Genomic DNA, 121,896 nt, shown 5'->3' with positions numbered 1-121,896 from the left:
TGCAGAGAGTAAAAAATTGCCTACTTTTGTAAGGTTAAAATTACTGAAATTATTTCATCCTAGCTAGACATGTTCTGACCTACCCCCTTGAAGTGGTGAGGGGTAAAATACTGCCCATGGAATCCATTGTCTTCGACATAGTATGTGTAATACGACCCATTGTTCGAAGCAAAATCCAACCTGTCGAAATTGGAATTCGTCTCTTTCATACTCAGTGATATTGCGTAAAATGCTCATGTTTTCACCCAAAAACTGTATGGCATTATGTTGTTTACCTTCACAACAGCTTATATAGAAACTATTTAATTAATATATAGATCAATTTGGTGTATAATTCTTAATAAACAAAAGCCAAAACTCAGACTCAGTTTACAAAATTATCCATAAAGGGTTTTAATCATTGTTATTACTCATTTATTAATTATTCAAAGGGAAGATTATTGTCAGTTCTCTGCCAAAATATCATTTTTTAGTTTTTTGAGACAAAACAAGGTCGTGATTATGCATTTCCTTTGATATTCATACCTGGTGATGGTATTCGTCAACCATCACTATGCTGCTTTAACTTGACTCTGAGTGTAAGGTATCTTATAAAGAACGTACAAAATTCCAAATTTTCAGGTTATTTGTCCGAAATATGTGCCCAAAAAATTACAAAATCGCAATTAATCAGTTGTGGATTGCAATCTTGAAGTTGCTTGGAATGAGGACGTAAAATCCAAGTGATCAATTCCTATGTACCAATTGGTTAGATTGACAATGTGAAAAAAAATGAATCATTTGAAGTACAAAAAAATGAGTTTCCAATCATGCTGACGGAAAGTTAACGATAATAATATCTATTCCACGGTATTAGTTTTGAAGAAACGTATATATTCACGTCTTTTGGGAATACCAAACTGTAAAATGACCCTGTCACCCTTTTACGGTATTTTCAACGAGGGTTTATGTTAGTAGTAAGAACATGACATCAAATTTGTAAATGAAAGAACATAAAACAGATTACGATACAAGGGCATAATTTAAAAGCATCGTGAAACTCATTCACTCTTTAATAATTGTAAAATATAAGAACATTTCAAAAAAGAGTGACAACTAAAAGTGTGAATGGGGCTTAACTTTTGAAATTATACAAAATGTAAATTGTCTTTTAAACTTACAAAACAATACGAATTACCAGTCTTTCGTGTAGTGGCATTTAAAAGTTTTTAATAACATTTAAGTAAAGTTTTAATATGGTATAAGTTTTTATATGTCTGCCGAAACAATAGGCAGTATGATTCCCTAAAAGTACTTAGATAAATATATTTATCAAATCTAGAAGAGATCCCAAAAGTAAGTACCCGAGGGTTCTTCTTATGAATAATATAATTTACAATAAAGAAATAGCTGGACAATACATTATAATGGATGGTAACGTTCGACATTTCGTGCATGCAATAGAGTAGCAAAGAAGAAAACTATTAGCTATTGTTAAAACTAAAGACGGAAAAGTTATATCTTGAGACAACTCTTTTTGAGCCAGGATAATCTATCGATATTTTTTGTAAATAATCTAATAAATTAACCTTAGATCATTGAGGTATATACAAAAATTTAGGATATATTGTATTACACAAACAAACAAAAGCTGACATAATACAAATCAAGATATGATTCTCAGACTGTCGTAAAATAGTTTTGGTTTCAGTACTCTAATATTATTTCATTTTTCACGCTTAATTAACTGGCACTTTTTTGACGTACATGGGAATAATTTGATATATTGCTAGCATATTTAAAGAAATATTAACGACTCCAATCAACAGAGAGTTTTATTTGTTTTTCTTCAGTGCCCCCAGTGATGTCTCTTTCAAAAGATGGAAATAACATTAGCGATGAGATTTGGCTGGAAGAAAATGAAATATTCGATATCACTTGTCATGCATTGAATTCGAAACCAATGGTACATCTGACGTGGAATTCAACCCTAATTGAGGAAAGGAATATAACAACTTGGAATTCATCTACCACTGAAAGTCAGCTGTTTAATTCGACATCAACTATAGCGTATAAAGTAGGAAACAGCAATGATACTTTAACCTGCTCGGCCGGGTTTGAAGATGCGGAATTACAATGGAATACATCAGTATTTGTAAAGTCCTACGGTAAGAGTGTTGAATGTGACAGTATAGACAAAATAATAATGAATCTTGATAGTTTGACTTTGATTGACAAATAAAATAAAAATTGAGAATGGCTAAGTTTTTACATGAAGTTTAGATAGATTCCCCACCTTTGCTTTAAAGGTGTTTCATTTTCTTTATTTTTCTCTCAATTATTCATAATTTTGCAAAAATTTAGTCAGCCCAAGTTTTCAATCGCAGTTTTATCAAGTTTCATATGGTCATGCAGGGAAGTTAAATTAGATATAGTGTTGTCCTTCTATAGTGTTAAAAACATGATGTGAGAGAAAATGGGTGTTGAAACAGGAGCGACCCATTACACGCATTCTACCATATTTGGAAGAAATAGTGGTTACCCTTTAAGATACCACTGTCAACAAACAGGTATATTGATGGTCAATGTGTAAGTGTGTGTATGTGTGTGTTCTTGAAGGTCCTGAACGACACTAACTGTAGTTCTATTTGGTGATATATAGACAATTCATTGTTGCCAGGAATACCTGTTATTACAGAGGTGTACAAAAAGAGTGTATTTATCTCAGAAAGTAAAGTAAACTGTTTTACTCTATGTCTCTGTTCTGTTTTCTGTTTCTTGTAGTATCACCGAATCTGAGTCTGAATATAATCGAAAAGGAAGAAGGAAGTGAAATTGTATGTCAAGCTCACGGAGGATTGCCACCGGGCAATCTGAGCTTGGCTGTTACCAGTAAAGGAGAAACAAACCGCACCAAGGCCGATAACGGATCTGCGATCAAATATTCTGTAGGCGTTGGCATATATGTTGTCCAGTGTTCCAGCTGGCAATATGGACCAAATATAACCACTTGGGACAACAAAACGTTCACAATCGAAGGTTGGTTTTGAAACGATAATGAAGAGAAGATATCATCATAATGGGGTTTCTCATTCACATTGAACACTAGAAATTTGCATAATATTAATAAATACTATACATTATGGATGGCAAACGGGTTCTCTCTTACCGACGCATGTATACAAGACTATCTGACTGTTTTTGATATCAATTCAAGTTCAAATTATGAAATCTGACAGAGTAACTTTCAAAGGAAGATTCTGTTGTAAAAAGGTCGTGAAAATATACAGCTTTCCAAGTTTGATGACATTTTATGAAACATGAATACAATCATTACGCATTACAGTTTTTGACAGTAAAATATAAACGTCTTAACTTGTTATCACTGTTATTGTTTATAATTCAGAAAGTACAACCAAACGTTCATCAACTTCCGAATCTGTACCAGCAACACTCGGTAAGAAACATATACCAGTATTTAAATTCCCATCAATATCTGAAAATCTTGTAAAATTGTTTATTACCAAAGCTGTAATTTTCTTTTTAACACCAGAACTTGTTATTATGTTTTAGCGATAACTTCTCAATGGTGGATGGGGGGGGGGGGATTTATCATGCAAATCATGTTTATATGAAAATAAACAATAAATGGCATAATTTCAGTTTCAGATGAAACGTCGCCCCCTCAAGATTGGCTCCAGGAGCCATGGGTGCCTCCAAGTATCGCAGCAGCTGTTGCAAGTTTTCTCGCATTTTGTCTCTATAAAGGGATTAAGAGAGCTAAAGGTGAGATTCGAAAATATTTAATGTTTCATGAACGAACTTATTAGTTTTTTGTTTTGTAAATCCATACAGAATCTGATTTCAGCTTAGTTGGTGTTCATAGCCCTTTCGAAAGTAATAGTCAAAATGTATACTGTAAATGTCATTTGTAATAATTTTAATATAATCATAACGGTATATATATATATATATATATATATATATATATATATATATATCATGAAATAAATAATTAGTTTATTTTTTTGTAATGCAATAAAGACTCTGATTTCAGCTTAGTTGGTGTTCATAGCCCTTTCGAAAGTAATAGTCAAAATGTATACTGTAAATGTTATTTGTAATAATTTTAATATAATCATAACGGTATATATATATATATATTTATATATATATATATATATATATATATATATATATATATATATATATATATATAAAGATATGCCAAGTGTATCCCAAAGGCTAAATGTTGTAATGTTGATCGGGCCTATAAACAATCGGACCTATTTTTGAAAGCATGAAAGCTTACTATAGAGTCCATGATTTCTACATGAAAAGAAACATCTTGATTTATAATTAACTTTAATAAAAAGGATCTCCATAAATGCCCTTTTACTCAAAAGAATATAACATTACTTGAAATTAAGAAATTATCATTATTTTCAGTATCCTGGGCTAGTTTATTTACTATGCTTCAGTTTTTTATAATACGCTACAACTATAATGTGTTTTTAATAATTTATAAGTTCCATTGATACTTGATCTTACTTAGTATCTTCTTTATTGGGGGAAATTGAACTAGTTTACTTGTTTTTTGTTTTTGTTTTTTATTCTTTCAGCATCTTTAACAGCCAATATACCAACGTAAGTCTTTATCAAGTTTTATTGCCTTGCACATAGTTAATTGAGCACAACTTCAGAACAACAACTAGGCTGGAAAATAAACATAAATATATGATTCAAATGACTTTAAAATCTTGGTATTTTTAGTTTCTTCATTGTTTTCCATTTCATTAGTATCGACCTATCTTTGGGCGGTAAATCCAGCCTTCGAAGAGGATGTCAAAGACGAGAGGACGCCTTAGCAAGACATTCTAGTAATAACTTTTTTGTCCAAATTTTCTCAATAAAGCCTATTATTTAAGATAAAGCATTCATAATAACTAACTAAGTTATATATATTTCCTTTATATGTAGATTGTAAGTTAACCAATATAGTAAGTTTCTTCATAACTGTCTTGTTCACTTTAAAAACTTCTGACAAAGCTTAAACTAAAATGTTTACCTTTCTTCTGGAAAAGTAATTAAGCTTTCTGCAATCGTTAAAAAGTGCATACTGTAGTTAGCAACACGTCTGAATCAATGTTTTAAAAGTGAACAAAACAGTATAATAACACATTAGTAGATTCTTGTGTTATTCCTGTAATAATTATATGAAGTTAAGTTATATAATATAAATATAAATCCCTTTTCTTTTTCTTTTTCAGAAATGCCTCCTGAAATGTAAGAACAATTCAAAGTCTTTCAAAATTGAATTTTTAAACCCAGTTGATTATACAAAATAGGAAACAAAACACCTACAATATTGTCTGTTATTCTGTTGTTTCTCTCTCTCTCCCCCACCTCTCCAGCTGCCCCCACCCCCTCCCCTAACCTCTCTCTTTCCCAACTAATTGTCTGTTTAGCACATTATTTATACAGTTGCTTCTTCATTTGCTATCTTTTTTTTTCTAGGTCGGATATTGATTCTTGGAAGAATGCAACTCTACCTAGAACAAACGAATCAAGTATGACATATTTTTATTTATCCAACTCCATTCTTTTTTTGGTTTATTTTGCAGTGTAATTAAACTTTATTCACGTAAGAGTAGTTTTTAGATAATTCCTTGATAGAAATAAACAGATACATATAAATAGATTTACATATAGTTGAACATAGAGTTGGATATATATATATATATATATATATATATATATATATATATATATATATATGTATGTATATTTATGTATATAGCATATACTTAACCCTTTTGTATATATACTTAGTCCTTTTCTTTTGTATTTCATCCTACTTCTATTTTTTATCTACATCGACAGCTTTGAAGAGAAGTTTTACAGGTCCTCCGAAGTAAGAACTTCAAAATCCTTAAAATAATTTATCATAATCTCAGTAATCATCAACATGAACTACTGAATTAACAGAAATGTGAAGTTGGTTTAATGTTTTTTTTAATTATTTATTTTTAGTTTTATTCTGTAATGTTGATTTTCCAAGGTTATTTCAATAAATGATTTAAATATCTGTAAGTTATGTAAAATAACTCATTCATTGTTACCGTATTCGTATTCTTCAAACAATACAACGTTTCCTCAACTTGAAAGAAATTAGAATTTAGATAAGCTCGAATTTAAATATATTTGTATTCCTCCTCAGATTGCAGTTACCAAAAATTCCTACCGATGAAGAAGTTTCTCAATATTCGGCCGAAAGTGAAAGTAATAACTTTACTAAAAAACTATTTGAAAGATTTTTCTTCTTTTCTTTTTATATTCTCTTCAATGAAAATCATTATGACATTTCATCCAGTTGTTTACAAAAAACACACATTGTAGAACTGTTACTGCAATCTATAAAAAGTAACAGAATACCTTCGTCATAAACATTGTTTTGTGGATAATTATTATTGGTCCAGCAACTTTTATTGATCAGTTTAAGGCATTCAAGATCTAAAGAACTACACATGATATTAAAAGAGTACATTTTATGATAACTGATCTGTTTAATAAATTAATTGTGGTTGTGTTTCTATAGCACTTCCCCCTAATATAGCTTAGAACATGTTATAATTATGTTGAAAATAACCTTGCACAGTTTGAAAATTCGAAATGAAAGATTGATTTCGAAAACTAAAATGCTTTATTTTCCCTTCTTACTCATAGACTATTATGCTACGACCAATGAAACGTCATCAGGTGGGAAAATGTTTGGCGAGAATGATATGTGTCTCATCTTAAATTTGAAGATGGGGGAGATTTATAATCGATGGATGGGGACCATCGCGGTTTCTCGAGAAAGTAACAGATGTGTTGTTTTCACCACAGTGACAGGTAAGCGTCTCATCATCATAATCACACGTGTATTGCTTGAGTAAAACCATTTCATATTTAAATAGTGGTGTGTTGTTAAACAGTGGATTATATAATCATAGAACTTGTATTACTTAGTTGAACAAAAGTGACACATACTAAACATTTATATATCCACAAGAGGTCAACCATGTTTATAACACCTTCTTGACTGCTAACCTAGAGACAAGTTTATTGTATTGTATCATATGACAGAAACTCAGAGCAGCATCGATCACTTATTATCATTCAAAATGCTTTAATTGAAGAACTGTTACAATTCTCTGAAATAAACACAAGACATTTCATAACCAATGTCTTCTTTCGATTATATAACGATAAATTAAAAAAGTTCTTAAAGCTATGTCTCTCTTCGAGCAGTGCTGCAGTACCATGCAACTAACTAGAAGGATAATTGATGTACATGGAAACTTTTTCTAAACGTTTAATAAAACTCAGTAGACATAATGCAACGATGAAAGTAGGGAAATACTATAAAGATTTACCGCTGAAAAAGAAAGTAAAGAATAAACAACTAAGCTGTGGAACAGAAATCTCTGTATTGGATTAGAGATTAATTGGATTAGAGTTTAAAGATCTCACTGATTGGTAGTAACTGAGTCACATGTTTATGGCTGCATTGTTCTCAATGTTAGTTTGAGAGGTGTTTAATTCGAACATGTGCATATTATTACATGATTTCGTCAGAATCATACACATAGCGTATATCCGAGTAACAACTATATACCTTTATAAAAACGTAAAATGTTTCTATTAAATACAAATTTAGAATCACAGGCAATGAAGAAAGAAATCCACTGGGATGCTTTTGTTAAGAGAGCACTCGAGATGCCCAATACTGACCATATCACAAGCATTGAGGGTATCGCTATAGACAAAGGTGAGAACTCTTTATTTTAAAATAAAAAAAACCTTAAACGTTATTTAGATTCTTAGGCTGTGATTGGTTGAATTTTTGTCGTGTGATCGTTCTTGATTATCCGTTATTCAGGTAGTAACGGATTAAAGACTTAATTAGCATGCCAAAGTCTCTAGTGAAACTATAATAGGAAGGTTAAGGAGAAAACATGCATAAGGCCAATCTGAGGGTGTTGGTACCTTGATTCGACCAAACGTATGTTTGTTTGGCCAGAAAGTCAAATTTCCCAACAATTTTATGAATACTGAAACAAAACACCGTTACACCACAATATGAACAATCGAACAATCAAGTGTTCCATTAATTTATTTTTTAGATACCTCATGATCTATCGAATTTCACATTTTTAAGTCGACATTTTGTCAATTGATGTAACTGTTAACAGTAAAGAAAGGAAGAAAGTTAAGCACCAAACTCATTGGGTAACAGTGCTAAAATTTGGACGCGAGCCGTCCAAATTCTGGAGATATATCGATCAAACTGTAAGATGAAACGCTGAATTGGCGAGAGATAAATTTCCAATTTTTATTTTACTCTTCATTTCGAACTTTGAACGCACAACTTCAACCCTTTTTTTTATAGAGTCTGTGGAATTGATTCGACGTTTTAAATAACCATTGTATTGAAAGAGATAATCTAATCTGCAAAGCATATTGCGAGTTTGAATAAAAGCAAACGATTATATAATGTGTTGTGTATAAGCATTTCTTTGTATTTTATAGGGACAACATATTGTATTTATACTTTGTAATTATGTCTAATTATTAAATATTGATTTTTGTTTTCTTTCAGCCAATTTTTATCTGATTAACGAGCATCTTATATGTGAAACGTTGGAAAGTAAGGTGCTTGGTAAAAGTGATCCAAATGCTGAAACAAGTCCATTCCCTAGCATGATGGTTTCGGATATAATGAAACACGCTTCTGGTATCATGTCGGGCATGGAAGTGATCCACTCTTATGGGGTAAGTTGACATACACTTCTGCACATACTGACTTGTTGACACGACATGCACTTTGTGTGCTATGATCGAGTGGATAGGGGACAAAAGATGACATTAGAAGCTAGAATCTGGAAGGTCGTAGGTACGATCCCTAGTCGACTACGGCTTTCCTACTTGAAATGGTTTTCCAAATTGTACACAACATCTGTAATGAGCTAAAACTGTGAAATTGATATTCACCTGACCTGAAGTGTAAATAACAGACCTTCACTTCATATACAGCATCATAAAATAACTACCTTCGAGGCCGATATTCATGCTTATCATCATCATCATCATCATCATCATCATCATCATCATCATCATCATCATCATCATCATCATCATCATCATCATCATCATCATCATCATCATCATCATCATCATCATCATCATCATCATCATCATCATCATCATCATCATCATCATCATCATCACTATCTTGTAAACACATTTAACTCGTTCCGCCATGTTGTTTTGTCTTCATTCTCCTGATAAATCGTCTACAAATCTACAATGTGCTTTTTATATACAAAACGAGGCTACAATAACAATTCAAGGTAGTTTTTTTCCATGATATTTAATAGTGCCATGGTATCTTGTATTTTTAATGTTGAGATAGTGATATTATGTATATCAGGCAGTCAGTCAATGAATGTTTGTATCAAGTAATACATCTGCTTTCATTTCAATGTCTGCTCAACGTAATCAACATACCACGTGACTACATCTTTCGATATTCGTGAGGTGAAAAGGGACAAATTGTTTCCATTCAATTCCATCCCAACCCCACCCCACCCCACATGTTTGCACACACACATATATACACAAACAAGTATAACTTGGTCCTATTAAAATAGATTTCCCCAATTTCTCAACTCTCATTTCAACCTAATTAATTTTACTTCAGCGTGTCCCATAAAACTGAAAGTTGTAATTCACAGAGTTTACATTTTGCTGTGCAAATCGGTAGTTTGTTGCTCACGAACTAGCAAAGCACAACCGAATGTCGTTAAGTATCCCAGGTACAAGGTTGTATTATTTAACCAATTGCAGTGAAAAATATATTAATTGATTGGAAATAACCTTGCAACTAAATAAGTAGGCTTAGTTATATTGCCTTCTCTTTCATATTCTCACATTCTATTTTGAATCGATGTCTATTAACTGAATGAACTTTCTGATTAAACTTTCGCTTTTGAAATCGAAAGGAGTATCAACTGAACGCTGCTTTTGTAATTACTTGTTAAACTGATATTTAAGTTTCAAAACAACTTTGACGAGTGTAACACTGTATAGTTTATAAAACCTTTCCTCAAAGAAATACAATATACAAGAAGACAAACATTATGTAGATATTTCAATATTTAGTTGGTTTAGAATACAATTGTGTGTGTACTCAATTGTACTTGTTTGTCGCTTGTGAAACATTATTGTACCCTATTGGAGCTTGTAACAAAAGCTAGTTAATATCAAGTTCAAATAAAATCTATAAACTTACCGAAGAAAAGAAAGTTCTAACAGTGACCAACTCTGTGGTAACTTGAACAGTAACTTGAGTCGCATATTTAAAAAAAAAAAAAGTCGCATATTTAAAAATTAATTGTAGCCTAAACCCACTAAATATTAAAATATCTACATAATGTTTGTCTTCTTGTATTATTGTAAATATATATGAATATTTACAGTCAAGAATTGTTTCAGTTTACAGAACTACATTTGTTAGCAAGAAAAGTTTGGACGTGGACTATTTTAAGCCAATCTCATTTAGTTTGCATAGATACAAACGGCATTTTTGTTTGTTTACTGTGCCACAGTAGATATCGCAGCCCGGGTAACATTAGAAAATATAATCACACAGTCCAATTAAAAGCATTTTAAGGGAATTATGTATTCTTAATCCTTACAATATAACTGTATTTGCCTCCTATAATATTGTGACTTGACGGTGTATTCCAGTAACGTTACAGTTGGAGGTTGAAAGTCTTGATCAAGGCCAACTTGCAACACGCACACACCAAAGTTTGCGCAATTCAAACATCCATCTTGGGGCTCTATATTACACCAAATCTATGTGTCCCCCGGGGGACCTTCCATGTGGTACAACCACAAACCGGTCCACCCAACTATATTTACAAGTTACCTCACAATTCTACACGTATACACCTGGGCGAAGAGAGGCAGTGGAGATTAAGTGCCTTGCCCAACCACTTAACCACAATATTCTCTTATAGCAGTCAATGTGACATATATATATATATATATATATTCAATATATATATATATATATATATAAAGTACAGAACATACTATATATTGTAGCATAAATCCCTTCATCAATATATCTCGTTCATATGTTCTATATACATAGCATATGGATGCTTGATTGTAATCTGTTTTCATCCGATAAACCCCTTGCTTAGTTCAGGAGGTTGATCATAGTACGTAGTAGCATAAATCACATCATCAATACATCTCGTTCATGTGTTCTATATACATAGCATACAGTATGGATGCTTGACTGTAAACTGTTTTCATCCGATAAATCCCTTGCTTACTTCAGGAGGTTGATCATAGTACGCAATAGCATAAATCACATCATCAATACATCTCGTTCATGTGTACTATGTACATAGCATAAGGAGGCTTGACTGTAAACTGTTTTCATCCGATTAATCCCTTGCTTGCTTTAGGAGGTTGATCATAGTACGTAGTAGCATAAATCACATCATCAATACATCACGTTCATGTGTACTATATAGATAGCATATGCATGCTTGACTGTAAACTGTTTTCATCCGATTAATCCCTTGCTTATTTCGGGAGGTTGATCATAGTACGTAGTAGCATAAATCACTTCATCAATATATCTCGTTCATGTGTTCTATATACATAGCTATGGATGCTTGACTGTAAACTGTTTTCGACCGATAAATCCCTTACTTAGTTCAGGAGGTTGATCATAGTACGCAATAGCATAAATCACATCATCAATACATCTCGTTCATGTGTACTATGTACATAGCATAATGAGGCTTGACTGTAAACTGTTTTCATCCGATTAATCCCTTGCTTGCTTTAGGAGGTTGATCATAGTACGTAGTAGCATAAATCACATCATCAATACATCACGTTCATGTGTACAATATAGATAGCATATGGATGCTTGACTGTAAACTGTTTTCATCCGATTAATCCCTTGCTTATTTCGGGAGGTTGATCATAGTACGTAGTAGCATAAATCACATCATCAATACATCTCGTTCATGTGTACTTTATATGCTTGACTGTAATCTGTTTTCATCCGATAAACCCCTTGCTTAGTTCAGGAGGTTGATCATAGTACGTAGTAGCATAAATCACATCATCAATACATCTCGTTCATGTGTTCTATATACATAGCTATGGATGCTTGACTATAATCTGTTTTCATCCGATAAACCCCTTGCTTACTTCAGGAGGTTGATCATAGTACGTAGTATCATAAATCACATCATCAATATATCTCGTTCATATGTTCTATATACATAGCATATGGATGCTTGACTATAATCTGTTTTCATCCGATAAACCCCTTGCTTAGTTTAGGAGGTTGATCATAGTACGTAGTAGCATAAATCACATCATCAATACATCTCGTTCATGTGTTCTATATACATAGCATACAGTATGGATGCTTGACTGTAAACTGTTTTCATCCGATTAATCCCTTGCTTATTTCGGGAGGTTGATCATAGTACGTAGTAGCATAAATCACATCATCAATACATCTCGTTCATGTGTACTTTATATGCTTGACTGTAATCTGTTTTCATCCGATAAACCCCTAGCTTAGTTCAGGAGGTTGATCATAGTACGTAGTAGCATAAATCACATCATCAATACATCTCGTTCATGTGTTCTATATACATAGCATACAGTATGGATGCTTGACTGTAAACTGTTTTCATCCGATAAATCCCTTGCTCACTTCAGGAGGTTGATCAAATAGTACGTGGCCTATGATATAATCATGGTCGATGTTATCAAACCTTCATATTGCTGATGATTGTTCTTGTAATATATATGATACATCTGTAATTATTGCTAACTTGTCAACATTCTCTTTCTTTCGAATACACCACTGTGTACATAGTTTGCTACTATTTTATTGTTGCTGTATAACTGAGTCGCATATAACAAAAGCAAACAAACCAATTTCAACTAAATTAACATGTCTTGATGACATTATTCATTCTGCTGTTACCAGATACTTGCATGACATTTTATCAGATTTTAAAACACTGTCTCTGCAAGATACATAATGCTCCTCGAATCTGGTTTCAGCCAAAAGATGTAGAATATATATAATAAGTTTTTTTTAAAACCATGGGAGTATCTGATTAAAGTAATGTGCTTGTTACGCGGGTCGTTTAACTTCTTTTTCGTGATACACATTTCCTTTTACAGTTATATTGCGTTGTTTCATGATGAATTACTCTTCTTTACTCATAACAATAGTTTCTTCATCCCGGGTTATCATTGAAGAAGGTTTTACTCTCCAATCAAGGAGACTGCAAACTATACGATTTTTGTCTATCAGAAGACGCATCAGAGATAGTGGCAACTAAAAAGATGCAGGTAATTTCTCGTTCGTGCTATTTTTTATTACCGTTCGTCCCATAAAATGATATCTACTATCTTTAAGAAAAATATTTTGAGCATTTGATGTCATCGTTAATGACATTTCATGTTATAATTACAGTAGCTACCATGATATTTGATATATCTGAGTATAGTATCTAACATATTTCATGTTATCTGAATATATTATCTACATATTTCATGTTATCTGTGTATCGTATATAGCATATTTCATGTTATTTGTGTATACCATCTAACCTATATGTTGTTATCTGAGTAAAGAATCTAGCATATCTTTTGTAATCTGTGTATAGCATCTAACATATTTCATGTTATCTGTGTAAAGTATCTAACATATTTTATGTTATCTGCGTATACAGTATTGCTTGTTATCTGAGTAAAGTATCTAAAATATTTCATGTAATCTGTGTATAGTATCTAACATATATGTTGTTATCTGAGTATAGAATCTAGCATTTCTTTTGTTACCTATGTATAGTATATAGCATATTCCTTGTTATCTTCGTATCGTATCTAATATATATGTTGTTATATGTGTATATAATATAACATATCTTTTGTTATCTGTGTATAGTATCTAACATATTTCATGTTATCTGCGCACAGTATCTATCATATTGTTTTGTTATCTTTGTAAAGTATATAACATATTTGGTGTTATCTGAGTAAAGTATCCGATGTATTTATTGGAGTAAAGTATCTAGCATATATCATATTATCTGAGTATAGTATTTAGCATATTTCATGCTATCTGATTATAGTATCTAACATTGTTATTGTTAAAAGAATACAGTATATAGTTGTAGGCCTATAGAATCGTGTATATTTCATGTTATCTGTGTATGGTATCTAGCATGATATTTCATGTTATTTGAGTATAATATCTGGTATAATTCATGTTATCTGAGTAAAGCATCTAGCATGATATTTTATGTTATCTGATTATAATATCTGGTATAATTCATCTCATTTTTTTTTCATTCTCAATTTTTGTTCATTTAGTAATACACGCCATTTTACAATATAACTATAACATAATTCACTTTAAAAAAAAATGTGTGACTTTCTTCCTCTAACCAGCTCCTAATTTTTGTTTTAACTATATATGTCACATTTGAATCTCCAGGTTATAGCTTCATTAAACCACTTTGCACCGGAGGCCTTACTAAGAAATGAATACAATCAGGGGAGTGACGTTTGGTCTATAGCGGTTTTAATGTGGGAAATGATGTCCGTTGGTAAGAATATAAATATAATTCCTATGTTGCTTTAATTATTTTCATTACATAGTTTGTTTTACGATCAAAGTGCATGAAAATAGTTCATAAAACCGGAACTTTTAACTGTTTTGATTTTTAATGAGAAACTGCTTTTTACCTGTTGGTGGTATGTAATGCACCTAATTTGGGTGATACAACTTATTCTTGTTTCATCGCGTTGACTTTTACAGGGAACTCGCCATTCCTTGTAGATCAAGAGTTACATACGGAAGAGGCCATCATAGGTCCAGGAAAACCCTGGCCAGAGAGATACCAACAACTTCAGTAAGTATAAACCTGCACAGCACCATCTGCTTTCCTTGGCATCTTAATTTGGGGACTGGAGGTCATTTTTTATTAAGTCGAAGATCATTTGAACGTATACATGAAGACGAAATTGAAGAATTTCCATTTGTAACGCCAAATTGTGCCTCTTGCATTTAGTTTTGATGGAGAAACTTGAAAGGGCAAAACAATGTTCACTGTAGGAGAAGGGTTGGGGGCAGTGCGGATGCGGATGCGTGGAGGGGGGGGGGGAGGCTGAAGCCCGTGCTGGCTTTAATAATTCACTTGTGATAAGTCCTATACAGTGTTTAAATGTTTCTAATACTATCTTTAAAGAAAAGACAGTTATGTTCGCAAATTGAATTTGTGACACGGAGAACATTTGATGCATTAATGAATAATTGATTTTCATTTTAATCAGTTATATTTATTTTATGGTTATTTATTTATATGATATATATACTGTACTCATTCACAGAAATAAAAGCTTGTTTGAATGCTGGAATAAAGATTATTCCGCTCGACCAACTGTCTCAAATTTGAAAGAATCATTTACAAAGGTAAACTTGTTCACAGTAACATTTTATATAACATTAAATGCACTATAAATATAAACCCTAGAGTTTACATCTCTGAATGCTCTCCAAGTTTCCTTGTGCTAACGTCTTCTACAAATCTGTTGTGTCAAATAATTAATTCACCTTTCGTCCTTTTTGAGCCAACGAGTAACCACGCGATACCAACTGTTGCTTTTCTTTGTTTAGTTGTTAATTTGGATTTGTTATTTTATTACATATTTACCTATATTATAATTCATTAGTGAATAGAAAGTTAAATCTTGTAAAAAGAAAAAATTTTCATATGAGAACCGTGATTATTTTCTGGTACGATGTACGATGTACGATGTATTTCATGTTTCCCTTTTTAGATTTTCGAGGCTATAATGGAAAATAGTTTTTACGAGATCCCAACCTCCGATCTTTACGCACCTATGACCGCGGTTACCAATTTCGGTGGAACTTAATGGTTTACGGTTGGTAATATATCCAAAAGACATTTTCCACCGGAAAGTAATTCAATATCCCGGTTTTCTTGAAACCGTATTCAATTTAATACCGCCGACCGGGTAGAGCAGAAACAAGTTCACGACCAAGGAAAAGGAAAAAAATTTTCCAGTCACAGAGGATAATTTTTGTGTCTTTGTGAATTCTCGAAAAATATGTGTGCGAATGAAAAAAAAAACATCGAGGCCGTTCATTAACCTAATGTAATTAGGAACTTGTAAGGAAAAGTCTAGCCAAAGTATGTTTAATGTGCGACAAGACTTGATCAAAAGGATATTATCTTAAAATAATCAAGAAATGACTACAAATAAATCAATGCTGTCGTCAAGAGAAGATCCAGTATCCGGTATCCGGTAGTACCAATTATCAACTTGAGCTACTTTTTCTTCCTTAAATTTCATATTGAGCTCTGGCCAATTTTAATAAAAATCTTTCTCAAAATGAAATCATTTTTTTCTGTATGTAAAGATTTGAAGTTTATATGCTGGCACGTTTCTTTACTTGAGTTTACAAAGAAATACAATTCGTTGCCTGAAAATATGTGAGATCAAATATCGCCTTTCTTTTTCCTCTGTAGATGTTAAAGTAATACTTAAGTCTGAAACAGCACTTTTGCAAACTGTTCATAACAATGCAAAACTCACTGTATATTTCTTTTTGCAAGTAATACATTACATTATACTGCTTGAAAGCAACAAAAAAAGGTGTAAAAGTGGCGAGGATATACATACTGCGTTTTAAGGTGATTTTATTCAATAATTTGAGAAGGATAATGAACCTTGGTATCTGAAAATGAAGTGTAAATATTTATTAAAAAACAATTCATGAAATGAAGAGGAAATCATGACCGAATGTATATTCATAATTCAATTATAATTCGAGAGAAAATCAGAAACCCACTTTGACATAGAAGTGCACATAGTTGAGATGAGGGGAAAGTTTTGCTATATGTCATACGATGATGCTTGTAACAATAATTGCTTTAGTAGTAATTTTCTGTATGATTTATGGTAATTTAGAAGAAATATACTAATGCTAGTAAGTTTATTCATACCTATTACATATAATTTTCCATCTGTCTTTTGTATGAACATTTTCAAGTGAATGGGAATATAAACAAAAACGTTTCAATGAATGTTTTCCAAAAGTACTTCGATATTGTGGGTTTTTCATAACGGTATTTTGATAAGTTTTTTTACATCAAAATGAAATATTAAGATTTCAATTACTTATGTATAATATATGATGTTCATTTTACTTGCTGTTTTTTGTGTGTGCAAACGGCAACGCTATATATTGTATAGTTCGGGGATAATGGGGATTACACATGACTGCATGTATGATTTTACATACGAATGCAAAACCTAACCGATATATTACACAAGGAAGTTGGCGTGTTAGTGTATAGGTTTAAGAAAGTCATTATGTATCACACAGCGATCAAAACATCGAAAATGCAACTAACTTTTGCTGACACATTGTTTTCATTCTATGACTAAAGTGACTGCATATAATGCGGGTCATTTTATGACATAGAATAGATTGTCTTGCCTGAATGTGGGGAAAAAAATTGACAGGTACAGAGACCGCGAGAAAACTGAAACACATTGAGAATGAATGGAATATCTGAAGTGTTTACGTAGACTTCGAGTAAGTAGGGAAAATGAATATGAGATGAGATTAAATGTGATGAATAAAAGAAACCTTTGAAAAGGTTTAAGCAACAGCTTGGTTAATGAAAGGAATCAACCCACGAGTATCCAAGCATTTCAGGTTTGAGAACAGAAAAACAATTTGAAAAGTTCAACGACTTTTCTCTTCGTGAAATGTTTCATTTAATTAGTATGCTTTTTTATCAATTTTTGTTTTCTCTAAATTCATTTCGTCTTTTCCAACTTAAAAAGTCAAATATGTGAACCTTTTATTGCATCCACTTTGCTTATAACTAGAATTAAGTTCCATCGAGAATAACATACAGATTTACCAATGTCAATAATTGAAACCAGAGTGAAAACGTTCTGAATTTTAATAAGGAATGCTCATTAAGTGAATGGTTCGATGGGAAGAAGGGTTAACCACAGAGTTGTTTTTTTTTAAATCATATTTGGTAAAATGATTAATCACATCTTCAAAACAATTTCAAATTTCGAATTTCTTTCTTCACCTATTATGTTCACATTGACTGTGTGATTTATGTTGAACCAATTTTGTTTGCTTATTCAATTAGAGAATATACCCGTATACCTAATAGAAATTCCCATTTTCAGCACATGAAATGTATGTATAAATATGCTGATTTTCAAATGAGCTAATTAATATTCTGATTTAAAGACAATACTAATAATGGCATAGTGAATATCTTTCCGAAATGATTGGATCTAAATTTTTATCATTTTGTTATGTCAGATGTATCAAACCTAACAGAATACTTACATTTACTTTCATACACAGGTTTTGGAGAGTAGAAAAGCGGTGTGTTGTACAATTTTGTTTTCAATTTATTAGATCATCACTTTTGTTGAAATACTCATTTATATTGCAATTCAAAAATTAATTGATTGATGTTGGATATAACATAGAAACAATATGTCATATAGCATATGTCATCCTCCCTATGGGAGCGAACAGGTGAAAACTCCAATAAGTAGAAATTCATTATTTAGTCCTATATTAATGTTATGTCTGAAAATCGCAGAATTTTATGTTTTAATTTCTTATGGTTGTTTTTTTTTCTTTGTTTTTTTTTCCCTGCTTTATACAGAGTTAGTTCATTGACTAGCTTCATCATTTCACTTTCTCTAAGCAAAAAAAAAAAGGCATTGTGTAGTTTGTTATTTAAGTAATGCTCCAATTTCTATTTCAATATGTACTAATTAGTAGTAAAGGTGATAATCATAAAATAACCAGTGTTCAATGGTATCCTTTATTATAATGAATCAACAATAATTACTTTCATTAATTTGTAATAAACGTACAGCCGCATAATCTTTGCTGTGTCTGACGTTAAGAAGCATACTGAACCATGGGATTATCAAACAATATATATACAAATGGACATCATAGGTTTGTTATATATGGCTTATTATTCTTTGGGAGCCATCTAATAATGCTAGTGAATATCTAAAAACCCAACTGAATATATATAGTTCTACCAAACTTTCTGACTGTCATGTTCTGATTCAAAGTTTCAAAATTTGATGTCAAAAACCAATTGCAGTAAAAGTTAAGTTATTACGGAATGAACGTGTTACCATAGATTATGAAACTGGGAATAGGCAATGAAAATAACCTACCGACTCTTTAAAAAAAACTCTCATTACAATAGTTTATCATTAGTGAAGAAGAAACAGATATTGGCATTTAACTCATATTAACACAATCCGTATATATATTTTTTTCTCAAGGTTTCAACAATGACGTGAAAGCTATATTTTGCATTGCACCAACATATTCAAATGTACAGCTTAACATAACATTTCAAAATTCTATCCTGTTCCATAATGATACAACAACCAATAATGCGTTCTTATTTCCATTACTAGGTCGAGTATTGTCTTTCAATTGATATGATTGATGCTCAACAAAAAACAAAAACAAAATGGCCGACAATGAGAAAAATATCATTGGGACGTTATCAATGTTCCTTCGAAAGACGAATGATTTCATTCCATTCGTATAGCCTTTGGCAACTTTCCAGAAAAGGTTAGTGACGATACTCCATGTAGGCTAACGAGACTTGATTGTGACGCCATAATTACGTCAGAGTTGACTCATCTAATGTTCTTCACAGTTACATATATCAATAATATCGCTATGGTAATTAGGTGTACATCTTGATATTTCATGGCTTCATGGAACCTGTAATAATATGAAGCAAATAAAAAAACATCAGATAACTACGATCAATACACAAATACATTCCTCATTTTCAGTGTGTGTAGCCCTATCGCTTTATTACACACAAGTGATTAGCAAATGCGACACCAAGTTACAATTACGTATAAGTTATAATTCATTTCGCTGTGTTCATAATCGTCATTTTAACGTAATCACATATTTTGTAAAAATGTTATTATCGATTGATCGAATGATATTAACCTAATCAATAAGTTTCAAAAATATTTTTTTCATTTTTGATTACATTGTCTATTGTTATTGCGTTCTTTTCCCTCTCTGTCTCTCTCTCTACTTTCTTGACATGAAATAGTATTAATTGTAACTTACAAAAAGTTTGGAATTATTATTATTGAGTGTAAAACATTTGCCGTAAAACTTTATACCAAGAGGAGTCTATAGTCACACGACTGCCTCCATTCATACGGCAATCATATAGCGATGTATCAAAACAACATAAAACGAAAGTGAAATCTTATGTCTATTTATTGTCATATGACACCCACACATGATTTATTTTTTTGAAACAATGAGATATCAAATGAGATACACTCATGTTTCGAAAATGAATGCTACGGAGAGTACCATGACGAATTCTAAAATAAGATTCGTGGGATAAATCTCTTTCAATTCTATCAGGCACCTTTAATTCATGACTTTAGGAATGAAGATCGAACACAAATTAACTGCATCATCATTAGGATGTACCTTGTCAACGCCGTACACCACATCTCTGTGTCTCACCAAAGTCCTTCCAACCCCCCAACCCCGCTTTTTTCATTTACTCCACCTGTGTCACCCCATCCCTCCTCCAAACTGGAGGAAAAGAACACCTATGATTAAAATGCAAAAGTGTAACTTTCATAAACAAAAATGGAAATCATTTACAAAATGTCATGCTGTTTTCATCTTTATGGAAAGCGAAAGGAAAGACAACGTTTTTCCTTCACATTCACTTTCCCATAAAATTGAGTGTTTGTATATGCGTGTTATGTGTTACAACATTCGGAGGGTAGTAAACTATCCTATACGCGTACCCAGCACAACATTATATAACTTGGAATTTTACAATAACATATAGGGCTTAATACAATGATACAAAAAAAGAGTGTTTTTACATGCGTGTATGTGTTACGACATTCGGAGGCTAGTAAACTATACTATACGCGTACCCAGTACCAAATTATATTACTTGGAATTCTTCAATAAAATATAGGGCTTAATACAATAATACATCAAAATAGTTTTTTTTTTATATGCGTGTATATGTTACGACAATTGGAGGGTAGTAAACTATACTATACGCGTAAACAGTACCACATTATATAACTTGGAATGCTTCCACAATCAAATATAGGGCTTCATATAATTCATAAAAATGAGTGTTTGTATAAGCGTGTTATGTGTTACAACATTCGGAGGGTAGTAAACTATCCTATACGCGTACCCAGTACCACATTATATAACTTGGAATGCTTCCACAATCAAATATAGGGCTTCATATAATTCATAAAAATGAGTGTTTGTATAAGCGTGTTATGTGTTACAACATTCGGAGGGTAGTAAACTATCCTATACGCGTACCCAGTACCACATTATATAACTTGGAATTCTTCCACAATCAAATATAGGGCTTAATACAATAATACATGAAAAAGAGTGTTTGTATATGCGTGTATGTGTTACGACTTTCGGAGGCTAGTAAGCTATACTATACGCGTACCCATTACCAAATTATATGACTTGGAATGCTCCCACAATCAAATATAGGGCTCACTACAATAATAGTTTTAATAACCGTCAAAGTGAAACAAGTTCATACATGTGACACAAATGAAACGAAAGGTAAAACCCAGACGGGGGGACTCACAACATTTCTATAATGTATCATGGAAAATTGGAGGCGCTTGTCAATCTTAAAATTTCTCTTCGTTATAATTCTGTTCAATTCAAACTACACATCGGATTCAAAATAGATGGTTATTAGAAGCTACCGTATCATTCAACATTTTTCTACTTTACCAAGTTACCAAAATTGGTGGTTTTTACTGCAGACCAATAAAGCAGATAAACTAATCTTTTGCTCAATTTATTCACAAATTTAAGAGAGTATGTTTTGTACGCCCTTAATAACCACCGAGAAGATAAAAGCAAGATAATCTAAACGGAACAAACGAACTTGTTTACTTGTGCAAAACTTTTGTAACGCACACAACCTAATTACCACCAAACCAACATTTAAAATCCTACTGGTTTACTTAAGAAAAAGGATGAAACTTAATCTATTTCTTTATGGAAACATGCTACATAACAAATATTGGTGGGATGGATGTGCAAAAATATATGACAATAGAAATTTTACATCCCTCGTAGATGATGCAGAGGGCGGCATTTGAGACTGCCCAGTAAATTATTTACAGCTATTTCATTTCTAATGGATGCCAAATGGGCATAAATATTAGAAAAACTGTTTGACGTAAACAGGAGTAGAATGTACCATCCTATACTGCAGCCTAATATGTATCATAACGTGTACACAAATAGAAACAGGCAAGATGTGACCATCTTTAATAAAAAATAACAATTCTGAGCGATGCAAAGGGTAAAGAAAATAAGAAAGGAAAATAAAACATTGATTCTGTTATTTTGTTTAATTATAAATGAGTATATTACACACTGTTTATAATCATTAATATATAATGACCGATATATGTCGAAAACAACTCTGAGGTCGGTAACTACTAATCGTACCCTATTCTAATAACATGAAGCTTGCTTGTTGAACTTACAAATTATATTCTGCCTTCTGTTGTTCGAACCAGGATAGAACACGTGATTAACACGTGATAAGCAATAGTCATGGCAGGTTTTCTGAGAAATTGAAAATGCTTTTATTAGAATTTAATGTCGCTTTCACTTCACTGCTGGAGTAGTCAGCTATACTAGTGATATTTTTTTGGACATCTATTCTTCTATTCTCGGTTACTAGCCACGGATTTTCAATACAATTTAAATTAATTTTGGTGTCAATTTTACAAAAGTTACCGTAATTGTAATTAGAGATTTTGCTTTGTTTCTGCCGGTAAGTATTTGATCTTTAGATCTTAAATATTATTATTTTCGAATGAAGACAAAACATTTTACATATGCGTTTATGTACCGTATATTCTATAACAACTAATGTCATGAGCTCATAGCTACCGCATTTCTTGCGAAGCTATGCAAACAATAGAATGTAGCTATAACTGGTTCCTATTTTCAATAATTACCAGTTTCAATACAAAAATTGCCATTTTGAGTATTTTTCTTTCAAACAACCAAAATTTCACTCGGAATACCCGTAGGTTATCATGACGGTACATAATGTACATAGACACGAGAAGCAGACGACAAGATTCGTTGTTCCTTAGCAACACGAGTTTCCTCGTTTTTTGTTCGTAAACAAGCGCGTAAAGTATGAAGCAATTTAAAAAAAAACTCACGGTAAATATTCGAAAAGGGACCATGCAGATCAAGCTTTCTTTCTGAGACAGAGAAAGTCAATCTCAAGATCATTATCATCCAAACCTAACGATTTATTCTCGAATTTACCGTAAAGTCCCATTATAGTGGCGATCTGTCGTCTACGAAATTCGTTTTTTTTTTGATCTGGCAAAAGAATTAAATAATATGTTAGTAGCACCTGGGAGCAGGTCACAAGACCCTAGATAGTTGGTACGTTTTCCTTGGAGGCTTTCAGATTATGTATAGCATGAAATAGGAAATAAGGTATTTTTACACATACGAACATGCGCGTGCAAACACACATACGCGCGAGTACACACGTACACACGTACACATGTGCATAAACACTTGACATTCATGACAACAACTATTGTTAAATCCTTTTATTTAGGTCATAACACTCAAATTATACAGTGGATTAATGTTATTCGCTGATATTTAAAATGTTCACACTGTGGTTAATACTGGCTTCTAAATTCTCATGAACTTTGTGTAAGACAATTTAGTTTATAACTTATGTATTGTATGCTTTTATAACCAAAAGAACACTGTATAATATTAACAAAACTGATCTTTTTTTGTTTCAAATCATGCAACTAGAAAAGAGAAATAAGAAATAAAACAATTAAGCAATGCTGCAAATTTGCCCATAGTGAATTTCTTCAATTGACCAATGTTCCATACAAATCATTTCCATACATTGAGTTGTACAATCAGTCTCACAGTCTCAATATCAGTGACCATTATTTGTTGTTATTTTTCTGTTTGGTTCAGGAGTATTATATTTATCACAAGTCAGATCCAGAGGAATCAAGACACAGAGGAGAAATTAATCAAAAGTTGCTCTGAGGAGAGACGATGTCCAAATAATACACCAACAATCAATTTAGATTTTGTAACTCCTTATAAAGTTTCTTGGATTTATACAAACATTCAAATACAGTTAGAAATTACAACTTAAATTTAATTTAACTCTTACTTTATGTTATCCTTGTCTTTATTGAACCATCTCGACAATGGCGCGAATAATCAGTGATATATGACGCGAATGACATGGCGGGTATAAATTAAAATAGGCTGACGCGATATGATTTATGCATCTTGTGTATGCGTTGATGTTTTGGAGTAGGCGGTAAACCCTTGAAATTAACGGTGGACAAATGTTTTTAAAAAAACGGGAGGTTGTCCCTGAGATGGGCGTCATGAAATATTAACCTATAAATATAAGCAGTGAAATACACCATTTGTACTGTTTTTGTCGAAATTACCATATCATACAAATCCACCCATTGCTTTACATTTCCTTTATGTCTATGTAGGTTTATAGGTAGGTTAATTATGTAGGTTAATTTTGAAAACCTTACAACATACAACATTTTAAACTCTCAACTTAATTTACACCAATAGTACGAATTTACATTCAATTCTTGTGTCCTTAATATCGTCTATCCAATAACTAAAGAAGTCACTGTTTTCTTAGACAAACCCTCTTTACTTCCCCACTGACTTTTATCTTGTCCAAAAACTGACTCTTAAACCCCCTTATACAGCACAAACTCTAACTGAACGAAGTCCTTTTAATTCCCAATGACTTAGATCCATCACTAATAGATTGCTACAATTCAACTACCGTACATGAAAGAATTACAAGATGGAAACCTTTCCTTCATGGCGTTTCACTTAACGTTTCAATCTTATATTTTATACTTCTTTTATTCTTAGCATGAAACACATATCATAAACCCATAAATATATGTATCATTCAACTCACAGGTAAGGTTACGGGAAACTGGTTTCAGCAAGCTAAAATCACGACAGGAACCCTCGAGTACTTTCGTTCGACCCTCGAACCACAGATGTTATGATATAAAATACTTCCTCGTGTCTTCAGCGACACGGGTATATACGATTGCTTTCAGGTGCTCAGCGATCAGAAGCCACAACATCCGACCCTCAGCGGTACGATAGTAAATGTATAGGCTAGTATAACCCTATATACTCATTGACAAATCCGTACTCTTTTCCTTCGATTTTAGTACTTGCACATTGCTAGATTTTGAACTGAACCCAACCTTGTATAACATTGTCGTGCTTAGACTGGTATTACATCATTTAGATAAAACAAAAGCGAAAATCCTTGCATACTTGTATAGTTACATTGCACTATCGTTTGGCTACACTAAACAATGTTTAGCAATGTGGTATCATTGACATAAGAACAGGTATCCTTAGATGCCAACGTCTACAAACTTGCATATCTACGCTGTAAGATATCTTTACTAAACAAGTTAGTAACTAAGTATATTTTCCAAAATAAAAAAGCATTTTGATAAAAATTAAAATCTTTACTGTCACTGAAGATTTCCATCCCAATTTCAATAAATATATATATATATATATATATATTGCACACACTCCAGTACACCTACCAGCCTTAAGACTATGAGCAGATTATATATTTATATATATTCTGTTTCTACTAAACAATATCTATACTATCAGTACCAGTGCTTTGACGTACCATATCAGAGGAGAGTATGCAGTGGGGTAAACGTTAGAAAATAACTTCAACTGACTCTGCTGGATGTGTCATTGGCAAATAAGTTTCGGAAACAAATATTTCCAAAGTAACTGTTAAGCAATTCAATGCTACCACAGAGTGTCGGATTTTTTGGGTGTGAAAAACGAAAGGAATTTCGTCATTTTCTTAGTTTCCATTGCACATAGGACGAAATACCATGTCAAAACATACAGACGAATACAGATGTACGAAAATACATGTTCAGGGACTTTCAAAGTTATATAAATTTGTGCATGATGAGAACTTTACGTCTCTTTTAAAAATCCAGAAGAATGGCCTAGTTATAGGCTATATATCTTATGTCATAGCTTATGAGACTTAATCTATGATAAGTAAGAAAATTCAAACGAAAGTGAATTCCTTGACATCACAAAGTCTATACTTTTAGTCAGAGGGGTGTACGTTAGATCTCTTTTAACCATTTCGAGATCACTTCATGTCAAAATAGACAATACAACCGTGAACCGTGATACACATCTGCAACTATTAAAGTAAACTATCATAGACTGTGGTTTCATATTTAATCATGTTACGTTACACTGAAGTGAAATCGTTACTGTAATTATAAAATGTTATGCAATTAATACTGTTTCAATTATCTTCACCTTTATAATAAATAGCCTGGGAATTTCCCTAGCTGTGTAAATTGAAAAGTGAGACAGACAGAAGTATTGCTTAATGGTCTATGTAAAACGAAAAAAAAAACCCGATAACGAATACCGTTACTCGTAGCTACATAATTACTATACTTGCGAGCAAATAGTTTGTCACAATATCATTAGTACCATGGAAAACCCTACTTATTATTCCAGTTGTACCAAAAAAGATAAAATGGATGTTATTGGAGAGATTCTGGTCATTATCAGACATTGCTCAAGCAATGTTACTGTCACTACATAAAAGACCTTTAAAGAGGTAGTACATTAATGATCAAATCAAATTCTGTAGTTAGCTCCTCTCATTTTTAAAGGATGACTCTTTGGCAGTTCTTATAAGAGGGGAGTTGGGGATGTGGTGGGAAATAGATGCTATAGTTTTTCTCGTTTACATGATATACTTAAGGAAAATAAGGGTTGGACCCTTTATCAAAATTGTCCGGGCGGCCTGATTTGGCTCCAAAAGACTTCCCGGTTTCGTGAGATGGGGGGGGGGGGTGATGGATGGGGGCTGATTGTTGGAGAGAACTGTATTGCGTTGTCACTGAAAAAAATCATATCATGAAAGCAAAGATGTTACCGGAAAATTCTATGAATGATATTAATGGTGTAAAACTGTAACTAAAATAAATAACTGGTGATGGAGGGGTAGAGGTATGGTCTTACTTTCATTTGTAACAGTACGGCTCTGTCTTGAGGAATAATTAAGGAACTTCCAAAAGAAAATCAAACACACATATCAACTTGTTAAGCTATTAATGGTATGATGTATGTAAAGACAAAATTTGTGAATTGAGATATGGTGAAAATGATAAAAAAAATATACATTTTCAAGTTTACTTAAGAATGTTACAAAAACACCTTAAAATTAAAATGAATGATGCATGCTAGAGCCCCAAAAAGCACTCAGCAGAGTGATAGTTGTTTATTTTCTCACCTTCCTTTCTGCTCAGGCCCAGATATACCCAAATGGAACCACTTTATACGAAAACATTAAACTGGTAAACCCCTCAACTACATATCAGTGGCATGAAGTCTATAAGCCTCCTACCAACTGTTCTTTCAACTTATAGTAATTGCTCTACTTGAACAATAAGATCGCTTTGGTTGAATAACGGATACGGATAAGCCAGGATACTTACAAGAAAAAATACGGATAGTCTGGATGCAAAAGAATATTTATTCATTAAACATTTATACGCTTAATTTTCACTGAAAATCCCGATGACATTACCTTTGAAAACGAAAATAAGACAAACCCCGAATATTTAGCAAAAAACTTGAAATATATATTACAAATCTCGTTTCCTGTATTATCATTATATTATATTATTCTTGTTTCCTTTTCTTTTTTGGTTTCATTTACTATCAACGTTTTATATTTTAATATTCTTAATCAAATTCTTCAAATATCGTTAAGACGTAAACTCGCAATTCTACAACACACATTTGGAAGCAGACCGATTTTCTCCAGTGTTTCCTGATTGTTATAGCTTTGTCAGCCAATTCATTTTATTATCTTTTCTGTTTCAGTTTCGTCCAGATCCACTTTTTCGTTTAAAGTTGGGCTAAGACGGAAAAAGGCGGCACCTATGTCATTTCACCAGGATCTGACACGGCCGGTCGGGCGACACATTGTTTCGTTAGAATATCAAAAGGAGAAAAAATTATTCTTTAAGCCATATATCACAGGGCCCAGAAACCACAGGACTCTGGGCTGTACACCCTGACCAAGTGAACTGTATATCTAAAAAGTGGATTGTGAATCCAGCCAGTGGATTCTGAATCCAGACAATGCATCATGAATCTACCAGGTGGATTGTGAATACAGCAAGTGCATTTTGAATCTATAGCTAGTGGATCCTAAATCTAATTAATTGATCATGAATCTAGCCAGTGGATCATGAATCTAGCCAGTGGATCATGAATCTAGCCAAAAGATTGTGAATCTGCCAGGTGGATTGTGAATACAGCAAGTGGATTGTGAACTAGCCAGTGAGTCGTGCATATAGTTTAGCAGATTGCATGGTCATGTCCTGCATTCTCACAGACTCAAGTAAACATAACCACCTAAGATGACAGAATCTTGTGGAAGCTTCTTCACAGTTCTTCATAATTGAGCTGGCTTAAGGAGGAAAGATATCATCTCCATATCGCCACACCATATTTACATCTCCCATCTCTTTCAAATTCAACCTGCAGCTTTATCCCCTACTTCTTTCCTAAGGTGGTTTTGCATATTAATCAATCATAACACGCAAATTTTAGTACCAAACGAGGTTTGAAGCTAGCTTTACCAAAAAGGAATGACTCCATTCACAAATGCACGTTAAAAACAAATGTTTAGATCAAAACATTTTTTCTTTTCTCAGCATGTGTCATACACTAGTTTGAGGAAAGCTAGAGGTCACAAATATCTGGTCATCCATTGTCACTGCTTTATCCCATAATGATCAGTAAATATCAATCAAATACTAAAAATGTACATATTCTGACACCCCAGATCACAGCACAATATTTATGCAATGCTTTAATCTTATGGCTAGGAGATGTGCACTACCAATGAAGCCAGGTTTAACACAGGGTACCCTGCTTCAATCCTTGCATCATGGATTACTCCTCAAACCATGCATAAACTTTCCCCTGGTCTTTCACAGTGCCAAGCCTCACAAATCCTTAATGCTGGTATCTTATCTTGTAAATGGCTGAGGTCATAACTCTTCATGGTCGTCTTTAGCTGAACAAAAATGAGAAAACGAGCTATAAATTGTATCCATATTTGTGCATTCATAATCAAATCTGATACAGGGCAAGAAAAGTACACTGAAAGGTTTGGCAAGATGTAAATGAACTCCCTAGAGTGTTAGAAGATGAGTTTGAACTCAGCACACCAGTCCCATCTTTGTGGGGGGGTGAGGGGGTAGAAGGTTGGGTGGGTAATAATTAGGGATATAATGTGTCTCATGTCCCTTAGCTTCAAGCATGATGGTAAGTTGAATTCAAATGTATTTTTTGCTCTTTAATATTCCATCAAATATCCACTATTAGGTATATCCAGTGGTATCATCATCATTTCTCTGCACCAGAAGGGGGCAAGAAATCCATCTTCCTACCATATGTGCATTTAACAGATCTATTGTTTTAGCCTTAGCTAGTTCGGTGTCTCTACATCAGGTTTGGCACCACAGCCACTCCTAGGTAAGCTTCGTATAGCCTCTTGATGGTTTTTATTGTTTGGTAAATCTTGATGTAAATTGGATAAACTATTCGGATACTGGCTCAGAGATTGATACTGGCCTCGTAGTCTGTCCCCGGCAGCTATTTTTCTAAACTTAACCAAGTCCACTACATATAAACCACTGCCAAAAAATTAAAATCATCATAATAAACTAAAGATGACACATGGTTTAAGAGAAATATGAAATTACTTAGCAGTAATATACATTTTAGGCTTTGTTTTCCATCTTTCTTTTTTTTCCAACCATAATAACCATTCTGCCAGGTCTTTGTTTTTTCTTTTGTTTTTGATTTTTATATAAGGCCACTTTGTTCATAATAAAAGTACTAGACTGACCATTTAGGTATCATTGTGTGTCAGTTACTATCACTGTACGGTGGTTTGGTCCTAGATTAATCAGGTTATGAAATTTAATTAGGTCATGCTATCAGTTTAATCTGTCAAATAACAGCTGAAAGGGCATTACAAAACTGTAACCTCTGTTTCTTTCTTATGGATGGGTGGATGAGTGGGTGGATGGGTCGGTGGGTGGGTGGATTAGTGGATTAATGGGTGGGTGGAGGGGCAGGTGGGTTGGATGGTATCAGTGTGGGCTTGTAGACACATGTTGCTGAATGTTTCTGTGATATTTTTATGATCATTATTTTTTTCTTCCTCTTTCTTGCACATGGAGTGATCAATATATTTAGCTAACATTTTTAATACCAATTACTTCCACAATTATAATCCTCCTTCCTATTACTTTCTTACTGATATACATTTCCTGGTAAAGAAAAAAAAAGAACGAAATTGTAAATTACACAGAGAAAAACAAGGAGAAAATATTGCAGTTTGTATGAGAAAATATGAGTGATGATTAGAAAGGTTTGGGACTTTTATCTCAACATTGCATATCTTATATGGTAAATTCGTCCTGCTAAATAAAAGGCTTGCCCAGTAGCCTGACTTCCAAAATCAAGAAACCACCCATTTTTTTCCTGCTGTCGCAAAATGGTGTGTAGCAATACGGGGCGCCCTTTAGATCAAAATCAGGTTACTCTTGCAGATCCGCTCTCACGATCTGGTCGGCATAAACGAAAATGATCTTACATCCAGTTTTATTTATAAATGAAACTTTCAATTACGTGCCCTACATCACCTGGATCTTCTCAATCTTTACCATACCCTACCCTACCCTACCTACCCTCCTTCATCTTCCATCCTACTGGAAGTGGTTCTCCCCATCCCTCCCCCTCCTTTCTGGTCCTACCAGACCCTCCCCCCCCCCCAAGAATTGAGTGATATGACTTACCTTTACTCTAGTTACTTTACTTTTGAAGCTGTCCATGAGATCGATGTATCTTCATAATCAATTAAATCAGTTAACAAGTGCAGTAATATTGTGCTGGCATTTTGTCTTAACACTCTTTCTCCCGGATTTCCTATATTCACAGCATATGTACACAGCATCAATTAATAAGTTGGAAATTGCAGTATTTGTATGCTGGTATTTTATCAAGACATTCGTTTTACTTGATTTTTACTGATTTATATATATATACATATATATATATATATATATATATATATTACCCAAGTGATATATATATATATATATATATATTACCCAAGTGATATATATATATATATATATATATATATATATATATATATATATATATATATATATACACACACACCTCGTTAATAAATTTGATGGCGTTATACATTTTTGATCTTCTCACCATACTCATTTATTTATTCCAGCAATGTTTTGTTATACACGGTTTGACCGATTAAAATGAATAATTAACTTCCAGAACTTCTGAAAAAGTACAGCATAAAGGTGTAAAAGTGATTTCACCATTACCATATATTTTATATGTAAGTTTATACGATAGTTTTATGTTATTGAGTAGTCACTATTACCGTCGAAATATTAAAATCAATTCTCTGAAAACAAGTCAACCAAACTTTTCAAGGAATCTTAATTGTTGCAGGAAATTAAATTTAAATAGCCCGAAGAAAGTGTTATCTTCTCCTCCAAAACTTTCATCCTTTTAGTATCAACATTATATACAGACTTTTTATATTAAATTTCATGAATTCAACATTCCGGAAAACAAAACAAAATGAATCTATATTTCGGTTCACATTTAAGTTATAATCTAGAAGTTCTGTTTTTTGGGGGGAGGGGGGAAACACAAAAAAATTGCTTGGTAATATTTAACAATTCAACCATTTTTTCGAAAATATTTAACCATATAGGAACACCAAGCTTATATGGTTTTAGTACTTTATCTGGCTTTATAACGAAATGTTAAATTTCTTGATGTTATAGCGATAACTTAGCTGGTTATCATTATATAAGATTACAGTATCGAATATAAAGTAGCATTCAACTACGAAAACAGACATGTTTAAACCTTGAAAACGCAGAACACCAACAATCCTGGTATTCTTGCATGTAACCATCTTATTAATGCATTATTATTATTATTACTAACCGAATTAAATATTTCCTCGTTTATATGTTATCTAGTACAGTTTGCATCCTTAATACTGTACAGCTGGAAAGGGAAGCGAGCCGGCCACTTAAGTGGGGCCTTTCCACATTTACCAAATTGGCAACAAAACTTCCCACTCATATTTTGAACCCTCATAATTCATCCCAGTACCTCATGCCTTATTAAATTAAACTACGTCCCTTGTGTTGTATATAGGCTTCAGTAAGTCTTCACTTCTTGGGGGATAGACATAAACAGTTTTTGCAGGAAATCGTTGGAATTCTCTGTTCAAAGAAACGAGAAACAAACACAAATTATGTTATCGGGTTTTTAAGTTTCTGTATGGTGAGAATTGTTGCGATGCTACTTTTGCCAACAGATAATAACGAGAGAAAAAAAAAATAATAATGACCTAAATAGCAAGGTTCATTTATCTAAGCATAAATACACAACTTATTATATAGAGACATTATGCAAAGGAATTTAACTAGAAAACAAAACCTTTATAAGGGTTTACTAAAATAATAGCCATATACATTTAAGATCTTATATATATATATATATATATATATATATATATATATATATATATATATATATATATATATATATATATATATATATATATATAAATCGGATCATAGTTTCATTTGACCAAACGGCGTTATCAATAGTGTTCACTCTGCTATAATATCTGACATAAACGTCTGTCAAGTAGAATGTTTCATACTTTTTATGTCATTTTGACTGCTCCTAATAAGCTACATGAAGTAACCGATATTTTCTACCTAGTATTGTCTTACTTGCACATAATTTGATATTCCACGTGTTGCCACCATTTCTGTTTTTATCGGGTTCCGGTTCTTAAGTAACAGAGTATGGGTTTAGGCACCCTTGTCTTTCATTTAATACTTGGATAACGAGACCACCATCCTGTGGCAAAAAAAAGTGTTACGCAAAATGCCGATACTTACTTATTGTCCGCTTTAAAGCGATGGGCTTGGTCTTCCATTGGACGCCAAAGTAGTAAAAAATAAGTCCAAACAGTGTTACCCCGACACCAATGAATGCTTGCAAAAAGTCGGTGTAAAACGTCATAATTAGAATGAAAAGACTGACCACGATGAATATGAAACAAAATACAAGAGGAACCTGCAAGAATAAAAAAATTAAAAAGGTATATTCACATAATGTACGATAGTAACCATTATGAGAAGCCAACAATATTATACTGGCACTAGTGACTGCTTTTTTGGTTTCTCGAAAGGGAAAACTACTGAGTCACTTTTAATGACCTTGAGCAAAGGTCAGCAATGACTATAACGCGGATCACAAATTACTATTACTGTTAGATTCGTCCAACACGGCAACCAGAAACGCTTTACTCAAAGCCGAAGACTTCATTGGTACAAATCCATTGGCCAGCGATGGAAGACCGTCATATCTCAAATTGTTGCTATTACTAAAATCGTATATAGGGTCTACACTGTTTGGCAATGTTAGAGCACAGCAAACCCTCAACAGGTAGACTACAATTATCCAAGGAACCATAAAATTAAAATTGGTACTATTGAATTAGTAAATGTTGATAATATTATGTAGTTAACATGTCTTTAGATGTTAAAATATGTTGTGTTTGATGCAGAGCCCCATATATACTGCCATGAAGTGATATGGATTACCATATACCCCTTTAAGCTTTATCAAACACCTGCAAGGTTATTGACCCCCTTTGTACTCTTGACCTTTCTCCTGGTTCCCACGACCGCATAAGAAATCTAATTGTTTGAACTGTTTTTTCAGACGTCTGGTTTTGGGCCCGTAATTGGAGACAAAGATATACATAAGAAAAGATAAAAGCACGTGCAATAGTCCTTGTACCCTGAAGCTTTGGTTAGTTCGATTATGTTGATAGGGGTAACGTAAGTTGGCTTTATATGAAAACAAAGTAAAAATATATTTATAACGAAAATAACTGCTTGCACGGCAGAACACGTATAATTAAGGAACACACTTTTTTGTTTTGTATTCTGAAACAAAATTCTCATTCGACTTCTCGGAAATGTATATTTCATGCCAACCTTACGCGTTAAGAGTAGAACCCATGTGATAAAATTTTACGTGGTCCAGGTAGGACCCTTGCAATGTCATCTGCAAATTAATCAGGTCACTGCTAGGTTATTCAGTACTACCTTCGTTGCTTCGTGGAAACATTTCATACTGCAGCTTTGATTAAAACCCATATGCAAGATTTGTTTTGTAAATATAAGAAAAACTGACGAAGATGAATTTGAGAGAAAGCACAATACTTTATTGCGATGAATACATTGCGTAACATTTTTTGATGTTATACACGCACACTAACAAGGGACGTCAGAGCCGGGAGGACTTAAAAGACAAATTCCATCCACCCCATCTCCTACCTCTCGGTTTGTAAAGGAAAGACCCTCAAACGTGCCCCTTCTCATAAGTAAGAACTGCCATTTAGTTGGTAATAAATAGTTCCCGCTTTAAAGTGTTGTATTAAACAATTGTTAAAAATGGCCATTTTATTGAGCACTGGATTTCTTTGTACGGAATGCACTAATGAACCCCATTTCGTGGTTTGGTGGTAACTTTGTGCATTGCTCCCTCAAACAGAACTAACATTTCCAACTGGCCCTCGACGTTCGTGTCGTCCCAAATTAAAGCTTGCTCAGCTGCCCCTCAATATCAATATAATACTTTAATTCTACGTTGGTATGTTAGGAATTAGTGATTTCAAGCTGTCGAAGGGTCATTATTGCATCAGCATAAAAAATATAGAATAAAAACAAAATAACAGTTTGATGTGTTGTCCATGTGTGACGTCTCGAAATGTTGCGCTATAGAGGACAAGGGCTTCTTCTATAAATAAAAATGAATCATTTTAAAAACAATATATCTCAACAATGAATATTAACCGATCAAGACGATAACTAGACATCATTTCTTTCATTTAACTTACTAGACTTCGCTACAATTTCTTTTAAAAATGCGAAGACCTACGATATATGTTAATCTCTAATATGTATGGGAGTTTAACTGTATCGTCTATACGAACCTTGAATGGACGCGGTTGGTCCGGTCTTTTCCATCGAAAATATGGTATGGCACAAAGTGTCACCACAATAAATGCTGTGTCAATAAATGATGAGAAGGTGAGCAGCTCCCATAGGTTGCCGGACAGAAGCATTATCACCGTAAGGGGTAGCTGGAGAGTTAATATTTAAAAATAAATATGTTACTTTTTACTATAATGAGTTATATTTTGTATCTAGTAATTTAGATAGGTGAAACGTCGAAAATATATTTCCTTTTCGTAGAGCAATACTTGGACTCACCGAAAACGCCATCGATGGGAGCGGTGTTTTCCATCCAATGTGAACCATTGATATCACCTCAGGGAGTAGTCCTTCTCTCGAAGCAACGAAATACATTCGTCCTCTTGCAAACGCGCCACCATTAAGGCTACCCGCTGCACTGAGGGCGACAAACAACCATATCATCCAAGAAAACTGGCCAAGTGTAGCTTCAGCAAAGTCCTTTGAAGAAATACAAACAAAGGCTGGAGTTTAAAAGGAATAAAAATCGTTTCTGTTTGGATTGTCTGTTTCCTAAGTAAATTTTTATTTTTAATTCGTCTATAAACTGATAATATTTAATCCTATTTTTTATCGAAAATAGCTGTTCATATTTTAGGTTGGTATTTTGATGGGTCGTCGTCATCGTCGTCGTCGTCGTCGTCATCGTCGTCGTTGTCGTCATCATCGTCGTCAACTTCGTCGTCAGCTTAGTCATTGTCGTCAACGTCTTCAACGTCTTCAACGATGTCGTCAACGTCGTCGTCGTCATCGTCGTCATCGTCTTCATCATCATCATGTGTTCTTAGTTTCTATTTCAAGATGTAAGAACTAATTGTGTAGACAATAATTGAAAGAAGGTGCTTAACATTGCCTGTGGCTAGACGTTATGATGCTGGTGAATCCGCACGGGTGCTCATATCCTAGGGTAGTTGTCTGAGGTGGTACTCCTTTTTGGATTTGTACTCGTACTGAAGGCTTGTTTTACTCTACTTTATAGTTATACTCACACTCGCGCTAAGAGTCTTGTACCCATACTCACGCTTACAGACTTGTACTCATACTCAGGCTTAGAGCCTTGTACTCATACTCACACTCAGAGCCTCGTACTTATGCTCACACTTAGAGCCTTGTACTCATAATCACGCTTAGAGCATTGTACTCCTACTCACGTTTAGAGCCATGTACTCATACTCACACTCAGAGCCGTTTACTCATACTCACACTTAGAGCCTTGTACTCATACTCACACTCAGAGCCTTGTACTCATAATCACGCTTAGAGCCGTTATGCTCACATTTGCACTTAAAACCTGGTACGCATTGTCGCGTTTAGAGCCTTGTATTGATACTCGCGCTTGGAACATTGTACTCATACTCGTGCTAGAAATAGTTCAATTTATAATCGTACCAATGCCGTCATACTCGTACAACAAGTTTGTTTAGCCGTATAACGATGTCCACGTGTGGTACAAAACTTGTACGCGACTCGCCTTGTGTTGACATTAGCATGTAGTGACACACACAATCATGATAGCCAACTTGAAACTGTCAATTATTCACCCAATGTTATCCTTGGCTCACAAATTTTGATTCTTATGCTTACAAAATCGTAATATAAAAGTGTTGGAATTCTGTCCATAGCAGTGTTCTTATACCTTCGTTCTACCTCATTAAACCCAACACTATGGTTTGTTAGTACAATTTCTTGCCCAGCATGGTTGGTGCCCCGGCTAGTTCCATTGTTCATGTTAGCGTGTTAATTTTATGTCATGTGTAAATACAAAGGTAAAAGAATTTTGTTATATTTTTAATAATAATAATAATTATCCATTAAACTAATAGAGTTTGTATAAAATATTTCTGTCTATTGTGCCATGTTGTTTACTTTAAATATAATACGTTTTTTGTTTTGTTTTTCAGTCTTACCGCCGCTACCACATCAGATCCTAGTATATCGGAAGGCGTCATTGCAGTCAAGTAAGCAACGTTAGTCAGGAGATATATTACAGTAACTAAAACCAAAGAAATTATCATCGCTTTGGTAATGGTTCTGAAAATAAAATTTAACAAAAAAAATGTTTTCATACATATATCTATATTATTGCAACTCAGAAATGATTATGTTCCTCTTTCATCATGGCTTTTCTTTTCATTCTAACGGAAATTGTGATTTGAAAGGAAAAGTCTTATCTTACCAAATGAAAGCAAAACCTGCAATCGCGGATCCAGAGTGTGTGGGGAGGTACACCTCTGTTCCTCTTTTACTTCACTTAAGAATTCAAGTAGTAAAATTGATTTGACATCTTGCGGACGCAGGGTCGCAGCGCCTTCTCTTTAAAATCCTGGAAATTCTCTGAAAACCCTGTTATTTATTTCTTGTGTTGATTCCAATTTTAGTATATTCACCGTCTTTCCATCTTGGTTTCTTAAAATCTATATAAAATTATTCAGTTATTCGAAAATAAAAATTGATTGCAAGCAGAGTGTAAAGAAAATAAGTGAATTTGACAGAAGACAGAATAATTTAACTGTGGTTATTTAACTTTTCTAGTTTACAGTAAAAACATTAAATATACAGAAAGAGAGATAACAAAGAAAACGGGACTTTTTGGAGAACATCAAAACCGACAATGAACATAGCGACAGCAATAAATATGTATACTTACTTTTCTGGTTTCTTTATTTCTTCGGTGATGCAAGTTATGTTATCCCTAAGATTATTAAGAGAAAGTTGCAAAATTAATTGAAGATATCAACAAATATATTTTCGGATTTCAAACGGAATTATTAGTTGGGTATTTTGAACCAACCTTTAAAAGGCATATTAACATAGTTCATGATGTGTCTGTTGAAGCTGTGCTTTTTGTTTCACGAAATAACAGATCTACGAGAATATATCAAATGTTTCATTTAGAATAAGATAACAAAAAATAGAATATACGCCATGTTGGCTAAGGAAGGACATTGTGTGAAAATACAATAAGAATGTCGTGATAATTTTGACTTTGTATCAGACAAAAAACTCTAGAAAAACAATCTCATTTTGATTTGGGAGTCCATTCTAGCTCAAGATAATACAGCAAATGTATCGCAAAACTGAGGAAACACTTACCAACCAGAATAAGCAAACATTCCGGCATAAAACGCAGAAGGCAATAGATTAAAATCGAAGTCTTTGACTTGAAAAGGTTGGTCAAAATTAGACGTATTTCCTTGCAAAAGGTTCACGAAGCCAGTAATGATGATGATGAGGAGACCCACGGTCTTGGCTGCAGTCATCAATACTTGGAGATGAGAGGTCAAAGGCACGCTGGTTGAGTTGACAAATATAATCAGACCTTTGAAAGAAGAGAATACGGTTATGGATAGAGGGAACAAAAGTTTGATAAGAACTAAGGGTATGACGAGAATGATGTGGTGAGGGGGGGGGGGCGGGGGTTAAACTACATGCAGGTGCGGATCTAAGATTTAGAATAGATGGGGTGGCTATGGGGTCCTTATGTCGACTACATGTATGGGTACGTGGGCATCACTCCTTAAATAGATATCAAATCTTAGACGTTTATATGTGGATTCTGAGTCGATAAATTAGATTCCATATAATAAGGTCCAAACGCCAGGTTGTGCTAATGAGTACTATTGAAGTTTGGTGTGGGACGGGTGGAGCCTCTACACCCAACACCGGTGCTTGACCCTGACGCTTGAACCAGGCGCTGGACCTCGGATCCTTTTCATGATTACTCCCTGATTAAATCCATGATTAAATCGAAAAACTTAGATGTGAAGAGATACATAAGAATTTCGACATACATATATAAGCGTTCTCAATCATGGAATGGGTCGATCATTTCCGCCCGGTTTGTTTGGACAATTATTTTATAAACTTTTGTCGAACAAACATGTCAGCAGCCCCCACTTCCCTCAATACCCAATGTTACAAGCTGATTGTATCACTCTGTGTATGAATGTTAATTGAAACTCCTGCAGATACCGGATATTACCATTGGTGACAATGAAGCAACACAAAAGCAACATATACATTCAATTTTTCTCTTTCGTGCGTCAATTAACGGTTAATAACTATAACTAATTAAATATTGAATGCCTCCAACCATGCACTTAAATCTTTCAGTTTTAAAATGATAGGTGATAAAATTACACTTCAATACAGGCTTGCTTGCATGGATAGGTCCATGATTACACAAAGTTTACAACGCAATTCAGCTCTAAAGAGACCGGTTTCGTGTAATATGTTATACATAAATAATACGCTATATAAACCATGGGTTACGTTACGTATATATATATATATATATATATATATATATATATATATATATATATATATATATATATCATGTCCGTTCGAAAAGAAATACAAAGACCACTCTCATTGCATTACACATCTATAGTGTGACATAATACAAAGCTACCGTATAGTGAACAATATGATTTGTATTCAAGTATACTCTTTACAGGAATCGCAAGTGAATGCGTTACCCTGGATATGTCATACACTGATTAGTTGATCCGTCGACTCCATCCCAAGTCAGAAAAAATAGACCTGAGTCTGCAAAGTGCATGGTGATATCTGTTTTGTTAAGAAATGCAGGTACACCTCTCGAGGGCTTACACCTTTATCTCGTGATAGAATGCAAAGCTACAGTGAACAATATTTGTTATATTCGAGTGTATTATTTAACAAAGGAGAACCTGCAGGTGAATAAACTACTTATATATTTATATATTCATTGACCCGTAGACATGAAAATATACATCTGTAGACAATGTCTTGCCTTACTTGTGTAATCATGCATGGAGAAACATACAAAGCAACCGGCTAGTTTCAGACCCAATGTTAATAACTCAAACACCATCCCAGCAACACTTTTTTCCGCTGCTAGTCATGTTGTTGTTAAAACTATATTACTCATCATACCTCAAGTTCTAGTTTAGTAGTCATGTACTTAATTATGTTCACAAAATATTTTATTTGTGATTAAGATAACTGATACCAAGTACATGACCGTAATCTGCGGGGTGGGGGCTGTTCCTGTGAGATTTCACTTCCTAAATGAAAGTAGGCCTATACGATCGATCATGTGAACGCCTGAACAATACGCTATTTCAGTTAGTGTTAACAAAATGAGTATATCATTTCTCCTGATTTCATTAGTCAGTATAGTGTACAAACACAAGATTCTAGGCACGTATTGTATGAATGGTGTTTGAAAAGAACACAAGATTTTAACCACTAATCACGTATATATGAACGATCGCAGATGCGATGACCGTGCGTTTGTTTTTGGTTTTCACGAGTTTTCTTAGAATAACCATAAACGTAGAGAGCTCCTAAGATTTAACCTGCGTGAACTGTGTACCAGGCTAATGTGAAACTACGGTTCTTAAATATAATTATGACCTCAATATATTTTATATAGGCCTACCAGTGCCCCAATGTTTTAACTAAGGATATTGAGGTACAGTCCTGTAATTAACCTCCTTCCCCTCCCCACCCCCACCCCTCCAGTAGGTCCCTTTGTGACATTTAAAAAAAATAATGATGACACAAATCGTACAATTAATTTACACCTCAGTTCCCCATATGCTTCCCTCAGCATATATAAACTACGGATATCATCAGCATGCCCTAGCGTGCTTATATATCTCCAATTACCTAGTGTAAAACAATGAATAAAGCAGAGCTTATAAAGTAACGTAAAGTCCTATTTTCCCCCTGCAAAGTGATTTTACCGAATAAAAAATGTCGTATTTTACCTTTCCTTTTTTGGACATGTACGTTTTTAAACATAATGCGGGCCCCTAGACCCCACCCAATGAAGGCTTTGCGCCAAGGCGATCGTGGTGTGCTCTACTTAGGGCTAGGGCCAGTTAGTTTTGTTCACTCTCTAAAAGTTAAACTTGCAGAAATTCACAATAAGCTCAAAAAAATGTTATCACTGGGGATAGTCTCACTCCTTAGAATAAAAATGAACATGTAGATACTATATTGATGGGGGGGGGGGGGGGTGTTGTGACGAGACAACTACAATTTGGGAATAGGGATGGAGGCATGCAGGCAAAAGTGAAGCGGAAAAGGTCGAGCAAGGGAAGTTTAGGGATTGGCAAAGAAAATTATCTAACCGCATAGAAGGGAAAAGGGAAAAGCATAACCTTGTTGGAGGGGCAAAGTAATGCGAGTCTCAATGGCGTAAAGAGGACGGGAATGGGTAGGGAGGGGGATAAAATCGTGGATGATAACGGCGAGCAGAGAGTGTATGATATATTATGTTTGTACAAACACTTCATGACCCTGTGACATTGCATTTACTTACTAACTACGCAAAGGGCGATGAGTCGAACAGTCCAATATGGCGTCTCCGTACACTGTCCGAGGAAAGGCGTGGTTAGATACGTCGCCACAGTGAGTGCCTGGATCGCCATATCGGCTGGAGAGAGAATCATTAACACTGTCCACACGCGTAGGTAGGCCAGAGTAGGACCGAATGCTTCTTTGATGTATGTGAATTCACCACCAGATTTAGAGAACATGGCCGCGAGTTCCGTGTAACATAGTCCACCAAATAGCGAAAGGACGGCACATACGATCCATATTATGAATGCTAATCCCACGGAACCGTTCACCCCCCTCAGAATTCCCTTAGGGGACACAAATATACCCGTACCTATCACTATACCGATAATGAATCCAATGCAAGGCACTATACCTATGATTCTTCTCAAAAATACCTTCGAATCATCAGATATTGGTTCGCTAGTCTTCATATTGCTACAGGCTTTTTTGCTTTCCTCAACCATCTACGGTGGTTAAGAGAATTTACGATAGTAACAATATTGATCAGCTATTATCGCGTACATGTGCTTACTCTCTACACTTCAAAACTCAAGTGAACAGCTATATACTCGATAAGAACACCGCAGGAATAAAATTTCTACAAACGACTCTTTATTCTGCGGGTACTTATATGCAGCCGGGATAGAATTGCTTTGCAAAGTTTTGTGAGGCCGCCAGTGCGTATATAAAATATTAGTTAATACCCGTATCCCCCTGTCGATATGTTTGCTGTAGAATTGAATGCATGGACATATTGATACTGTGATGAAACTTCAAACGGCGAGAGACAGTAAACAAACAACACAAGAAACAATTAAGTCTAAAGGAAGACACTTCTTTTACAATGATAATTGCGTTAGCTCGTAGCTTTTGAAATAAATTTTATCTCTGTAGCTCACAGTATGGCATTATTTACAGTATACCATTCTGTTCACAACTGCCGCACTGTTTTTCAAAACCGAATTCCGCTTTGGTCCTTTCCCTTTTCATCTGATACCCAAAGCTTTAAACAGAAGTTCTCCAAATCCAAGTGTTATCAGCTGGAGCTATTTCGGTTGCAGCCATTCCTCTCCTCGACCCCCTTCCCCTCACCAACCCCTAACTGATCTGAACAGCAATGACAGTTACATCATATATCCAATCACTGACTACACAGATATTCAGTTTGTATGTGAGAGAGTTCTTGAACTTCATGGTTATCAGTTGGAGCTAGTTCTGTTGCAGCCATTACCCCCCCCCCCCACCCACCTCCCCAACCTGAACCAAAAATCAATGACAGTTACATCATACCTTATCCAATAACTGACAACACAGAGATTCAGTTTGGATGTGATATATGCTCTTTAAGTTCAGCGTTTTCAGCTGGAGCTAGTTCTGTTGCAGCCAAAATTACAATCTGATGGTATTACTCTGTGTATGAATGTTAATTGAAACCCCTGCAGATACCGGATATTACAATTGTAGACCATGAAGCAACACAAAAACAACATATACATTCATTTTTTTCATGTTAATGCGTCCATGAACAGTTAATAACTAACTAATTAGATATTGAAACATGTCTGCAACCACCTAAATCTCTTAGTTTTAAATTGAGAGGTTATCCAACTACACTTAAATTAAGGCTTGCATGGATAGTTTCATGATTACACAAAGTTACAACGCGATGCAGCTTTACAATGACTGGTATCGTGTCATAATGTTATACATAAATATGCTATATAAACCACGGGTTACGTTACCGAATCTTAAATATTTCCCCAGTACTTTAAACCGGCTACTTATATACGGTGGCAGCGGTGGGATATTACTTGAGAGATATAATTAACGGCGACGAAATAATAGACAAAATAATGTACAACGCAGTAAGCATGTATACAAAACTGAATTGGACAGACAGTTTACATGTTTCATATGCAAATAGAAAAGAACTTTAGGTAAGTCTATTTAGCAAATATAGAATTCTCCATGTCAGTTCGAAAAAAATTACAAAGACTACTCTCATTGCATTAGACATCTGTCTTGTGACATAATACAAAGCTACCGTAGTGAACAATATTTGTTGTATTCAAGTATACTCTTTACAGGAATCGTCGCTGCATGCGTTATCCTGGATATGTCATTGAACACTGATTCGTTGATCCGTCGACCCCATCCCAAGTAAGAACTATATACCTGAGTCTGCAAAGTGAATGGTGATATCTGTTTTATTACGAAATGCAGGGACACCTCTCGAGGGCTTACACCTTAATCTCGTGATAGAATGCAAAGCTACAATGAACAATAGTTGTTATTTTCGAGTGGGAGAACCTGCAGGTTCTACGGTTCTTAAATGTAACTATGACGTCTATATGTTTTTTTATAGGTCTACCAGTGCCCCAGTGTTTAAACTAAGGATATTGAGGCACATTCCCCTATACACCGCCCACTCACTCAGCTAATTGCCCCCCCCCCCCCAGTAGGTCCCTTTGTGATATGTAAAACAACTACTGGTAACACGTCCTAACAATTAATTTACACCTCAATTCCCCATATGCCTTCCCTCAGCGTATATAGACTACGGCTATCATCAGGATGCCCTAGCGTGCTTATATATCTCCAATTACCAGCTGTGTAAAACAATGAATAAAGCAGAGCTTATAAAGTAACGTTAAGTCCTATTTTCCCTCTGCAAAGTGATTTTACCCAATACAATTTTTGGTATTTTACCTTTCCTTGTTTGGTCATGTAATTTCTAAAACATAAGGCGGACCCTAGACCCCACCCGATGAAGGCTTTGCGCCAAGGCGATCGTGGTGTGCTCTACTTATAGGGCTAGGGCCAGTTAGTTTTGTTCACTCTCTAAAAGTTAAACTTGCAGAAATTCACAATAAGCTAAAAAAAAACGTTATCATTGGGGATACTCTCACTCCTTAGAATAAAAATTAACATGTAGATACTATATTGATGGGGGGGGGGGGGGTGTTGTGACGAGACAACTATAATTTGGGAAGAGGGATGGAGGCATGCAGGCAAAAGTGAAGCGGAAAAGTTCGAGCAAGGGAAGTTTAGGGTTTGGCAAAGAAAATTATCTAACTGTATAGCAGGGAAAGGGGAAAAGCAGAACCTTGTTGGAGAGGCAAAGTAACGCGTGTCTTAATGGTGTAAGGGGACGGGAAGGGGTAGGGAGGGGGTTAAGAAATCGTGGATGATACAAGGCGAGCAGATAATGTATGATATATTCTATTTGTACAAACACTTCATGACCTTGTTACATTGCATTTACTTACTAAATACGCAAAGGGCGATGAGTCGAACACTCCAGTATGGCGCCTCCGTACACTGTCCGAGGAAAGGCGTGGTTAGATACGTCGCCACGGTGAGTGCCTGGATCGCCATATCGGCTGGAGAGAGAATCATTAACACTGTCCACACGCGTAGGTAGGCCAGAGTAGGACCGAATGCTTCTTTGATGTATGTGAATTCACCACCAGATTTAGAGAACATCGTCGCGAGTTCCGTGTAACATAGTCCTCCAATTAGAGAAAGGACAGCACATACGATCCATATTATAAATGCTAATCCCACGGAACCGTTCACCCCCCTCAGAATTCCCGTAGGAGACACAAATATACCCGTACCTATCACTATACCGGTAATGAAGCCAATGCAAGGCACTATACCTATTATTCTTTTCAAAAATACCTTCGAATCATCAGATATTGGTTCGCTAGTCTTCATATTGCTACGGGCTTTTTTTGCTATCCTCAACCATTTACTGTGGTAAAGAGAATTTACGATAGCAACAGTACTGATCAGCTATTTTCGCTTACATGTGCTTACTCTCTACAACTTAATCAATTGGACAGCTATATACTCGATAAGAACACCGCGGAACAAAATGTCTACACGAGACCCTTTATTCTTCGGGTACTTATCTATGCAGCCCGCATAGAATTTCTTTGCATAGTTTTGTGAGGCCGCCCGTAAGTATTCTTTAATACCCGTATCCTCCTGTCGATATGTATGCCGTAAGAATTGAATACATACTACAGATTTCTGGCAGGTCAAACTTTACATTTGAGTACATCTGCTGACAATATTTAGGCAGACGTGTACCTGTTTACTATATATCCTAGATTCACAGACCTGTGGGTAATAGAAAATTTGTTTACTTAAATATAAAATGCAATTTGGTGAAAAAAATGTTTGTGAATCTTCTTTGTTTCTTGTACGACCTAAATTAGTCATACTTTAAACCCGCCATGTAAGGGAGGGGTAGGAGGGGACGAGGGGGTGGTTACTCGCGATGTAGGTATATCTTGAACAAAACCAACCAAATTCAGTCTATTTTGGGGATTGGTGGTGTCATGTTTTTCTTAATAATGTGTGACCTGGCCTACATAAGGATAACACACCAACATTTGCACACATAATTAAATTAACCAATCATCTAGCTTACAGTAGACCTTATTCAAGTTCTATAACGTTAGCTAGGCCTATAACAAGTGTTGTCGAGTAACCCCGGGAACAATGATGTCAGCTAGGCCCCTTTTTTAAGTTTTCATTTTACCCATAAGTATATGTTGAAGTTTCTCTCCACCTACTGAATTGATCCTAGACCCCGGTCCCCCCCCCCCCAGGGGCGTCGGAAGCTATTTGGGATTGGTACGGCAGATCAGACGGTGTGGCCATCTATCATAATTGGAAGGAGGTTTGGTAGGTCAAACTACGCTACGCGCTACCATGGTTGGCGCGTAGCGTAATGGAGAAAATTTTGAAAACATGCCTCCCAGATTGCAGGAAATGGCACTTCCCGAGCTTGAAAACAAGACCCCTGCCATGCCAGAGTAGTCACATTTAGCCTACTTGCTTGTTTCATTTTGGTTCTTTATTTTTTGCCATTTTTTTTTTGCCATTCTTAGTCCTACTGTTTTTTTTTGGCGCCGTGAATATTGGTCCGGCTTTGGCCGGACCTGCCGTACCGGCTCCAACGCCCCTGCCCCCCCCCCCCATAACCAACCCCGGTCATCCTTCTCGTCGGGCCTGGTTCTAGCGTGTGTCAAGTTTGACTCCGTGGCAAGTGTCAGTAAACTACAATGTGTCGAAAATATTAGGATTCTGTATGAACTTTTATTACTTTGAACCAAAGATTTGTACAGCGCCTAGGGCGCTAGATTGATGACTTCTATATCTCTTATACATAAAACCGTGAGGCTAGTACACGCGCGCGTCTGTAGATTTCGTGCAGCGCATTCGTTTACCTTTATATAGGCTAATAACAAAGCCAACTTGTGCCAATACATGTACGCGCACGTACTCGTTGGACTTGGCTCTTCGTTTCGTGAAACTGCTTTGCTATATTTCTAAGATGGCGAACAAAACTTTTGTTTTTTCGTTATACAAATAAAGGAACTAGGCATGGAAGTATTGTTTCTAACAATATAGCAATACGTAGGTAGGTCAGAATGGGTGGAGAATCACACCGGAGTTGATATCCAAATTTATTTGCAATTATCTGTTATACATAAGAAAATTAGTTTAGTGCGATAAAGTGCGTATGATCAACATAACGCAGACATCAACGCATTGCGCGCATAAGAGTGGCGTCTTTGACTACGGACATATATTTTCCATTATGACGTTATGTGTGACTCGTGTAATCGATTATACATGTAGGCCTACGTAAACGTATCTCAAAATCCTCCGTGCATAAAGTCAGTCGTATCAGTAAATGGCATGTGGTTGCAACGGATAAATTGCAAACTTTTGCATCTTAATTGCGACCAAAGATGTACTATGACAAAAAGTAAAGTAGTTTACAGCACAAATAATAACTATAATGGGTAATATTCATTCATTGAGGTACGGGAGAGCCTCCATGCCGTCGAATGAACCGGTTGATGAAGAAGATTCCAGTGCGCAGGAGCAGAGATCAGTTGAAATATTACAAATATTCCGGTTGATTGGAACGGTAAGAGAAAACTACTTTATCACTTTTAAAGCTTCAGGTTGCATATTTTATCTGTTACAGTCTTTTGACGTCATACTTAGCAATAATAGAAGGGATAAGTTACCTAATCAAATAATAACTTATTTAGGCTACTTCAACAAAAGTCGCACCAGGAAAATAAAATAAGACATAGATGTCAAAGATTTGAAAGTGAAAACATAAAATCTTGTATTAACTCTTGTAAAAACAAAATTCTCCTGTGGACTGTACGATTGCCCCCCAAAAAATCAAAGCCTTTTACGTCTACAAAGCATTGGGATATTGGACAAAATAGGCGTTTACAATACCTTTATTGAGTATATCTCAATTCGTAAGACTCGAAAATATGTTTGAATAAGAAACTTTATAATTCAGTCATGATTTAATGTTTTCAAATATAAAAAATATGTTAAGATCTTTTTTCCTTCTTCTTCTTTCTTACCCTCTAATTGCAATATACAAAGACACCTAGAGATCACACGCGATGGAAACCCGTACTCAGGAGGTTATTTCAACTGATGTTGAATGCAATCGACACCAACAGCTTCGATAGATGGGACATGTTCTACCAGCCCGGATCGACTGATGTAGTACACTATACTTTAATACCGCGGTACGATGCTGCGATACCGTCTCAACAATTACAACCAACTGATGCGACCTGCATCCGTCTATCCGACGAATGGTTTTGTAATCTCGTGAGAACTTTACGACAGCACAAGGAGAAAAGGTCATTAAATAGCAGAAGCTTCCCTCGAAGAGCTACTTTACTGCATCTGGTTTCTAGGATGAATTATCCTCTTACAGCTCGCGAGATACTACGTCATCAGTTAATCCCGATCGGTAACTATGATGTATTCATTTATAGTACCGGGGTTTCTCAATAGGCGGTACGTGTACAAAAGTCCGGCCCATGGAGGAGCGCTTACCTTAGCAGTTTTATTGACAATGAAATTAAAATTAAAACATAAAAAACGACGTTTCATCTTAAAAGAAGGCAAACCAATAATCTGTTTACTTTTCTTATTTTGTATAGATACTCAAGATGGCGCAGGGAATACATCCTTCATGGAAAGCGCTAGATTCGCATCCCTAGAAGTTCTTATTATTCTCAACGAGTTCGGAGCTGACGCTAGCATTACGAATATCAAAGGGGAATCGGTTACCCACATATGCGTCTCCTTCCCAACTTATCCGCCTTCCCAGAAAAGGCTTCAGTGTCTTCACCATCTAATACGTCACAGCCACGCGCCAATCAACACCCAGGATAAGAAAGGGGACACGCCTCTGCACAAGGCATGCGTAGTAAAAGGAGCGACTGAAAGTACTACTGTGTTGTTATTGCGTGAGGGCGCAGACAGCACAATAAGAAATAACAAAGGTGAAACTCCACTTTTTGCGTACTTACAATATGTTTCACTCTCATTAGAAAGGACCCAGTCAGCGTTTTTTGCCATACCCCATAATCCTAGGTTTAATGAGAGGCTGTATGGATTAAAAGCCTTGTTTGCTGTTACACCGAAATCAAAAAGCATGTTGACTGATAAAAACGATCGAACACCATCCATCATAAGGGTAGGAAGCTTCGCTGTTTTTCAGGATGTCTTCATTAGGGACGGTGTGCAAAGTCTACAACAGTTGGCGGTTCACGAAGTACGACGATTAATCGGTATGAGGCAAATACTAACAAAATCGAGATTTTGGAGGAAACTTCCTTGGCGAATTCAAAACATGATTTGTGATTTAGAACTGCGTAATGCATTGAAAATGCCTACATATTGACTGTACGTTACATCAGTTTTTAGAATTTCTCTTTTTCTGTTTTGTATTGATACTGTGATGAAACTTTTAACGGTGAAAGACAGCAAACAAAACAAATAAAAAAGAAACAAGGAAAAGAAACAAGCCCAAAAGTAGAATCTTCTTTCGAAATGTTTCTTGGTTTAGTTCAAAGGTTTTGAAATAAATTTTATCTCTGTATGGCATCATTTACAGTATACGATTCTGTTCACAACTGCCGCAGTTCTTCAAAACCAAATTCCGCTTTGGCCCTTTCCCTTTTCATCTGATACCCAAAGCTCTAAAGAGAAGTTCTCCAAATCTAAGTGTTATCAGCTGGCGCTATTTCGACAGCCATTCCTCTCCTCCCCACCCACCCCAAACCCCACCCCCAAACTGATCTGAACAGCATTGACAGTTACATCATACATTATCAGAGATTCAGTTTGTATGTGATAGGAGTTCTTGAATTTTGTGCTTATCAACTGAAGCTAGTTCTGTTGCAGCCATTCCTCCACTCCCAACTCCCACCCCCCCCCCAACCGGAACCTAGCAGCAATGACAGTAAATTAATACATTATCCAATCACTGACTACACAGATATTCAGTCTGTATGTGTTAGGAGTTCTTGAAGTTCGAGCTTATCAACTGAAGCTAGTTCTGTTGCAGCCATTCCTCCACTCCCACACCTCCCCCCCCCCCCAGTAACATCATACATTATCCGATCACTGACTACACAGAGATTCAGTCTGTATGTGATATGAATTCTTGAAGTTCAAGGTTATCAGCAGAAGCTAGTTCTGTTGCAGCCATTCCTCCCCAACCTTAACCAAGCGGCAATGACAGTTACATCAAACATTATCCAATCACTGACTATACAGAGATTCAGTTTGTATGTGATAGGAGTTCTTATAGTTCAGGGTTATCAGCTCGAAATAGTTCTGTTCTAGCCATTCCTCCCCTCCCCCACCCCCCTCCCCCTCACCCCACACCCAACTTCAACCTAGCAGCAATGACAGTTACATCAAACATTATCCAATCACTGACTATACAGAGATTCAGTTTGTATGTGATAGGAGTTCTTGAAGTTTGGGGTTATCAGCTGGAACTAGTTCTGTTGCAGCCATTCCTCCCCAACCTGAACCAAACAGCAATCACAGTTACATCAAACATTATCCAATCAATGACTTTACAGAGATTCAGTTTGTATGTGATAGGAGTTCTTGAAGTTCAGGGTTATCAGCTGGAACTAATTCAGCAGCAGTCATGCCTCTTGTGTCTCTCAAATGACTCACAGAAGGATCAGCTTCATATAGTAGTCTGCAAATTTCAGTCCAACCTTTTTCTGAAGCCTGTAAAATGTATAAGAAACAATCATAGTTTTAGTAAATTTGTTCCATATGACACTGACCAAAAAAACATGAAAAGTTGATTAAAACATATTTCTCTGTGTGTGTGAAACACATTTCAGAAAAGAAATGATTCCATTCGCTGGCAGCAAATCAAAAAAAAAATAAATAAATACATTGTTAAGAATATGCTTACTGATAAGGAGTATACAGTTACAACAGATAAATGGAAAGTAAAAAAAATGGTAGTTTGAAAGGGTCACATTTTGACTGTTAAAGTAAAAATGGGTTTTATATCTAGGAAGTTAACAGCATGTCAAAGTTCAAAATGAAAATGTAACATATATTACAGGAAGTAGAAATCAAAGGCTGTACCTTGTGCAGGGCTGTCTTTCCATCAGTATCTTGGAGACTTGGATTTGCACCCTTGTTCAGTAAGAATTTGGTGAGTCTGACATGCCCCATGTAAGCTGCTCTATGGAGTGGGCTAGCACCACCAGATCTGGTAGTAATGTTAATGTCTGCCCCATGACTGAGTAGTAGGGTTGCTATATCTTCATTGTTGTTTCTGCAGGCATAATGCTGGAATGAGTGGGGGGTGGGGGGTGGGGGAGGAGACAAGAAGGTGAGAAAATCAGAGCACCATTCACCTTAAAGTAAAAATCATTATCGTGAGTAAATATTGAAAATGAATTAATGATGAAAACACTCCTGAAACTGAATAAATTCAATTAAACTTGACAATCATTCTAACCTATAATGGTAAATGTTTCAAATTTTGATTACTAATTAGCAACCAATACGCTAATTAACAAAGATAACAGAATTTACTTGTAAAATGAAGTTTTACATTTCAAATTATTATGGAAGTCCCCCCAAAAATAGAATGAAAATCATTGGGAATGTATAGAGATTTTAAGCATAGAAAATTACATTACTTCCAGTCATTAATGAATTATACACCAAATATTAGACCTCAAACTTTGAAATACCAAATCAACACACTAAAACCCTTCCCTGCAGCATATGATATCCTTAGCATTTTAGTTTTTGGAAATATAACAATTCGAATATCATAGCCACAAGATGCTATGTGTTAGCTCAGGGAGTGTTAGCTCAGCGGTTAACGCCGGTGGCTTTCAATCATAAGGTCCCAAGTTTGAGTTACAGAGTTGTTGACAATTGACAATTCATAATCATGGATGTTAAAATATGAATCTAAGAGACTTTAAGATCTTCGCGAGTTCCTGCTTGCAGGAGGATCTAAAATACATACATACATTACCAAATAAAGAGCTGTTTACATGCAAGAGATAATGGAATTAGTGTGGATTATTCACTAACCAGAGCAGTATATCCAGAGGTGTCCAAAGCATTTGGATCTGTTCCTTTAGCCAGAAGTTTTTCAATTCTTTTGGTTTCACCATTCAAGGCTGCACTCCAAATACCACGTTCAAAGTCAAGTTCACTAAGTGTTTGGTTTACTGAAGTCTGCTTAACAGCGCAGTGACATGAGGAACTATGTTTGTGGTCCATAGGTCACCTGTGAGTCGGCTTGGGATATATGAATGATATTTCCACCAGCTCATAAAGGGCCTCTGTAAATGCAAGGAAAGATATTTAGGTCTATACAAGACATTTCTTCTTTTCTTTTCTTTTCTTTCTTCAGGGAGTCTTCCACATTGTTAAGCTTTTAAGCTTTATGGAAGACTTCCTCCACTTTGTACTTTTGTGGCAAACAAATAAATAAAATAAATAAAATAAATTTCCAGCTCTTCAAATTTTCCCTATAGCTTAATTAGTTATGATGAAAAGCATATAGTGTAAGCAGTTACAATGCAAGGGTTGGGGGAAAGCTGTCATTTTAAAAAGTTGACAAAAAAGTAGAAGCGATACAGTTTGTTGAATAATCAAAACGTAATTTGTACCAAGGGTAAAATTTAAATTATCACTGTAGACCTGCCATCCTGTTTTTCCAAAAAATTAAAGGGATTTATAATTTCTCATCCAAAACATTGGAAGATTAAGGGAAAAATAGGGAGAACTGAGCCAAATCCAACTACAGCAAGAAATCGATGTAAAACAGCGTCAAACAATGGACTAACAATGTTAGCTTCATACACACAACATTAACTTTAGGCTACAGTATGTCTGTACATTCCTGGCTTATGAATTGTGGTAGCTTATGTTGTAACTTTACAATGGCATGATCAACACTATTCCTAAAGAATTTTATATCCTAGGAGATATATTTGCTGTTTATTATTTTATCCTACCTATATAATATGGACGAAAAACAACATGATGAAGTAACAAAGAAACCAAACCTAGTACAAACGTTAGTACAGTGTCATACTAATAATGTAGGACTACAAGCTACGCTTAGTCTATATTATTCTGCACTAATGTCCTAGTTGCACGATAAAATATTTTACTGCAAAGGACGCAATAGTGTTTGCCCTTTTTATGTTCGAATGGCATATTTAAGGTTAAGCAGCTTCCTTTAACTCGACAGAAGGAATGTTACAAATAAAAGTTACCATTTAGGTCTAATACATGCTACAGAAGCCTGATGGTACAGTTGAGGCCGTCGTCGAGATTTGTTTACAGTACGTCTAGCCGACTTGTCAAAGTCGTTTAGCATACACATGTTACGGTGATCAGCAATATATGCAGAACATAACATACAAACAAACATAGAAAGGTCAGTGATTTGGTGCACAAACACCGAGTGACGGTGAGGACCCAAGAAGATGAATGTCGAAAATGTTCAGAGCGGGGGACACAATGTCAGGTACGCTTCCATATCAGTGTTGAATTTCATAACACTTAGGTATAACAGTTAGACACAACTTAGGATCTAACTATTCTAATCTAAGTTTACTTTAGGCCTCGGTTGGTTAGGTTAACTGTAACTTAACGTTGGCTAGGCCTGTAGGCTTTGCTTTACAAGTTTCATTAACAATCACTGAAACAGGTCTAGCCTAAGTTAAGACGAGGCCTAAAACCAGAATAACTGCATGTTGTTTGTTCTAGGCTAGAGTTCTTAAGCACGGTATAATATGGAAAAAATGATAGAGTGACAAACGTATGTACAGTAATAACTTATATATCTGAATTTGTGCTGTAATGGCCTGATCTGGGTGACAGGGTAACTATTATAGGTAGGCCTATCAGGCAGAATAACATACATTCAATGATTCATACTGCCTTGCTGTAGTAAAAGTTTGGGGAAGTTGAGGCATACTGCTTGGGCCAGGAAGCATTCAGTTTGGTCAAGTTTTGCAAGTTGGAATTGATTATCATGAAATTGACTTTTCAGACTAAACAGAAATGCATTTTTACTTTATTGTTCAACCCTGAACCTATTAATTATCGATTTCATGCACACCACCATAAAATTACTCCTCTCCTGTTTTGAACCAGGAAACACATATGTTCATGAAGTGGTCAAATGTTTGGAAAGTATTGACTCTTTGAAGGTAAGATATACTGGGTAAAATTTGTTTGGATTATATTTTCAAGGTGTAAGACCAGAGCTGAACATAGAAAATTATTGAAGAAGGAGAAAAGAAGAAAAAAAAGGCAACAAGCAGCAATCCTAAGACAGCAATTTGAAAAAAACAATGGTTTGTATTATTGTTTATTTTGTCTTAAATAAATGAGAACCTTTTGTTGTAGGGCCCGAGAGCCAGGACTTTTCAAAGACTCAAAACAAACTTTAAAGGTACAGTAATATATTCAAGGCCAAGAAGTGTGGAGTACAGGTAAGCTACAGGTCATACCTTATAGCAATAGTGCACAATAACCTCAACAATGAACCTTACCATATGAAAGGTCATAGGATCTAAGACCTGCATCTCTGAAGTGAAACACCTGTGAATTCTGCTTTTTTCACTGTGTATTGAGCAACCAATTGCTTTCTCATAGTTGCCATTGAAATTATGTGAGAGAGCCAAATTGTCCTTTAAAGACATTGAAGACTCGCCCCAAACCGTGTGCCGCGCTCTGAAAAGTTAACTTTCCATTGCTTGCAAGTGAAGTTTTCTGCTTGTCGCTACAAAATGCAGACAGTAATTAAACGTGATACCTTGTTATCTTTAGCTGGACCTGAAATGTCCATCACTGTATCGTTTGTACACTGTGCTGTGGGTATTGACCGCAGCTGTATGTACTGACTGAACACTAATGTCCAATTACCGAAAGTAGCAAGCTGTGTGCGTATTTTCTGGGATCGATGGTTGTGTCTAACCATGGGCGGCGATCCTGGGGGGGATGGGGGGGATATATCCCCCCCATGAAAATGGGTGGAGGGGATGTAATACACCATATCCCCCCCACCAAATGCCAGGAATAAGAATATTTTCATGCCTTCATTTATGCATCATCGTGAATGTACGGCTCTTTTTAGCTTCATTTCTCACCTATACCATAAACGCAGTGCGATCTTTTCAAATAAACCGTCATTATAAAGCAAGAATAGTTGACTGTAGGCTTCATTGGCCCTATAACAGCAAAATGTATTATTGCGCCCACGGTATTGATATAGTACATATATGCACCCTCATAGTATTCATATAGGCCCTATAGTAGGCCTACACACGTACATGTTCCCTCGAACAGCTGAGAATCTCATGTTACCAGGGTAATGCTTAATTAGGGGCGTCGGAGCGGTTCGCCGGACCAATATTCACGGCGCAAAAAAAAAGGAGAAAAAAGTAGCACTAAGAAGAAAAAAAGGGAAAAAATAAAGAACCAAAATGAAAAAATACTTCAAAATGTGATTCAGAAGATTAATCGGGTACAAAAACAGACAAGGGAGAATGCACAGAAGAAAAGCTCGGGAAGTGCCATTTCCTGCAATCTGGGAGGCATTTTTTCAAAATTTTCTCCATTACGCTACGCGCCAACCAATGGTGGCGCGTAGCGTAGTTTGACCTTCCAGACGTCCCCCACCCCCCCGATAATTATGGTAGATGGCCACACTCTGATCTTCCGTACCAATCCCAAATAGCTTCCGACGCCCCTGTTAATACGCGTACGTTTCACCTGGATGCCCTAGCAATCGGTACCTAGGAATGTAACTATGTGTAATTGTGTATTGCATGTGTATAGGCCTATAATAGCCTGCATGAGGCCATTTTCTTCATCGAATAATATAAAGAGCTCTCGAACATTCTAACCTAGCGCCTGAAACAAGATTGACAGGGGCAATTTTCCCAAAATATCACCCGAAATTTAAAAAAAAAAGTATTTTTGGATCCTGATTATGAGATATTTCGGACATGAAATCCCTATTTTAAAGTTGGGTATATGCCGCTTGGAAACCTCGGGAAGTGCCGTTTCCGGCCATCTAGAGGGTTTGTAAATCCCAAGATTTTCTTGTACGCTTCGCGCCAACTCATGGTGGCGCTACGCTTAGATAGTCAACAAGGTCATATCCCCCCCACTCGGAAGTACGGATCGCCGCCCATGTGTCTAACACTTCAGTTACACCTCATTCCAAACTAGGTCAGATTACCAGCATTAGACGTTTCTTTTTGCGCGAGTCTTCACACCCTTAAATAACCTTCCATGTGTATTGTATTGTTACCCAAGAAGCCATTTGATTGATCTATTTGGAGTTCTATTTGAAGATCTATTTGAATACACAGCAGTTGCCCTGTATCATGTGTTGACCTGCTTGCAAAAAAAAACTACATTAGAATACTTTGCACAACTGGTTTCTGTAACGTTTCTAAAATTAACTGGACATATTCCACTTTGGATTCACTTCTCAATTACTAGTGCAATAATTCATATAAAGATTACAATATATAGGTTTTATCCAGTCCATAGTAATAATGTGACTAACGCAGTACTTATTGGAACTATATGCTAATAATTGCTTGACCAGAGTAGCTAGGTTCTGCAAGCACATTGTGTATTTTAGATGTTTTTGCAGTGCTATATAAAAGCCAATTTATTCTTATTCTTTTCTTTTTATTACTGGAAGTTTTTGTAGGACTGCTCAGTGTTGATGTTTGTTTATAATTTAGTTTTCCCAAGAATTTTGACAAGTTTTGTTTTTTTGTTTTGTATAGCACCAAATTAAGATTATCATTTGTGGGTTTTTTTTGCAGCTTTGCAAGGGACATATATGTTAGATGCTTGGTAGGAGGTTGTACTTTGCAAATATAATGAACAATTTTGTGGCATTATCAATTTTTCTATCTGAATTAGAAAAACTTTTTGTGTAAAAGACTGGAATGTATAAAAGTTAGCAACCCTGAAGTTTCTATTCTTGCAACGCAGTTGATGAGCAGTTTATTCGTCATGTTTAACTCTCGTTCTCCCTCCCTCTCTCTCCACCTCTCTCTTGTAAATTTCAGAAGAGAAGCTGACACCAAGAAGATTGGAAGGAGAGGAGGCTCGGGAAAGACAACTAAATTTGTTGATGGAACAGGAAAAGTGAGTAGGCTGGATACAAATACAGTATATCTAAGTCTCCATCTGCAGTTCATGTACATAGTGGTTGTATTTATTATTACTCAAACCCCATATTATGTTTGATGAACTGTTAAAATGTGTCAGGGACATTCCATAAGATACTATACAGTAGGTCCAGCTTTGTGACGCACTGACAATATGGGGTTTTGACCCTTCAATGTTCACTGTAAAATTCTGATAGTAAAATTGGATAGTGTGGGATACCCTTCTGTGAGTATATGCAGTAAATAGAAGACTAGGAAAGAACACAAATGTAAAGAGGTAATCTCTTCTGAGATATTCTTAGCATGATCGCGATAAGAGGAAGTGCTGAGTAGAAGAAGTGCTGAGTAGGAGAGAAGTGCTGGGAGAAGTTGTGGGAGAAGTACTGGGCAGAAGTGCTGGGAAGAAGAGAAGGAGAGAAGTGCTGTAGGAGAGAAGTGCTGAGAAGGAGTGCTGAGAAGTGCTGAAGATGTGCTGAGTAATAAGAAGAAGTGCTGAGTAGCTATTCGATTGTACCATCTCAAAGTAACCAAACTTGTAGTTTGGTTAGAAACCGACCACAGCTTGATAACTTGACTTTTCTTTTTTGACTTTCACAGGAAGAGACAACATGAGATGTGGCTGGAGAGGGAGAGGCAAGCCCAGGAGGAATTTCAGAGACAGAGACAAAAGGAAGAGAAGCTGAAAAAGAAAGAGGAAGAGGAGAGGGTAATGCACAACTTAAAATAAAATGAAGCTAGTCCCTCTTCCCACCCCCCCCCCCCCCCAAGTGATAGTCTAATGAGGATACACTTTTACTTCCATTTCAATTTGTGACAAATGTTGGTTATATTAAGGAATGAGTGCATTTCCAAATGTCTCAAGCATAGTAAGTCAAGTTGGCATTGACACTGAGAATTTGAAATGTGTTTCTGTCCAAAAATCATGTTAATCTCGATGCAGATTAGTCTTCTCGAAATTCAAGGAAAGTATTGCTTATTGGACTTTTCTTTTCAACATTTCACACAGTCTTATAATGTCCACCTATGTCACACAAGCAAGTTATCTCAAAGAATTTGCAAACTTGCTGCATTAAAAAATATTGTTAAATAAAAGCTGTTATTCTTCAATACAGTCCATAATCCTCTTTTAGGCAAAGACCAACAGCCGACCATTCGCAAAATTTAAACACGACTGTTGTGTTGTAGAGATCTTCACGTTAAGTTTTTGTTGATGTTTCCAGTTATTAGAGCAATTTGAATCACATTCAAGGAACAGTTAATGTGCTCTCTTCATGACTTCTGTACAGTATTTATTTATGGATTAATTGGTTAATTTCTTCCATATTAAATCGTTCATACATATTAATATCAATTCATTCCATAATTTCATATGAAAACATATATATACCATAAACATTAGGTGTAGGGAAAAGCACAGACTGTTAAATATGCATTATAGTTTTTTTCTGTTTTGATTTTTTTAATTTTTAGAAAAGAATTCAAGCTGAGTGGGAGGAAGAACAGAGGAAAGAACAAGAGAAACTGAAGAAGGAAAAAACCAAAAAGGATGAAAAACAACAACAGTTGGAGGTGATTTGGACAAAGACTGGACTATATCCACATCAAACCAATTTATTTATAATAGCAATAGTTTTTAGTTTTTTGGGAACTCTGATGTTATCAACATCGAAATTTTAAGCCCAAAATGCAAAAGTCATCCATTGAATGTCAATCTGTTATTTCCTTAACAGTTGAATAGCATGGTAACATTGAAATGTGTTCACAAATTCTCCCTTTTCAGCTTGTTAATATATTCACTATTTTTGGGGCAAAGAGTGAAAGGAAAAGAAGGTATGGAAGTTGATTAATTAGGAGTCAATTAATTTGGTCTTTGTAACACATTTCTTGGCATAACTGGTTTGCACTTTCTCGTTCATGGATTGTTTCTAAAGTTAAATTTGCTTATCAAGTTTTTTGTCTCCTTATCTTCAAATGACCTCCCCCTCCCAACCTCCCCCATCTCCCAAGCACACTCATAAGTTCTCTATTAGAATGCTATTTAATGTAATGAATGTTCCTGTGGTCATTTCTCATGAATAATTAGCATTTACTTTTTGTTGTTCATGTTTTGTTTTTTTACCGTTCATTGTTTCCTTAATATTCAAAACCACGATTCCAGATGAAAATGAACATAAGTCCCTACAGAGATGGATTCAGCTGTATCTTTTTTGTTAACATAGAAATTCTGCTCTTGCTTAATTAGTTGATAGCATCATGCTTTAACTTCTTAATTACTTGATAGCATCATGTGCTTTAACTTCCTCCCAGGAGGCATCAACTTATGTTTGAGCAGAAACTACTGTCGTTGTTAAGTTTGTTGTAGTCTTCCTTAGAAGTTGCTGATAATGTTGATATGATAAGTAGGTTTATCATGTTCAAACCCTAGCAACAGCGGCATGACACTAAGTTGCTAACTTGGGGGGGGGGGGGGGTATGGTGGGCTAAGATGCTAAATCATTCAGGGGAGGACTGTCTGTCTGCCTTTGAGAAATTTTGGTAAAATGGAGGTGCTTAGATGCTCTACATTTTTTGTTTATCATTATTATTATGCAACTTTTTATTAACAACGTTGAAGAATATTTGACTGTCCAAGTTGTACCGCATCTACACGTTATACACTTACGTACTGTGCATTAGGAATGGCATACTTGCATTGAATCTGTATTCATACTTGTATCATAGTATAGTTACCTGTATTAAGTACCTCATAGGATTTGAGCTCACACTCAGGGCATATTGAATAGTAGTGTAGAGGCTAGTGCAAATTATGTACTCCACGTTACTCACACTTAGAGCCTTGTACTCATGCCAAGAGCATTTTCACTTGTACTCACATTCATGGTGTTAAACTCGTAAATTATACGTCGACTATGAAACTGCAGTTTATAGGATAGACTCTCATGTTTGTTTGGTAGCAGAATGGAGGTACACCATGAAAAATGAAATATCTTTGAAAATTCCTCTGGTAGCACAATATGCAACAAAATTATCTGACAAGGTTGAATTTGGTCTTCGCTATTCATGGCAAAAGCATCAGGCTAAAGCATTGCTATTAAAAATACCAAAAAACAACAACTTGGGCTAGTTTCAAAGCTTGCAGAACTGAAAAGAAATGTGTATATTTCTTAAAAAGTTCACCAGCAAACCAGGGTTCTCCCATAAAAACACTATTTTGGAGAGAACATTGACACATTGACTTCTTCTAGTTTTCTATTCATATGTTGCTTTTCTCTGAATTAAAATATTCAATCTTGACAAGTCTATTCCCCCAGATTTTTTCACTTTGTAACCCATCAATGTCTTCTACTCATCCCAGGGAGTTCTACAGTACCTGGATAAAGGCAACAAGAATGGAGAGGTAATATCCTATTTTCTCTCACATTCTCCTTTTTTTCCCTGCCTTCTTCATCAAGACTGCTGTTTTACGTCACATTGTAATGTTGTGTCACTCTGCCAATACATAGTTTGATTTCACACAAATGGGTAATCACCCTCCCTTCCCCCTAAACCTTAACCCCCCCCCACCTCCCTCCCACCTTATCCAACCATAGAGATGGATGTAGAGAGATAGAAGTAAGAGTCACCTACCTGTTTCTTTAGTTGCTAATTAGTATTTAGTTTCAGCATTAGACAATTCTCTGTCCCACAATTTTTGATGTATTCGTTTCATCTGATTCATAGTTCGGTGTGTGGTTTTAGCTGACTAAAGTCATTTTTCCTTTAATGGTTGGACATCATCATATCACTACATTGTTGCCAATATAAGACAAAATCTAGCTTTATGATTTACACAAGGATCTTGATATGTACAATTTGTGGTTATTTTGGTAAGGTTGGTTATTTTGTGGTAATGTGGTTAACTCTTTTTAAGTCCAGGCTTTCATACTAATATTTGTCTAGATGTATGTAAATGCACAATGTGGTCCATTTGTCTCCAAAAATGTATTCATATTTTTGGTTCACAGAGAGACACAAAGCATATGGTAAATTATTGGCTCTTTGGCAGTATTACTATCATTATATTGAGGGAATAGCTCAAACCAATATAGCGTAGCAATATGCGAAGAAAAAACAAAATAGTGAAATTGCAACACAATGAAAGATTGAGGTTACGGTACTTATCTAGAGTTCAAATAAAAAAAGAATTTTGGTCCCATTGGGCTACGAATACAGCTGTAGCTCCAATTTGTTAATAAATAAGAAAGTTTGAAAATCAAAATCATGGAAGCTGTAAACCATTTCTGAATATTTTGGGGGAAATTCCTGAGAGATACTTGAGTCTTCAGGTATTGGTTTTGATAGCAATTTTTGGAAGAAGAAAAATAACCAAAATTCTCATGTTATTTATTTACAGCAACCTTGGCGTAACCCAGATGCCCCCAAAGTTGTGCCTGGAACTAGGAAAGCAGAAACTTGTAGCTTCTTCAAGAAAACTGGTGCTTGCAGGTTTGGTGAAAGGTGAGCCATCTGGTGCTCTGTTATTAATGGAACACATTTTGCTGTTTTATACTTTTCCTACCATTCATTCAGCAATTAATCCATTGCCTTCATAGGCAGAGTGTATCAACCTATTATATTTTTCCCCATGTGGGGGTGGGGATGGGGTAGGGAAACAAATACCAGTCTATGTAATTCCCCCCCCCCTCTTCTGCAATGTATGGAGGTAACTTGGTGTAAAGTATTATAGGAAGGTGATTGAAAGCCTTATTGATGAGACAAAGTAGAGCTAGGAAATCAAGATACAACAGAGAAGTTAAGACACAGGCCATGTCAGGCCATCACAACTATACACCATCACACCTATACACCATCACCCCTATACACCATCACCCCTATACACCATCCCACCCTATACACTGTCCCACCATATACACACTAAACACCTATACACCATCACACCCTATACACCATCACACCCCATACACCATTACACCCTATACACCATCGAAGCCCCTGCAAGTATTAAATACAAGATTTTTTAGCTCATACCAGCATGCTGGTGTGAGCTATTGTTACAGTGCGCCATCTATCACTCTATCACTCTATCCGTCAACAATTGGTAAAACCGCTCCCACTCGCACAGTGTTCAATGGAATTTCATGAAACTTGGACACAAGGACCATTGGGTATAGGGCCATCAGAGATGGTCCGAAATTTGGGGTCAAAGGTCACCTGTGGGCCGTAATGGGCCATTTTGTGGAAATACGCAAACTGCTTCTTCTCCTACAGATTCCATGGTACAATGTTGAGGGTTTGTCACAAAAGTACTATGGAAGTTTTATCTTCAGGGTGTTCCTGAATTTGAGATCAAAGATCAACTAGGGGTCTTTTGTGGCCCCGGCCGCATCCCTATATTTTCAGATTGCTTCTGTTCATACAGTGTATGGCCAGTTATAATGAAACTTGGTCACAACGTTCCTCGGGATGAGGGTTACGAGTGGTGTTCGGAAAATTGAGGTCAAATGTCATTTAGGGGGTCATCGGGGGTCATTCTTTGTAATATTTTCAAATATCTCAATCTCCTCAAGATTTCGATGGATCATATTCAAAGTTGAACTGATGATTGTTGGATTGTGTATGAATAAGGTGATGCCTAAAAATTTTGGGTCAAAAGTTAATTACTTACAATTAATCCCTGTTGTTTAAAAAAATCTGAGCCTTCACATTTTTCCTAAGCTCCTTTAATTTATCTACCAGTCTCTGCAGTGTTTGTTTACATTTGTGGTTAAGCTCTGCAGAGACTGTTAGTGGAATTAAAGCAGGATTGGGAGTTGTTATTAACTGTTGAACTGTAAGCATGAGAGCCCTATAGCCAATCAGCACTTGCCAATTCTTAAAAGTCTTTGAGCCTGAGGTATGTAGGCAGCCAGCCAAAATTTTGGGAAGGAGTGCTTGTGAAGTTATTTCTGCTCAGGTAGAGGGGAGAAAGATTAATAGGGTAGGTCAGTGGTATTGTTTGAGAGAGTGGGTAAAATAGGACTTAAAGGAGGAAAATAGGAATTATAGCCAGTGGTGTGGCCAAGATTCTGCTAACGGAGGGGGGGGGGGGGGGGTTATCGCCGTTTTGAACTAGGGGTATAAATTTGTCTTTGAACCTAAATTGTTTGGCCTCATGGGCCCAAAATTGGTGGAATCTGAAAAATGGCCTGAAATTTGGAGGGCCATAAAGTTTTGTGTGCCCTACATTTTTGAGCTCGAAAAGGTATGAGCTTCTGCACCATTGGTGCTCTAGTTTTTTTTTTTTTTCCCATTCATCAGCTCACAACATGCTTGAATTTGCCTTAATCTTGCTCAGCCTAAACTGTACTAAGGAGTGCTATTTTCATCACACCTGCAGCACCGTTAAATTTCTTGAGGAGTGCGATTTTTCAGCACACCCTTGATTTTCTTAGAAGACAAACCCTGTTAATATGTTCTCAAGAAAGACTGCCGTTGGCACATAGAATATACAATATACTCGTGGGGAAGTAAGGCAAACATTTTGTCTGCTTGAAAAGTTAAAAAACTGATGCCAAACATCTGCAAATACAACTTTTAGGCCATTTTATTTTTCAAAGTTTTTACTAGTTTTTTTTTGGATAGTTTTTACCTAAAAGCTGCCCCTCATTTGGATTTGACACTCAGCATGTGAATTGTGCTGCCTTCTTTTATATCTGGCTAAAGCTCCACCCTCCCCCAATGCCCCCCAATGCCCCCCCCCCCATGCCCACCCCCTCCCAATCAAACTGTCTATCTGGCAGACAACCCTGCAGTACCCTTCATACAGTATCTGGTATTGATTAATACTTGCAGATGTCATTACTTGTTAGGTCTGTTCATTTCTTCTTCTTCTCCTCCTTAAGGTGTTCTCGCAATCATCCTGACCCGGGGATTTCTAGGACGGTGCTTCTCAAGGGCATGTATAGTAACTTTACCATGGAGCAGAGCTTTCGGGATGAATACGACACGGACATTAGTCTGGAATACGATCAGGAAACTGCTGAAGCAGATTTCAGAGAATTTTATTCGGACACTTTACCCGAGTTTGAGAAGATTGGCAGAGTAGTTGTGATGAAGGTAATATATCTGTTGTTGACCAGGCTGTGGAGAGGTGGGGTGGGGGAGGGGGGGAGGTTGAATGGTGAGATTTTCATTTTCATGTAACCTCCCTGTTTCGGTGGGTGGGGAGAGGGGGAAGGGGATGCTGGAGATTCATCAATATACTTTCTAAGCTTTCAAGAATGTTACTGCTGTCAAGTGTTGTTTCATGCAGATGTGCATTTTTACTGGACTATGAAATATAATTTCCTCCAAATTCAGTCAGGTAGCTAGTACTACTCTCCAAATTCCAGTGGTTTAACCAGGGCTACCTATAAAATTTATAGAGTGATTTGTTGCAAGTAGTATGTAAAATAGGCTATATGTAAGTACTGATGCATTCAGAATGTTAACATAATAATACTCAGTACCTGTCCATTTTATGGCACCCTGTCAGAAATGTAGCCCACAGGCACCCATCCAGGAGGATGAGGTGGGGGGGGGGGAGTCGCACCCTTCTTTTATTGAATGCTGAATCAACCTCTAGCCTTGGAAATTCACATGCATTTGTATTTGTTCAAACCCTCTCAGGATATTTCGCTATACATAAAAACATTCTCTACAGGAAAAGCTCTCTATGATACTCACAGGCTAGCATTTCAAGTTTGTATCTTTATTGATAATGTACCTGCTATTACTGTCTTACTTGAGATCCAGTTTGACAGTTTCTGTCCTGTTTTATTATCTTTTGAAAGGCATGTTGTAACTGGGAGCAGCATCTGAGAGGCAACGTTTATGTCCAGTATCAGAAAGAGGAGCATGGAACTAAAGCAGTGGAAACTTTCAACGGCAGGTTTTACGCCGGAAAGCCTCTCTCCTGCGAATATGTAGCATTGGATGACTGGAGGGCTGCTATATGTGGTGAGTATATCAAGCAGATGATAGCAAATATGTACGGACTTTACATCGCCATCAGAAAGATTCAATTAGCGAATCGATAAGCCTCGCAAAACAACAGCAATGATGGTCAAACAGCCCAGTACTCAAGGGAATTGCTTGAAGTCTAAAAGTTGAGAAAAATTAAAAACAGCAAATATAAAAAGGAAGTCATAGGTATACTAATCCCTTCTGTATAGCTTGTCTAGTTGCTAAGATAGTTTTCAATTTAAGCATGACATCTGGCAAGCATAAAGTCTCTATGAAGCAACTCTGTCTAGCCTTGGGAGACTGTCTACACTTGGGAAGAAGATATTAGTTCGACACCTGGAGGCGCACCTTGCATTCTGACTAGAATATCCCATCAGGATTTGAGCCTGGAATGTTTCTCTGTTTGTAGTATGTAGGTACATCAAGAAGGGTTATCATTATGTACTATGTGAAAGTTTCATTATATCAAACCGAAAGGCAAAGACTCACAAAGATATGCACCTAATGTATGCAAGATTTGGGATGTAACTTGATCGGTACTATTTTTGCAATTTGAACTAAGAAAAGTGAAATTGCAAATTGCAATATGGAAGATAATAAAAAAATGAACATGGAAGTTCTACCTGCACATAGTTTAGTCTGTTATTTTGAAAAGAATTATATCACATATTGTAAAAGCACCCCTAAAAAATAACATATTACATGTCTTTAATTGCTTATAAGGTTATGTGGACAGCATTTATAGGGTGTCTCTACAAGCTAGCATGCCATGAAAAATTAGTCTCCTGACCTCACTTTGCAGGCTTACGTTGTCAACATATATATTTCGGCTCTGAAATATTGTAATATCCAAGAATATTTCTGGTACATATTTCAAGCTAGAGATACTTACTATCGCTCAAAATAACATGAATTCTGCTCAGTTTCATTTACCACACAATCATCTTCTTGGAACTTAGAAAGTACTTTCCTCGAATCTTGCTCTTCTCCACGTTTTCATTCTCCTCTTCTTCTTTCAGGTCTGTTCCAGTTCGGTACATGCCCCAAAGGTAAAAACTGTAACTACCTTCATGTGTTCAAAGATCCCAAAGATGAAACTGGGAGGACCCACAGAGGAAGGCATGGTAGGTCTGATTTCAAGAGTTTCAGTGAAAGAAGGTGGCGACAGGGTTCTTACCCACTCCATCAGTGGAGGCACCGTTTGGGGTCAGAAAGGAGGAATCACTCCCACACCAGAAGCAGGTCAAGATCCAGAAGTAGATCAACTGAGAGGAAGAGGTCTAAACAGAGATCTGAAGTTAGAGTAAAGTCACATTCCAGCAGAAGGTCCAGGTCAAGAAGGACATCTAGGCCACGTTCAAAGAGTAGGTCACCTTCCCAACGAAGGTCACGTTCAAAAAGCAGGTCACCTACTCGGAGTTGGTCGGAATCCAAGAGGAACTCACCTTCACACAAAGGATCCCGTTCAAAGAGTAGGTCTCCTTCTTGGAGGTCCAATTCCAGGAGTAAGTCCCCTCCGAGGAGGAGGTCACGTTCAAAGACAAGGTCACCAACTCCTAGAAAGACAGATTCCATGAGTAGGTCCAGATCAAGAATTAGAGATGAGCGGAGGAGAAACAGGCGATCAAGAAGTAGATCGAGATCAAAAAGTAGGTCACATTCATCAGGGAGCAGTTCTGGGTCCAAGGGAAGGTCAAGAGCTAAATCAAAATCAAAGAACAAGTCACACCACCGAGGACGAAAAAGTAAAAAACAAAAAGTTGGGGTTGACACTCCAACAGAAAAGTCTAAATCTTCTCTCAGGAATGAAGACAAAACTGGATCCCAAAATGACACCGGGCACGTCGAACCGGAAGGGATTACTGTAAAGAGTGACTCTGTATCAATTCCCAAGGAATCTGTGGATGCTGAGGCAGAAGGGAAACGTGCCGTAGATGTCGAAAAGCCACTGCCGCGTTCAGACGGAGAAACTTCGGAAGATGAAGCACGAGATCAAGGAGAGTCACCTCGGACATCATCATCATCCTCGTCATCATCATCATCCTCATCTGCAAGTGGGAATGAGGCAGCATCGGAGGATTCTGATAGCAGTGAAGAAGAGAAGGAAAAGCTGGACATCGTAGAGATGGAGATTGCCCGTCTCAACAAGAGGGCGGAGGAGAAGGAAGGGATGACAGCTCCTAAAGAGGTGAAACCTGACCAATGAAAGAATTGGAGCTGTTTTAGTTTGTGACTTGAAAGAGAGGCAAAGTGTCTGGTTAAACTGCATGCCGACTCTTTCTCTCCAGATTTTATTTTCCTTTGGACATCCTGCCTCCTTTTTACACCTTGTTTTAACCCCATCTGTGTCAGGATAACATTCGAGTTGGATTGTATTATTATTATTTTTTTTTTAATACATCCCTTGGACAGGGCAGTTGAGCTGGCTCTATTTAGATGGATTGACAAATCTGCTTCTGAACTATTAAAAAATCAATTAATAACAAGAAGTGCAACGTAACAGAAATGGTAGAGGAAAATTTGCATAATTATGTAATATTTGTTGGGATTAAAATTTACATAATGTCAACAGAGGTCCTTTGCCTTACTATCATTTTTGTTTGTAATTTTTGTTGAAGATGGGATACAACTTAGGGTAGGAACTGTTGTAAGGTTCCCATTTATACAACTTGGTCAAGAGAGCCAATCGAGATAAAGTTCCTTGAAATGCCATAGACAGAACACAATAATCTGGCCAGGACTCAAACCTACGATCTAAGTCTGTTGACTAATTCATTTGACCGGACACCCTCAGTATTATCACAACTACCACTATCACATTGATGGATGATGGATGGGTTTGAGGAGTTGTTTTCCGCCCAAATTGTCAACCATTTTTCAGGGAAAGGCCCTAAATGGACCAACTGAAGTGATTCTATTTTGGCAAATTCTCAGTTATCATTAGGCTTTTATGCTTGGTATGTCGGAAGATGAAATAAACTACTGATGGCCTTTAACTCATGAAAATTGAAGGTGATTTAAGGTATTTTAGAAATTCATTGGTGAAACGTAGTTTCTGCAACTAGAGCTAACACATGTATGGTTTGGGGAGCACTATGCTGAACTTTCATCTCTTCTAGCTCAAAATCTAACAGGTTATAGTAGGTCAATTTATTAGTGCCATGGTAGGCCCATACAAAAGGTGTGGGACATGCAAGAAGAAAAACTTCTATGCTCTAGGGCTTTTGGAAAGTGACAAATTTGGCATGTGAAGTCAATGCTTGTTGATGGTGAAGTGGGGGATGGGACCCCAGGGCTGAGGTATGATTAATATGTAAACTATAAACATTGCCCATACTCAATGCACACACATATAACTCATAAACTTGCATTCCAAGCATTTTACTTGGAAGCCAACCGGAGCTGACCAAATGTTCCACATGCTAGACTTGACTGTCCAGTCACTTTCATTTATGAGTTATTGATGCTTATTGGTCATTGGTGTACCCACAAATATGCTAATTCAAGTATGGTCGCCCATGCTCAAATGTTTCCAAGCATTTTATTGCCTCTCATACAGTAGTCATTTATGCTACGATATTTAACGGTCTGTTCTAATAGTCCACAATGTCTGGGAATAGCTTTGAAGATCACAGCATGTTAAATTTCTTTCCACTATTAAGTTGGTCAAAGTAAAACAAAACAAACGATGTAAGTTTCATTAAAAAAAAAAGGTTTTATTTTATAACTGTACTTTGGAATGAATCAGATTGTGAAGCATATGATGACACTTAATGAATATTCATAATGGTGACGCAAGGATCCAGGATTTTATAATTGGGGTGGAATTATCGTTTAGTTTGATATGAAGAGAGTAATCGGGCGCATGCTGTCATCTTGACCACAACAATAACAAAGAACGAGACACCTTTGTTTTGGTTTAGTAGAAGTTTCCATCCCCTCAATGGCCCAACAAATTTTGGGGAAAATTACATTGTCATAATCGTGTGATAATTTACTACACAATGCTACAAATTTATTATACAGTAGGTGCCTTTCAATCATAAGGTCCCAAGTTCGAGTATGTATGTCGTCCAGTTACAGAGTTGTCGACAATTCATAATCATGGACGTTAAATATGAATCTAAGAGACTGACTTCGGTCAGCTTGCGGCTTTGATAAGCCAATGATGGCTTCTTCGCGAGTTCCTGCTTGCAGGAGGATCTAAAATACATACAAACATACATACATAGTACCAAAAACGATTGTAGTGATAGGGATCCGTTAGTTTGTGTTTATGATGGGGAAACTAAGTCAAATAAAAAAATATTCATCATTTGTGATATCGATGATTGAAATTAATGTCCTGTAGACCACATCATATAATAGCAAGAAATAGACATAATTGAGCAAGTTGACAAAGGGATGCTGGAAGGTACAAATATTTCACAAATATTCTTTTCATTGGTTAGATCATTTTGTAAAGTTACAATTCACAAATTCTTGCAATTTAAGAACAGAAGGATGGAGGTGAGGAAGATGAAAACTGCCTATTGTTAAATATTCTGAACAAACACAATGTTCAAATTGCCCAGAAAAACACTGTAGGCCTATGCACGAGTCTATGTACAACTTGATCTAACTTCTTGGTTCACTATTGGAACTATATATCAGTCCTTGAAACTCAGGCTATTAACTGGGTTGAATGTCAGGGCATTTTGCTATTTGTCAGGAGAAAGAAAAGGGCACTGGCATTTATTCTGCCAGTATAACACAAAGTTGCTTTTTTTAATAATTCAGTTCTTGCAAAATGCCAAGTCGGAATTTGATTTTAGCCACTACCTTTTCAATGCACATGCATTTTTTCAGCAAGTGGTTAAAATTGTAAAATTCTAGGCTTGTATATATTTATGCTCTATTGTGCATATTCAAATGTGTTATTAATTGCTAAGGGGGGCATAAAATATGTTGATCTCCAGTAGCTTTTGGATTAGCGGTGATAACACTTCTAAAAGATGACATTAACATGTTGGTGAGAAGCTGATGGTTCAATATGTTCTATACTCTATTGTATTATGTCCAGAAATTGGCAACATACATATCAGTGATTGCATACTGTTATATTAAACACATCTCACATATGAATGACATGGTAACATAAAGTATCAGTCTATGAGAAATACAAAAGGAATTTGATGATTTGTTCAAATTTAATGCTCCACATTGATATAGGTATCAGATAAACATTCTCGACAATCCCGCCCAAATGTCCGACTCGCTTCACAACATCAGCTGTTCTGATGTTGTGGGTTTCACCTGGTGTTTTTTATCATGTAAAGAAACCAGTTTGGTTAACTCGCATATAACGTACTGTTGCATAGAATAATCTACACAGCTTTAGAGGTGCACTTCCAAGATACATAGTGCATTGAAGCAATTTCTTTCCATTCTTAATTTCTTTATAACCCACTGTTCCATAATAATGTAGTGCTTAATTGCCCACGGCTGTTTCATATGAACAAACCTTAGACTTCAGTTTAAACACAGCATTAACTCGCCCTCCTCAAAAGTAAACAACATATTAACAGGATATTAGTTGAACATGGAAGTAATAAACTGCTTCTGGAGAATGTGTTGAGATGCTGAGAGCTCTGAGAAGATTTCCCCAAAACCCACTTGAAATGATATTATGTACAGTTCATTGCATTTGATCTTCGCAAATTTGTCTGAAATACCTCAAATCGTTATCACAAAATGTTCTAATAATTTCTTCACCAAATTAATGTGACATAAATATATTTAGATGTAGAAACTGATGTAGACATTGGAGAAAATATAAATTTTGTTTCTACTATATGAGAGCTCTCTTGGGCTGTTGAAGGGATAAATTAAGCATATTTTCAAATTGCTACAATAACTTCTGTACAAGCGTTCTGCTCTTGTATGACCGATGAAAGCAGGATGAAGTCAGGGCAGCACGTTTCGTACACGGTGATGTAACTTCAAACCTAATTTTCTTATGGATGCTGTTTCTAACAGAAAAGAAAAATCATAGTTACTTAATGGCCACATTAATGTTAAATTTTGTATGCTATGATGAACATTAGAGTGGTTTTGAATCCAGTTCAGAGGGAATCCTTATATACGTCTTGTGTATAAGTCACAACTCCGTGGGGGTATCTGGAATTTTCTTTACATAGTCTTCTGGGTACTATGTTAACCCTAGCTCTTCCAGTACACTCTTGTTTACTTCAGTTTCCTGTGGGAGAAACAGATGGAAAATGAATATGCATGAATGTATTTCACATACTGTACAAGGCATTCTCTTGCTTATCAGATATAAAATATGTTATTGGCATTAAAATGGCATATATATATATATATATATATATATATCATATATATACATATATATATTTATCTCATATACATATATGAATATATATATATATATATCATGATGTAATCATATAGCACTTTAATAAACAGCATATTTCACAAAATCTCCAATGCACAAACATAGTATATGTAACTGTGCTTGCGAAACAAAAGCACGTTCACTTCTGACAGCTACATAACGGTAGATTGTACGTTCCATTGTTGTGATATAGAAGGAAAAAAATAGAAATAGATTCAAATTTATTTTATTTTGATGACTTAAAACTGGCTATATCAACTTTGAAAATAATTCAATTCTGTGATGGAATATGTTTATATATTTTTTTATGATAGGGAATGATACAACCATTTACAACATCAAGGGGAGAGGGAGAGGGACTCTACCCCCCCCCTCCCCAATTACCAGCAGACAGAATGCCACAAAAAATCCTAGTGTACAATACATAATTAAACAACAGGTATGTGTCGTACTTGTAACCTAAACAGTTTGAAAAATCTTCAACGTTGTTGAAAAGTTGCAAAATGTAGTGCTTACCATTTTGTCTCTATTGTAAGCACCAGCCATCCACTTTAATAACAATTTCTCTCAGACGTGACATACTTTTGAAAGTTGTCTTACATCTGATCCCTCCCCCCCTCTCCCACCCCACAGCAAACAACTGATGAGCACACACCACAGTTTTCTACTGTAATTCCTTACATTGGCAGTTTGTCCAGTAGTTGTGTACTTCCCCACAAACTGCAGAATGCACAGTCAGAATAAAAACACTACAGATGAGTTTCTCCCGATTACATCCGATGAAACTTAAACCGGCTAGATAGTGATGCTAAATAATCAGTTATTAAGCATAGTCATGGTCATAAGCACATACATACTGCCTGAATATCCACAATTGTTCACTGTCAATACAGTCGAATTGATTCCAATATCCACAATTGTTAAATGTCAATACAGTCGAATTGATTTGAGTATCCACATTTTGTTAAATGTCAATACAGTTGAATTGATTCGAATATCCACAATTGTTAAATGTCAATACAGTCGAATTGATTTGAATATCCACAATTGTTAAATTTCAATACAGTCGAATTGACTCAAATATCCATTGTTAAAAGTCACAACAGTCGAATTGACTCAAATATCCATTGTTAAAAGTCACAACAGTCAAATTGATTCGAATATCCACAATTGTTAATGTCACAACAGTCCAATTGATTCGGTCACATTCAATCTGGCTGGAGGAGAGTTGTGAAAAGAACCATGTGGAACTGTCTAGATCAATGTATCCTAGTACAGTATTTGTATATTGAAGAATACCTACAGAGAACTTTTTAATATTCTGGTCAAGTTTTGCTTATATAAAATCCCAAATTAACTGTTAGAATAATAACATAATTTGCAATCAAATGTGAATATTCTTGGGTCACACACAAAACAAATTAGAAACAATTTAAATACTACTGTAACTGTCTTTTTTTTATTTTCTAGATGTTAAAGTGAATATGACAAAAAATAGATAATAAAATAACATGTATATATAAACTATTTTATAATTCTTTACTTAAAAAAAAAATATATATTTAAAAAACAGATTGTTAAAACTTAACACAAAAAATAGCCTTTAAACTTTTCGCCGCCACCAAAGTCACTTCCTCCATCATTGTGACATTTTGAAAAGGTAAACAAGGTAATCTGGCACCCTGTAGCAACTAGCCCCCTCCCCACCCCCAACCTCATAGCAGCTACACCCATCCCAACGAGGGAATTATAAAGATCTCTATGAAATCAATCTAAATTTGATTGGGTTTGTTCTCCTTTCATCTTTATTATAATACAGAGCTACTACTGTATGGTTTGGTGTACGTATATCTCCATCAAATTACTGTATGTTTAGCTGTGCCAATATGACAAGGAAAAATTTATGGAAATATATGCAACAAGCTATGCAGATATAACCCGCTGCTATTAAACATATGTGAAGATCTATGTAACTTTACAGAAGATTGTTGTACTCCAACCTAATGTAGTATTTACAGTACAACTAAGAAAATGCAAAAACTAAATAATTATTCTCTGCATTACTTGAGTAAACTTAAACTTACTGTAATATGACTAGATATAACCTTTAACTGGAAATATAATTTATTAAATAAATATTACATCTTCAATAATCAGCAAAGCTATTTAAGTACTCTCAAATATCAAGATGAAGTATGCATAGTTTATAAAGTACGGTTAGTAGCATGAAAGCACATGCATGCAGTCCAGTATTACTCCCAAAAAAAACATGACAAATTGTACGGAATTAAGTCACACATTATACAACCGCGTGTACTGAAGGTATTAAGCAAAAGCAGATATAAATTCAGTGATCCACCCAAACTGAAAATGTGTAGAAACATGCAAAATATTTAGTCAATAAAAAGGAAAAAGAAAAAAAGGAAATTTGAAACCAAGTTGGCAGCTCCCAGCACCATTTTACCACAGGCTTTTATCATACTTGTATATATACAGTATAGTACCCTTAATACTGTACCAGTGCAGTTGAATGAATATTGATATGACGGTTGCATATTGTATGCTGTAGTGTACAGTGTGCATGCAGGAATACAGTTCATTTCATTTCTTAATGATACTTGGATTTACAGTCATGAGTTAGTACATAATACATATATATATATATATATTATATATATTTTCCAACTCATTACGATTTTCATATATGTATATATATATATATATATATATGTATATGTATATGTATATGTATATATATATATATATATATATATATATATATATATATATATATTCACTTCAAACTACACTAACTACCACTATAGCCTCAAGTCTCAAGTCTGGTCAGAGTAAGGTACTGTACTGTATACAGTCACTTTGACCCAGATATGATTCACGGTGTTAATATAGGTTTGGCTTCTACGGTGTATATTCTTAGGATGCTATACCCTTTCTTCAAGAATGGTTTTTTTGCAGAGAGGGGGTAAAGTAAGGAGGGAGCTGAGAGGGAAGGTTGGGGTGGGGAGGGCTGGGCGGGTTAGGGGGAATCTTACTCAACCTGGGTACAGTACTGTACAGTGAGATGTTGACTGTATGGCCCTTTGATCCCAAACCAATACTTTCCTGGCCATGTAGAGAAATAATTGAGAAATCCTGCCCTCTACTGTAGTACTACATATGTATCCAGATTTCCAGAACAGAATGCATTGCTAGATTACATAATAACTGTACAGTGGGTGAAAGTCCATCCATATGGCTGCTCCATACATACAACAGACAGCCGGAAAATACCACACTATAGTTTAACGTACATACTGTATGATATACTGTAACGACACAATGTTACTATTTCAACACTGGAACAATACCCTGCACTTTGCATTGAAAATAATCTGATACCCAATTAAAAGTCAAACAAGCATGAGTTCCATTTTTTTTTTTTTTTTTTTTTTTGCCATGATACAATTATTGAGTGACCATAATATATCTAGTGTTGTACAATACCGTGTACAGTACACCCAGAACAGCGTTGCAAAAATTGGCAAATGTTTTTAATTTGAAGATCGGTAACCTTAATACACTGAGCATTGATTTGCATCAGTGTCAAGAACAACAGCAGAAGTTAGAAAGCTAATCTTTAGTACTACAACCCTACCACACAAACTTAAAAACATGTTTTTGGCAAGTCTTCTCTCGACGGTGTGCCAAAAATAATTTCATCTAAATTTCCAAACTCTCCGACATACATGCACAAATATTTGTAAATTGTTGTAGGACTGTCTCACGGTCAGAATTATAAGCCAGAAATTACACCCTAGTAGCTGTTTGACCCAAAAAGTGGCAAAGGAAAGGATTTCACCTAGATACACCCATACAGTAGTTTACAGAATCAATCTAATCCAAGCATGATTTAAAGAAAGAGCAAAATTTGCAAGCTTTTTAATTTTGTGATTGGTCGGGTACCTATGCAGCTTGATAAAATAAACTGTTAACTGGCCAAAAAAATATATGAATTTGCTTCAAGCAGACATTAAAAATGCGACATTCGGTAAAGAATGACATAACTTTTACAACAGCTAATCTTAAACTGTTTCTAAAATTGGCAAACTTTCGTAACTCCCACATGTTTTTTCTTTGCAGATCTGCATTGGGTCAAAGTCGCTAAACATTCCAAATCAACTTTGACCTCAAAATCAAAGATACAGTGTGCATGTAGTTGCAAGTTAAGATGTTGACTCATTCATCTCCAAAATTCCAGAATATAATTTATTTTAATAACAACTTTATAGGGGGACATTGGGCAGAATTTAAGTGTGTGTAATGTTTCAGTGTAGGTAACGAGGTTTTCAAACTGTTGACTTTTAAAATATGCTTACACTCTGGAAAGCTCCTTTAAGGCTTCAGAGATGATGAGGTTGGCTACTCACTGCAGCGCTTCATGTTAAAGTGATTACATTCATTTTGAAAAGCGGAATACACAAGATAATGTTTGATTGTATGTTTTTCCTCATTTTTCAATGTACCACTGTTGTTGTTCGTGGGATGAAATATGTCATGAAGACTTACAATTTGAAACATTTTTTAAGGAAAAAACAGCTCTCGTTATAAGATATATAATATATATATATATATATATATATATGAATGGTCTGTGTACTAGACTTAATAGTCCAGTCACTTGTGTTGTTGAGCGTCACTTGTTTAAAGGGTCATTCTTCAAGAATTGAAGCTATTACGACAAATCAAGTTTGGACTGAAAGCAGTGTGTTTCAATGGTCTGTTAATGGTTTTAATACTACTGTATATACTGTATGTTGAGCCATTTGCTTCAGTACCTCATTTTCTTCTGTAACTTTATTTTCTTGCCATAAATCTTTAAAAATCAACAAAAAACAACAAATGTTAGAGTACATTTTAATCATACCAAGCCCACCGAGCCTACAGCACTGTCAACTGCTTCGAACAGCAGAGAATGACTCCAGGTCAAAAGTCTTGACTTTGATAAGACTAGTGTTACGTCATAAAGAGCAGGTGCCCTACAGACTAGCTGCGAAGAACAGAATTTTATTGGTTAGTAATCCTATGTTCCAGTCTTTGAATAATTATAAAATAATATTTGCTTTTTATATAGCGCTTTATACCAGCGATAGATCTCAAAGCGCTTTACAGACATTATATTACCCCTGGTCAATGATATGTCACAGAGACAATCCCTCCAGTCGGCAGCAGTTATATACTGCGCCCAATGACAAGTTACCTCACAGGTACCCATTTAACCCCTGGGTGGACTGGGGCAATTGAGATAAAGCATCTTGCCCAAGGACACAACGTAATGAGCTAGGCAGGAATCGAACCAGCAATCCTTGGATCACAAGTCCAACGCCTTAGCCAATGTGCGACGACGCTCGAATATGAGTGCAACCAAAATAATAAATGTTAACATATGATAAGCTGTGTAATATTGCAAACATGCTGTTTAAAATGGGAATTAAAACTTCTTCTTTTTCTTCTATTTTTGCTGAGAGAGGGGAGGACGAAAGGGGAGGACGAAAGGGGGGAGGGGGGTGTAGCTTTCTGTCCTTGCCCTTTTAGTCAGAAATTAGAGAGAAAAAAAAGAAATGATGTTAATTGCGCCTGGGTTAATGCAATGTGATTGTTAGCATATATGAGTAACTCTTGCTTTATAAACTGTGAAATAAGGACAATGAAAATATTTGTTCATAAGTGGACAGTGGACAGAGATCGTTCTACTAGACAAGACCCAATTCTTCAAGAGCGCTACGCATTTCTTCCACTTCCTATGAGAGGAGCAAGAGAGAGAGAAGAAAATGGGAGAGGATTTAGAATCTGCAAGTTGTTATTTTGAGGGGTACATCTTTCTCCATGGTGACCCCGAGTTAGAGATCTATATAATTGCAAGCCGGACACCCCCAGTCTCGCTCCCACCACCCCTCCGCCACCCCATGAAAAATAAGAAAACAATCTCACCAACACCCTCTCTCACCACCCAAATGATAAAATCATCAGTTTCAAATAGTTTCAAAATCTTGTCGTTCTTTTCTTTGGACAGGGGGACAAAATTCTCCCTGAGAGCACATTTAATCATTCAAAAAAAGTATTTCACAAATTCCTCTGTTAGAAAATATCTTATTTTGTGTTACCCTCCCCCCCCCCCCCCCTTCAACCTTCCTTCCTTCCACCCACAATTTATTGTGCAAATTTATTTAATTTCCAAGGACAAGTTTAAGAATGAGAGAAAGATGAAACAATTCCATGGATAAACTGAACACCCCCCCCCCCCCATACTGTAAATGATGTCAAGTTATCCTGTTTACAAAATTATCAGACTTTCATTTAAATTTAGACCGCAAATGACCTTTGACCTCCACCAATTTCAATAGGGTTCTTGTACTCAATGAGCTGAATCTGCATACCATGTATGAAGTTCAACAAAGACGTACTTTTTGAGTTATTGTTTCAAAAGTGAACAAATGACCATTGTACTTCAAAGAGAACAATAGGGTTCTTGTACTCAATAAGATGGATCCACATACCAAGTATGAAGTTAATCCACCATTAACTTATTGAGTTACTGCGCTTACTGTACAATCAAGTGTCATACACACACACACACATGCCATCACCATCTTATAGATTCCTTTTGCCTCCGGCAAGGAATGAAAAAAATTGCCTGGTTCTTGGTCTAAAATGGTTGCAGACCATTGATCTAGATATCAGGACATATAGGTCTGTGGTCACAGCCGTGAAAAGAGAGAATGGTTAAAAGTGAGTCGTGGTATTACAAGTGCATTAACTACAGAGTGGTGCATTTTAAGCTGAGAAGGTGAATTCAAACCTGATTATTGATTAATACCGTTTAATACTGAACTTCAATTTAAAAAAGCAAAATATGCAATAAATCTGAAGATTTTTCCCCACTACAACACAAAAGCATCAACTGTTCAAAGAATATAAATATATATATATATTGCATTCCCCCTTTTCTTTTTAAATTCCTTGTTGAAATTAATTAAACGCCATTCCTACTGTATATATATGCAACTCTGCTCGGCAATTATTTCATACTCAGCAAATCTCATTCGTGGTCAGTTAGATGCGTCTAATACAGTTACCAACCACTGACATATTAACTATGTGCGAACACAACACATTCGTAACAACTTTTCTGGAGTTGCTAGCTTATTCTAGCCAGGTGGGTGTTTTCATACTTTAGCCAACTGCAATCAAACTTTGAACAATGACCCAACTTAGCTAGGTTGCATGGCAAGACTAGCACAAACTTACACATATGCAAACTGTTGCTATTGTTTATGCATTAAAGTTAAAGTCATTGATGTACCATTCTAATTTCAACACAAAATGATTTGTGTCATTGATAGCATACCATGAACTCATATTAAACATGCGCAGTACAGTGAATGCATAGTGCTTACTGTACTGCACAATCATTACTGTGAGTAAACTATACACATTTTACTATGTTTTGCAGCACAGTAAAAACTTCAGTGTACAGCAGGGATGAGCAACCTACGGCCACGGGCCACATGCGGCCCACCAGTGATTTTTTTTGCGGCCCATGAGATGTCTCAAGAAAATGAAAAAAAATCAATCTATTTTACATCATCACAAAAAACGAGCTAGCTGCTTAGAAATTATCGGCACTAATGATGCTGTCATGTAGGCCTATTATCCTCATTATCATCAACTGTACTGTATTCACATTATGTTTTTGTGAATACAGATTAGGTACACAAAACCTATTGCTTAAAAGTCCTCGGAATCAAAGGTTTGAAATTAACAGCAGGTCGTTGGTTAGGTGCGGCCTAGTCAATTTTCCACCCCTTATATCTGGCCCATTCGTTCAAAAAGGTTGCCCACCCCTGGTGTACAGTAAATCTGTATTGCATACATGTACTGTAGTAAAAGTTCTATGAGCTGTAATGAATCTCACTGTACCATCTAGCAAAGCTGGTAATACACACTGCATTATTTACCATATACTACAGTACATATTGCACCACACTGTGCAGGGCAAATTTTTAATGTTCGTCCCCAGACGACCAAATTCCTGTTCGGGACGACCAAAATCAGCTTTTAGAGGTTGCCAAAAGGACAACTACAGTAGTTGATTACATCAAATTCAGTTTGCATTGTTACCAAATACCACCAAATAGGTTAAATGAATAAATTGGTATCACCCTCTATTAACTTGGAGATTGTTGAAATGAAAAAATAAAAAAAATAGTGGTACTGTAGGACTATTATCCACCTGAATGTGAGTTTTACTGGCTCCAGAGCCGACGTGCTATTCACCAAACCTACACATCTCTCTTAAAGTGTACGTATTAGTCATTCTTGGATATTTTGGTACATTTATTCGGACAACCAAAGTTGCTGATCAGGTAACCAAAATGTACGACCTGGTTGTCCCGGGGACAACCAGAAAAGGAAAAAAAATCAAATGTTGCCCTGCTATGCAATCTATGTTATGTAGAGTACATTATATACTGCTATTCACTAGATATGTGTAGCCTAAATGTACAGTGTTGTGCTACTGTATGTTTCTACAGTAAACTAAATATTATTGTACTGTAGGTTAACACTGAATACACCTTACCTACATAACCTTCGGTTCTTTATTTCACATTTAAATTGCAAGAAGAAGAAAATCTTTCTTGAGGAAAGACTTCTAAAATAGACCCAGAGGCAGTTATTAGGAAGTAATTCATGCATTGCTCACCCAAAGTAGTAGAAATTCTTTATAATTTTGGTACAAAAATTGTTAAAGCTTTCACCTGGAAAAGTCTCTTTTGTGAGAGGTAAAAATTGTTCAGCTCAGGAAAAGCAAAGAAGGAGAAAAAAATCTGCCAAAATAGCTACAGCTTAATATGTTCTAGGTAAACCCATGTAATTGACATGTTGTCTTCATATAGCATACGTACTAGATACAGTACAGTAGAACGGCAAAGACTATTAATTGTGACTGTGTTTGTTTACTCATGTGTGTGTGAGGGATTGATATAGTTTCTCTCAATATACAGGTTTCAACATACTGGAATAGGAATACAGTAGTAGGATAAACTTGTATCTGAAAATGCGAAAAGGGCAGGAAATATGTAAATCTCATGCCAAATGTGAATAAAAAGTTTGCTTCTAAATGCAGTTGGTTGTATTTTCACAGGATAGCAGTTCAATCCGCCAATGTTTTAATACACGATGAGCAAAATGTTGTTACTTATGGGCCCACTGTGTGAAAATATTGAGACATGCCAAATTCAAAATTTGGATATCAAATGGTGTATTTTTGACGCAAATTTAGACTATGAAATAGGAACATTATTATGTGTAACTCAACGTGGTTGCTAATAAATACTTTTGAATTTTTGTGACCAGTGAAACTCTTTCTCGACTGAATGGTAAAAAATCCAACCCAAGGGGCAATTTTCCCCTCACTGATGACCATGGAGGTGGGCGGCTTTGGCCCCCTGCCCTCACCCCTCCTTCCTCTTTGTCCATGCATGACTGTATGTTTCTTATACACAATTAATTATGGTTAGGAGGTGAGGGAGAGGGGAGGAAAATGAATGGTGTCTTTAAGATGTTGCTTATTTACCTATTTGCTTCTGCAGTTTCTGTTTATTAATCTTTGTCTGCTACAAGAGCACATGCAGTGAACATTTTTGGCTGGCAGGACCGGAGCATTTACTGATTAACATCGGGTACATCTTTGTCTAGGGATGGAATGAATTGCGGTACAGAAGCTTGACCTACGGAACGGCAAGACTTTCATTCTTCGCTTTTTATTTTATATTTGGCTGGGAGAGGGGGGAATGGGCAAAGGGAGAAGAAAAGATGGTGGGGTTGTGGAAGTAGCGTATGCAGGAGGCGGCAAAAGTCTGATACCTTGACAGCAGTTCCTTCTCGCTGAAGCCTGTCGGTGGCAGCTTTACAAAATCAAGGTTTCCGTCCTAAAAAAAGTAACAATTGACTCCGGGATAAACTGCATTTTAGGCATCTGTCTGTACTGACCTGCAAAATCGGGCTCAAGACCAGGGCTGGAACTTGAAGGTTACATGTTACTATGGCAACCAGTTCCACAGTGGTATTTTGCCACGGCAGGCAACTTCCCCAAAACTTACCGGTTTGGGTATTTATGGAAGTGTCAATATACTTACCTGTCTCCAATCTTTGTACATACATAGGCACACTGTTTGTACCTCTTAAGCTACAGAGCTGGAAACATTTTAGCACTGAGACATCCCTCCCCTCCCCCCCCCCACCCCAACCCTCCTCCTACCACATCATCCCATGGACACTGTTCTCACCTTCTCCTCCTCCTAAATCTACTGTACCTTTCAGATGTAAAGTTTCCTTGGACTTTATCATCCAAGAATTTGTACTTCATTTTCACATTTCTAGTAGCTAGAAATCTTCATACACTGTTAAGATAACACATGACCTGTCATGCAAATGAACCCCAGTTAAGTTTGTGATATGATAAAATGAAAAATTCTAATTTTGATACAAAATGCTATTACAAAATCTCTCCAAAGAGCTTGATGGGGGGATTGGATAACACAACAATTTACAATCATCAGGCTGTCAGTTGTTATTCAAAACTTTTCTTTCTGCAAGTTGTTCTTCTTTTCAGAACTTAACTGTAAAAATGCATGCCATTGTCAGCACTGCAAAGAAACAAAGCACAACTAACAGAATGAAAATAAAATGGTAGACACATTTCATATGTGTATTATGTGTCGAAATTATTCAATTTCCCACATACCTTATCAAAGAAACCCTCATGAATATTCAACAGAAAATGACCAACTATCATGCAACTCTACTATACATACTCAAAAGTGAAAAAAACAGAAAAATGTATCATTCCCTGAATATGCTACAAAGAACTCAAAATATAATATTGAGACAAACCAAACAGTACGTAAAAGGTGGGTCTGTTGCTCGGGAAAATCAACAAAACATAAGGTGAGAAATTTTTGCAACATGAAAAAAATTTTCTTAAATACTTTTTTTGGGGGTCACATTTTCAAAACCTTTGGACTTTAACGATGTTGCAATGCAGAATATCTGGGGTCGATACAGTTTCACTTTTTTCAAATCTTTTTAGTTCGAGTATGTGTACTCTCTTTGTCCCCTACCAATGAGTACCCCTGTCATACCCCTTTCACTGACCACCTACTTCAGCCTTAGAAACCAATTTTAGTTTGAAAAAAAAAAACATATGGTGCAGTACAAGTATCATTCTGTATGAACAATATTTCATGTTTGATTGGAACTGAAAATTTCTGCAAGATGGCACCAGATACTGGCAATTGTTTTGCTTTGTTCAAACAGAATGACACAACACAGTTCATAAGAGAAGCACATACCTTTCTGTATCTAAAATCTCCGGGAAGTACTAACATGACAAAAACGTGAAATACTGTATTGATACATGGTGATGTTTCGATGCCCGATTGAAACACTATACAAGGCAACAAAACATAACATGAAGCATGGAAACATCTTGATTTTGAATCTCTCCGTAGTTACAGTAGCTGTACAGTAACATGTGTAACATTATTTTGTTTGTTTGTTAACGCAAGTGAGATGACACGAAAACAGTTACGCATCGATAAAACAAACACAGAGTATATACCGTAGCAAGAATGGTGGATGATAACTCATTTATTGAAATTAAAAATCTAGTTATGACTGAATTCATTCTGTCAACGACAGTAACCGAAGCAAGTTTGGAAGACGAAATCGTGGAACGTTTAGAACAACAACAAAAGTCAAACAAACAACCTCATTGGTTACAAATCCTGTGCTCTAAATACTACTCTGTCACACAATAGTCAATACGTCATGGTCCCAATGTTCTCTATGCCAAAAACAGTTACCTAACAGTTGCCTGCCCTGCCTGCCTCTCCCTCCCCCTTCCCAAACCCATTGTTCGGCAAAAAACAATTAAAAGGTTAACCTGGCCCAACAGGTCTCCCAATCTTTTATGGTCACTAGCAAAATTTCCTTTGTATTTTTCGGTTTCTTTAGGTTTGGAATTATAACAGATTGCAGTAGCAGATACAAACATAAGCAGGTCAAACTTTCCACAAGATAACCAAGATCTCCAAAGACTAAATCAGACCAAAAAATAGGTTTTGGTTTCATAGACAGGGTTGAATTATATATACAGTATTCTTCATGAGTGCAGTATCATTTTAAGTCGGTGGAGTCGAGACCTTGCAGTCTTCATCATGATGAAAAAATTTCTTCTGGCTTTGGATTATATAAGTCCCTATCAGCTGGCTATAACCATCAAACTATATATCTCCCCCCCCCCCCTCCCCTTATTTACCAGAATTCAAATAAATATCTTATGTGAACACATTTTGCATTCTGTCATAACTCTTTCTTGGTGAATTTTCTTTTTCTCTCTTAGTTCTTTCTGTGGAAGGATTTCTTTGCCATTACCTACCATTCCAACAGTTTTCTTCACAAACTTAGTTTTTTTTGGGTTTCATGTCAACTTTTTCTTTAATATTTATTATTATTATCTGTGTTTCAAACTTTGCAGAATTGCAGTAATTAAAGTCTAATTTATAGTCCAAATATTATAACACAAATATGATGCAATGTACTGTATGAACACAAAAATGAAATGACCGACTTTGATATGGAACAGAGACAAAACATTAATTCATCTACATAATTTGAGTGAGATAGTCTGAAATTTTTCAGTTTCAAAGAGCTGAATGTTGGAGGGAATTAACTGCCAATCATTTTGTGTTTTTTAATTATTCTGATCCAGTTGAAGAGCATGTTATTTAGCTACTGACGGGTGCATTGCAGCAGTTTTTTTTTTACAGTCTCCAAAGGGAATAGTAGGGAACACCAAATTGCAATGTTATATCAAAATGATCATACTGTTGACATCAAAACTTGCAAAGAAACAAAACAAATAATTTTGAAAATTATGACAAAGACTTTAATTCAAATTGGATAGTTTTGATCCATGTCAAATATCTTCTTTCTCTTTTGTTCTTAATTTCTATTTTGTCCAAAATGCTCAATTATGAGCCTATCACTGCTACCTGGTGGCAAAACACATTCTCACCTGTGATGTTGTTAAGGTTAAAATTTACCCCTCATTTTATGGTGGATGGGGCCTGGGGAGGGTGGGGGTGGGGTGTTGTATACCACTTGATGTAATTGATACAATTGCAATATCTTCATGTTACACAGCAACAATAACGTGTGATGGCTGAGATGACTTTGCGGTTTTGAAATGTATCGAGACTTCTTGAAATACGGTAATTATTTTCCAGATTATGAGAGACAGTATGGAAGAGAAATATCAAACGGTGCAAACCTTTCCACTTTTATCGCATTTGCATTTCTAGTTCGGCCTGTGTTTGTCAAAGAGAAATGAGTTATGTAATCTAACCTGTTCTTGGATGGAGCAGTAAAGCACATACATAAACAAAAAGCTAGCAAGGCTAGTGTGGAAAGAGCATTTAAGGATCTGCACATATACACCTTTTTTACAACAAATTATAAAAGATCTGAAACATATTATAATGACATGAAAGAGCCCCTCCCCCACCACCCAACCACCCCACCCACCATCCCCCCCATATCCTGTACCAATTTTTGAATTGTTTCATGAATGAAATTTATGACAGAACATCTTTCAATGATTTGTTTCGAAACAAAATGAAAAAAAGCAAATTGAAAAAAAACACCATGGGCTGAGAATGATCAACATTTCCAGACTGATTGAAAACTTGAGATTGAAAAAATTAATAAACAATTTGGAAGAGGAAGTTTCAAAACTAAATGACACCTTGAATGAATTCTTTGAAGATATGTAATTCAGAAATACTGTAGCATGAATAGCTGAACATTTCAGGAAACAAATGACTGCCTAATCAAAAACTTTGAAAATTTAAAATCATGTACAAGTACTGTACAAGCACCCGCTTGGACTGCTTATTTGATCAACTTTTGTTATGCTTTTCTAACATGCCATACTGATGTACTGTAGAACATGGCCTCCACTAGTCAAATTTCAAATGCTTGCAGCCCAAAGTCGAAAATTTTGGCATTTCCCAGAGCAGTATTTTCCTTGCGATTGAATACTAGTACAGTGTAGTATGCCTAAAAATATATTGTGATAAAAGTTGAAATTATTTCTATTTTCTTCCTCCCTGGACGACCTTCATTTTGAGAAAGAAAGAAGTGGATGGCTCAATTTGGTAGGATTTTTAAAATTCTCAATCAAACAGAAAATGATGCTTTAAGTTGTTAACCTGACCACATTCATGTTTATGCAAACATTTCACTCAAAATAACAACCGTACTGCTATGAAAAAGGAATTCCATGAACTATATCCTCTTTGTTTAAAAATGTTCGTTTTACGGGAATTATAGTAATTAGTAATGAAACTGACATGCAACTGACTTATGGTCAGAGGCTTGTGTGCAGAGTAGACTAAACGTTCATCATACATTCGTAATAGTAATGTTGCACGCATATAGTTTTATACTGTGCATCTTGATATTCAAGTGGAGAAGAGAGCTTTCTCCCTTTGAAGATACGTCGTGACATTTATGCAACAGACATGCAATAATTGTTGTGCTATAGATAAACTTCATGTTGTAAACCAGCCATGTATAGGTGAAATCACAAGTGTTATCATTTCCAAACTTGGATTTCTTTTTTAATACGACAAAATGTGTCAGTTTCCCTGAAAATGTAGCCTGTAACGGCGAAACTTGACGAAGTAGTTTACAGTAAATCAATATTTTTGCCTATTTTTGTCAATACTTTTGTCTATTTTTTGTCTATATTTTTGTCAATTTTTTTATCTACCCATCACCTTCTATCCTTTCTTCACCTACCTATCCCACCCATTCCCCTACACACACTCCCCCCTCCCCCAACTTTCACACATTTCTACCCTCTCCAGTTTGCTCACATTGACCCCATTTGCTTTTGGGGAGCAGGGCTCCACGTATTATGGAGTAGAAGGAAAGTATTTAGGAGGGGTTTATTTTCTATTCAAAGAGCTTACATCAAAGAATACTTGTAATGATTCACCAAAGATATGTTCAATAAAGTAAGATCCTGGGGCATATACTTTTTTATTCTTGACTTGAGAACAAACTTCCTCATATGCTTCATAAAGTTGCAAGTCTCTTTTCGAAAAATAGTTACGCACTAAACATACCTTCAAATGCACACCATTACAATTAATGGGAACATGTCATCCAAAGATTTGATACAAAATTCCAATACAAAGTTCGACCTAAACAACTTCTTTTTTTTTTAATCTTCCTCTTAGTACCAATCCTTTAAACTATTTATGTAGTACATAAATGTACATTTTCTCACATTTCTAGGAAAATGTAGTCAATAGGAACATTGGTAGCCTGGAGCACAATTCAATTAAATTCAAATGAAATTTGAATTATGATCAGAATAAGCAATTATTGGGGTCTATATCAAAAGACAGTTTTTAATCAATTTGGGTATATTAGATAGTGAGAAATATGCCTGACTACAAAACAACTTAGCACACATAGCAGTAATACAAAGCTATGTCAATTTGACCTCATCAGTGACCTAGGTTCTCTTACCTCTTGTAATAGGTCCTGTGCCTGAATGGCCTTTAGTACATTCTTCTTACTCGTCTCTTGTACTTCTCCTCCGATCATGAGTTCATCCAACATAAAGTAGGCTTTTTCAAAGTTGAAAATAATGTCCAGTTCACATACCTTTAGAGGGAGACATGAGAAAATGATCATGAGGAAGGCAGGAGGGTTTTTTTTTTTTTTGGGGGGGGGGTTAGACAGAGTAGAGGTGAAGACTGGGAAAAGTTCCTCTATAGAGCAGCAAAATGGCACCATTGAAGAAGCCTAGATATGATTGTGAATTCTAATTAACAAACTTCATACTTACACTACCAAAATATTTATCGAGAAGTTCGACATATCGGTGAATTATCTCCAGCGTGAGGAGCTCATTGTCTGATTCTTCAATGGCACAGCAGAAATACAAACTGGCATACCTAGCGGGTCAATCAAAGGTAAGAAAAAATGATTAACACAAAAGAACAGCGTCATGCAATATCTAAGCAAAGAACAGTCCCTAGGTAAATTCATTTTTGACTGGTTACATATTTCAAAACTAAAAATCAAATAAAAATCAAATTAAAAGCAAACAGGTGAGATGGCATGGAAGCATGCTGATACCCAAGACAGAATCTATCACAGACAAATTTACGGCCAGGAATGTTGTTTCAATGACAAAACCGATATGGTTACTTATAGAATTTGTCCTATCTGTCAAGTTCCCATATATTTATTACCATAACAATTTTTTTTTAAAAGACCAATCTGAATATTCCAAACACCCACAAATAACACCTTTAACCAGACATCAAGGTTCCTTCAGCTGTCAGAATGACAGTGTTAAACATTATGTATTCACACAATGAAAATCAAGTTTCCTCATAAGTAGGACCATGACAAGGGTTTTTTAATCAAAGTGGCTATTCTTACGACTGTTCGTAAGAATAATTTCCAACTACGCATGTGCAGTTGCTATTTTTATGACAGGAGAACTATTTTTTACGACCAGGAGTAACAATAATTTCCGGTTAGGGTTAGTGTTAGGGTTAGGATTGGGGTTTAGGGTTAAAGTTAGGGTTACCCCTACTACATGCGCAGTTGCTTTATTTACTTTACTGCGCTTGAATTCGCCTTTGTCGTAAGAATAGTTTATAAATAATTGTTACGACTAGTCGTAAGAATAGCCACGGCCTTTTTTAATGTCTCATCGTTAGTATGGGCAGGTGAATGTGCCAGCAAATGGTTTACTAGGTTTGAATGACTCCAAACTTTTGGAATCCAAAATTTTAGAGTAACGGAAATGAAATGGTTGAAGGATCAAGGAAACGTGGACCATGTCTTCTCTCACTACAGTACATATATCTCAGGACACTGAATATAATCTGGAATGACTTACCTTTTGTAAACTACTTTCAAGTCCCTCCATTCTAAGAAATTGCACATTTTTGGTTTTCTGGTTAAAACAGTAGAGATAAGCTCTCTTGTAACTTTCTTCTTAAGTTTGTCTTGGTAAGGCACGTACCACTTTTGCAGACGAAGCTTGCCCTGACGACTAAATAGTAACATGAACTGAAGCTGAAAAACAAACAGTAATTTTCTAATATCAATACATTGGCATACTTTCAACCGCAGCACCCATTTACTAGACTTAGAATAGGCTATACAGTCAACTTTAATTCATGCGTGATATTAGTCAATATGCTAAAAGGTTTTAAATGTTATTGTTTGGCCTAGCCTAGGGCTAGTGACTTTTTGTTTTGGTCTAGGCTAGATCAATTTCAGGTAGAAATCAGGTAGTCTAGGCTTTGGTGAAATGAAAGATTGGACTATATCATTGAGCAAAACCCGACTGATTGTTATTGGCTAGGCCTAAGTCCGGATAGCCTACAGTACTATGTTGGTCTTGCTAGCCTAATGACATAATGTAAATTAATGCAAACTCGATCTCCAACCAAGTGTCATAAAGTATTGACGTCCTGTTTTATTGACATCTTGCCGTTACATTTTAGGACGGATTCCAGTTAATAAAGAAAGGACATACCATCTTGGAGCGAGAGGGAAATTCCAAATGGTAGGTAATGTGAAGCTTGAATACTGTTTCGATTCGTAGTAGCCTGGCTACGTCTGTAGTAGAGAAAATGGATGATCTAGGATCGTACGTACATAACTAACGTTACACGCATATCAGTACCACATAACTTATTACTGTTCAACCACAAGTGGGAGTATATGAGTTGGAAGCACAGAAATTATTGGTTGGAAGCTAGCGGCCGGAGAGAAGACACGTATGTCTGTATACAAGGTTGATAGTAATCAAATATACATAGCGCCAACTATTTGGACAGAAGCCATGGAACGAATTAATACTAGAACTGCCCATAAACTGTAGCAAAGAAATCTGACCTGGTGAATAGAGAGGGAAGGATTTTTGAGAGGAAGGAGAAAGTGACGCTGATACCCAAGGGCGTAGGAACCGGGGGGCTGGGGGCGCCAGTCCCCCAGTCAAAAATATGGAGGGGCGGAAGTATCATTCCGCCCCCCCGCTTCGCAAGTCTAAAAACCCCTTTTTCATTTCCAAATGAGAAAAAAATCTCATTTGGAGCACCAAATTGCATCTAAGGCCAGGTGAAAATGCAAAATTATTTACAAAATGGAGTGGGTGTTGATATGTGCTATATTGCACCAAATTGCATCTGAGTCCACCTGGAAATGCAAACAATTTCCAAAGGGGAGGGGACATCCCCTCCCCTTAGACCCCTCCCCCAGGCCGGCCATCAGTCTTCAGCCCCCCCCCCCACTCGAAAGTACCTTCCTACGCCACTGCTGATACCAGATTCAGAAGTCAGAAACTTAATGCTATAAATATAATACGTCGCTCAAACTTTATCCGGGTCATATATGTTTTAACTTTAAACTCACAAATGTACAACATTCGTAGTAAAACCCATTAACACATATTGAAAGCGCGCTTGGCATAGTTAAAGTTCCAACTTACGGAATGATCAATTTTATTCAAAACCCTCTGGAAAATGTTTAAGTTACTTAGTTACTTAATACCATTGACATTGCTCCCTTAAGGAAAGTTACTAGAACTCATTAAACGACATGTAAAGTTATTAAATACTTAGGCGGAGCAATATCTTGCACCCAAAATGTTAGTTCTAGTTCAGCCTTAATCCGCCCAAGGCTCACTGAAGAATCGGAACTTGCACATTTGAAACCATATCATATCATGTGAAGCTCGTGGATAAACACCTGCTTATTTACTTCCTTTTCGATGTACTGAGGCGTGTACTAGTTTTCGCGCCAATAGCTGCCATTTAACGTCCCCATCCGACGGACGAGAGTGTAGGCTCTCAAATGCCGAGACAGGTAAAGATGCCCAATATTCATCACCACTGCAGTGCAGCTATTGTAAACGAAGTTGTTTCGAGCACCATTGAAAGAACAGAAATCCCCAAAAGGGTCTGAAGACTCGCGCACAAAGAAACGTCTCATGCCGGTAATCTGACCTAGTTTCGAATGAGGTGTACAAAAGTGTTAGACACCACCATCGATCCCAGAAAATACACACACAGCTTGCTACCGTCGGTAATTAGACACTAGTGTACAGTCAATACATGCAGCAACGGTCAATACCCACTGCACAGTGTATACAGCAGGGATGGACATTTCAGCAGGGAGTTGTTATGGAACTCCCTGATCTCAGGTCCAGATAAAAGATAACATGGTATAACCTTTCATTACTGTGTGCATTTGTAGCGACAAGCAGAAAAATTCTCTTGCAAGCAACGGAAAGTTAACTTTTTCAGAGCGCGGTACGCGGTTTAGGGCGAGTCTTCAATGCCTTCAAGTTCACACTTAGCAATTCGCAAATCAGATATACCAAACTATACCAACAGAAGACTCCGCTCATCAACACTGCGAATTGAAGCAGTAATTTTGAATGGGTCAAGAGAATCTGGTTTCTTGTGAGGATTTGAAGTGTGGACCCTAAGAATGTGCGACGGACACACCGCAACGCTACCTAATGGCTATGGGGAGGGGGACTGGCGCTACGCTTAGTTTCCAATGCCTAATCTACGGCCCTGATAATATGCCTACAGGTTCGCCCCGCCCTTGGCAAATTCCTCGCTACGCGCCTGGAGGGGAAGGGTGAAAATGTTTCCCTTATTAGTGTTACTTTTACAGAACAAGTTGTGAAATTAATGATCTCTGGCTGCCCGGGGAAATTATGGGGTAAACATGTATGTTTATTTCCATAGTATAGGCCTACACGAAATCTGCCTAGTGGCCTGCATATGCATTGAAAGGTTGTGGGGGCATGGTCCACTGCCTCTAGATTATCGGAAGGTCATTATAGTATCGAAAAGTATAGTATCTAACGTCATGTTAAGTTTTGGTAGTATTTTATGATGTCACTGATAGTGCTGTCGTCGGTTACCAGAAAAAATAGAAACAACAGGAGTTTGCCAGAGAAGTTGATCTCAGGCTTAATTAGCTTCCCTTCATTAGTGATGAAAATTTATAGCATCTTTTGAAATAGCCACCCTTGATTATGGTCATATTCCCTCACCTCATTTTGTGGATATTTTGAAAGGTTAAAGTATGTTGCATTTAAATTAATAATTAGGGTTCAAGTTTGTTTTTCAGCTGACTCAATATAAATGAACTCGTCTTTGAAAGAAAGGAAGAAGGCAAAAAAGGGGGGTTCAATAGTTTTACACTTTATTGGCAATACGGATATTTTAATGAACTCAAAAAAATTAAAATGGAAAATATTTAAATTAGTATTCAATTGTTCAATTCACCAAAGGCACACTGCTTGTTTGTATTTTTTACATACATTATAGTACATAAATGTGAAAACATTGGGATGAAAATAGAATTTGCATGTGTTAAAAATACTGTTTTTCCTGCATTGTCTATTTTGCATTGTCTCTTTTTTCATTGTCTCTTTTTCATTGTCCCTTTTTCATGTCACTTTCCCACTGACATTTTTTGCATCGCTCTTTTGCATTGTTTCTTTTGCATTGTCTTTTTCTATTGTCTCTTTTCCATTGTCTAAATATCCCAGTTAGTTTTCCATTTCTCAATTACTTTTTATTACAACATAAAAGGTGAACAATTTTGGAATATAAATTACTTCAAAAATTACAAATGCAGAACACCATATTCAGCACCCTTAATCTTGACAAAAACGGGGAGGGTGGACACCTCCTCCCTCACAGACCCCTTCCCCAGGCCACTGGTTGAGGGTTACCAAAGATGATGAATTCGAAAATTGGGGTCACCAATAGATACCATAAAGAGGGAACCATAAAGAACTAAATGACATTGAGGGCTACTCTGGAAGCAGTGCTTCTGCACTGAGCAGGACTAACCTCATTAAAGATGATAATAATAAAAAAAAATAAAAAAATACAGTGCGGAATATGTGACCGTTCATTGTAAATGGCCATTGATTACTCAGTCTCTTACACCATGATGCTTCTGATCACCCTGCCCCAATCTATCCCACCCACCCCCCCAACCCAACCCCATTCCCCCAACTCTCCCTTCCCCATGCTGTTCCCCATTGGATCCCTTTACCTTTCAGAACATGTGGAACTAAAACTAATTCTATCTACAGCAAAGGCAACACTAGGTAGTATATTATCAATTTCTTGAGTACAGAGAAAAAGAAAAAAAAAACAGTACAAGATTTGTTAATAAAATCATTTCATTTAAAGATCAAGTCAAGTATTACAAGTAACTTTCATTGCGTCATAGATGAATTCACTGTGGGGTGAGGGGGGGTGGCATGATCAAGCAGTCTGGGCCACTTAAACTTTCAAGACATTGAAAGACTGGAGGGAGTAAATGACCCGTTAAAACACTGGACACTTGTAGTCAATATTTCACAATAACAACTATCTGTTGTGTGAAGGCATTTTTTTTTATCAAAGTTGATCAAAATCAAGTACTGAATTGTAAGTAGGTCAGGAAAGGCATCGGTTGGCTCCATAGGCTACGAAAAGTTGCTTTTAAAATGGTGAAGTATCGCTCCAAGTGATCTCGTGGTTTACCAACATTTTCAGCTTCAAGTCTGTCAGTGATAGGACCTATATGTAAGAGAAAACAAGCCAAGATTGGATGAAATGAACGATAAAGAGATAATTTCATATGAAATCTGCATCGCCTATCATATCTGCACAAAAAACCAAAAGGTAAACGATATTCACACAAAACTGCACAAATTTCAATCTATAAAAAAGACAACATTCATGCTACCCCTCCTCATATTATTCATTTCTATCAACATTGTTTACCTGCAGTTAACATTTTTAACACATATTTTCTTGGAAGATTAAAATTGTATTTTAGCATCATTGCTTGAACAACAACTTCAGAATGACAGCCGAAGGTATAAAGTTTTCATTTATATCAACAGACAGAGGGTATGTGTTTTACGATTTTGTGAGGTTAATATCTACGTAATTAAAAGGATTCTCAGGTGACAAACGATGTCAAACTTTTATGAATGATTTTTTGGTAGATTTATCCTTCAAACCTGATACATCTGGAATGGTTAGCTGTCAAAGTTCTCTGTAGTTACTTTTGAAATTTCATCAAAATGTATCTTTTTTGTAGAAATATTCCTTTCTCTGTGGATATTTACATGATTGATAAATAATGAAGAAAAACAAAGACATTTTCAGCTGAAGTGCCCTGATGACATCATCCATTCTGTTGTTGCCAGATACATTAAATATCACAAAATTTGAAAAAAGTCATATCTTTGCTATACAAACGGATGTGAGGATTCAGTTTTCGCCTAAAGATTCAGAAAATTGTCAGCAATCTTGCTATTAAAGCGATCAACTTTTATAATGCTTAGCGTTTGATGGGGACATTTTGAACAGACCTTAGTGTCCTCATTCCATTCATACAGTTCTTCGTCTCCGCTCTGTTGAGGTACTCCATCAATGCTGACAAATGCCGGTTTGGAGTTCAGTCCAAAAACTGATATCTTGTCGAAGAAAAGCTCGTCGGGTGGAATGTATTCTTCGGTAGTAACAGTCATCGTCAAGCGATTCTTTCAACGGGGAAAAGAGATATGGATATTACAGCTTACGAGTAAATCTAAACTAGGGAATCACTGGATATCTGGTCGGTGCCACACACATACAACTTAATACTTTATCTGGTCAGTGCCACATACATACAACTTAATACTTTATCTGGTCGGTGCCACATACATACAACTTAATACTATATCTGGTCTGTGCCACATACATACAACTTAATACTATATCTGGTCGGTGCCACAACCATACAACTTAATACTATATCTGGTCTGTGCCACATACATACAACTTAATACTTTATCTGGTCGGTGCCACATACATACAACTTAATACTATATCTGGTCGGTGCCACATACATACAACTTAATACTATATCTGGTCGGTACCACATACATACAACTTAATACTATATCTGGATGATGCCACATACATAGAATTTAATACTAGAGAAGCCAAGTAAAAGTAATTTGATAAAAGCAATTTCCACATTTTATATTACTTGACAGATGGCAAGAAGTTGAATTATAAGAAAAGAGAAAAAAACAGAATCACATAAATAGTGATATGTAATTGGTAATGTGAACATGTAGAACAGAGGTACCCAATAGAGACCCCTTGGACCAAATCTGGCACATGAAATATTTCACTCCGGGCTGTGAATTCAAATTGGCTTACAATCTAGTGCTTATTGGGTATGCAGACCCTCACGCCCTTGGGCAGGCTAATAATGGCCTCTTCTGCATGTAGCTCAATATATGCATAGAGGGATTGTGATTGTCAGACCCTTTGTTCCAACCAATGTCCTTTCACTGACCCTTGTATAAAATTAAATTGGAGAACCCATGATGCAGGGCAACAAGGTTTTCGACTTACATTGCTGACAGCAAACTCTATCAGATCGTAGACGCCATTATCGACTGGATCTGAGTATATAGGAAAAGGAGAAAAATAAATTATTTCAATCTCAACGGAAAGTGTACATCATTAAAAGATGAATTTCCTTTTGCAGGACTTGAACGACTGCCAGCTTCCTTTTTTAACTTGTTTAAGGAAGGATTGCAAAAATTGGATTGTTTAAGGAAGGGCTGCAAAAATTGGATTTACTTCTACAAGAATGTAGAATATCCTTCTAAAGGTCACCCGGCCGTGCAGTACACCAAATTTCAACTTCCTATAAGCTTTCGATTGCACATCCAGTAAAGATTTCTTGTAGAGTATAAATATTCAGAATTATTGGTTTCTTTTATATATGACATCGAAAAAGACACATATAATAGATCAATCAATTTTCTTGTTGAGGAACTACATATCTAATTCATGTAAGGTATGAAAACATGTATGCTGATGTAGTCTTACTTGTAGGTAATATTAATGCCCCCTCTTTAAGGTCTACATTAACTGACCACAAATATGCTAGAAAGGCTAATAATGGTCACAAATATTTCAAACCTGAACACTCATATTCACTGCCACTCCCCCCCCCCCTCCCCCTCCCCACCCTTAGAATTGCTAAAATCCAGAAGGTCAGAACTTCAAGGAAGGAAATATTTTATCACTTAAATGCAGGCAGAAATTTGTGACCGATATTGATGACCATTGAAAATTATGTTACCATGGTAATTTTATTTTCCTATACAGAACACAGACATACCCCTTGCCTCCCCATCATCCCAAAAGAGTCTCCCGGTGGCTTCCATGTTATCATCCAAAGGAACGATGAGTCCCATCGGGTTTTTGCGACTATAGATTTCAAAAGAAAAGGGAAATTGTAAAAAAAAAATGATTTCATATTTATGTTTGCGATTTTTTTTTTTAAAGTCCAAAAGTAAATTTCATTTAAAAATTAATGAAACCAAAGTCCTGGAAATGTTGACATCAGGATCCTATTAAATGTACTGATAATTGCAGATAACAATAATTTTCATCAATACTTTGTCAAAATATGTAAATGATAAATATGCTACGACATTTTAAAGGCTCATCTATTAAAAGAGAGAGAGAAATATATTTGACAATGAGTAACACCTGCCAGTTTAAAGTCTTGAGTGCATCATAACTGGACCCAGCATGAACAATTAGTTATTGTTTAGATGTGTTAAAGGCATTGCAGACTCGCCCCAAACCGCGTGGGGCCATCTGAAAAAGTTAACTTTCTGTTGCTTGCAAGTGACGTTTTGTTCGTGTCGCTACAAAATGCAGACAGTAATGAGACGTGATACCTTAATTGTTATCTTTAGCTGGACCAGAGATGTCCATCACTGTATTGTTTGTATACTGTGCTGTGGGTATTGACCGCAGCTGTATGTACTGACTGTACACTAGTGTCTAATTACCGCCGGTAGCAAGCTAGCTGTGTGTGTATTTTCTGGGATTGATGGTGGTGTCTAACACCTCATTCGAAACTAAGTCAGATTACCGGCTGTAGACGTTTCTTTTTGCCCAAGTCTTCACACCCTTTAACCTAGCTCCCCTGACATGAAGGGGGTTTCCTAGGTAATGTGTAGAGACTAAAGAGAGCTTGTGAACACTCACCTGTAGACGGTTGTCAAGGCTGGATCCTGGGTTGGAATAATGTAACCGCCTCTGACGTGAAGGGGTATGAAGTACAAGGGTGCACTCAACAGCACCCAACTGGCTCTCCAAGATTCTGGGTTCTCTTTGCCCTAAATAAAAATAAGAAGAAAAATGAAAGAAAAATTAAGAAAAAATTACAAAAATATTGAAATTGCTCCAGAAGAGAAATCTTAAACTATGTGACAAAAAAAAAAAAAATTAAGAAAAATTAAGAAAAAATTACAAAAATATTGAAATTGCTCCAGAAGAGAAATCTTAAACTATGTGACAAAAAAAGGTATTGCTAATCAAATTGAAAGCACTATAGATTTATGCTGATTTTTATATAGTTATATAGTTACATATGTATAAGTATTGCCTACATACAGACCTGAGATATAAATTCAATTGTCTCTTGTCAATTGAAACAATCTTGCACATTTTGCTCCCTTGATATTTTTCCCCCTTCGATTATATTGCTTCAAGCAATGACTTCTTCTGCACCAAATCTCTGCCTTAATTTTCAGTTTCTCCACCAACATAATTCATTTTTCATTTTTGAAGACTAATTTTTCTAATCTTCCCACTCTCTCTCCCCTCAAGTTCAATTTTAACTTTAATAATAATAATAATAATAATGTGGTCAATTAAGTCTTCTTTAGTCTCATTGATGAATAGTTCTCTCATATTTTTAAATAAATTTTCATCATTTCTTGAAATAAGTCACTTACATCATAGTAGCTGTACCATCTCTGATCGGGGAAATATCCTCGCACAGTTGTTTGACCCTGGAAAAGGTTAAGGGGGGGGGGGAAGAAATGAGTGAAATAACTTAATTGCATTATTTCAAATATGATCAAAATTTAAAGACTTGACAGACATCCGTTAGTTCTTTATATTTCAACAGAAGAGGGATATAATAAAGGACTGAAACATGTTGAGAACTTTACTGTACTTGAAGAAAATAATAATCTATGTTCATTTTATAACAAAATAATTTAATTGATAAATATATAGCATACTTTGGACCTTGAATAAAATATTGAAAAATATGTATTCTGTAAACTTGAAATAATCATTATAATCTGAACCTGTTGGCACACAGACTGTATGTAGCTTCATATTACTTTACCTACATGGTCACAGGAAGAAAAAAAAGTTCATTTTCTCTAAAACTGAATTAAAGAAAGATAATATAATAAGCCCTTATTTTTTTTATTAGTTCTTTATTCAAAGTTAGACTAATATTAAGCCTTGGCACATTTTGTATATTTGCATATTCACAGGCCTTTACTTTAATGCTTCACACTAATAGTAATACAGAGACTCTGATCTTCCCAAGCAGAAATCAAGGGTTATTTAAATGATGAAACTAACTTTTCAGAGATGAAGGGAAATTCATTCAGAGTGGTTATAATAAGAGTGTTAATGATTGCACATGAGTGACCATATACTTGACTCTCTAGCATATTTTTTTAGGGGGAAGGGGGGGGGGGGCGGCAATACAAAAAAGTATGAAGAAATCGTAAACTAAACTCTGTACCTCTTCCAAGACCGGTGTGATTAAGAAGTTTGGTCCCCAGAGAAGCTGACGATCAATGTTCCAAGTGGTCTTGTCGCTGGTGAATCTGGAAAAATGAACCATTTGTAGATGGATTTTATTCTAAGATGTGTGTGTGTTTGTATAATGTGCAGTTAGAATGGGATGACCATTTTAATGTGTATCATACTAGCTATATAGCTGATAACATTATCTAGATGCGACTCTAAGGTAAGTTGGCTTTAATTGTCCCAAGTTTGGAATATAGAGTGGATTATTAGCATTAATTAATCTTTAAATCAGAAATGACAAGATAAAAGTCAAAAGTTTAAACACAGAACCAATTTGTAGTCAATGGTGGATATCTAACTTCTTTATGTAACATGATAAAACCCTTTTCTTTTTTTATAAAATGCAAAGGAAACAAAAATGGAACTATGACAAGTCTGTTTCACACCTCAAACAAATGTCTCGAACATTTGTTGTAAATATTTTATCCAATAGAATTGATGTTAATTTTAAAGCAAAAAATAACAAGAATTGGAAAGCTACTGTAGCTTCCCTCTAAAGCATTGGGGGAGCCTAACACATTTTTTCTTTCAATAATGTTACTACAGTAAATATTTTCACTATCCGCAATATATAAAATGGAAATCTAGGAGGAATTGAAATAAATAAACTGCTCTTAATTTCTATAATATTGCAATTATTTGTTTTAAATTGTTCAGTGTAGCAAGAAGAAATTCCACCAATACCATTGAAGAAATTACTGACAAATGTCAGCATTAATTGGGAAAATGAATTTGATTTTATAATTGAAGTAATACTAGTTTTACACTCTTTTTCCTAGTAAAAAAATATCTCACTCATTTGAACTGATTTTGAGATAGTTTTCTGGTTTGTTTACTAATAGAAATGCAAATTTAATTTGTTGCTGAGTCAAGATAGCAAACTGATCGCATACATTCCAGCTTTACAGAGATGAAATAAATGAGGAAACTAATTAGTTTTCAAGGATGAATATGATCTTAATTACATATCAGTAATTCATGCTTGATGCAACTCACTCATGAAGCAGAGGTCTAATGACCGTGTTACCGTTGACGTATGCCTCGTAGAACACGGTGTACATAAACGGGAGGAGGGTGTACCGATGATTTAGAATGTTCCTGGACACCCTCGTCATTTCACTGCTGAACGCAGTTGGATGTTGAGGCTGGAAGGAAGACGGAATGAATTTTCACGAGAGGTTACACATCCAATCACAAAAGAGCAGCGGTCACTCTCAAGAAGGCAAATAGACCTATACTCTATTGCTGGTCAAAGGATGTAGTACAACAAGGGTCATCGTGTATTGCGCCCAAACCTGCATCAATGGATCTGGATTATATATTGCCACAGGCTTTTTTAAGGAACCTGTAGAACAAGGGTGGGCAACCTTTTTGAATGAATGGGCCAGAAATAAGGAGTGAAAAATTGACTGGGCCGCACCTAACCAACGACCTAGCTGCTGTTTATTTCAAACCTTTGATTCCAGAGACTATCAAGCAGTAAGTGTGTGTACTTAATCTGTATTTACAAAAAACATAATTTCAATACAGTACAGTTGATAATTAATGGGGATGAAAGGCCTACCTGACAGCATCATTAGTGCCGATAAATTCTAAGCAGCTACCTCGTTTGTTGTGATGATGTAAAATAGATTGATTTTTGTCTTTTTCTTCAGACATATCACAGGCCGCAAAACGATCACTGGCGGGCCGCATGTGGCCCGCAGGCAGTAGGTTGCCCACCCCAGCTGTAGAACATGTCCCCTCAAATTATCAATTGGTCACAGTGAATTTCACTCACAATCATTCCAGCTCCGTTGTGGTTTCTTGCGTAAGGATAGAAAGCTCCCAGCTGCATCCATCTCTGACACATCTCTTCGGTCGTATTGAACCAAAATCCGCAAATATCTGCCCCGGTCTGATGTGGAAAAAAAAAAGGGGAAAAAAAGGAAGATAGTTCTGAAAGATTTATGTTATTTTGGAAAACTAAAGTCTGAAAGTAAATTAACAGCTAAGTAAATCTGGAGCAGTATTAATGGGAATTAAGGGGAGCAGAGGAGGTGGGAGAGGGGAAGAGGAGTAGAGGGCGAGGGGGAGGTGGAGGGGGAGGGGGGAGAGAATTAATTGGTGAGTGCCATGCAAGTATTAAAACTGGGCTCAATGTTATTTGCCTCATGCAATTCCGGAAAAAGAGATTTGCAAGAGAAAAAAGGATCATATATATAAGCAATCGTAGCAAGATTCTGGTTGCAAGATAGGATGACCATAAAGGAGACATTGCATATAATGACACGTGAATTTTAGAAATGTAAAAGCCTTGCAAGATACGTGGAACCAAGACTGGTTCCCTCTACTTACGTATGTGAAACCAAACAGACTGAATTCAAACATCCCTGACGAGAGAAGAAATTTCAAAGGAAAGCAATTACAAATTGATGTGAATTAATATCTTCAATTATAAAGAAACATTTTATAGAGTGAATAAATAAAAGCCTCTGCTTCTCACAACTGCATGCCCCCTCCTGACCGCCAGAAGACTTTCGATAATTTTATCACTTAACATATTTATTCTTTCCCTTCTGACGTTTAGTTTCATGCAATGATACACATATTAAGATTCTAGAAGATAATATTGACTGATCAAAATGGAACATATACTCCAATTAACATTCTAGCGAAATTTCTATTAAATTCAGGTGGCCAGCGAGGTTACAAATGACCCTTAATTGTTGTGGGTTGTGGCCAGTTTGACGTACATCAACTCCATATTTTCGTAAATGCTACTCATGGTCAAGCAAAAATGGGTCTTATTATGGGCGAGGGGGGGGGGACAAACTTTGAGGGCAGTAAGAAATGTGACTTTTATTCACGGGGGGAAGCAATAAAGTCAACAACAAACTTTCTGACAAAATGGATCTTCTGTGCCTTCCGTAACACAAATTCCAGTATTTGATGATTTTGACTTTAAAGAAAGTGGCACTTTTTAGTTACCAGCCTTTATTTTTCTTCAATACTGGACACTCTTTAAATAACAAAAGTGTACATTTTCATTTTACAAATGGAAAAGGATTATAATGATTACCAAAAATGTGCACACTTCTAATTTATGAAAAGGCACAATTTGGGCATTCTTTCCATAACTGGGGGAGGGGCTGCATACACATGCCCCCTGTATGTTACTCTTCTGACAGCAGGCATTGGAAAGACAGCTTTCATTTTGAAACTTTTGACAGATATGGAATGTCTTTAATTACCAATTATGCTCCAGTATATATGTTCAAAGAAACTCTGATTGTCTCCCAACCAGTGGCTTGCATATTTATTGGTTCCGACGAAGGATGAACGTGTCAGTGCCAGAGACCTCTTGGTCGGAAACACAACCTTCAGAGCCCTGTGTGGAAAATGAGAAACGATATTAACTGCTGGATGGTAATGCTTTCATTGATCAATGATTATTAACTGACACTTACTGAATGCGCAAAAAAGGGTCGACTTAACAAAATATTACCAACTGTATATAGCTTGAACTATATCAAACTATAGGTAGATGTATAGACGGACGGAGGGACGGACGGAGGGACGGACGGAGGGACGGACGGAGGGACGGACGGACGGACGGACGGACGGACGGACGGACGGACGGACGGACGGACGGACAGAGCACAGAAATGTTGGAGGATAATTTATGAGCATTGGTTTCATCTTAAGTGTCGTCAGCTGTGCCTCCAAATATGCTAGAAAGTCAGGAAATGGTCACCCATGCTCAAACTGTATAACAAGCATATTAGTTTGCCACTGTAAACATAGTTACACACACTGAGATATTTACTTGTCTAAATTTTAACAATGGTCAGGAATAATCTAGTGGAGGATCAGGGCCTCTAGGAGAGTACGTTTGGAAACTTCTAGCAATGTTTAGCGAGGTAAAACTGAGGAGCCAATACTGACTGATGACCTTTAAAGCTTGCAGCATTTTTAAAGCAATAAAATAAATATCGCTCACTCTTCTGTTGCCATGGACATGGCATGCCCATAGAGACTGTGGACATTGTAATGTTGGTATCCATGGTGATCAGCATCCATACAAATAGTTTTGGTATAGATGAGATTTTCTTCAATCAGTAACTCTGTAATGAAAATAATTCCCTCAAACATATAACTTAGCAATTTCAGACATTTAATTGAATCACTATAACTAAAGCATCAATGTATTGTTGATTTCAATTGATTTTGGTTTATTCTAAAAAAATTATGCTAATTTCCGAAACAATGGAATTCACTGGCATGAACAACCAATCCCAATTTCACAATGCAAAAAAAAAGAGTAAAAACCTTTTATTTTCATTTCTTGGAGGCGGGAAGAGGGGAGGAATAGGAAGCATTCATTGTTTTATTTGGGGGGAGAGAAGGCTTTCATTTTTTTGTGGGGGGAGTGGAGGAACAGGAAGATTACATTGTTCTTTTTTGGGGGGAGGGGAGAATATGAAGCTTTCATTGTGTTTTTTTTTTGGGGGGGAGGAATAGGAAGCTTTGGTGTTTCTTTTTTGGGGGAGGGGAGGGGAGGAATAGGAAGATATCATTGTTTTTTGGGGAGAGGAGTAATCGGAAACTTTCAATGTTTCATCAATTGCAGATACTTGGGTAGCCTTTGTCAAATATGATCGCTGATGTCAAAGACTGATTTATAAGGCCTACACAATGTACGTTGGAAAAAAACAGTTTGTGACTTTAGTGATAAAATATTTTCAAAATGTGCAAATACCTTGAATTGAAGATGGACCCACCTCACATGAATAGATACAGAACTGCAGACTAATAGGCTTAAAAAGACTCTTGATTCTCTTGAGTAGTTTCATAAATACTTCTTCTGTCAGCAGAATTAAGGGCCCTGTGTTTTGTATTTGTTTTTATATACATCATAATAAAAAAAATTAACGTCTAGATTCAAAGGGACATGGTGGAGGTAAAATTACATATATCGTATCTTATATATAAGTTTATTTATTCTTCTAGTAATGTTTTTGTCATAACTTACTTGGCATATATGGTGGATAGTTGTATCTATTATCAAGACATCCCTCCTCGGATCCTCGGATAAAGTTAGACGGTTCATTCATATCCTATCAAAGTGAAAAATGAGGAAAAGATTTTTGATCAAAAACATGCAAAGAAAGTTACTCTTTTTTTTCTTTTTCTTTTTTTTTCTTTTTTTTTATTCTTGACAACTAAGCTAACTGTGACAAGCAGAAACGTTCCACAATCACTTGAAATATCATAAGTAATTTCACAACTCACTGGGTGGTCCATTAATGACATCATTATAGTCACATGTATTTATTAAAGGAGAAGCAAGTACCCTACACATTATCACTGGTATAATTGATAAAGTTGCTACTGACGATGAACTACTAGACTAATCTTATTCCTGATTTAGAAGATAGCTTAAATGTTCCGAATGTTCTTGAACGCACAAGACTGAGGACTTGAGCAAATCAAAATATGACATAAAATCCAAATAAGACATGCATTGAGCCAGCTGTGGTCAAACCTCTCTTAGTTTCCTTCATTTATTTATGACGTTTACCTACCGAGATGACCTTTTTAAAGTCATCAGAATTGGCCCCAAATTTAAGCACACTAAAACTTACTAAAAGTTTTGAAAAATGACTTTCCTGGTGGTTTTAAATCTCCACTTCATTTTATTTCTAGACATTTGAGGAAATAGAGAAATCTATTGTCTAGTTATTCAGAAATTATATCCTGAGAGTGTTGGTTAAAATGCGTCCATTGAAGTTAGAGCATGACTGACTATTATTTGACTGTCTAGCATACTATTGGGGGTCACTACTGATGACCTTTGAACTGTTGTGCAATACATACGATCCACAAAGCGTCATAATCCAGCACATTCTTGAAGTTGACACATTCTTCTATCCACCATTCCCATCCGCTCTGATGCAAGAAATCTGGATAAACGGTTCTTCCAGGCCAAACCTAAATGGAAAAAAAGGAAAGAAATTTGAACATTTCCCACATTTACTGCACTGACCATGAAAGCATGTCACCACTCACCACTAAGCTAAACTTTATAATTCAATAAATCTTTTTTTCTTTTTTCTGTCCTTCTTCAGACTACTTTTCTACCTTATGACTTTTTTCCTCCCAACTGACCAACTGTTAAAATGAATAAGAAAAAACTTGTAAATTACAAACAGATGATATTTTTGAAGTGAGCGAATGTTTCCTCGACTTTTTTAAATATGCCCAGCACCCATTTGAAATTATTATAGAAATGAAAGATATCAATAAAGGCATATTTTGTAGTTTTGTTGCCCATTTTATCCAATTTGACCATCCAGATAAGTACTCAAAATAAAATTGCAATGGATCACATACACTAAGACACCCTCAAAGGATTTTTTTTTTTGCAGCAAATGAACATAAAGTTAACAAGTGACTAATTAATGAATTTGATTCAACCCTCAACATTTCTTGCATGTGCCAGAATCACCCCCCCCCCTGCCCCCCCCACCATTAGTATGACACAAGACCAATGATTGCAAGCATACCTCTCCAACAAGGGGTCTATCTTCTCCTGGCCAGGAAACATACGCTTTTTTGTCCATTAATGTGTTGTAAGCTTCGTAGTCATCTGCAATGCCTATCGCATGGTCCTGAAAGAAAAGAGAATGAAATTTTCCGGTACCACCATAGATGATAGTTGCAGCTATAAACTTTATCAATATTTATAATTCTCTCTTTCAAATTCTTTGCATAAACAATAGACATTAGTAAATTTAAGGAGAGAAACACACCCACCTATTCCTCAATGAAAGTTAAAGCTTTGAATAGTCATGGTTATAAATATACTCATTGCATGGAGGAGATCTTCAAATTTCTCTTTCTCTGCTACTTACGAGGATGGGGATGTGACGCATCCCACGACTGTGGAGTTCATCTATCCAATCAGAGAGGCCTGCGTAGGCCACGGGGTCGACGGTAAAGTCTCGCTTCATGTACATGTAGTCGATGTCCGTGTACTGGACATCCTGCACAGAGTAAACAAAATCATCCAATTAGCCAAAATAATGTAATAAATTATCAAATAAAATTGCATTGATTCCCATTCCTAATTTACACTTATGTTTGTAAGTTATAAAACTATATATATATAAATATATATATACATATATCAAGTGTATGCCTGAATTTATCACAAAATGGTCAAGACTGGAACTTGTGAGTATCATTACTATCATGACATATTACGTATTATGCAGCACGCGAACACACCAGTGCACTTTTTAAGTCACTTAACTTGTTAAAATTAAATGACATAATCAAAGTTAAAATGCAACCTTTCCCTTCTTCAACAATCTATGTTTTGTCAACTTAGTTTAATTTCTCTGTATTTATATTGTGAAGAAACAAATAAATGAATGAATGAATAAGATAATTAAGCTGCCAATACTTGATGATGTCATCACTTACATACTGCATTACTGGTCTTGATCAGTAGCAAGCTACTCAAGACCATTAAATACAGCCCCTCAAATGAGATCTATATTAATAAGTTCCACTATTTTCATTATGTGGTCACCAATATAATGACGCATCACTCCATCTTCTAGTGTTAATAGATATCATAGAGTAATTCCTTACATGAGGGATATTGTGTTTTCTGAGATCATTCACCACCTCCTTGTGTCTGGTGAGGTTACCATAATCCCATCTGCTAAGTTGGAATCCAAGAGCCCAGTACGGGGGCATAGCGGTCCTTCCAATTGCCTATAGGAGAGTTCAAGCAAAAATTACAATGTAATTGTAACATCATGTTTCAGTTTGTTTAAAAATAAAACAAGTCACCATTTAATCATTGAAGGAGAAAGTTACAATGAATTTTTAAAGAAGAATTATACATGGGGCAATAATTGACCCCAGGCCCTCCGTCATTCCCCTACACCCCCCCACCCCCTCCCTCTTCATCACAATGAATGTAACCAGTTTGGAATTGTTTGCAGCTTTTTTAATCCAAATCCCAAGTCTCTTGCAAAACATAATCAGGGCAAGTCTTAAAGGTGTTTTTTTCTGGTTTTCTCTCAACCAGGTCTCACCACGTCTTGTTCGAACAGCCAATTAGGTTGTCTGAATAAATATAGCAAATAATGCCAAAAACACAACTAATATGTGGAGAGATGTGTAGTTTCAGTGAATAGTACACCAATGAATGTTCACGGGTGATAACAATTTTATCATTTACCTGTTTGCAGTATTTAGTTACAATGCAATCTGAATTTGAGCTTAACAACTATATATAGTCCACAACCTCTAAAGCTGATATGTACAAAATGCTATAAGGACTCTGTGGTTATGACTTGTACATGTGAAATTTTCCTTCATTTTCGTTAAAAGCGACCGATTCCAGCCGCAGGAATTATCTCTCAACATTCAACTTCATGTAAAAGTAACTTGTAAGTTGTTTTATGTTTGTTCCATGGCAACCTTACTCTGTAGGTTTGGTTAAATTACCTTTTCAAGATTAGTGGTAACTTCGCACGTAAAGTTAACTGCACTTAACAACAGAGAATATGTTACATTTTACGTTGCGTGATGTCAAAACGTTCTTTATTATCACTAAACAAATACTAACAAATCCCACGGCAATATAGGCCTTGAGACATCTTCAACAATTTAACAGATTACAATCTTTCTTGTAAACAAATTTCAAACTACTAATTGCTATGACATTTGACCTACTTTGTTGATACTTAGTTTTATACAGTCACATCAAACAAAAATCAAATGAATTTAACATTATTCATAGATTTATTTGTATGTGGTGTATGATAATACTATGCAAAGTCATTTCTTGAATAAAACAGAATTGAAGTATAAATCGGTTTCTTATCGTCGTTTGGTAAATCAATCCTTAGACACAGACATGTATGCTGTGTTCCTGCCTGAATTATGTTCGCAGCTGTGAAGCAAAAATCCATATGAATTGTCCATGCCCATCCAATTTTGATGGTATATATAAAGAAATTTATACAACTGAAATATTGTTGGATTAGTGAAGTTATATCTAGGTACCTGAAGGCTCTTTATAATATATAATCTGATTTACGAGAAAACTAAATTTGACTCACAGCTGTGTACTGTTGGACCACATTTTCGGGGGTCGGTCCCATGAATATGTAAAAGTCTAGTACTCCACCAATGGGACGGAAGGTCAAGCTGGGCGCAGGCTGAATAATCACGTCTGGAATGAATAAACATGAGAAGTGATGTAATCACTCAGCCAGTTGGGACAATTTCCTAATGCATCCTAAATACCACTCGATACTCTCCTCTCATATCATGCTTCAAAGCACTGGTACTGACAGTACAAACAGTTCCTAATCTGTATCTGATCTAATGCTAATACCACTCTATACTGTCCTCCCATATCATACTTTAAAGCACTGGTACTGACAGTACAAACAGTTCCTAGACTGTAGCTGATAGAAACATGATACTATTCATACTGCTCATACTGACAATACGATTGCTCTGAAGAGGGACATGACAGTACAGTTTACAAAAAATTTTCCCAACTGGATGAATCACTCATCCATCTGTCCCAGTAGAGGTGAAAATATACTTAAAAGAGTAGTACAGGTCAAAATATCTTCTTTTTTGCAATGGATGAAAGAGGATCATATCCTTCAAGCATCTTGGTGAAATATTTGCATTCAATTCTTAGCTACAGTGTTTGAGATATATCAAGCGCTTGAAGTTGACATGTTTTTTACCAGAAAATGTCCTTGAAGCAAACAGGTGTGATGTAATGGGATCACACTGACAAACCAAAATATGATGCTGTCACTGTGTAGCTATAGCATCACAGCTGTTGATGACATCACACTTGTTGGTGACACTACACCTGTTTGCTTCAAGTTCACTTGTGATACAAAGAACAAACTGTGACAACTTCAATTATATCAATATCTCAAAATGCTACTTATATATAGGTACTGCATGCTACATTCATCAGGATGTTCAGAATAGCTAGTTCCATTTACATCAGACAAAAATCAATTTTCCTCTGACTTGCTGCCTCGGTGTACCAAAGTTGCTAGATATGCTAAAACAGCTACAGTGCATTAAAAAAAATGCAACTACCAGCCTTTGTTCTATACTCATGCAGCCAGTTTGGATAAAAATTTGTCGTTTGATACTTACATATTGATATAAATATATTAATATAATAGAGGGTGGATAATATATTCTCAATGGTGTTAGCAGGACATATATAACTTGATGAACAAAGTATTGTCAATTTCCATGAATTTTCCTCATCATCAAGCGAAGTATCATATTTGTAACACTTTCATTAAATACTCTAATTCATAACAAATAAAACAAAGCAATATTACATTATACTTAATAAACTGATAAATGGCTAATGATCTATTGTTTGACTTACCCATTGCGTTGCTATTGAGCAATAAGACTCCATGGGCTTTACCGTCATCCTCCAGAACCATGTAAAATGGATGATGGCCGTAAAGATTCCATTCATCCTAAGATGAAGGAAAGCAAATCAAAACAGTCAAAATAAGCATAATCCAACACCAAAGTGAACATTTCAGGGAATTATATGTACATTTTTTTAATTAATAATAACCTCAGAAAACTAAAATATTCCCACCATAATAAATTATTTATACATTTATGTATAGTCTATAACATATCTTAACACCAAGCCATGTTAGTTGCCTATAATCATTTTAATAAACTCACTTAATTCTTTACAGGACAATTTTTTTTTTAAACAAGTTTTCAACTTAAGATGTGCCAAAAATTTACGCTTCAAGTACATCACAAATATATTTTTTCTAGCTTTGCTTCTGGCACCCCTTTTCCCTCTCCTCTGCCCCCCCCCCATCTCATTTTGTGGCGGGTAAAGTCTGTAATTCATAGCGAGATTCTTTAGGAAATTACTTATTCGTAAAATGTTTGTGTTTCATGTCCATGATGTGAGTTAAAATACAGACTGATTTGGCAAGCGATATCAGAACAAAACCTCATACAGGCCTTCATATATACCGCTATTCACAATGTAGGTATTCGCCCAAGTTTTAACTGCAATCATTTCTCACTCACCACGGGGGCCACGTCTCTTGTGAAGATGGACCATCTCTTCCAGTTAAGGTTGTGTCTGAACTGTCTGTGGTTATGTTCACCCAGACCATAGAGATTTTTTGACGGAAGTTTGGTGGTGATCTGCAGAAACTGGTCTTCATAGGTGAAACCAGGCACAATGGAATTGAATCTGCAGCAGAAATTTATGAAATATATAGTTCACAAATATGCTGTGTAAATACAACAGCGTTTACTTAATGCTGATATATGGTATTGCATTCATCACTTACTCGGCTGTTGCCAGAAGCATTCACGTTCAAAATGCAACCATGCAAATTTGAAAATGATTCAAATCCTAGCCATTTAAAATACTACGAGGATGTACTGTACAGTACCTTTTCCACTAACAACTCACAGAAAATTTCCAGTGGTTTGATTTGATCGGTGGACTTCAGCCACCGGTACTGTACATCTCTTTACTAAGCAGTGGCAGATGGAATTGGAGAGGATGGTCAGGAATTTATTCAGGTTTGTCATTGGTGTTTTTTGTTGGAATATTAAAACTGACTGGCGACCACTACGAATTTCTACTCACATGACTGTTCCGGTACTCTTCCTAATTACTCGAATTCCAAACACAGGAGATTCGACATATTCAACCTCGTAATCGGGGCTGCTTGCTTTATTCGCTGGCGTCTCAATAGAGAGCAACTCCTCAGGCACCTCGAATCGTTCATTATTGGCATCTGTGAACTGAAGTAATGAATCAATGGAGGAAAGATGAACCACAGGCACAGATATATCGTAAAATACATCTCTATTATCTATATATACATATTTATCTAGATAGGCTACTAAGTTTTAGTCAATTCTACTAATTTTCAATGTTACTAAAATGAAAGTGAAATACAGTGTAAACGATTCATCAAAAGGACATAATGACCTACATGTCATCATTTTAACCGTAATTTCCAACGACTCAACGGTAAACATGCATTCCACCTACTTGTGAATCGGCACTGACGATTTCCACGAAAACTTAACTTAGGCCTAGCCTACTCTGTACCGATTTATATATTGTAAAATGTAAATAGTAGGATAGTAAAGTGTCGCACTACTGAAGGCTAGCCTACTAGTAGGCCTAGTAGTAGCATACTAATACATCATGAATAATGGCCTTGGCCTTACTTGAGCACATTTTTTTTTATTGAATTTTGTCCGTTACGATCCGAAGTATATTATTCATGAATTTCATATAACAGCTTCAGAAATCGGATGCCCTCAATGCAACCACTCCTGAAGAAGTCCTGAATCAGCAAAATTCCCTCCACTCCGCCAGGGTGTGTGCAGTTTGTTAGAAAGAAACACTGCTATAAGCCTTTCCTTAGTTACGTAATCGAAATGGGTGTATGGAAAAAAGGCAAAAGCCATACCGCTCATGCTCTTGAAATCGATTAAATTAGTAATGAACTGTTTAAATCAAACAGATGTTAACAAGATAAGGGTTGGAGATGAATTTTTAGAGCAAACTGAAGACCGCCCTAAGAAGTTCGTTGTTTGATGGGACCTTTATAGTAACTTCTTTGGCCTTTCTTCGGTACGTTTCGCCGTCGAATCCTGTCGTTTTCCATCACAGGTACATAAATCACCTTTAAATCCTAGATCTTATCTCTAAATGTTGACATTTTATGATTAATAATAATTATAATCATCAAACGGTTTATGTCGAAAGTTGGACCTTTTGCGACAAAAGTTTGACGTTTCATCCCAAAATGTTTGGCGTTATATGACAATTGATCCCCCAATTTTATCATTTTATACCATCAAATCAACAATTTATCCCTTAGTTCTGAAGATTTACCAAAATTTTCGACCAAAATTTTACCAAATTTTCGACATTTTATCTTAAACATTGCATTCTTAATGTTAACATTAAAAATTGAATTTTCGACAATTTATCAGAGTAAATGTGGATCACGTGATTGTCCACTTGTTCATAATGCGATATCAGCGCCCATGACGCTTCATCTAGCTTTAAAAGTTGTTGGGATGGGAATTCAATTCTTCTTTAAATTTGTCGGGACAAACAGAGATTTGGTCGTGCCAGAATGCCACCCACCCACCCCCTGTTGGAGGCAGGGAGCAGTCAATAGTCATCAAATTAGCCGTTTTATTTGATTTCTCTATCATCAGTCTTTAGTTATGGCACTTGTGTGCTGTATTGTTTGTTTTCCTGTTCCCTAGTATGATTGTTTATCCTCATTGAGGCATTTAACTTTTGGTATTCAAGTTTGTTTGGGACGTGAGCCTAGGCCTCAAAGGAATGTACATTGTTTACGTTGTTAGGGAGCCATGTGATTAGACTCCAAGGGAAGGGAAGCGCTGCATATTACTTATTAACCTACTGTGTTGTGCATTAGCATAGTGGGGTATGTGTGTCAGGATGTGTTGTACTTGTAAAAGTTTATCCTCCATGTGCTTGAGAGCATATCCGTTATTATGGTTATAATTAAGGTATGCACCTTCTGATAAGTCAGTAACGGGTTCAGTGATTTGTGAATATCTAGCTTCAAGTAGTATAGTGTATGTTTACTATTGTTGTTCATTTGTGATGAGTCTACTTGCATTCTTGGCATTAGTGGGATAGTTGTTACATTTATGTATATTATATCTAATATGTGTATGTAAACCTCTACTTATGGATATTTTGTTGTGTCCTTTTACAGATTGAACCATCATCATTACCATTATTTGGTCAAGCAGTGTGTGTTAATACACAGTGGTCATCATAAACCAGTGAAACCTACTCATTCCTCGTCATTATTTCACTGGCCTGTCGGCGGAGGTGCCAGGACTTGAGTTTGTTTGTCTTTTTTACCGCCAACACCCCCCGTAAGTCATCCAGGGAGGGGAAGAAATAGCATTTCCATGATAATTACTACACTGTAGCTAACTCGTGTTCTGCATGATTGGATGTTCTAAAGGGAATTTACAATAGGTCAATGGAAACTTATTCATATAATATAAGTATATTCTCTCATAGCATATCCTATTTTCTTGTGATGTGTCTACAATCTACCTTTACTTGCCTTTAAGATCAAATGCTGTTAAGTACCCCCCCCCCCTACACCTTGCGTGCACACATAAATTTAGAAACACTCGATCAACATCGTTTTCGGACAAAATAGGTTTGGACTAAGCAAGCCTATAATATATACAACACACGTAAAGGTCCTACAGATTCAAGATTTCAATCATCCTAACTTAAACCTTCACCCTCCTGGACTACCCCCCCCTCCAGTCCCTCCCAATCCCCAACCCCCCACCCCCTCCAGTCCCTCCCGATCCCTCCCTCCAAAAGAGAAGGAAATTTACTATCGTACCTTAAAATGCAATCTTTTATTTGTCTGCTTCTGTACTTCAAGTTTGACCAAATCAATATCCCTTCCGTACCTCGATGGTTGGCCCTCCTTCCTATGAATGGTAGCTGTCCAACCAAGCTTGGTATTGGTTGGACCATCGACCAGCTCATGTCCAAACTCTGGAGGATAAAAGCACCAAGGTACTCCAGAGTTCGCTGACTCGCTCCATGCGCATCCTCTGCTCGCGCAGGTCTCGGGGGTTCCTCCGCTCTCGGTATAACAGTCAATGCGTTCCTCTTCGCGGATGAGAAACGGCGCAGTTAGCAGAGGGTCCAGGGTAGAATCCTCTCGAACACCGAAGTAGATTCCTAGCCCAACACCGATGGCTAAAACCGTAAAAATTAACAGAGACCAAACGATCTTATTTCCGATGCTAGACATGATTGATTTCACTTCCTTGAAGAAGTCTCGTTTCACAGTTTCTATTAAATTACGTCCAAGATGTTTCAAGCTAATACCATACTGCAGGCATGGAGAACGAACACGTTTAAGATCACAAATAAAACTACGATTAGATATTTTACAACCCACACACAGTCACTCAAGAGGGGGTATAATATAGACCTTCGACCCGTAGTTACAGGGTATGCATATTATAAAATCCCTGCATGGTATGATTGATTTCGTCCACTTAAGTAGGCCTATCATACACCTCCTCATTCAGCTTATCTTCCAGTTCGATTGTTGTTTACTAAGACGTGTAAGATACCGTTAACTGTCTGTACATATCTACTGTGTGCAAGATGTTATATCAAACGTTTTTTTAAAGTGGTATATGCTTGGTTAACCATAAAGATTTTGTTTGAATATATTATCTTCAAATTTACTTTATATACGATCTTTATATACCCATGGTTACGTGCTGTCCCCCCCAAATATTTTAGGTGGGGGATATAGTATCTAATACCCCCCCCCCCCAATATTTGGTGGCATAGTCTTTTTGTGTGGCTATAAATAGAAAATAATGCATGAGATTATTGATCCAAATCATATTTGGCGGTAGCTAAAACTTCATCCAACACATGCTGCATGAGGTAAATGACTCTTCGTGGTCGTTTCTGTGACCTGTGACCGCCGTATAGCATGTTGTCACTCATGATTATTATCATAATGTCTGTACATCTCTTGTGTATGAGTGTAAGTACGTACAATCATATATATGATCCACATCGATATGGGTTCAATGTGTTTCCATTTGGCCTGTTTCCTACAAGATTTCTAACCGCAGGCGCGTAGCTAGGGGGCGAAGGGGGAGACCCCCCCCCCGAGCATATTTTGTTTATTTGTTATGATATCGAAGTTTTATAGTAGCCATTGTAAGAGGTTTTAATATTTGTACACCAATAAATTAACTGTGTCTGAATTTTCGAAAATTCCCTGACCAACATTCTTCATTATACTTCCCTCTACTCGTGCAATTTTGACCGGTCTGTTAGGGGTTGAAGGTTTTTTTTCTATATGGTTAGTCCATAGATGATATTTTGTGCAACATTATGGGCATGTTGTGAAGTGAATTTATTATTCAAATTCTGAATGGGCTTAAAACCTTGAAAAGTGGGGCTGACGGGTATTGTGGGCTGTTACGTAGTATTACCTACAAAAGCAATGATCCACAGGAGATGCAATGAGGTCGAACATGATGTGTGACTGGTGACAATCTTGAAAAAGGTTATGAGTGATAAAAAAAAAACTATTGGGAAAAACTTGGTTCTCAGGCAAAAGTGTACATCTGGCTGGTCATTTTCAAGCCCGAGAAGTGCCATTTCCGGTGATCTGGGGGCTACCAAAACCAGAAATTTTCTTGTACGCTGCGCGCCAACCGATGGTGGCGCTCCGCTTAGATAGTAATCTACAAACTATCATGAAGCGCGCGAACAATTTTGGGGATGAAAGTTGCTACGCGCCTGCAACCAAGCAAATGCCCCCCCCCCCCCCCAATATTTGAAACAAATCGCCGCCCCTGTTCACAATGAAAAGTAGTTCAATTTACTACTACAAAATTATATACTGAAAGTGACGAAAGAAAATGACTATATACATGCATACATATGCTGGGCAAGGTTAAAACATACCCATCACCGGTCCATGCCCGTTACACCATGCCCAATAGTATTATGACTTTCACCTCATACCCTACTCAATGCATTTTGCCATTAGTAAAAGGTGTAATGATCATCAGTATTGGCCCCATGTTGTAGCTTAAAATTGTTCATAGTTTCCAAAATCACTTTCCTTGAGGTTCTGATCCTCCGAATTAGTCGCCCAGTCGTTGAATGATTACGGTATGTGGTAATATATGGGATTATTAATAGACAAGTCGGTGTCAAAGTGCATGTGGAAAATTACTTTTAAAAGAGTGGTAGTAGAATGCTTGTTGAAACTGGAAACGGATGACCGTTGTCTAGTTTATACTAGCATATTTGGGGGCAATACTGATGCTCTTATAGGTATAACTTATAAATCCTTGTAAAATCGGACCAAGTGGATTACGTGAGAAAACACTGCAGAGATTTCCCAAATGATCCACAACTTCGTTCTCAAATATCCATTTGGAAATTTCCTTGTTTGTGAAGGATATAGGCCTATGCAAAATAAAATAGCGTTATTTTTTTCATAGCAATGCATTATCATGCGTATATACCACGCAGTGTAAAAACATCCTCATCGCATGATACTATAGTCTTTTACCATATTTGGTCGGGTTACTACTATCACCTGCGATATATATTGAAGTACTGTGGAAGGATGGTTAGGCCTATGTTCTTCTAAAACATGAATAAATAATGAATATGCATTATATATTGTATCTTACACCTGGAATGTATTTCAGGGGCGAAGACAGGGGGGATAGAGGGTGGTTCGACCTCGTTCAACGACGAAACAATAAGATTAAATATATGAAGAAAAGACTGTATTTTTACAAATTTTTCATGTTGGATTAAAATATTTTCGACCACTCGTTTCAGTCACATAACAGTAAAGGCGACGATAGATTATGAAATCTGATAATTCTGGTGTTTTCACTGTTTACACTGCTTTAACACTAAGACATAAACGTGCTTCTCTCGGGGCTGTAAACACGAAGCAAAGTTCGACTTTACGATGGATCACCGTAATCTTAATCTTTTGTCTTACTATCTAAATTGTCTCTTGACTGGAGGTAAGTTTACTGATCAACACGAAGTGTATACATAGCCTATATTATACGCGATGATATAACGGGGATATCATATAACCAATGGCGTGCGCTAGGGACGGGTGGTGGGATGGATGAGGGGGTGGGCATTCCATCACCGTCCATAGTCATGGGTGAATTTTTACATTCATCCGGGGAAGAATCAGACCACTGATAGGGGTGTACATGCAACCTCTTATAATCACAAACAAAATATAAAAAGTATAGTTTTGTACAACCTATAGTAAAAGACCTAATTTATAGTCTAGTTTTGCCTCAGATTGAACCATTTGATGTCTATTTTTATGTTATTTTTTAGAGGGAAGGGGAAGGGCGGGGGAAGGACCCCAGACAATTCAACATGGGACTCTGCGTCAACAACCCAAGGGTCACCCCCTTCCCCTTTATAACGTATTCCATTCGCTACCATCCCTTCCATATTCGGTCACTACCTAGATCTGTCGAGGATTTCTAGAATATTTCCCCACCCCCTTCCCGTCACCTTTGAAATAATGTGCACACCACAGCATATAACCCACATATTACCACTCCAAAACCTTAGGACATCTTCAAGGGCTGCACATGCATGTGAAAATATTGAGAGTGGATCAAATTGTTTGGTTTGGTGCCCCTGCTCTATCTTGGGTGACCTTTCTGAAAAATTGTTTATGACGATTCATGAAATCGATCGAATGCAAGTCCACACGGAAAGATAAATCTACGTTTTTTTTAACTTTCAGAAAGAAAATTCAATACCTATTATTTCAAAACATAGTCATCGTCATTTGGCTGCTGCAGTCACGTACTACTAAAATGGCTAACCCCAAACCTTCTTATCCCCTTTTCTCGTCACTCCCACAACCCCTCCCTTGTACAGCCCTAACCAGCTCAGGCACGGTATGCATGGGTGTGTGTGAGGGGGGGGGGGGGTTACAATGGTTACGTACACTCCCACCCAATTTCAAATGTCCACATTTTCCTGAGGAGGTATAGTGGTCATTCGTGCTGTATAGGGACGTTCACAGTAACTGCGTCAAATGCCAAAAGACAAGTATATGCTTCCATCTAAACACCTGTAAATCTACCCAAAGAAAAGCATCCATGATTTACTAGGACAGGGTTTAATGAAAAGTTCTATCTCTTCGGTAAACGTATACTTTCCCCATAGAAAATCCTTCCCACGGGCCTACACCACACAAACTATCAGTAGCATATCTTGCACAGTACAGGTCCATTTCCAAAGGTAAGTGCTCTTGAACAAATTGTACTTGGTTACATACGACTACACATAAACTAATTGAAATAGTATCACAATTTTCTCTCATATTTATAGGCCTAAATTTATTCGGTGTTGTGACTTTCTAGCAGTTCTTGCTTTTTTAACGACCTTTTATACTTTATTTTAGTCCGACCAATTGCCGTGGTATTTTGAGCAATTCTTAAAAGATGTAGTAAAATCGGCCCAACCCAATTTTTTGCTCGTTAATGCCGGTGGTACCGTAGGCCTACGTGACATGTCACGAAGGGCATCGAACAGGGTTTAATGGAGGACTGAGAATACGATAACACGTATACATATATGTATAGTATGTAGCGCCATTGATTTGTATTAGAACTTCATTGTAGGAAATGATACGTTATATGGCAGTAGAAAGAACAGTTCGTGATAAAAGGTAAGAGAACACGTTATTGCATGACAAACGTTGCAAAGGTGAAGTACAAATGTGGGTTTCGCCATGGAGACGGTACCGAAGCTGACTTGTTGAATATGTATATAATATAGTGGGAAGATGTTGAATATGTATATGATATAATGAGAAGGTGTTGAATATGCATATAATATAGTGGGAAGGTGGATAGGTGAATGGGAAGTGTAGGCATATGTAATAGACTACTGATTGTGTCAAAGTGAGGCGGGTTAAAGGTGATTTAATGGGGAAGGGGTAGGGAGGCTATAACTTCATTGGTAAAATGCATGGGCGGTTGGGCAACGAGAGCCGACACAAGAGTTCGCAAGTTGCTCAAAATTCAGAAGTTTGTGGTGGGTAAGTGTGTAAGTATAGTATGCTAGTTCAAGTCATCAGCTGTCATATGGTAGGTAGACCATGTCTATGTATCTATGCTCTAGCGACCTCGGCCTTTTGGCTAAGATTATGTGTAGTAACTGTTCCCTTTCGAGGGGAATGGTGATGCACACCCGACGATGATCACACAGTCACAGTCCCGATGCAAGGGGACTAGGGTTGAGAGCGGATCAGTCGTTCGGTAGTTTGGTTTTCGTGCCCAGGTTCTTTCCTGGGCGACTTTTCCTTAAAAAAAGCTCTAGCGACCTTGGAAAGTGTGAAAGTCAATGGAGCAATATTGAGCAACTTGGCGAATTTCTGGCTGTAGACCATACGTTATTAGAGCCATCTGCTGCTGTCAGTAATCAAAATAGAGGGCGCAAGTTATGTTCAAGAATAGCCGAACTTTTTCAAAAGTCAGAATTTCTTACTTCGATTTATGGAACCATTAGATCAAACACATGAAAATCACAACAACAAAAAGATCAACATATAATTCACCCCTTGGAAGTTGAGTAGTGCTGAGTGGGAGAGGGGGGGGGGGTGGGGTGAAGGTGACAACAAGAACTGCATATTTTTTTCATACTTTGCCAGTCAGAATTAACCACAAGGATCCCACATACTGTCCAATTGCCAGATTTCAGATTCCTGTTTTATTTTATGCAACCTGGAAAACAGAAGTCGATCCAGCGGGTGGGGTTTCTATTCCCTCCCCCTTTTCAAACTCACACAGGACAAAGTCAAAATTAGTTATTAGCACAACCCGTTTAGACCTTTTTATGAAATAAAATAAATAGTGTAAATATGCCTCAGAATGCCCCATTTTACGTATAACGCACCCCACCCCCCACCCAATAAACACCTTTAATGATAATCCGCTTCAAAAACAGTAGACTCATATACCCCCTTCTTTTATAACAATTTATGGAAACATACCATGAAACTCTCACATGTCACGTAATACAAGTTACAATTATATAAACCATTTTAGGGGTAGGCGTTGGGGAGGGGTGGGGCTAGAGACGTTGAATTTGGAAAATGCAATATTTACTAACTTGAAATTAAGTATATGGAACGGTTCAGCTCATTACTCTGACTAGTCAGCTTTTATTATTATTATTATTATTATTATTATTATTATTATTATTATTATTATTATTATTATTATTATTATTATTATTATTATTATTATTATTATTATTATTATTATTATTATTATTATTATTATTATGTTTTGTATTGTTTGTTTGTTTGCAGGGATGTGCTCAGGAATATTTGAGTGCCGGACAGATAGTGCGGTAGTGTGATCCACACCGTGGGAGAGGGATCTCATGGGTGGGATACCCCTCCCCACTGGACAAATTTTGCACATTAAGTATGCTTAGGTGGTGCTATTTTCCTATTATGTGCCATGTATTCTCCCAGATTTTGGTTTTAGTAAAATTTGTTAAATTATCATAAAAAAGTGCCGGGCGGAAATGTTTCAAATACTGTTTGTGCTGGGCGGCATTCAGAACTGCTGGGCGCAGCCGCCCAGTGTGAGCACATCCCTGTTTTGTTTTTGGTCTTTGTTTTTCTGAGCAAATTATGAAGAAAATCGCGGTACGTAGTTACAGCTATTCCCCAAAATGTGTGGAAGACCTTTTCTATACGCAAAAAGAATTGAAATATAGGCTCTTATACGGGTCGGCAGGAGAGTGGAGCTCTCTCGGTTAGACCAGAGCCTCCTATCCCCGCTTAGGAAAATAGGAAACATGGCCTATATGTTGCCAATGGTTTAAGATATATATGTGTGTAAAAAACCCAACACGGGTAAGGGTAAAATTTAAATCAACCATCGGAGTTAACATACCCTTACAACACAGGAAGGAGCAGAGAAATTAAAATGCCCAGTAAAATGATGGAGCTCATGGAAGAGATTCCGAAGAGAGAGAAACAATCCAATAAGGAGATCCTAAAGTTATGTACATTCAATTTTTACTATTCGCTATGAATATTATTCACGAGTTACGAATAAAGTAATTAAGTCTTTAGTCATATGTTTTGACATGTTTTATTTACAAATATAACAATGATTTATATACAGTATAACGATATACAGTTTTCATGTTAAAAATTAAATATATACCAATTCCAATCAAGCCCGAAAGAAATTAGATAAACAACTCACATAAATGTGGTTGGCTATCTGCTGGACACTCTTTTGATTATGTACACTATATATATAGAATGTAGCCCCTGGCATGTTTTGTACAATTAATACGTCTGCGTGCAACTGTACAGTTTCCTCGCTTTTCGTGGTTCGTAATTTTTAAAGGATTTCTTATATACCGTACTCAGAATACCCATAAAATACAGAGAATACATGTTAGCAGTGTAGCCTATAAAATAGGTCATATCTTTAAAAAGAGGGGAGATAAGCACTGCAAACCAAAAGACACCCCCACCCCCACCCCCACCCCTCCCCTCCCTATATGCAAACCTGCTCGCTAACTTTAACATGGCTAGATAACGCGTCATAGTCGGTCGCTAAGGAATTCGATAACATCTGTCTGCATTTGTCTACCAAGTTTAAATTCCATTGTTGGTCCAAGATACATGATCCCATGAAACGCACCCTCGTAATGTTTCCACTCCACGTCCACGTCAGCTTTTGACAATGCCTGTCCATAAAATATACCTTCGTCTCTCAAACTATCAAAGCCACATGTAATGATGAGTGCCGGGGCCAGCCCGGTGAAGTTTTGTCGATTTAGAGGATTGGACCTCGGATCGATCGCCCATTTTTTATGCTTGTTCCAAGCATTCTCGTCTCCTTGAACAAACACAGAAGCATCGTCATAATATTGAGGGTGTTTCAATTCAGTTGGAATGAGGGAATGGTGGTATCTGTCATTGAATTCGTCACTTAATGACCACCCAGGTGGCATGTGACTGTCAGCGGTCACGGAGTCGATGAAGTGACCATCATACTTTCCAAACATGTGGTACGACAAATAGGTGGCGATCTGTTTCCTTGGTAACGGGCCACCGTCCCCAAAGTCCCATGCGTACTTCTGGTAAGCGGGAGAGTTTGTGTGAAAATATTGTATTATTGGATACACGAGGACTTGGAGTTGGAAATCCGGGATGGTTGGGTCATCCGTCACGAACTGGGTCACCAGAGCGGCAAGATAACCGCCAGCGCTGTCACCGCCAATAGCAACACGGTTCGGATCAGCGCCATAAGCTTCGGCGTTGGCAAGGAAGTATTTAGAGGCGGCCAGACTGGTCTCGAAGGGGATCGGAAAGGGATTCTCTGGGGCCAGTGGGTATCTATAGAGGTAAGTCAAATATTCAGTCGATTGTAGGTACAATGGTTGACAATAACAATGAAATAAATCAGGGAGAGAATAGAGGGGGGTAGA

At 36.4% G+C, this 121,896-nt stretch overlaps 8 protein-coding genes across 14 annotated transcripts in view; 3 read left to right on the top strand and 5 right to left on the bottom strand.

Moving 5' to 3' along the window:
- The first annotated feature begins 750 nt into the window (after positions 1-750).
- LOC139975345 (uncharacterized) lies at positions 751-20,187 on the top strand. 2 transcript variants are annotated; one of them, XM_071983225.1, is made up of 18 exons: positions 751-2,147; positions 2,764-3,018; positions 3,386-3,436; positions 3,643-3,765; positions 4,602-4,626; positions 4,780-4,859; positions 5,250-5,265; positions 5,497-5,549; positions 5,863-5,893; positions 6,200-6,261; positions 6,706-6,873; positions 7,682-7,792; positions 8,624-8,796; positions 13,315-13,434; positions 14,585-14,696; positions 14,909-15,002; positions 15,481-15,562; positions 15,931-20,187. In XM_071983225.1, the coding sequence occupies exons 1-18, from the start codon at positions 1,844-1,846 to the stop codon at positions 16,024-16,026; spliced, it is 1,956 nt and encodes a 651-aa protein (XP_071839326.1). In that variant the 5' UTR covers positions 751-1,843; the 3' UTR covers positions 16,027-20,187. The 2 variants fall into 2 exon arrangements, with proteins under 2 accessions (XP_071839326.1, XP_071839327.1); XM_071983226.1 differs by lacking the exon at positions 2,764-3,018 and having other exon boundaries at positions 755-2,147.
- Positions 20,188-31,669: 11,482 nt separating this feature from the next.
- On the bottom strand, positions 31,670-45,828 carry LOC139975237 (cystine/glutamate transporter-like). Of its 2 annotated transcripts, none has more exons than XM_071982977.1 (8): positions 41,864-42,427; positions 38,641-38,866; positions 38,195-38,239; positions 37,455-37,578; positions 35,788-35,988; positions 35,508-35,657; positions 33,400-33,577; positions 31,670-32,709 (listed from the first exon to the last, which is right to left on the bottom strand). In XM_071982977.1, the coding sequence occupies exons 1-8, from the start codon at positions 42,345-42,347 to the stop codon at positions 32,645-32,647; spliced, it is 1,473 nt and encodes a 490-aa protein (XP_071839078.1). In that variant the 5' UTR covers positions 42,348-42,427; the 3' UTR covers positions 31,670-32,644. The 2 variants fall into 2 exon arrangements, with proteins under 2 accessions (XP_071839078.1, XP_071839079.1); XM_071982978.1 differs by lacking the exon at positions 41,864-42,427 and adding an exon at positions 45,153-45,828 and having other exon boundaries at positions 31,674-32,709.
- Positions 45,829-47,647: 1,819 nt separating this feature from the next.
- LOC139975047 (uncharacterized) lies at positions 47,648-49,990 on the top strand. Its single transcript, XM_071982662.1, has 3 exons — positions 47,648-47,836; positions 48,319-48,697; positions 48,891-49,990. The coding sequence occupies exons 1-3, from the start codon at positions 47,705-47,707 to the stop codon at positions 49,634-49,636; spliced, it is 1,257 nt and encodes a 418-aa protein (XP_071838763.1). The 5' UTR covers positions 47,648-47,704; the 3' UTR covers positions 49,637-49,990.
- A 640-nt stretch (positions 49,991-50,630) lies between these two features.
- On the bottom strand, positions 50,631-53,651 carry LOC139975350 (cyclin-dependent kinase 4 inhibitor B-like). The gene is made up of 4 exons (XM_071983233.1): positions 53,523-53,651; positions 52,327-52,580; positions 51,358-51,564; positions 50,631-50,985 (listed from the first exon to the last, which is right to left on the bottom strand). Exons 2-4 carry the CDS (start codon positions 52,516-52,518, stop codon positions 50,833-50,835), a joined length of 552 nt encoding a protein of 183 aa, XP_071839334.1. The 5' UTR covers positions 52,519-52,580; positions 53,523-53,651; the 3' UTR covers positions 50,631-50,832.
- Positions 53,618-68,012, top strand: LOC139975344 (uncharacterized). The gene is made up of 10 exons (XM_071983224.1): positions 53,618-53,776; positions 54,508-54,611; positions 57,354-57,432; positions 58,053-58,161; positions 58,926-59,024; positions 60,811-60,852; positions 61,849-61,952; positions 64,337-64,550; positions 65,267-65,432; positions 66,458-68,012. The coding sequence occupies exons 1-10, from the start codon at positions 53,736-53,738 to the stop codon at positions 67,642-67,644; spliced, it is 2,145 nt and encodes a 714-aa protein (XP_071839325.1). The 5' UTR covers positions 53,618-53,735; the 3' UTR covers positions 67,645-68,012.
- Positions 68,013-69,129: 1,117 nt separating this feature from the next.
- LOC139975342 (AP-1 complex subunit sigma-2) lies at positions 69,130-89,715 on the bottom strand. Of its 5 annotated transcripts, none has more exons than XM_071983217.1 (6): positions 89,534-89,715; positions 88,889-89,067; positions 87,821-87,929; positions 87,499-87,636; positions 81,760-81,824; positions 69,130-71,676 (listed from the first exon to the last, which is right to left on the bottom strand). In XM_071983217.1, the coding sequence occupies exons 1-6, from the start codon at positions 89,534-89,536 to the stop codon at positions 71,664-71,666; spliced, it is 507 nt and encodes a 168-aa protein (XP_071839318.1). In that variant the 5' UTR covers positions 89,537-89,715; the 3' UTR covers positions 69,130-71,663. The 5 variants fall into 5 exon arrangements, with proteins under 5 accessions (XP_071839318.1, XP_071839323.1, XP_071839322.1 ...); XM_071983222.1 differs by lacking the exon at positions 81,760-81,824 and adding an exon at positions 85,229-85,265 and having other exon boundaries at positions 89,534-89,714; XM_071983221.1 differs by lacking the exon at positions 81,760-81,824 and adding an exon at positions 83,247-83,275 and having other exon boundaries at positions 89,534-89,714.
- A 2,488-nt stretch (positions 89,716-92,203) lies between these two features.
- LOC139975007 (sucrase-isomaltase, intestinal-like) lies at positions 92,204-113,747 on the bottom strand. The gene is made up of 22 exons (XM_071982597.1): positions 113,213-113,747; positions 110,425-110,582; positions 109,851-110,019; positions 109,171-109,267; positions 107,852-107,964; positions 106,368-106,493; positions 105,623-105,754; positions 105,275-105,379; positions 104,586-104,699; positions 103,741-103,825; positions 102,709-102,832; positions 101,960-102,096; positions 101,064-101,098; positions 100,507-100,623; positions 99,723-99,871; positions 98,659-98,743; positions 97,847-97,903; positions 97,095-97,225; positions 96,214-96,302; positions 95,436-95,485; positions 94,400-94,570; positions 92,204-93,596 (listed from the first exon to the last, which is right to left on the bottom strand). The coding sequence occupies exons 1-22, from the start codon at positions 113,630-113,632 to the stop codon at positions 93,519-93,521; spliced, it is 2,742 nt and encodes a 913-aa protein (XP_071838698.1). The 5' UTR covers positions 113,633-113,747; the 3' UTR covers positions 92,204-93,518.
- Positions 113,748-120,526: 6,779 nt separating this feature from the next.
- The window catches only part of LOC139975079 (arylacetamide deacetylase-like), a 3,087-nt gene continuing 1,717 nt past the window's right edge, over positions 120,527-121,896 (bottom strand). The window contains exon 4 of the mRNA XM_071982699.1: positions 120,527-121,804. Within this exon, the coding sequence (XP_071838800.1) occupies positions 121,006-121,804 (799 nt within the window). The 3' untranslated portion in view covers positions 120,527-121,005. The remainder of the gene's footprint in view (positions 121,805-121,896) is intronic.

This window comes from Apostichopus japonicus, chromosome 10 (assembly GCF_037975245.1).
Source record: "Apostichopus japonicus isolate 1M-3 chromosome 10, ASM3797524v1, whole genome shotgun sequence".
Classification (NCBI taxonomy): Eukaryota; Metazoa; Echinodermata; class Holothuroidea; order Aspidochirotida; family Stichopodidae; genus Apostichopus; species Apostichopus japonicus.
Note: the sequence above shows the minus strand (reverse complement) of the source record. Positions and strands in the feature narration are given on the sequence as shown.

What these genes read in the sequence shown, in the direction of transcription:
- LOC139975345 (XM_071983225.1), top strand. Translation starts at nt 1,844, where the DNA reads ATGTCTCTTTCAAAAGATGGAAATAACATTAGCGATGAGATTTGGCTG. An exon ending in AGGGATTAAGAGAGCTAAAG is followed by an intron (nt 3,766 to 4,601) that starts GTGAGATTCGAA and finishes TTATTCTTTCAG; the next exon opens with CATCTTTAACAGCCAATATA. An exon ending in AGTTTTACAGGTCCTCCGAA is followed by an intron (nt 5,894 to 6,199) that starts GTAAGAACTTCA and finishes ATTCCTCCTCAG; the next exon opens with ATTGCAGTTACCAAAAATTC.
- LOC139975237 (XM_071982977.1), bottom strand. Translation starts at nt 42,347, where the DNA reads ATGGTTGAGGAAAGCAAAAAAGCCTGTAGCAATATGAAGACTAGCGAA. An exon ending in CATCGCCCTTTGCGTAGTTA is followed by an intron (nt 38,867 to 41,863) that starts GTAAGTAAATGC and finishes CTTCTTTCAAAG; the next exon opens with GTCTGATTATATTTGTCAAC. An exon ending in GAAATAAAGAAACCAGAAAA is followed by an intron (nt 37,579 to 38,194) that starts GTAAGTATACAT and finishes TTTTATTTTCAG; the next exon opens with AACCATTACCAAAGCGATGA.
- LOC139975047 (XM_071982662.1), top strand. Translation starts at nt 47,705, where the DNA reads ATGGGTAATATTCATTCATTGAGGTACGGGAGAGCCTCCATGCCGTCG. An exon ending in TATTCCGGTTGATTGGAACG is followed by an intron (nt 47,837 to 48,318) that starts GTAAGAGAAAAC and finishes CAATATACAAAG; the next exon opens with ACACCTAGAGATCACACGCG. An exon ending in TCATCAGTTAATCCCGATCG is followed by an intron (nt 48,698 to 48,890) that starts GTAACTATGATG and finishes TATTTTGTATAG; the next exon opens with ATACTCAAGATGGCGCAGGG.
- LOC139975350 (XM_071983233.1), bottom strand. Translation starts at nt 52,518, where the DNA reads ATGGACCACAAACATAGTTCCTCATGTCACTGCGCTGTTAAGCAGACT. An exon ending in CCTCTGGATATACTGCTCTG is followed by an intron (nt 51,565 to 52,326) that starts GTTAGTGAATAA and finishes CACTCATTCCAG; the next exon opens with CATTATGCCTGCAGAAACAA. An exon ending in GAAAGACAGCCCTGCACAAG is followed by an intron (nt 50,986 to 51,357) that starts GTACAGCCTTTG and finishes TACATTTTACAG; the next exon opens with GCTTCAGAAAAAGGTTGGAC.
- LOC139975344 (XM_071983224.1), top strand. Translation starts at nt 53,736, where the DNA reads ATGAATGTCGAAAATGTTCAGAGCGGGGGACACAATGTCAG. An exon ending in AAAAACAACAACAGTTGGAG is followed by an intron (nt 59,025 to 60,810) that starts GTGATTTGGACA and finishes TACTCATCCCAG; the next exon opens with GGAGTTCTACAGTACCTGGA. An exon ending in GCAGAGTAGTTGTGATGAAG is followed by an intron (nt 64,551 to 65,266) that starts GTAATATATCTG and finishes ATCTTTTGAAAG; the next exon opens with GCATGTTGTAACTGGGAGCA.
- LOC139975342 (XM_071983217.1), bottom strand. An exon ending in TTGAAAGTAGTTTACAAAAG is followed by an intron (nt 87,930 to 88,888) that starts GTAAGTCATTCC and finishes TTGACCCGCTAG; the next exon opens with GTATGCCAGTTTGTATTTCT. An exon ending in CACAGGACCTATTACAAGAG is followed by an intron (nt 81,825 to 87,498) that starts GTAAGAGAACCT and finishes TACTTTTTTTAG; the next exon opens with GACGGAAACCTTGATTTTGT.
- LOC139975007 (XM_071982597.1), bottom strand. Translation starts at nt 113,632, where the DNA reads ATGTCTAGCATCGGAAATAAGATCGTTTGGTCTCTGTTAATTTTTACG. An exon ending in GGATGATGGGGAGGCAAGGG is followed by an intron (nt 95,486 to 96,213) that starts GTATGTCTGTGT and finishes CTATATACTCAG; the next exon opens with ATCCAGTCGATAATGGCGTC. An exon ending in AATGGAATGAGGACACTAAG is followed by an intron (nt 93,597 to 94,399) that starts GTCTGTTCAAAA and finishes TCTTACATATAG; the next exon opens with GTCCTATCACTGACAGACTT.